The sequence below is a fragment of the Musa acuminata genome, chromosome BXJ2-3 (genome assembly GCF_036884655.1).
Source record: "Musa acuminata AAA Group cultivar baxijiao chromosome BXJ2-3, Cavendish_Baxijiao_AAA, whole genome shotgun sequence".
Taxonomy (NCBI): Eukaryota; Viridiplantae; Streptophyta; class Magnoliopsida; order Zingiberales; family Musaceae; genus Musa; species Musa acuminata.
The window spans coordinates 39,094,823-39,206,816 of record NC_088340.1 but is presented as its reverse complement, the minus strand read 5'-3'; the positions used below and the strand labels follow the sequence as shown (position 1 = coordinate 39,206,816).

At 41.3% G+C, this 111,994-nt stretch overlaps 12 protein-coding genes, 1 non-coding gene and 1 pseudogene across 29 annotated transcripts; 8 read left to right on the top strand and 6 right to left on the bottom strand.

Annotated features, from left to right (window-relative positions):
- Positions 1 to 1,407: 1,407 nt before the first annotated feature.
- On the top strand, positions 1,408 to 2,765 carry LOC103978959 (protein LURP-one-related 8). The gene is made up of 3 exons (XM_009394932.3): positions 1,408 to 1,689; positions 2,087 to 2,320; positions 2,401 to 2,765. The coding sequence occupies exons 1-3, from the start codon at positions 1,423 to 1,425 to the stop codon at positions 2,527 to 2,529; spliced, it is 630 nt and encodes a 209-aa protein (XP_009393207.2). The 5' UTR covers positions 1,408 to 1,422; the 3' UTR covers positions 2,530 to 2,765.
- A 2,119-nt stretch (positions 2,766 to 4,884) lies between these two features.
- LOC135585318 (protein EMBRYO SAC DEVELOPMENT ARREST 30-like) lies at positions 4,885 to 13,622 on the bottom strand. Of its 4 annotated transcripts, XM_065100710.1 has the most exons (12): positions 13,381 to 13,622; positions 13,167 to 13,287; positions 12,648 to 12,827; positions 12,369 to 12,453; positions 11,819 to 11,886; positions 11,509 to 11,597; positions 11,164 to 11,407; positions 9,258 to 9,370; positions 8,926 to 9,016; positions 8,599 to 8,727; positions 7,295 to 7,848; positions 5,199 to 5,746 (listed from the first exon to the last, which is right to left on the bottom strand). In XM_065100710.1, exons 2-12 carry the CDS (start codon positions 13,167 to 13,169, stop codon positions 5,293 to 5,295), a joined length of 2,010 nt encoding a protein of 669 aa, XP_064956782.1. In that variant the 5' UTR covers positions 13,170 to 13,287; positions 13,381 to 13,622; the 3' UTR covers positions 5,199 to 5,292. The 4 variants fall into 4 exon arrangements, with proteins under 4 accessions (XP_064956781.1, XP_064956783.1, XP_064956782.1 ...); XM_065100709.1 differs by having other exon boundaries at positions 4,885 to 5,746; positions 13,167 to 13,622; XM_065100711.1 differs by lacking the exon at positions 13,167 to 13,287 and having other exon boundaries at positions 4,885 to 5,746.
- Positions 13,623 to 14,140: 518 nt separating this feature from the next.
- Positions 14,141 to 16,858, bottom strand: LOC103978963 (uncharacterized). The gene is made up of 3 exons (XM_009394934.3): positions 16,721 to 16,858; positions 16,543 to 16,633; positions 14,141 to 14,516 (listed from the first exon to the last, which is right to left on the bottom strand). Exons 1-3 carry the CDS (start codon positions 16,788 to 16,790, stop codon positions 14,381 to 14,383), a joined length of 297 nt encoding a protein of 98 aa, XP_009393209.2. The 5' UTR covers positions 16,791 to 16,858; the 3' UTR covers positions 14,141 to 14,380.
- A 1,477-nt stretch (positions 16,859 to 18,335) lies between these two features.
- Positions 18,336 to 25,288, bottom strand: LOC135608153 (auxilin-related protein 1-like). Of its 2 annotated transcripts, XM_065100707.1 has the most exons (8): positions 24,533 to 25,288; positions 21,651 to 22,983; positions 21,448 to 21,583; positions 21,263 to 21,357; positions 21,070 to 21,135; positions 20,839 to 20,928; positions 20,413 to 20,589; positions 18,337 to 18,771 (listed from the first exon to the last, which is right to left on the bottom strand). In XM_065100707.1, the coding sequence occupies exons 1-8, from the start codon at positions 25,162 to 25,164 to the stop codon at positions 18,730 to 18,732; spliced, it is 2,571 nt and encodes an 856-aa protein (XP_064956779.1). In that variant the 5' UTR covers positions 25,165 to 25,288; the 3' UTR covers positions 18,337 to 18,729. The 2 variants fall into 2 exon arrangements, with proteins under 2 accessions (XP_064956780.1, XP_064956779.1); XM_065100708.1 differs by lacking the exon at positions 20,839 to 20,928 and having other exon boundaries at positions 18,336 to 18,771.
- Positions 25,289 to 26,411: 1,123 nt separating this feature from the next.
- Positions 26,412 to 35,747, bottom strand: LOC103978965 (ubiquitin-like-specific protease ESD4). Of its 2 annotated transcripts, none has more exons than XM_009394937.3 (9): positions 34,723 to 35,747; positions 32,032 to 32,108; positions 31,828 to 31,921; positions 31,607 to 31,705; positions 29,832 to 29,924; positions 29,612 to 29,731; positions 28,213 to 28,316; positions 27,204 to 27,276; positions 26,412 to 27,042 (listed from the first exon to the last, which is right to left on the bottom strand). In XM_009394937.3, exons 1-9 carry the CDS (start codon positions 35,590 to 35,592, stop codon positions 26,980 to 26,982), a joined length of 1,593 nt encoding a protein of 530 aa, XP_009393212.2. In that variant the 5' UTR covers positions 35,593 to 35,747; the 3' UTR covers positions 26,412 to 26,979. The 2 variants fall into 2 exon arrangements, 1 of the variants encoding a protein (XP_009393212.2); XR_010485435.1 differs by lacking the exon at positions 26,412 to 27,042 and adding an exon at positions 27,477 to 27,871.
- Positions 35,748 to 38,285: 2,538 nt separating this feature from the next.
- LOC135608151 (protein LURP-one-related 11-like) lies at positions 38,286 to 39,302 on the top strand. The gene is made up of 3 exons (XM_065100701.1): positions 38,286 to 38,592; positions 38,674 to 38,910; positions 39,008 to 39,302. Exons 1-3 carry the CDS (start codon positions 38,311 to 38,313, stop codon positions 39,140 to 39,142), a joined length of 654 nt encoding a protein of 217 aa, XP_064956773.1. The 5' UTR covers positions 38,286 to 38,310; the 3' UTR covers positions 39,143 to 39,302.
- Positions 39,303 to 39,512: 210 nt separating this feature from the next.
- LOC103979552 (pollen-specific leucine-rich repeat extensin-like protein 3) lies at positions 39,513 to 42,518 on the top strand (annotated as a pseudogene).
- Positions 42,519 to 44,977: 2,459 nt separating this feature from the next.
- Positions 44,978 to 45,683, bottom strand: LOC135608152 (rapid alkalinization factor-like). The gene has a single exon (XM_065100703.1). The coding sequence runs from the start codon at positions 45,551 to 45,553 to the stop codon at positions 45,185 to 45,187; it is 369 nt and encodes a 122-aa protein (XP_064956775.1). The 5' UTR covers positions 45,554 to 45,683; the 3' UTR covers positions 44,978 to 45,184.
- Positions 45,684 to 52,592: 6,909 nt separating this feature from the next.
- LOC135585305 (small ribosomal subunit protein eS21) lies at positions 52,593 to 55,135 on the top strand. 3 transcript variants are annotated; one of them, XM_065100705.1, is made up of 4 exons: positions 52,593 to 52,641; positions 53,088 to 53,189; positions 53,299 to 53,431; positions 54,898 to 55,135. In XM_065100705.1, exons 2-4 carry the CDS (start codon positions 53,140 to 53,142, stop codon positions 54,961 to 54,963), a joined length of 249 nt encoding a protein of 82 aa, XP_064956777.1. In that variant the 5' UTR covers positions 52,593 to 52,641; positions 53,088 to 53,139; the 3' UTR covers positions 54,964 to 55,135. The 3 variants fall into 3 exon arrangements, with proteins under 3 accessions (XP_064956777.1, XP_064956778.1, XP_064956776.1); XM_065100706.1 differs by having other exon boundaries at positions 52,609 to 52,653; XM_065100704.1 differs by having other exon boundaries at positions 52,613 to 52,708.
- A 1,238-nt stretch (positions 55,136 to 56,373) lies between these two features.
- Positions 56,374 to 59,102, top strand: LOC135608149 (small ribosomal subunit protein eS4z-like). The gene is made up of 5 exons (XM_065100699.1): positions 56,374 to 56,503; positions 57,361 to 57,438; positions 57,534 to 57,714; positions 57,904 to 58,001; positions 58,412 to 59,102. The coding sequence occupies exons 1-5, from the start codon at positions 56,501 to 56,503 to the stop codon at positions 58,847 to 58,849; spliced, it is 798 nt and encodes a 265-aa protein (XP_064956771.1). The 5' UTR covers positions 56,374 to 56,500; the 3' UTR covers positions 58,850 to 59,102.
- Positions 59,103 to 60,264: 1,162 nt separating this feature from the next.
- Positions 60,265 to 60,335, top strand: TRNAG-CCC (transfer RNA glycine (anticodon CCC)). The gene has a single exon. It is a non-coding gene; the product is annotated as a tRNA-Gly (tRNA).
- Positions 60,336 to 63,430: 3,095 nt separating this feature from the next.
- LOC103978969 (PWWP domain-containing protein 1) lies at positions 63,431 to 72,032 on the bottom strand. Of its 2 annotated transcripts, XM_009394943.3 has the most exons (3): positions 70,700 to 72,032; positions 65,108 to 66,069; positions 63,431 to 64,999 (listed from the first exon to the last, which is right to left on the bottom strand). In XM_009394943.3, exons 1-3 carry the CDS (start codon positions 71,796 to 71,798, stop codon positions 63,626 to 63,628), a joined length of 3,435 nt encoding a protein of 1,144 aa, XP_009393218.2. In that variant the 5' UTR covers positions 71,799 to 72,032; the 3' UTR covers positions 63,431 to 63,625. The 2 variants fall into 2 exon arrangements, with proteins under 2 accessions (XP_009393218.2, XP_018679427.2); XM_018823882.2 differs by having other exon boundaries at positions 63,431 to 66,069.
- A 6,698-nt stretch (positions 72,033 to 78,730) lies between these two features.
- LOC135585294 (sucrose nonfermenting 4-like protein) lies at positions 78,731 to 95,283 on the top strand. 4 transcript variants are annotated; one of them, XM_065100696.1, is made up of 14 exons: positions 78,731 to 78,887; positions 79,007 to 79,600; positions 80,245 to 80,332; positions 80,658 to 80,843; positions 82,111 to 82,248; positions 82,353 to 82,412; positions 84,112 to 84,201; positions 90,043 to 90,177; positions 91,319 to 91,463; positions 91,580 to 91,753; positions 93,569 to 93,632; positions 93,722 to 93,791; positions 94,586 to 94,703; positions 94,788 to 95,283. In XM_065100696.1, exons 2-14 carry the CDS (start codon positions 79,488 to 79,490, stop codon positions 94,877 to 94,879), a joined length of 1,473 nt encoding a protein of 490 aa, XP_064956768.1. In that variant the 5' UTR covers positions 78,731 to 78,887; positions 79,007 to 79,487; the 3' UTR covers positions 94,880 to 95,283. The 4 variants fall into 4 exon arrangements, with proteins under 4 accessions (XP_064956768.1, XP_064956769.1, XP_064956767.1 ...); XM_065100697.1 differs by having other exon boundaries at positions 78,735 to 78,887; positions 79,066 to 79,600; XM_065100695.1 differs by having other exon boundaries at positions 78,740 to 79,600.
- A 362-nt stretch (positions 95,284 to 95,645) lies between these two features.
- Positions 95,646 to 105,870, top strand: LOC135585284 (DNA (cytosine-5)-methyltransferase DRM2-like). Of its 6 annotated transcripts, XM_065100690.1 has the most exons (10): positions 95,819 to 95,988; positions 96,082 to 96,201; positions 97,145 to 97,241; positions 97,325 to 97,371; positions 97,518 to 97,637; positions 100,375 to 100,474; positions 102,085 to 102,188; positions 102,270 to 103,350; positions 105,583 to 105,691; positions 105,803 to 105,870. In XM_065100690.1, exons 1-10 carry the CDS (start codon positions 95,986 to 95,988, stop codon positions 105,840 to 105,842), a joined length of 1,821 nt encoding a protein of 606 aa, XP_064956762.1. In that variant the 5' UTR covers positions 95,819 to 95,985; the 3' UTR covers positions 105,843 to 105,870. The 6 variants fall into 6 exon arrangements, with proteins under 6 accessions (XP_064956764.1, XP_064956762.1, XP_064956761.1 ...); XM_065100692.1 differs by lacking the exon at positions 95,819 to 95,988 and adding an exon at positions 95,646 to 95,799 and having other exon boundaries at positions 105,583 to 105,870; XM_065100689.1 differs by having other exon boundaries at positions 105,583 to 105,870.
- Positions 105,871 to 111,994: the final 6,124 nt, after the last annotated feature.

The window sequence follows — 111,994 nt, the reverse complement described above, 5'->3', positions numbered from 1 at the left end:
ATTTTTATCTAAATATTAATTAAATTTGATTGTGAAAAGATACTCAACATAGAATATATGAAAGCAAAATTTATCATTCCATATCTTCCACATGCAGTTTTTTCCTCTCTCACAAATCAATCATATTTCATTCCCCCACCAATCGGTCTCATTTTGTACTTGGAATAATACCAAATGAGATGAGTACGTCATCATCAAATGAACATATTTCTATTCGCATCAAGTAAATATTCATCATCGAGAATACCATTGAGATGAGGAGGAGTTGGGTTGGACCAGTTAACCATGAAGCTGATTGGAAATTTCGCCTTGCAAAAATCATGCTCATCTAGTAAGAAAAAGCACACACACACACACACACACACACACACCACTGGTGGAGACGATGCTGGAATGACTCCCATGCCACCGGCGATCGATTCGATTCCTTGGGAAACACTTCCAACATTGCCATCATTCTTCCATCAAAATTGTGGATGACGACATCGGCCACTTCCTCTTGTTTCAGACCGCAATCTCTCTCTCTCTCTCTCTTGTGTCAGGAATGAGATAATAGTGACGCAGAATAATGGAACAGGAAAAGAAGAAATGTTCCAAAAGCTCAGTCAGGGATGCGAAAAGGTTGGATGGTGCAAAGAAAAGTCATTAGACGCATCCTTCCTTGTGAAGATGTCATGATCATTAGTCCAAATATCGCCCGCGTAAATGAGGAAGAAGTGAGATAGATGGTGTAGGCAGTCGGAAAAGTTGAACGAGCAGCGTTGACTACCTTCTCCCTTTAGGCCGCCACTTAGTTCTTGGGATTGAAGAGCTGAAAAATGTGGAACTTATTCTGAAGAATATAAAGTTAGGGATGCGACAAACGATATCATTATAACGGAACAAACGCTTATTATAGACTAATTGCATGACCGCCGCATCCAACTTTCCGCATGATTGATCATATACCAACCTAATAGATACCGAACGAGCCTCATCAATAAAGTATCTAAGAAGTTTATTCCCCTATTGACTCCAAGATTACGAAAACAATACAATACGAAATGACCTCATACGAACAATATGTATCTTTTTGTCCTCAAACTAAAATGAGATAAGAGACACATACGTATCTTTTTGTTTTGGAATGAGGATAATAGTAGAGAATGAACAAAGTCAGGTCAATTTAGTCAAATCCAAATGTAGGATCAAAACTGGTCCGGTGGCTGTCTCTTGCAAAGAGACGGGTGATCACGAAGCTTCCTCACCGGTGTTCAACAAGCCAAATCTCCACGTTTCTCGTCAAACCCATGCATGAATCCCCCTCGAATCACAAGGCTGCATGCAGTCAACAGCGATCCCATCACCCCTCGCAAGAGCCACTATAAAAGCTCCCGAGGGAAAGGCTTCCGTCGAGGTTCAAGCTTTCCGCCTCGTTTGCTCATGGAAGCCACGAGAGGGAAGAAGAATCCAGCGGAGAACCGGATGTGCGGAAGGGGGATCTTCCCGGACCTCTGTTCGCCGGCGCCCGTCCGGCTCACCGTCTGGTGCAAGTCGCTCCTCTTCCACGGCCACGGCTACACCGTTTACGACGACTCCGACGGCCGGATGGTCTTCCGCGTCGACAACTACGCCCACAACTGGAGGCAGGAGACCGTGCTCATGGATTACACCGGCAATGTCCTGCTCACCATCCGCCGCCGTCGCAAGGTCAGCCTACGACTCTTCTTCTTCTTCTTCTTCACTGCTCCATTGCGTTGTCTGTGCGATCCAATACAATGAAGGAAAGGGTGTAAGAGATACGCGATTTGATGAAATGAATAGACAACGAAGCTTTGATGTCTCCTCAATATCATAAATTGCAGAACAAGCATTAAACCTACCGACACCCAAGAAATGACCTCAATAATTCATTCCTCAGGCTAAAAAGCATTCCTCCATCAGCCTGAAAGAGACCCACTGAATCTCTAATCACACAAACTTCTACCCAATCCAACAAAAGACGTACACTTCTCTCCCATCCATTCTACTCAAAACGATAGACTTCAACTCCTGAACTCGAGAAATGTGCTGCTACTGGTTTCTAATGCTCATCTATGTGGTACAGATTCTAAACTTGACCGAGAGCTGGGAGGCCTACAGGGGCGACAAAGACGTGCAAAGGATGGCCGGAGAGAGAATGCCACTGTTCAAGGCAACGAAGAACCTGGGCTGCCATAGTTGCAACATATCCATGTTCACGGGCTGTGGAGTGAAGCCTTTAGGCTACAGGATGAACTGGTCGCGAGACAAGGAGTGGTCGAAGATCTACCAAGCTGCAGCAAACACACCGGTGGCTGAGGTATCTATCGACACTCGTGTCGGATGATTCAACTAAATCCAACTGTGTATTGATCGAACGATCAAATATTTGGTGGACAGGTTAGTAGAAAGTGCGGTTCGATGGCGAAGAAATTACTCGACAAGGATGTTCTAACCCTGAGGGTGCAGCCTGGGATGGATCAAGCTCTGGCAATGGCAATGATCATGATCACTAATTCAATGAGATGATCACAACAATACATAAACACACACAGGAGGAATGTGAATCTGTAGCTGCACAAGTAGTCCATTAATCTTCGTTTGTTACACTTGTTGGTGGCTCTTGAAGCTACATGCTCGAGGCTTCTCCTTTTTCCTTTTCCATGTATTCATTCATATTGGCACCTCTCTTTTCATGAGGTTTTATTAGTTCAATTCAATTACTTCATCCATCTCTTTGAGACCTATAACATGTCAAAGAAAGCCAGCACAGATGGCTGCACAGGTGAGCAGCCTTCTTGATGGTTTCAATGACCGACATTAACAAGGAGGAAACGAGGGAGAAAAGGAGAAGGAAAAGATAGGAATGGCTCCTATTTCTGGTGCAGCAGCCAAGTTGAGTTTCACTTGCTTGTGGGGCAAACGCATTGCATGTTGTGCTCAGGAATTTTTTGGACCAACTCCAGCTTTTCTGGCCATGCCAGTGACTTGGGAAAGAGATTGAGATGACCAAAGTGTAGTTTCTAGTTTTCCTTTCAGACTTCAAGTGCTTTTCTTAACCTAATCATCCAAGTACTTGGCTGTTGCCACAGAAGCTAGTAGATAGGGATAAATAAAAGTCAAAGGCAAGTTGGGAATCAAAAAAAGATTTCATGGAATCCGTAAGGAGATCAGACCTTGTGTTCTTGAGAAAAGAAGGTGTTTAAGACTTGACCTTTGACTTCAAATGGAGTTCTACGCTGCAACCGACTCCACCAAGAAAGTACCTGGAAACTTCCCTGTAGCAACTCAAACTGAAGATGAATCTTGCACCAACCCTGGCCTCCATGAAGGCCACAGTACCTAAAACTTGTCCCAGGAAACCTAAGAAGGTCACATTAGATCTGAATGAGTGCGCTTGTGTCCCCTGCTCACATGCAAAGTTTCGAGTTATGACCTGCAGATTCTGAACACAACTCACTTTGCAATTGTCTGAACTCACTATTTTAGTGATGAAACCTAATCTGGTCGAGCTGGGCTGTACCATGTAATCCTCTTTTTAGGTTAAGGTAAACACAGATTAAAGTTGCAATCAAGGTCATTCTTCCTGGAGATATAGTCAAATTTTCCTTAGAAGTACCCCACATGACTCATGCATGACTCCAAAGTTCCTGCAGGTCAACGTTAATTAAAGCAATTTGAATTCACAAGTTCTTTTTTTCCTCAATATTAGTTTTAATTTATCTTTCGATCACCTGAAAAAATCATATGATTATTTTAACTGATGAGGAGAAACTAAAAAGCATGAAGAAATTTATTGATGAAAACCTCACTCAGCAGAGAGATATTTAAGCTTGAACAAAACCAGGCATCGAGGTCAATTATCCATGGTGATTACCCTAAAGATATTGAGATCAATTATAAACTCAATCAGTAGCAAGCTAGTTTTTGAGAGTGATTTAGGATTGAAAGTACCTCTCAACATTCTTCCACCTCCAGCCACAATTGAAAGGTGCTTCCAATATTTTTCTACTTGCAAAAAAACATGAAACTGGCACAAACTTAAGAGGCTTGAAAGACAATTTAAGAAGGAAAATGCAATTTCACATATCAAAGTAGAATTGACATACCTCATGATCTCTGCTTCCTTATCTGGGAAGGATGAATCAAGAGGAATCATGCTCTTCTTCAACAATGCAAAAAATAATAATTCATACAAGAGAGAAATGATTAAATCCTGAGAAGCCAAGCAACAATACTTCTGAATACTCCTTAAGTCTTAAAACACTTGTGTTTCATCGATTTGCCAAAACCGAAAATGAATCCCTTGTAACTTCAGTCAGCGGATCTGAAGAATCTTCAAGTAGCTGAGGTTGTGACTCCTGCTGAAAATGTTTGGTGATATTATTAATAAAAACAAGTCACCAGTATCCTAATGTACATCCTGATCCCTCACAAAGTCACCTGTAATTTCCACAAGAACATGCACATTCTCAGAAACAATGAAACATATTGGTTGGTGTCTCTGATGATGATCTCCCCCGGAACAATCTTGCACATAAAATTGAATGCCATGTGGCAATCTCTGCACACACCAAGATACTTCTTCACTCTAATGAGGGATCCAGCTGAGTACCGGTCAATGCAGATACAACAGCCAGCTTCACAGGATGGTGAGAAAGGAGTTGATTTCAGCCATACGAACATCAATAGACCAAGAATTGCATCAAAACATGCATTAAATGCAAAAACAATGCTGTCATCATACTCAAATCAGATGTCACAGGACCATGAAATCTTCATCTGATCACGCACATGGCCATGTTACTGCATTGGTAGAGTTGTATGAAATATTAATATAGCACTAGGTAATTGTGACGAGCCAAACTTGGTTTTCTGCACAGGTGAAACAAGCAGCATCAATTTTGGTAGTCCAAAGATCAGAAAGTGGTTTATATCTCTGGTTCGTTATGGGTTCAAGAAATTTTATACTCCTCCCCAAACTAATGAATGATGTACATAAAGATACAGACTAAAATGTACAGATTAAATTAAAATAAGGATTTTATGAAAGAGGGCAGGAGTAAAAAGAATGCTAAGGCTAACTTCTGTAGTAGATTGTATATGGAGACCGAACATTCAACAAGCACTCCACAACTGCAACTAAGCATGTGTCCTCGATCTGCTTGCGGAAGAAGAATACTCACAGTGATTGCAGCTTTGGTTATATCTTTACAGCCTTGACAAACAGCTTTCAAACTCATCCCGAAAGGGCCAACTTCAAATTTGGATCTCTCTATTCACTATTATGTTTTAATCATCTAGATCCATCTCTTCATCATGCTCCATGGATCTGCTTGTGTCACTTCGGCTTCCATTATCAGACTCAGACTGTCCGTCTGTCTCATTGTCATCTTCCAGCAACTCAATCTCGTCAACATCCTCATCTTTGGCACCAGTTGTCTTAAAGGAAGCCGTTGCTAGGCCACGAACCATCCATTCAGGACATTCATCCTCAATTCCATACAATATCTCACCATTGCTGCTCATCACATGTGCAGGAATGTCATAAGATTTCGAAGTTCGGCAGGCACATTCTGGGAAAGGGTAGGAAAGAAAATTTGCAGGTTTTGATGATTTAGCCCCTGCTAGAAGTCCGTCAATACCCAAGCTCTTGTTAAGATGATCCCGCACCAGTTGCATCCAATTGTGTGTTGGATGATACAAGTTATCATGTACAGAGCCAAACAGCCCAGCAAGTGTTTTCCTGGTGGAAGCAAAACTCAGTAGTGTACATATTAGAAAATAGCGCAGCTGTCTCAACTCTAAATTTTTAAGTATAAAATCTACAAGAATGAACAAATCACACCCCTTTGGCACGTTGTCTGTGACAGACCAGATTTTCTAAAAGATGTCAAATTCATTTGTTGCCCCAACTCATTCAAATGGTTTGCATGGAAAATAGACATGTAGAGCCTCTTTTAGCAGATATGGAAAGGAGCTATCATAATTCAAATTAGTTTTTATATACAACAATCTATCCACAATAAGAAATTCTGGAAAGAGAATTTAGGTAGGTGAAAGTTTAATAATTTCAGAAATGCATTAAGTTAGGCAACAAAACAAATAATACACAGTTGCAATATGTCAACCACCGTGGAAACCATAGAAAGAAAACATAGATACCAAGATTTTGATAAAATAAAGGGAGAGTTCAGCTATCAAACATTCCAGATTTTTAATAACAATCCTGCCAAATATTTGTTGTAACCCACGTTCCCTTCTCTTGAAATTTGTACACACTTGACCATGTCCAATACCACAAAAATTTTCACTTTAACCGTTGTAGTGCACTCCAAGTATTACTAGGATTGTCTTGATCATACTTTTTTTACAGAGACTAGGCAGAAATCTTTTCAAACATATGGTCAAAGATCAACGATTTGAATTTCAACAGGAAAATCACTGGCATAGCAGCCCCTTTTTTCAAACAAGTTTCAAAGAAATCAAAGCACATGAACTGGCTTACTGAAACATTAGTTTGCAGCCAATTTGGTGCAGCTTGGTTGATGATCCACCATCCAGTCTATATTTACTTAAAATGGTGGTCATCAAACTGACAGATTTTTTATGCAGTCACCTCCCTCTTTAGGTCTGAGCCAACAGAACTGCTAACGAGAGGATGCTGGAGATGGTTGGTCATCAGAGGGTAAGGCCTCAAGTCATTCTCTTCTTTTATTTCCTTTTTTCTTTTCAATTCATTTATTACTATTAACAAATTCTACCAGCACCCTATTTTGGCACAACAGCTAACCATGCTGTAGCAGCAGCAGGTTGCAAGAAAGAAAAGGGGGAAGGGATGCTGCAGCACATTTTTGATAGAAAGAAAAATAGCCGTCAATCCAATTACGTCCTATTTAAAGCTTAGGTCAATTGAAGGATCATTATTAGAAAGCAGACAGCTCAATTGCTGGGAATTAGTTTCTGTTTAGCATAATATTGTTTTCCCTAGATGAATATGTAAATGCCTGATAAATGGAGCTTTTCTCAAGTTGGTCTACAGCTCCTATTGTACATAATAAAAATTCTGCTGTAAGAAAAAGAAGATAACTCCAGCAGTCTCTGAAGTGTCAGAAAGAGTGATTGCTGCATCACACAGCAGCAAGGTTATGATCATCCAGGAAGAAGATCTAATGCAAGAAAGATCCAATAAAAAACAAGTGCATCATTGAGAACTGCAAAAGATAAAAAGTCTACTTTGACAAATAGTTTCTTCTATTTCTCAAATGGAACAAACAAATATAAGGAACTTTACCTGCTAGGGCGATAGGTTACTCCAGAAGGTGTTTGGTATAGTCGGTGCCCCATGACCAAGCTTGAAAAATCAGGCCATCCGCTACCATCATTGTTAAAACCAGGAAAAAATGCATCAGCTTCAACAGAAACATAATAGTCGAGAGCATCCCAGAGTAACCTGTGTGCTTGCTTCCTAAGATCCAAAGGCGAAAACTCAGGCTCTATATCAGTCTCAGCAACCCAACCATACCAACCTTCATTCTCATGCTGGTAAAAGGGCCTTGCAGGAGGGGGAGGAAGGGGTCGTGGTCGAGGCCCAGCTTTCTTCCACTCCTCAATAAGTTGTTTTTCACTCTTCACTGGAGGAGGCTGAGAGAGATTTGAAGTAAGAGGATATTCAGGACCAATCAAGTTTAACAGCTCTTTCTTACTGCATAAGGATGTGCAATCTACTAAGTTTGTATACATGGCTTGCAATGGAACTAGAATCCTCTGCCCACCAAATGTCTCAGAACCAGCCAAATAGATTACGGTATTTGGTGGATATCCCATTGCTCGAAGAAGAAGTCCAACCTGCAAAGATTCAAGCTAAAATTTCAACATAGACATCTAAAATTTGTTAGAACATGGAAAATACACAAAGATTATTAACTTCACTCAAAATAACATTTAGAGAGCTAAAATAGCTTCTGGTGAAATATTGAGCAACTTGATTGCATCTACTTATAGAGAGGACAAATAAGAAAGTTCAAATTTCTAATAGAAGATGCTACTGGAATCTAGAAATTCGCAGTTCATCTGAAATCAAAGCCTTCAATTGAATTTCTTCCTAACCTTGCTTTATTACTCGTAAGTGCTCAACAAATACTACTCACCTGCATTATAAATCATTTGTGCGATCCAAACTGATTACAATTAAATAAGGTAGAGGTAATAACAGCTGAGGATAAGAAAAAGGAGACATTTATGATGGATCAGGCAAGGTCGACCAGGAAGGTGTCAGTTCTCTCAAACATTCTTGGAGGGTTAAGCAATTGACCGGGAAGCTCAAACTTCACCACAGCAAGACCAAGAAATAGACAACCAAATTTGTGAACCACAAGATAATAAAAAGTGTTGAAGATCGATCAGAAGTGCAAATGGAACCAGTTATTCCAGCAATGCCCTAAACTTTTTAGCAAAAATATAAAGAATTAGAAACAAAAAAATCAATCCCAGAAATTTAAAAGTTTTCTTATCTTGGAGTTAGAAATAAAACATATTTGCCCTAGCATCATTTAAGCAAGATAATATTACATAATGGAGATGAATGGGTAAAGTCACCTCTTCAGGCATTAGAGGGCATGAACCATTTGTCTTTCTAGAAACTGAATCAACAATAAGATCTTCATCAACTGTTCCCTGTTTTATCAGCTGCTTCCTTCTATACTGAATGAGTTCAGTATGAACATCCTATCCAGTGTCAAGAAGAACTCTGGTCAAGTAGATATGAAATCATGCACGACATACTAGAATCCAGCATGTCAAATATCAGACTAATGAGTTAAACAATGAATGAATTTTCTTTGTAATAAAAATAATGAATGAGATACAAAAGAAACAAACCACATACTACTTATGGCACTGAGACTACTTCTAAATGCCACCAACCTGGAAAAGTTCAGCACAACCATGAAATGCAAGGGTGTTCCTGACAAGGCCTGGATGATACGATAGATACGGACCAACAGTTGCCTGTAACCTGCAATGACATTTAATTTGAGATTGGCCATATTTAAGCACACTCCAACTTTGTAATAGTCGGCCAAGAACAAATCCGACTAAAAATTTTGAGAGCGGAATACAGGCACCAGTTCATAAACACAACCTTACAGAATAAATATGAATGATCCCTTATATGTATGCAACAAAGAATTCTATTCTTTTATGGAATAAAGCTTTAGCTATTTCATTTAATTCATGATTTAGCAAACATGTGATACCTTTCTACCATTTGTTTGCCAAGTGCCTGAATTTCTGTGCGGAATTTAAGAGCATGGAAGGCAACCCTGCATCTAAGTCTCTGATATTCATCCAAGCTTGATGGAAGGATAGGCTACATAAACAAGAAAAGATAAGAAAAACAAATAGACTTATGAGGTATTGAATACTGATGATAGTTTTGCAACAAGCCAAAATATTTGAACAGAGAAACCTATTTCAACTTCACATGCAACTCTATTGTAATCTTTTCACATTATTCTCTTGCTAGGTACAAGATTTTTTGTTGTAAAAAAAAAAACATCCCGTATCAAGTGCCTCCTCCTTGAGGATCCATACATATGCCCATCAAAATTATCAGATTAGGACAATATTCCTTGGCATTTCAACAGATTGACCTAGAACTTGAAACAAAAAATACAACTCTTTTCAGATATGTTACTCTTTTCTTAAAAGATGAATTTCCTAAAGACATGCAGAAATATTCTGCCTCTTTTCTTTCTAATGCTCTTGGGAAACAAAGAACATGCAGCCCCAAATAACAGGTTTACACCTATATTTCTGGTGCTGTTGATGCTAACAGTTGCATTTAGTCTGGTAATATTTATATTACTTCTTTCTATTTGTAGAAAGCTTCTACAAAGCGGACTTTTCATTTGTTTACATACAAAATCAGCCAGAGCCATAAAGTGTTTTTATATTTCCACCTGAGTTTCAATGTTATTATGTTACAGTTATTGAAAGTCTTCTGTATAGTGCCAACCCTAAGGCTGGGTAGAAAGATCCTTTAATGAGAAAACATTAACCTTCAATTTTAAAACATTTATTTAGTTTTTGTTCAAAATAGACACTAATATTCTTCCGGAACAAGACAATCACTTATCAATATTTATAAACCTATTAAATCAAACTAAAAAATCTTCTTGTCAACTTAGTTAATCATACATGAACAAAAACTTCAAGGAGAAAAGCATTATATGAAACTAGTAGTCTACTTATTAAAAGGCCTATAACTTCTGGATATTAATTAAACAACAAAACCCAGTAAAGATGGACGTAAACCATTTTTACAGCTCACATACAAGATGCATATGTAATGCAATCCACAGTTCTATGTGCAAATATTCCTTAGCACCTCACCAAATATATATATATATATATATATATATATATTGAGAGAGATGCAAACCTTTCCTCACTCTTTTGTCTTGAGGATCACTGAAGAGTACATCCACTCAGTTGGTGCATGTCATAACTTTACTTCATTGATATAACACTCTATAGAGGAATTAATGTTTCATTCATGTCTCTTGCCTCTATGTGCTTCTAATATCTACTGTATAATTGTACAAAGCTGTTTCCTGACTGCAGGAGCTCGAGTTACAACATAGCCGTGCACCTTCTTTTATCTGAATTAGCTTTCATGACCTTTTTTTTGTCTAAAAATGATTTCTCAGGAACCAGAGACCAAGACTTGAGGGGTATTATCAGCTCTACATGATATTGTAGAAGAAAATGCATAAAGTGCTCAGCGTACAATTTCTATTCAGAAAACCAACTATTAGTATGTTAGGTTGTCTGATTATATAAAAGAAAAAAGTCTCAAAGATTTTAACGATGTCATGCATGTGACATCTTCAGTTCCATTAGTCAACAGAAATGGTAGCTCACAATATCATATAAGCTTTTACTTAATTTATTTATTTGTAACAACCGGGAACAAGAAGTGCTTGAAATTTTTTGTATGCACCTCTTCTTTCCCAAGAACTAAGATAACATTATTGTTCTGAGAAAACTAACAAACAGAGGACGTGTCTAATTCTTCAGTTGTATTAGTTTATGGAGGGAGGTAAAAACCAATTTCAATTTGAATAAAATTTTTAGAAAAAAAAAAGACTTGAATCATACCTGAAGGCATCCTCCATCAGAAACTAGCATCCTAATAACCTTTGATTGTTTAAGTTTAGGTAAGACTTCTCCGATATAAAAAGTTGGGGAAGCTGATCGTTTCGGTGATATTGTAGGAAATTTTGTCCTTTTCCTAGCCTCCTTCAGATCTGCTGGCAAGCTCTTTATAACAATAACATCATCTAAAAGTGCTGTTATGAACTGTTCTTCATCGTAAAGATAAGAGAAACTCTTAAATTTTTTACTGGTATGCAAAAAAAAAAATAAAAGCAATAAGCAGATGCATCTTTAGTACAAAAGACATTAGAGCACCAATAAATGCACATAAAGCATCGTTAGAAAGACCTGATGCCTTTTGAACGAACACTTTGTTGGATCTCTGGAATGACAAGTGTGGCATTTAAGAGCCTTGCAATAGCAACAAGGTCGCATATCTGCAAAAAAAAAAGGAAAAACACATTAGCATGTGCTTACCAAACCATGTGTATGCACTGGATGTTCCAAGAAGTATTAAAAACAGGCACAAAGCTTTGCTGAGTCTATTTACGGGCAGAGCACAAAGGATGACACATGCCAAACCATGTGCTATCTGGCATTGTCATGACAATATCTTAATTCCAGTAAATAGTGTGCTTTAGAAGAAGGAAAAACATACTGAAGATCTTATGTTCACAAATCCACCAAAGATTTTTGCATATATCAAACCATTCTGCTGACCTGGAACTGTGACATATAAAAAACCAAAGAACCTCATAAGCCAAGAAGAAATATTAAAAAACAGAAGTTTACTGTATTTAAAGTAATTCCACACTATCAGTATCAAGTTTAGAAGACAAAAGCTTTTTCTTCACACAAGTGCATCAATCCAGTTGAAAGGTGCCAAATTCTGATTAGATAAAATCGTAAAGCAACCTCCAAATAAAATCACTTCAAAATCAACTAGTTTTGCCTATATGATATGGGATGCATTTTTTAATTTTTTTCTTAATTAAATGATGTTTACCTTTGTTGTTTTGGCCAAATTATTATTTTCAATTTGCAACTACCAGATCTATACAGTTATTGCTGTCAAATAAGCATATCATCTTCAGATATCATTTAATAGCTCTGAGACAAGAAATGGCCTTCAGCGGATATCCTTTAGTCAAGGTTTTCAATCCTCATTACTAAATGAATGCAACAAAGCTTATAATGAAATGTAATACCAGGGTAGAAATTTCTCGGCTTAGCATATGGTTGCAAGACCTCCAAGGAGCTCACCGGACCCCACAACCTTCGATGCCAAAGTTTCTGTAAGAGTATACTATGATTAAACTACTATAGCCAACATAAACAACAAGAAGCTTTTTTTTTAAGGAAAATCTTAAGATGAAGTGTGAGGTCAAAAAGGAGGCTTCCTAAAAATAAATACCAAATTTAGTATGACCATAAAATAAAATGTAAAATAAGACATGCTGATAGTTGGATGCGTGGTATTAACATACATGTCCCTGTGGGTATAAGTAGTCTTCTTGCAACTTGTATCGTAGAAAGTCCCCCACTGAATAATTTGCAACAAAAATATGCACAAGCAAAGAAAGCACGGACAATGTGATCCCCACGAGCGCAGCCAACTTGATCTTGCTCTGGTGGAACATCTTAAAGCAGAGTTCACATTTCAAACCCTATCAAGATTACCGATTTACATGTCAAAACAAATTAGACAAATCCAGTCAATATGAATTGCACTATGAAACCAGAGAAAGTATTGCTTGTCAGAGAAATGGCAATGAATAAAATTTTAGCATCAGACCCATGAAGATCGAATTACTGAAATAAGTATAAAGATTTCATATGAATGAAGAACATATGGTTGCGACAAGGTCTCAGTCCTGGAAGTCAAAACTTAAAAGAACGCATTGTGGAAGAAGATTGGGTCAAGATTTTTGTTTCTTTCCGTTTTTACAGTTCGAAACTCGAATACTCCAAGAAACGAAAGCACCAAATTTACTTTCGAGAATTACCATCACGCAATGCGAGATCCAGACAACCCAGAATCTTCAAGAATGGGCATGTTTTGATAAAGATTTACGGCTACATCGTCTCAACCGGTTCTTGATTCTCCACCGATCCGATGATGTTCCACTTTAGGTCCAAGAAACAGACGAATAGAGAGGGCGAAAGACAAATTGGGCACAAAAAAGGTTCAAGAACCGAAGAGAAGGCGGAAATGGGAACCTCGACAAACCGTCTTGTCTCCCCAGGGCCGAGATCTGCGACAAGAATCAGCACCACTCGTCGTGAGAGTATGAATTGGATCGCCGCTTTCGAGATGCAAAGCGAAACAACAAAGCCCTAGAAATCATCCGTGAGTGAGATGACGACGAGGACGGTGATGATTGGATGGGGATGGAGAGTGAAGCCGTCAAGCCGTCAAGAGAAGCTGCCTTTTTCTTGAGCGTTCGCGGATGAATTAACCGCATTCATATTCTATTTTTTATTGGACAAAATCTGGACCGCCTTCGAAGAATGGGCCGTCATCGAACCGAGAAATAAACCGGCTCACACACGCACAGAGAGCTCCAGCGCTCAGATTGCCTTCCCGTGAGATGCACGTGCTTAGCATCGTTCTCTTCGTTCAATTAATCCTCATACTACAGCGAAAGTACTTTGATCCGTTAACGTGGCGATCCACGGTATAATTAATGTGAGCATATGGCAGGTATCATAGTAATCATATGATACAATACCGCACACTAATATGCAATAATAGTTTATCGAAAAATCCTGAGCGCAAATTCCGTATTTATCATTTATTTATAATAATAATAAAATTACAATGGACTCTTAGCGTGAAACAGCCGCATGCATGCATGCACACGCAGTGACGTTGGACAAGTTCACAAAGAACCAACTCAAAAATAAAAAATATATAGTAGATCATGGATATACTATATATTTACATGCATACACCAAATCATCATTGATATAGTAGAGATCATGGAAACTAAATCATCTTTAACTGATTCAGAAATGTAAATAGAAAAAGACATCAAAATGACAACGCCAATATAATGATTGTGGCAACGACAGAAACTGAACTCTGCCTTTACAGAAAATAATGATTTTTAGTGCAATTGTTTGCACATAATGCGTTAGAAAAGAATAATCACCGAATCAAGAAAAATCGAGTGATCTGAGAGTTTATTGGAGGGTGAGGGCGGCTCATCAAATGCTTCTAGTCTTTCTGTGGGTGTGCCAGGAATTGATCGGGATATTTGACCACATTTGATCCTGGTTTAGACTGATGATCGTAGTACTCGACCACGGCAGCACCAGCTAAGGCAGCCAGTGTCAGAGCCTGAGCATGCAACCTGCAAGATACATGTACCAAGAAATCTGCGTCAAACTAAATCTTATAATCACTTCAAGAAGGATGAAACTTGCAAGATATATGCACAAACTAAGATTCTATGTGGTAAAAAGGTTGAAGCTTCTGGTGATACCTTTATACGGGTGTACGTTTGTTGAATAATAACATATTCTAAATAACTCGAAAGAAGGTAAATGATAAGAAATCAAATCACACGGTTAATGGTTACATGAGTTACAGAAGAAAATTGCAAACTGCCAAAATGATTTGCTGTGCATCACAATCACACGCAAGCAACTTCAAGGGCAGCTGTCCAAAGAGCTTCAGTTCATATCCGTCGCAGAATTCAGTATACCAAGTTCATGGGACGTTTGAACATATTAATATTCTTCAGTATACTAAATGCATAATAGTATAAAGAGTAAACCTTGTACTCGGTGTCCATCAAGTTTGTAGTACAAAATGAAGGCTCAACTAAAAGGGAACATATATAGGACTTTTTGATGGTTAGACCATAAGAGGTTGTCTAAGAGCACGTACACTCTTGGTGATTCTACAATCCATGATATATTTGGTAGGCAAGAAAAATGCACATATTTAGCAAACTTAATTCTTCTTAAGGCACATCAAATATTTTTTTTAATAATCCTTTAGATCCAAATATACTTTCAGGTAAATTTATAGAGTTCCGTATATTATGGCAAGTATGCAATTAACTATTGACCTAAAATTCAACTGTAGTTATCAAACAAACGTCCATTTCCATTTCTTGTTCCTTTCTTTCTTCAAGGGTTAATTTGGTGCCTGAGAAGTGAATGAAAATGAACTTTTTATGACTTTGTTGTTCTTGTATAGAAAAAAAGGAAAGTAAATATATTTTCTTTTCTTTCATTTTCTTGGGAATGAAACAGACTGTAACACCTTACACCACACATATTCTATGTTCAAAAAAATTCCATGGTCTTATAACTGGATCTACGCAATTGCAGATTGAAGGTCTTACAAAAATATAAAAATATTTCAAACATTACTATACTTCACCATGCATGGGAAAAATGGTTAACATAGTTTACAAACAAGCTTGATGTAATCCTTCCATAATGGACATGGATATGATACAAATTCTTGTTCCTATGCATGTAATCTTCCCTAATTTCTTGACCAAAGCAAATTAAGGTGCTAGCTTACTATTTAGATGTATCTAAGGTTTTATCAACTTCATTGGTTTGGCCATCCAGCAATAATAGCCGAAACTGGAGCTTGATAAACAAACTGTTTCAGAAAGTAGTGTAAAAAATATCGTACGTTAAGAAATTACTTATGAACACTATAAAAACTAAAATAAAAAAAACATAAAATAGCTATTCAGGACAAATCTTATGACTTATTTGCTCAGCCACCAAGAATTAGACAAGCACTTAAGTTTTGTTATGAAGGTGAATATATCTATAAGCACATCTAAGCTCTCATAAACCTTACGAAAGCTGCATCTATGATTTATTGAGTACTTTGGTAAAAAGACTAAGGCTTACTAACAAAAACAAGTATAGCAATACGGACATGCATAAAAACACTGCCAATCCCAATAAGCTAGTAAATGGCCGTTTCATGACAGGCACCAATCCAGCATATCCCTTAATGTAATCCGGGCTAGGATCCTCTTAAATTAGAAAGGCTTCAATCCGTGATCAGCAATTTTGGCTTTTATCAATGTCTCGTTGAAGTGGAAGTAAAGATCATATATTCTTCAGCAACTATACATCTAAACATATATCATCCCAAGACTTGTTATAAAACCATCTCACCCACGATTCAAGGACCAAACTTTTCTTCGAGAAGACCCATTCGAACGAACATATCTCGTATCACCCGAACACAAAAAACCCCTAATTCTTAAAACGTTAGATCCTCGCAGCAATTCGTCACACGACAGCAGCACTAAGCACAAGACAAGATCTATTTTTCTAATAATTAGACAAAAACAAGAAATTGTTCGCGCAGGGAAGAACGGATCAGCGAGAACAAACCTCGCGTGGATGATCTTGACGCTGGGTTTCATGTTATGGCGCGACCAGTTGTAGGCGATCGAACTCCCTATCCCGCTGAGCCAAAGGCACCCTAGACATAAGAAACCCATCAGATCCCTCGAATCTCAATAGAAAGAGCGAGACAGAGAGAAAAATAACCCAATATTCAAGAAATTACCGACGGCCCGCAGCTTGTGCTCCACGATCCATTTCCTGATCGATTCAATCGAGCTCGGGCTCTCCGCCATCGCTACCTCTCACCTCCGCTCCTCTTTTTATTTGCGCGGTTCGCCGCGGAAACAGAAACGAAAGGGTAGAGGAGGAAAGGGGTCGGTTAAATAGGAAGAGGAGACTCGCTAATTACCGTGTGCCACCGTCGCGTTGACCGAAGTGTCGTGGTCAAACTCGGACGAAGCGGATCCCACGCGTTTATACCGTACTAAAGAAAATTACATGGTCTTTTTCCAACCCGTTCATTTTTCTTTCACGGCAGGTATTACTTTATCTAAATTTGATAAAAATTCTCTCACATTTTGGTAAAATGAGTGTGAAAAAAAATGAATAATTATATAATATTTATCTTATGTATCATATTGAGATTATCCAGCTATTATATTGGGTGATTTTTCTGAAAAACTCTTATCTTTTTCGACTCAATGTCTTTAATTTTAATTCTATTTTTTTCTAATATTATACCTTTTTCTTTTTTCATCGGACGATGCGATGAAAGTGACAATTAAATTAGAAAGACGAAGACAGTAGAATCTCATTATGTGACGAAGATGACAAGATGGTGACGTGACAATCACAACAACACAAAAACGAATCAACTGACAACTAGTAGTGTCATCGTGGCGACAAAGGAAGAGAGAGTATTGGCGACAAGTAATGACATTTAGGATGCTAGAGAAAATGAAGACACTAAATGAAAAATAAATATATATATATATATATAATCTAAAAAAAATTAAAATATTTTTTTTTTCAAAAAATCACCCTAATATATTCCCAGAGATAATAACAATAAATACATCAAAATAACTGAAAAATATTTAAAAACAGAGAGCTGATAATTGACTCCAAGATGGTCAACAAAATCACTACTGCTAAATCAACCCCACCTTAGAAAATATAAAATATTTTGAATGTTTATTGTGTGTTGATATCAACCATTAAATCCAGTAAAATAGCATAGAAGATCAAATTTAATCATTAATTTGACTTGATAAAATTAAATTCGACTAACTTGTTTTTCGAGTATTGTCCTATTCGTAAAAGAAACTTTATTGAGTATTTAAAATTTAGGTGAGAGAAATTTTTTTTGCAAGAGCTAAAAACATAGTAATGGTTGGAGGATCAAATATGTATCTCGTATGAGTTTCATAGCCCCATCTATAATTAATTTAAGCATCGAAAATAGGTAAGCATTGAAAATATTTGTATAATAAATCTTTGAATGAAAATGTACCATAGAATTATACCTCTTATAATCATTTTTACTTGAGAAAATTTTATTAACCGATTTCACCCTCCTCTCCTCTGTCTTATGCTGAATCTCCTCTTCTAACTCCGCCTCACCTCCTCCTTCACCTTCTCATTGCCTTCTACTACTCCTCTCTTTTCCTCTTTGCCTCGCAATTTATCTAGAAAAACATTAGTTTGTGTCCAAGTCATGTAGTAACGGACTTTAGATCAACAATTCATATTTATACTAAGAGATGTAATGGAACCGGAGAAGATCCACTGAGCAAAGAAAAAAACAAAGAATAGAAGGTGCAAAAGGAAAGTATAGAACAAACTTTTAAGTATACGTATATGTATACAACACACTCAAGTGTGATGCATATCTACGCATCACCACTTGATACAGTTCAGTGCATTTGCTTTGCTAATTCAAGTCGAACAGTCATCCATAACCCGTCACAAGAAAAAGGGTAGTGTTTGACAAGCTTTCTTCACCGAAACTAGTTTTTGTAATCTAATCAATGGCATGGATTTACACAACGAACATATAGATCTCATTAAAGAGATATAGTTTCCTAATTCAAATCTGCATCTACACGGGTGAAGCAGGACGTTGCTAAATGATCACCACATCAAGAAAACCAATGGAATAAACATGGATTGTAGTGTAATTGAGAATGCACTTGCCCTCTCTGTATCTCCCGGACAACGATGTAGTCGATCCTATAAAAAGAGCTCTGCAGAACTGAACTTGTTCCAAGCTTCCTACATCATGTCAAAAAGAAAATATTATGAGAAATAAGGAAAACACAAGGAGGCATGGATCTTAGCGCAGCAAGCTAAATTTCCACAAATTTTGTTTTGAGGATGGTAAAGCTAGTTTATTGTCAACCCATAAGACCAGTACATGTGAACTTGAGCTTTTGCTCGAGTTTATTTGCCCTTCTACATTGATCACCTCCAACCTAACCACAAAAGATTTTGTACCATCATATATCCTCGGATATAAACTACCTGTAACTTACATTAAATGGAATTACTTCTTTTGCTAGGAACACCACCAACCCACCTCAATGTTCTTGTATATATATGTTAACATCTCAGACATACTTTTTTCTTTATATTAATGGATATATTATTTTTTAACTGCCTAATCTTACAATCCACAGTTGATTGATAGTACAGTCATCCTATAAGATCTTTTTCTTTCAGGTTGGATGATTACAACAAGACAAGAATTTTATAGTCTAACCATACAGCTTTTGATTTGTAGGAAATATTGCTAGAATTCCTCTTTAGTTGAATTATAGATCCAAAGTACTGAAGACATACTTTAGGTTGTAATTGTTGATCATTTGCTTCAATTACATTAAAATAGTTTGTTCACCTGCCTCCCTTTATTGTCCAAACAGAATAATCAGATAGTAGAACATCACTTAAAACTTCAAACTGAAAAACACAACACAATTTCATCTATTCTAGTGCAAATAGGTAAAAGGTCTTGTTGACCCTTGATGCAAATTACCTCGAAAGTCACTAGTTTCCCTGCCCAAACTGCTCTTACCAAAATCCTATTTTATACAACAAAGGCTAGTCCATTTTCTAGCATCTTTTACTTGAAATATTTTGGTAAAGTTGACACAGATAAATTTATTACTAGGCTAATGGATTTGGTGGTTGTAGGTGAAGTATTTTGATTGTTAGGTTAACCTGTTCAAATAGCTATCTTGTTTCATTAAAGAAGCAACTAAAAGATTTTATGATGAGCAGTGGAAAAGCAAACTGGCAAGAACTTTCTCAGTAATGTCGGTAAAACTTTGTCTTGCTTCCTAATTGAAATGAAAACATTACTAGATATCAGTAATTAATAGTGCACATAACATGGCAAGCTACATGGATATAATATTGATAAACATGGAAGAAATTCTTCCAGATAACCATGTCACATGTTCATTTATCTATTTCCTGAATACGGACCTTGAAATATGTTTAGAGTCTATATATGGGTACAGCACTAAAAAAATGGAAGTTATCAATTATGGTCAATGACAGAAGTTAATAGAGATTATTTTCAAATCCTGAAACATCTAATGTTTATTACCAAATAATGCTTAATTTACGTTAATGGTAGTTTACTATGATGCAGGAAAATTATTAGAAATTACTATGATGCAAAGCACATTACATGTGGCTCACAAAGCTGTTTGCATGAGTGAATCCACAGGCGTAGCTGGGGTGATGATTTGGGTAGCCAATATGACGTTTGGCTTGAAACGTGAAACATCACAATCTTAAAAATAGGTAGAAGACAAGAATAATAACTGCTATAAGCATCAGTTTCTGAGGGCCGAAGGGATTCACATGGATAGATTTGGCAACAAAAACAACTGAGAAACAGATAAGTACCTTAAGGAGATCAAACACTTTCTCAGCAATATATTTTTGTTGAAGATTTGCACCCTTCTGTTGCACCTTATCCGGATGGAGACACAAGGTTGCCTTTCTATAAACCTTTTTCACTGCAGCAGCAGTGATCAAATCAGTCAAAGGTACAGGCTGCCAACTGCATTCGGGCCAAACTACCTGCATTTGCAAAATTAGAAGTAAATGCAAAATGGTACAAGAAAATATAAGCTGCACCTCACCCCCTCAACAGGGCCCTTATGCAGCCAAAGAGGATCATAAAAAACAATGATTGGTTTACGTGGACATGCTAGTCGATCAAGATTAATTAATATCAAATAGTAACATGACATAAAAGGAGAAGAGAAAAGTAAGAAACAACAGATAAGCTCCTCGATAGATAACGGTCAACAAATTCTAATAACCCACATATTGCAATGTTGATAACAAGGCACGCAAATTTCCTTCTTTCCCAGAAGCCCAACGTTTTATATCAAAATCCAGTGCTTCTGCAATCCTCTGAAATTAGTGACAACCACAATTAAGGGCAAACTAATTGATGTGAAATATCAAGCATTATGATATAATATAACATGATCCATCATTCATTGTCTATTCAGGTATAGGCCGGTAAGCCTTTCAGATCAACAAGTTGCTTACTTGTCTTTCTGCCTGCTCCCTCTGAATTTGCATATCACGCTCATTTTTCTCTGCCAATGCTTTGGCCTGGCCAAAAATAATCGTAGTAACATAAGAGATTATAAGATTCTAGCATCAGATGGCCAGACAGAAGACAAAGTTTCTCTACTATCACTAATATTTTATTTAAAAAACATAGACAGGAATAAAGTACCGCACGCTCAAGTGTCCTTTGATGCCGTTCCAGTCTAGCTTTTCTTCTTTCTTCACTCTCTCCAGCTTCTTGGAACTCTCCAGATGATTGAGGAGCTTTAAATGATAAAGAAACTATTTAGCTAAATCTACTATAACTGCAAGGGTGTAGATAATCAATCAATTTGGAAGAACTATGAACACTACCTCCAAAAATGGAAGATAGATCATCCACAATATTTGTTGTGGAAGATGCCTTCCTGATGGTAGATGAGAAACTTGAAGATGTTCTTGTCCCATCATAACCACCCTTGCTTTGAGATTGAACATCAAACATGGATTCCTGAAACATCCATTACGTGATCGGCTTTGGTAATAAGAATTGCCCCAAAATTTTGATATGTACTCACTAATGTAGCCCTTTGCTTGGGTGAACTGCTTGCTTGAGTACCCATTGAGAAGAAAGACTCGAGGTCATTTTCAGGTTTCTGCTGCTTTTCTCCTGCAGCTTTGTCTCTTGCTTCTGCTGCTGCTCTTTCTCGAGCCTCTGCTGCAGCTCTTTCATGTATTCCTGCAGCTGCCTTCTCAGCTTTTAGTCGACCTTCAGCAGCTGACCGTTCCTGTACCTCTCTTGTAGCTCTCTCTGCAGCTTGTCTGGCCTGTTCTTTTTTTCTTTCTTTTTCAATTCTCCTCCATTCCTTCTGTTGTTGTTCCTTATATATTCTTTCTTGATTCTCTTTATCTTCTACATCATGTTCACATATTTTTGCTTTTTGAACTCTTTCGTGCCATACAGGTACTCTGCTTTTAGTTGACTTTGGATTGCGTTCTCTCTCCCTTAACCCCCTAGCATGCCTGAACTTTACCTCAGCTCTGTCCACAGCCTCCTTCATAGCAGCTGCAGATGCTGCAGCATCTGAATTTGCCTCTATATTGTTTTCACTAGTAAAGATATCTGCATGGTCCTGTGAATACGTCTGAGGCTTGCCCAACGCAAAATCTTCAAGTTCATCTATTGGAGATACAACAGGTTTCCTTGCTTTATCTTTTGTATAAGTATAGCTTTGAGTAGGCTGGGATAAGGATTCTTTTTCCCTTTTTCCATTGTCTGCAGAAGTGGCTTTTTTTGTGTCAAATGGAGGTGGAGGCCTAGAAGGCGGAGAAGCACCTGAAGGTTGAGTGAAGAGGGGAATCTCATCAACAGTTAGCCATACATCATCTGCTGTCTCTGACTGTTCATAGGACTTTGGGGTTTGGTCAACTGTGGTATTTCTTCCATGTGTAGCAGAACTTTGGACACCACTTACACCAGCAAATTTCTGCGAGTCAGAAGATTTAGGAGGATGCATCTTTGGCAAGATGCTTTCATGGGCATCTGCTGAAGCCTGTTGAGCTTGTCCTCCAGAAAAATGATGCCCAGGGCTCATGTTGTGGGCATCATGTGTATAACCCTTGTTCTTCTGACTCTCATTTATGTCAGCCATAGATGCTGGCATCGATTTGGAGAGTCCACCAAATGAATCAATCTCAACAGATGAGCCCCCACTAACAGAGGAAGTGCCAACCTTCATGTTTTCTGAGTTCAGAGGCATGCTAATATTTTCCAAAGGGTCAAGGATAAAGCCTGAAGATAATGTAGAGGTAGATTCTGTTTCTAAAACAACAAAGGGGTCCTCTGTCACAATGGAAGCTGGTTTAGCTGACGAAACAGAAGGCTTTTGTTGGTTAACCTCTGGAGGCTCCCTGCAAGGCACCATGGATTTTTGTTTTTTGTTTAAAATCATAGAATGTAAAGACAACAGCTGGAATAGGACAACAATTGTAAATAGTTGGAATATAACTATGCAACTATATTTTACATCTAAAAGTTCACCAAAATAAGATATAGCCATCCCAAACAAGTTTAGTGGACAATCTGGAATGCCGATATAGTTTAGTGAATTATGTGAGAATTTAGGTTTTTCTTTAATCTTTCAGACTAAAATGATAACTTTCTATTCAGATTAGTTGAGAGGGAGTAATTGATTAGACCAAGCAAGTTGAAGTGCCAATTAATTTCAGACCAAACTTGCAAAGCTCATGCTACACCTGCAAGTGGTATCTGGCATTTTGACTAATGTTGATTAGTTGCAGTAAACTTTTGTCTTAGTCACTGTTAAGTTAAATGAATAACTAAATTAGGTTATTTTACTTGTACCTTTTATTTTTGTAAGATTCATATCACAAGTTTATGTCATATAATTTATGTCACTTTATCCTTATATCATTTATCATGCCACCTAGAAGCACAGAGTAGAAAAGTAGCTAGAGCAGAATGTAGATTCGATGACAAAACCATGAGAGTTATTCTTCTCATAGAATCATAGAACACAAGAAATGGACGTAGAGCAAGAAAGCAAAAAATATACTCATGAACTACAGGAACTTGTAATTTACATCCTTGCTTCTGAGCAAGAATACCAAACTTCCTTTCAGAAGGATGCTTTATCTAGAAGAAGAAGGTAGAATGCTAATCAAAAATATACTTTTCCCTTAAATCCACCTGCTATGAAAAAAAAGGAGAGAAAAATTGGGGCACAAAAAAGGAAGAGGCGACCACAAGAAAGAGAGAATAAAACACAAAGGGCACCTTAATGTACCAGAACCAAGCTACTGTTTTAATGTGCTTACAAGTTGTAAGAATAGTGAAATGATTACAAAGAGTAATTACCTAAAATGACTACAAAATCATCTATAATTCACACTCTTCATGCATCGATAACGCCTGACTAGTTGCTTATGATATGAGAGGCTTATTGGTTCTATTGAGGTTAGCATTGAGTTGAAATTAAGATTGAACTTCAACTCATAATGCATTTCCCTTAACTTATCGAGCAAATGTGAATTAGTCTTCCTAAAGGCTAAAACAAGCCCCACAAGAATATCTTATCGTGTCTGTAACTCTAAAATAATATATGCAGAAAACTTCCAGTTTAAGAGCCGAGATAATTTTTAAATGCTTGTATTTGGCAAGTTTGTCACTTCATGAGGTATAGAGGCTGGATATTTTGTGGGTATTTTCATCAGGTAACCTCTCTCAAGGTTCAATATTTTCAACCAACAATTTGTACAAGTGAACAAAAATTTCATTATTTTTAAGAAGGAAGTCAATCGGGTCAAAGTAAGGTGGAATTCCATGATATATGTATATGTTTACGACCAATATATATCTTTAGACCAATATAAAAGGTTAAAATAACTAATAAACAGCATCAGAGCACCAAACAAGCTAAAGAGTGAACAAAAATTGTACCTTTTCTTGGGAGGACTGCTCCCACCAAATCCAGGAATCAGCTCATCAAATCCGGACAAGTCGTGCTCTTTCTCACCTGATCTCTCCTCGTTCGCGTTCTTTGGCGCCGGCATTGGTTTCCCAAGATTCTCAAGAAGATCGTCGTATGGGGGAGTAGAATCATGTTTGGATGCCGGCAAGACCGAAGAAAATATATCGTCATACTTAGCAGACGTGCTCTTTAATCCGGGAACCCCATCGAAGATGGCATCATCATCATGAACCGGCTTATCATACACCGGCAAAGAAGACGAAGATTTCGATTTGTAGTCGCTGAGACCCTCCACCGACCTCCGATCGGAGGACTTACTCGAATAACTCGGAGGACCTCCGAAGATATCATCGTGACCCGGGGGGCTCCGGCTTCCGGGAGTCTTGAATCGGTGATCACCGAGGAATGGATACCCGGCCGAGGTCGGGTTCGGCCCGGATCTCGGCCTATTCAAGGACGAGCTCGCTTCAGAGGATCTGTTCATTCCGGCGTCAAGATTCACGCCGCCAGCGGAGGCGGCCTTGGATGCGGCCATGGGAGCGGACTTGCCCTGCGGCCGGAACCCGAAATCCCGGGCGAGAATACCCGGAAGCTCGTCCATGCCGAAACGAGAAGAGGACGACTGCGGCTCCGGCGGACCGAGACGGCGAAGGAAAGGCAGGCGATCCGTGGTGGCGAGCTCGGGCGATAGTGGGAGAGGAAAGCGTGGGGGTGGTGAGATCGGGGCGGGGGGGAGGGAGGAGGCGATTCGAAGCGTTTGGAGGGGTGGGGGTTATTAAACTCGGCCTTGGAAGAGGGACCCACCGCTACGGACGGCTAGGATGCGTCCCGGGGGGAGTGCTACGTTGCGTGAAGTCGCGTACGGCGCACATGATCTCTTTGGGCTTCACGTTTATCCTGCCTTCATCGTACGGCTCCACATCGAAACTACCTTGTGATTCGTCGATTCTGTGATGGCTGTTTCGGGATTAGAAACTGATCTTTCGGGCCCAACGTACCAACTCCGGACGCGGACCCCACCAAGAGCGATGCGGAACGTGCCATGTCGGAGCCGAGACAGGATTTACCTCTCTTGTCCGCTCCTTATACATGGACCCACATCTACAACAAGGATTAAAGTATCTCATTCTTCTTTCCTTTTTTTTTTTATGAACATAAAATCACAACTAATTAAGCGGAGAATAAAAAAAATCACTGGTCAGTGAGAATTAATTAAATTATTTTTTCCATATTTTTTATTATTTCCATTATTTTTTATTAATTTGGTTTCATTGCGGGTCCCACCACATTTTATAATGGGAGAAGGGCGGTTTCCTGAATCCTGTTGGGAGGCTGAGATGGGAGACCGCGAGAAGCCTCGGAGAGTAGTGGGATGGCCGCGGGTCTCCTTCGATGCCCGAGTGGCACGAAAAAGGAGATGTGGGAGAATATATCGTCTTGTACTTTATGAGTCATGATGGAAATGAAGCCCTCATTTTAAATCGCTTTCTTCACATCATGCCACTCTGGACTCGGATGGGGCAATCCCTGTTGTTTGAATCAGATTTGCTTCCTTCGCCGAGAAGGTAGAATGCCCGAGAAAGCTCAACGCACTAAGATCTGCATGTCGAAGACGAATTTGTTTTAAATATAAAAGACAGAATTCAATGCACCAAACTCCCAGAATCTAGAGAAGATACGTACAGTTAACCTCTTTATTTACAGAGGGGGTTGTTTCCAAGAATACATAGGTGCAGTTAACCTCGGTAGTTTATCTCAAAGGAGTACAAAAGATCTTCCATTGAACATCCAGTCTCTGAGCAAGCAGATGTCGTTCCCAGGTCAGATGAACTCCATTTGGAATATGTATCAAGCAAATGCTTTGTGGTTGTCGTTCATTCCATATGTTGACCAATTTTAGGTCCGTTATATAGGCCTTGAAAACTAGAAGAATACAAAACTCACGACTCGAACAAACAGTTGACACAGCCAAAGTCGACACAAGTAGAGTTGGCTGTTCCAAGCTCTCAAAGATGAAAAGTTATACGAAACACATCGAGCCCCGGCTATCAAAGATTACAGCAACACACACACACACACACACAATATATAATAATAATAAAATGGAAAAAGGAAAGAACTGGAAAGAAAAACAAAAAAAATCCTCTATTTTATATTTCTAAAGCCCTTCGTGAAGACCAGGTAAGCCTGCTTTATCTAAGTTGTGGTCTAATATAAATGTCATTCTATATGCAGGTCTATCGGCAGCCGATTTGCAGATGGATCATTAACCTGAGAAGAAGACTGTTGAGTACCAACCAGCATTCCAGCCCTGACCAGCGCTAGTGGTGGTCTACTTCATATTCCCAGCTCATCAGCTGCTCCGAAGGCTTCATCTCATGCCATAACTTGGTTTTGTGCAATGGCATGCTTTCCTTCATTCAGCTCTCAGTCTAAGAATCTCTTTGGCAGTCCTCTTCCTGAAGTATGGCATGTTATCCTAAAAAAGAACAAAAGAAAAACGCTTGTCAAATCTCTTACAACCCCCAGTACCCATAAGCCAAGAGAATTTGCGAGCTTAATATAACTTGCCAGCTCCCGAGGTAGAGACGGGATCTGAGAATTGCTCTAAAAAGTAATACAAGCTTAAGAAATTAGCACCTGACTGAAGCAGAGGCTTAAGCCACGGCTATAGAAATCTGTATACTTGAGCATGAACATTCCGCAGTCCCACCTAATGAAAGAAGTAACCATTTGTCAAATATTTGTAAAGGAAACAACCCATCAAATTATTCTAGATATGAAATACAAGTGATCCAAACAATGGAAAGGAATATAGCAACTAACTGTTAGCAAGGAAACATGCATGCGGTTGGAACATCAACACAAAAAGAACTCTTAAGGTGAACACAAGGCACCAGCAGTTAACTCTACCATTATTTCAAAAGATCTTCCTTGTGAAGTGAACAATGTTGCGATGAGAGACAACAGAATAGAGATACAACGAGATGTAGGTTGTAATTGGGTGAGATCCTCCAATGATCCAAATCCAAGAAGATTCGGGTAGGGCTTAAGAGTTAGATGGCTCTATCAACACCCCTAGATGAACAGAAGAAAGGTGAAAGAGAAACAAAGTTCGATACATATACAAGAGGAAAGATGTCCAACAGCTGTGCCAACATGTCAGTACCTTGCTGATGCATACTGGCACTAGGCACAAGCATGTGCTCGGTGATTTGCCCATGAAACCAGATCACCAGAACAGTGGAACATGGAACTATGGCAGCTTAGTCCCAGCATGGATCTACACCATGGCATGAAATCCATACCTGCCAGAAATGCACAAAGCTTTGTTCCAAGGCAGAAGAACTTGTAACAAGAAAAGAGGCAATCTAATCTATTGCACGTGAAGTTCAATCACAGTAATGATCAAGAGAGGACAGGCAAAATAACAAAGTGATGGATAAATGTGTGTAGCCTTATTGCAACAATCAAGGAGAATTTTTATTCATAAAATGTGTTCAGTAAAACTTTCATAATGAATTAGATCTCTTTATAGAACTTCCTACAAGGAAAAGAACATGCAAAATAAAGCATGCATTTCAGCAGCAGAAAATATGCAAAGCACTTTTAAGATGAATAAAATCGATAAGCAAGAGAAGCTAAATACCCATTCTTTTGTAAAGGTAGGTCATCAACTGTTTCCAACTTCCATGATAGTGTGTCAACCTGATTTGCAGTCTTATCCTCTACTTCATCCATTAAGTATTTTGCCTGAAACAAAAGGACATTTTTACAACATATAAAAGGCCATAGTATATCCTGCCAAAATTTTTTACCAAATCATACTTGAAGAGTAAGGCAAAGAGCAACACCAGAAGTTCCACATACAATCTCTTACATGCACCATATTCCCACCAGTCAAGAAAACTCAACTATTTAGGAAGAAATAGAAAACTAAATTCAAAAATGTTCTGCCTCTCCACCTCTCTCCTCTTCAAGTCTGCCCCTAAAATTTTTTTTTTGGACATTTGTTTTAGTATTTTGGATAATTCCAGGATTTCCAGCTACCTTGTAAAAAGCAAAATAAGACTCATAAAGAAGTCCACTTCAAAGTTCTGCCTCTCCACCTATCTTCAAGTCTGCTCCTCAACCATTAATTGTGACAATCATCCAACTTGAATTAAACCATCCAATCACATCCCTTTGTTGGACAGCCAACCTGTCAGCATTCTAGTAAGTCTTTCTTTTATCTCTGTCTTCCATTCTTCCTTTGTACTAAAGCCTGAGATCAATGAGCATCTTCCTTTTTTTTTGTCTATTTAAAATCTATATTATGGACACTAATCTAAATTAAGATTGGTCAATTTTTCAAATCATGGAATCAAGCCATTTGGTCTGGTTGAGTGCATCATAGTCAAGATTGAGCTTGGCTTAGTGTTGGCTCACTATGCAATAGATCAAGAAAATCAATATAGATCTATAACAACATAATAGCCTTAATTTCTACAATTAAACCTGCTTTGTATACTTAACATGCTTAATTCCCATTTCTCAGTCCTACACCTTAAGCCCCATGCCTGCTTCTCCTGTGATTTATTTTCATTAACCCCTTAAAATTGCAATCCCTAAGCATCTAAGAACATTGCTTAATTTGAAAAAAAAAAAAAAAAGAAGGAAGATGCTCATTAATCTCAGGCTAGGCCTTTAAATTGAATACCCTCTAAATAGCCACAGTATATATCAATAAAAACAAATCTAAAAAATACTAAAATTTACATTCCAAAATAACTTGAAATTCCACTGGACCATTAACTAATCACAGTAAGACTTGAAAAATACCCTACAAAAAAAAAATGATCTATGTGACAAGTCAGATGATTGGAAATTTTCCAAAAAGTGGGTTCATGTTCCCATCTAAAAGACTATAACTAAATAAAGCTATAAGAGACAACAGTCAAAAGATCATCACAGTACCATAAAATTCCTCAAAACTCATAGACATATATTGCAAGATACCCATCTATTCAAAACATTGCCCTTCAAAAAATATGTATATTGCAACATACCAGTACTTTCAAAACTGCTGTGTCTATTCCACCAAGTGAATCAAGATACAGAAACTTCTTCTCCTTTACGTCAATAACAGCTAAACACCAGTGGACTTCTTTGTGTATAGGAACAAATATCTGGATTTAAGTTGCAAAAAGACGATAGGAAAATAACATGCTTAAGTAAATAAAATTGATAGAAATGAACAAGAAAATGAAAGGGCTATAATCACTTTACTTTGTCACACTCAATAAGGCTGTATCCTAGCTTCTTTTGTGTTGTCCACCTCCTTACAGCCTTGTAATCATAACCATTTCTTCCGCTTATCAACTGAACAATAAGACAGAAAAAGAAGGCAAAATCATAACCTAAATATATCATTAAGTTTAAACATAGATAACAGAAACAACAAGCAAGTAAAGTTTCGAATGCAATGGGTCAAAAATAGAAGTTCACAAAAGAAAATGCACAAAACTTGATGGATCAACAATTACAGATAACTACAGAACAGTGGATAAATAAATTTTGAGACTTGGCGCCAGAAAAATCCATAACAAATATATAATAGTTCCATATAACTGGTGTAATGCTAAGTGCTCCAGAAAGAAGAACACCTTGTCAGTCAGCAAATACCAGAAAGAAAATGGAGAAGTTAGTTTAACAAAAACATTGTTTACTTAACAACTTGAAAAAGACGCAGATATTAAATTAAAAAATTCCAACCACAAAATTTTTCACCCATGCATCAGACTGAGTTAAATCTCATAAATTATAAGCTAAACATGATAAAATGCATACAAAATGCATTATCTAAAGCAAGATTCGCCATTTCGGGTACCAGACCTATTTCGGTGATCTGTCGGATCAGTACACACCAGTCAATACCAATGTCCTGACACGGTATGCCAATGTGAACTGATGTTTCAGCGATGAAGAAAAAGAGAAAGAAGAGAAAGGAGCAGTGGAGGAATAGAGGATGAAGGAAGAAAGAAGAAGTAGTGGAGAAAGAAGAAGGAAGAAGAAGAAATAAGAGTAGGAGGAGAAACAGCAGCAGTGTACTTGGGCAACAGGGCAGTGACAGCATCAAAGCGACAGCGTTGAGGCAGCAGCAGGGGCAGCAGCATCAAGAAAAGGGCTCGTGTTCACGAGTCTTAATTTGGTTTCTTTTTCCTTTTTTTTAGCGCTGAGTTAGATAGGACCCCACCACTTTTTCTTATTATTATTTTTTTAACTAGACTACCTGAAACGGGTGTGGCACATGTATTGACCCACGCCCAGACCAGTACATACTGCTCATACCACCATTTCAGGCGGTATAGTAGTCCTTGATCTAAAGACAACAATATCTTTATGAATATGTAATGACTACCTTGAAAACCTGAAAACAAATTGCAATTCAATAAGAGTCTAAAGAGCAAAATAAACTTAATAGATCATAAGCAATTAGATCAGATTTCGATATGAACAAGGAAAATTTTACATAAGAGGAGTAACACTAGAAACACAAGTTAGCAGTGGATATTGATGAGAACTTAACTTTTACATGTGCAGTAAAATCAGATGTGATTACATGAAATCTAAATGAAGATGTCCAAAAGAAATAAAATTGGGGAAAACAAGTCCAAAGAGAAAATTGATATCCACATTTACGAAGTGCTAAACCCTGAACTCAAACATAAATAGAGAGAACGATGCTTCCTATATATAGGCCAAATGATGCATATCGTAAATTACAGGAAAAACAAAGTTAACCTTACAACTTATGAAACTAGCACATTTAGGTACACTATGCCACAACCCATTGCACAAGTCAAAAAGGCTTGCAACAAAATAATGAACCTAGATCGACAGCAATGATGAATACAACCATAAAAAGAACAAGTAAAGAAAACTCTTAAGAAAAGAAAATAAGTAACAGAAGCATTCTCAGCATAAAGTAATACAACACATCCACATTGAAGCAAATAAAAGAAAAGTCTTGAGAGAGTAATATATAGAGAATAGCTGTGAACCTTTTTATAAAAAAATGTGCTGAAGAAATGACATTTCAAAAACTTCTTGGGTTCTCTTTTCTCTCTCTCCTTCAACAATTCGAGGTACAAATTTATGACCTACATGAGAAGCAAAAGGCATGTCCATGAAAAAAAAAAAGTAGCATTCCTTAGAAGACTAGCTAGTAACAATGACTACAATATTCAATCAAAATTACAAGATCAATTTTAGTAAAAATTACTTCGTCATTTAACCAAGCATTGCAACTCAAACACTGCAAGACCTCTCTGGTTATATGAATGTTGGAAGCCTCATGTACGGCTAGGATTTCACGACTGCAGCAGCCAAAAGAACAACATTTAAAGTGAGGTAATATCTCTGCATAAATCTTAAAGCTTTGAAGGGGCAGATATATTCCATGGAAATATCTATCTATAACTTGTACCTATTTCTACCATTCAAAGAACGATAAACATCCTCCTCTTCTTCATCTGTGAGTGGGAGAAATACTTCATGCACATCCTACAATAATCGATGATGGTTAGGATCACAACAAAAGAATAGTTAATTACAATGTGCACATGATTATTTTCAAAATGAGTACATAAACCAACAGAGAAATTGAGTACCAATTTATTAGAACAAATTACATAAAAGAATTATCAACAGAAGACCTGGAAGAACAAATGATGAAATCTTAAGACTGTAATTGTCATGTAAAGAAAGAGAAAATGTTGTCCAAAAATTTTACAAGAGCATATTAAGAAAACTGATATTTCAGTAGCATACTCACAGATCTGATTGTTTACATTGGTTACATCCCAAAACGAATATTTTCTAAAAGCATAGTCCATTGGTACAGTCAATCCTTAATGACTTCTACAATCACTGTACAATACTATGTAAATAATTAGTGAGCAGCACAATTGTCCTTTTACTGATTTGAGCAGCTGAGTAGTTGGAAGTGAAATGTAACAAGAGATCCATATAGCCAATTCTGTGTAGTTGAAGTGAAGATTTCTTGTAATCACTTCATAGAGATTTTTTATTTTTTTTACCGAATGACGCTCTAACAGAGTTCAAGACTATCATGCCATTGGAATGAATTGTAGATTAAACATTGTTGTTTTCCAGCCATAATTAAGTAAGCTTTAAAATGTACAGTCTTCGTCTCATGTGCATTCATCTTATCTCACTTAAATGGAAGAGTAACATGGCATAGCAGTAGTCAGTGATTGAAAAAGGCGCTCGGGCGCTAGCCTAGGCGCTCGGGCGAGGCGAGGCGAGGCCCGAGCGCCTCGTTAATGTCCCAGGCGCCGCCTGGGCGCTCGCCCGAGCCCAAGTGCTGGGCGCTTCGGGCGAGCGCCTGGGTAAACCAAGTGACCGAACCAGGATTTTAGGTATGGTTCGATCCTGGTTCGGTTGTTAGTTGGTTCAATCGAACCAACTAAACCGATATAACCCTTACCCAACCCTAACCCGCTGTCGCTGCCGCTCCCGATCCCGATCTCGCTGCTCGTCGCTCCTGCTCCCGCTGCCGCTGCTCACCGATGTCGCTGCTCGTGCCTCCCGCAAGCCCTCCCGCTGCTCGCGCCTCCCGCGAGCCTTCCCGCTGCTCGCGACTCCCGCGAGCCCTCCCGCTACTCGCGCCTCCGTCTCCCTTTCCCTTTCCCGCTGCCGCTGCCGCCGCTCACCGCTGCTTCCTCGTTTCTCCTTCAGGCTCAGTATGCAGTATACTCTTAATATTAAGTTTATTTGAATTTTGAAATGATTAATTTGTAATACTATTAATAGATTAATAATATATTATTTTAATTTTAATATTATTACTTTTTATTTATTTGAAATTATTGTTAGGTTTCAACATAAATGACTTTGATGTAAAATTTTATTGTTTTGAATTTTGAAACTTTTTGTTAATGTGACATTGTGATTTTGTATCTTAGATTTTCTTAATTTAATAGCATATTTTTATTTAAAATTTTAAATAATTATATTTATTAATTATATTATATATTTTTATATTTTAGCGTCTCGTTTCGCTCGGGCGAGCGCCTAGCGCCTCGGGCGTTTTTGGACCTTGGCGCCTAGCGCTTTTTAAATCACTGGCAGTAGTGTGGTTTCAACTTGAGTCTAACTGATTTAAATCAGTCATGGTCTAATTTTTTTTTCTGATTTATGTTATTTTGCAGTATTTTCACCATTGTTTTATGAGCTATTCCAGAAGACAACTAAGACCATTTTTTAATATTATTATCTAGATAAAAGATGAACTACTCAGTCATGTTCTAGCTCAAAATCCAAATCTGAGTAGGAAAGAGTAGGTTAAGAATTTGAGAATTTGAGTAGGAAAGAGTAGGACAAGAGCTACCAGCAACTATACTCTCAGTTGAGAATTTGAATAGCCAGCTGGCCTTGGTAATCACTGATTCTACCCTTTCAGCATCTCTTCACCTCTATCCATTCCTCCACCATCTAATCTTACCGCCTTCTTCACCATTCAGCATGACAGTAACATTCCTATGCTCTTTTAATCAGAGTTATTTGGCAATTCTCATTGCTCATCAACTTTAGTCAATCTCCAGATCCCCGCCAAAGAAGCCAACAGAATTTAATACAATATATAGAAAGAAAAGATCGGATGGAGATATCAGTTGACAAAATTACTAGCGCAATGAAGATGGAACAGATGCTAAGCTGATAAGCAATTTAATAAACACTTTATGTCATGGTATCTGCAGTTACAATAATAAATGTCTAAAATTACGATAGCTACATAACTCAAAAAAATAATATATATACATAAAGGTATGGAATTTGACATGAGATCTGACAAATAGATGGAAATAGTGATTACTCGCCAAGGGTGGTTGCATCAGCACTCAACATTCCCATTAAGTTAGCGATTCTGTTTCTACTACATGATAAGTTCTTTGACTATCTTTTATCTCCTATGAGAATTTTCGGTTCACATAAGTTTCCATGATATCATAATGCCAAAAGAAAACTGAAAAAAAAATTCCATTTACCTAATTTTTTTAATGCTAATTGCAATCCACCTAAATGCAATGACAGAGTTCACAACCAAATTAATAGGCTAACTTATACAAAAGCAGAGAAAATATAGAAAAGATACCTCCTTGAATTTCTTCTCTTGCTCCTGGCGAACCAAACGGAAAGAGAATATTTTCTTCTCAGCCAACTCCACTTGAAGCTCCAAGTCCCTCAACTTTGAATCATGTTTTCTAGCAGATTCCACGTGCAATTCCTTGTACAAAGGACCCCTTTTGACTGAAGCTTTCTCCTCCCACGATGGAGTCCATTCTGACACGAGCTTACCTGCATCGTCAACCTTCGTATTCGCCACATGCAAGTTGAGTGTCTCCTCGAGCTTCTGGTTCACAATTTTCCGATCCGACAAACCAAATGGCGAGGAAGGAAACACTAACTTGACAGACCCCAGGTCCGAGACAACCGAGTTGCCCTCTTGCACGCTTTTAACTAACTTCTTGTACTGATCTAATCCTAACAGTTCGTCGGCCCCATCATTATCCTCAGAACCCTGGCTCCCAGGGGGACGGACCAACGCGTCCTCCCTCTTCCCCGTCCGCCACGGAGTGAAGGTTGCAGCTTTCTTTCCCTTGAGAAACCGCGCCACGAGATTTTCCATCTCGGAGCCCCCTTCTCGCTTCAGATACGATTCCGAAAGCCGTGATCTGCTCGGCTCAACGGACCCGAGGCCGAAAGCCCTGAGGATGCGCTGGGGGGCATGGACGGGGCGAGGCAGAGGGGCGGCGGGAGGAAACCGGCGAAGGGCAGCGGCGGGAGTCGCCGCCACCGGCGCCGGGGGCGTGAGAGGGCGGAAGTCGGCCGGAGGAGACGGAATCTTGGCTTTCTTGGAGGGTGGGGATGGTCCGGCGGCGACATCGAAGACGGGGTGCGAGGAGAAGGGGAGGCGGAGGTCGACGGCGAGGCGGCGCTTGCGGTTCTTTGTTAGGGCGCCCATGGCGACGCGATCGTGGACGGAGAAGGAAACCGTCGAGGCGTCGGTTCCATGGACGGGCCTAGGTTTCCATTGGAGAGAGAGAGAGAGAGAGAGAGGAGAGACGGAGCAGAACCCTAGGAAGCTTTTCTGGACGTGGGGAAAGTCTCGGGGGGAGGAGAAACTCCTTGAGAGAAAGAGAAAATACTTATTTCTACTCGGTTTTATGTCCCCGCCCAAAGCACTGAGTGAGACAATTGGTTAGGTGGGGCTGGGGCCCAATGTCTGCAGCCAATCCGTGCCCGAGTACAGTTACCCTCCAACTTGTCCCGAACACGCCATGTTTCCAATCCGGAAGCTGACATTTACTCGAAATTGCGACTGTTATGCTGTTTATCACGACCGTCGGAATCTTAGAAATTATGCACGTGATGCTATAGGACGGTAAACGTTGTACTAACTTCCGTTTGTATGAAAATTTGTATTGACAATCCTTTTTACTACAACCCCTTGTTATTGATAATTTTTTAAATTTAAAAAATAATATATTTATTATTTATAATCTTGGTATTTTTTTTTTTCCTACCTATGACCCCTTCATCATTGTTTTTATCATCGATCCACTTATTGTTTGCTTATTATTATTGACATTACTCGTTGCTACCAACATCGTTTGATCAGATTGCCCCTCGTATTGTCTGATCATGTCGCTATGAAGAGAAAGAAGAAAAAAAAAAAGAGAAAAATAAATATTGATATTAATTTACAAATGGATGGTAATCTAAATATAAATATAAAATTAAGATGGGATTGTAAATAGTAAAAATATAACTCTAAATAGTAATCTTCTTTTACTATTTATAATCTAATACTAAGTACCTTTATAATCCTTTATAAATAAATATAAATATCTTAATATATTTTTTTTTAAGTGACTAGCAACATTGACAACATCATATAGATGAAAATACCCTCGTCATCGTCTTCCTCATGAGTGACGAGTGACATTAATCGTGTTAGACATGTCATGGCGTTATAACGTTGAATGGACTAAATACGTTACTCTTCTTTTAATCATGAGCGACATCTGATAATGGAGTGGCGATCAGTGAATTGCAAGGATAGACATGTGTTTGATGCCTCAATATTTCGTAATTGATATCTCATCAATCGACACTACATTGTTACATGGCATATACCTCGGTGTCACATGAGCGACATCTCAAAGTTACATGGTTGGTATATCATTGTCATGCAATCGACATCTTAGCGTAATGTTGAGTGGGCTAGACGCTATTATATTCTATATTTGACATATAATAACTACAGCTAAGTCCTAAAGAGGCACACAACCTTTCATATAATAAGTATTTATTATGAAAATAACGACTCTAAATCAACATTCGATTTGGACAATCAAAAACCGACTTAACAAAGACTAAGCAGATAGAATACAAATTAGAAATCTAAATGGATCTATAATTAGAATCCGTGACTACGAAGAGAAATTAAAGTACTAAAAATTTGAATTTAGCTTCCGCCTTTTCACAACCTCTCTCGTGATTGGAGGCATCCAAGGGGTCATCGCTGGGCCCAATCAGAAGTCAGGTATACGAACGGGTGAGTCTTCGTGCGCCAAAGATGATATAGCCAAGACTACGACTGTGGTTTGATACACTCGACAGGGCCACGTGGACGCATCCCCACGTGTCCGGCTGCCAACGCTGATGTGTCATGTCCTTTTGCCCCCCGTCACATCTCCTTTCTCCATTGCAATCATTTGTCTGCAGAAAGCGACTCTTTTCACGTCGCCATTAATCTCCATAACTAATCTACTCTTTACAGAAGAAGAACAAGCACTTCTTTCACGTGCGTGGAGAACTCTACATTGTTCTTATACGACTCCATGGAATCTTTACCAGCATGATGTGGTTGACTAGTTTTATAGAAGAAACAATGAAAAGTATGCTAAATGTGTGGAGAATATTATAGTCCTGCTGATGAGATATCTCCCCTATCATAATGAGCCTGTCTGCCATGGAATCTTCGGCAGTACACTATCTCTTGAATCACGAAGAATGCCATAAAAAGATGCATAGCAATGAAATGAGTGTATGCATGACAATGACAACGAGCATTTGTGTGTGTGTGTGTGGGGGGGGGATGTCTTGTTGTTGCAAGAAATAATTTGCATTACTCTTCTCTTTCTTCTCTCATCAACATGCTACTACTCTAATCGAAAAGATGAGCTGTGTGATCCCAATCTTTCTTGCACCGTTAAGTCATTCCAATAGAAAAGCTTTGGACATCAACATCAAATGACTGAGATGAGAAGGAATCAGGTTGTTCTAATCTACATATGATGATAAACTAGAAACAGCAGTTAATGTGTTCCATGTGTCAATATAAACACAGCACAAAGATGAGTGCAAAGAGATAAGCACATCTCACAACAATCGCTCTCTTGGAGTCTATCCCCTTGTGTGCCTCCTTCAACCGCACGTCTTCACCGCGAGGACGTCATGGCCCCCGTCTGCAGTGGATGACATCCTCTGAGGTCCATTGTACCCAGAGAGGAGGAGGGAAGGAGAAACGTCCTCTCATGTTCGTGGCATCTTCTTAGATAATTATAGGAGCCCATATGATACACATGGTGAGAGAGACAATTCGTGCACCTAAGTGTCTCTGGTCTATCATCCATATAAAGGAAGACTAGGAAAGCATCATGATCCAACTCACCAAATGGAGCACAAAGTCCACCCTGAGCCCCTCCTCCCTTCTGCTTCCCCTTCTTCTTCTTCTTCTTCTTCTTCTTCTTCTTCCAGTGCGTCCTTTTCGACGACCGCAAGAAGAGAAGTCTACACCTTATGGATGAAGTCGCTGGTGCTCAGCGGGAATGGATGCACCGTCTATGACTCCACCGGCAGACTGGCTTACCGGGTAGACAACTACGACTGCAAGTGCAGTGACGAGGTCTACCTCATGGATCATGGCGGCCGGACCCTGTGCAAGATACTTAGAAGGGTAAGAACAGCTCAAACCTTACTGATAGATTATATAAGGAAGAGAGTGCGCGAGATCTCACTGGTTTAGTGTTATCTGCAGAAGCTTAGAGTGTTTGGAAGATGGGAAGGCTACAGGTGCCATGACTCAGCGAGAGAAGAGAAGCGGCCTTGGTTCAGAGTGAAGAAGGGCGATGGAATTCTAAGGAGAAGCAAGTCCAGGGAGATTGAAGTAATGGTTGGGTGCAGCAAGGGGAAAGAGATCTGCTACAGTACTGAAGGGTTAGGCAACAAGTTGGCCTTCAAGATAAAGGATTTGGCTGGAAGGACTGTGGCAGAGGTAACCCATTCTATAGCTCGAACTACCTACATATATGTATATATACATCCATTAAGACACACAGGCAAAGACTAACAAGCTCGGTTGGACTCTGCAGGTGGGAAGGAAGCGAACCGAAGGAGGAGTGGTGTTGGGAGAGGATGTGTTGATGTTGGTGGTGGAACCCAACGTAGATCGGCTGCTCATCATGGGGCTTATGGTCGTCTGCGGACTCATCAAGCAGAACATGTAGAACACTCTTTTGTTTCTCTCTTCGTTTCTCCTCTTTTTTGCCTTCATCCTTTTCTTCTTTAGAGAGAGAAGGATGAGGGTTAACTAAGGAGAAGAGAACAATACTTTTGCTCCATTTTGTATACTGTTGATTCTATGGTGAACTGCAAACTATTCTTTCATTTGTTTGGAAGCATGGGTTTCATAGATGAGAACTAATTTAACGAGGCCATGACTGGTACTCTGCAAGCTCATGAAGTCTTAGACAACATAAGACCTTTTCTGTGCTAATCACAGATTAGGTCATGTTTGGCTGAGCAGTCTTCTCGGAGACGAAGAGGTGATGCGTGGGGTAGGCCTTCATCACCGTTTCCACGAAATTTAAAGCATCATGGACGGTCAAAATAAGAAGTCAACGACTCATCGCGGCGGGGAAGACGACCGTTTGCGTTCTTCCCGCAACCAACTCCTTCGAAGAAGGCCAACCGATTGTAACATGCCGCGTTCTGCGTCAATAACGAGTCGCCCTCGTTCCGCTGACGCCAGCCCTCGGGTTTTCCATGGTCGTCTCACCGATATGGAGGCCTTCGACCGCCCTCCGGTGCTCCTCCTCCTCCTGTTCTCTTCTCTCGCCCACGCGCTCTCGGATGCTGAAGCCGCCTCCGTAGCCCCGCCAGCTCCTGGCCTCGCCCATGAACGGCGACCTCCCCGATGTCGACGTCCCCATCAGCAACCCCCGCCTCCGCCGCGCCTACATCGCCCTCCAGGCTTGGCGGCGCGCCATGTACTCCGACCCCTCCAACTTCACCGGCAACTTGGTGGGCCCCGACGTGTGCGGCTACAACGGCGTCTTCTGCTCCCATGCGCTCGATGATCCCGCCGTTAGCGTCGTCGCGGGCGTCGACTTGAACGGCGCCGACATCGCGGGGCACCTCCCCGTCGAGCTCGGCCTCCTCACTGACGCCGCGCTCTTCCACATCAACTCCAACCGGTTCTGCGGGATCATTCCCAAGAACTTCTCCCGGCTGGTGCACCTGCACGAGCTGGATGTCAGCAACAACCGCTTCGTCGGACCTTTTCCGATGGTGGTGGTCGGTCTCCCTTCGTTGAGGTACGTCGACCTCCGGTTCAACGACTTCGAGGGCGCCCTCCCGCCGGAGCTCTTCGACAAGGAGCTCGACGCCATCTTCGTGAACGACAACCGCTTCAGCTCGCACATCCCCGTCAACTTCGGCAACTCCACGGCCTCCGTCGTGATTTTGGCCAACAACAAGCTCGGCGGATGCATTCCCAACAGCACCGCGAGAATGGGAGCCACGCTCAACGAGCTTGTTCTCTCGAACAACGGGCTCGTCAGTTGCGTGCCGTCGTCGAGGTCGAACGTCTTGTTTGAAGGGGGCGGCAATTGCCTCGAGAAGAGGCCCGGGCAAAGGCCCGCAAAGACATGCTTACCGGTGGTGAGCCGCCCGGTGGATTGTAGCCGAGAGAAATGTGGGTCTTCTCCGAGTTATTCGCAACCGACAAACCATACACCTAAGACGGTGACACCAGCACCGTCACCGGTTCCGAGACCGGTGGACTCATCACCACCACCCCCACCACCTCACCATTCGGAGTCGCCGGTGTCACGAGTGCACTCGCCGCCGCCTCAGAATTCAAAGTTGACACCCCCACCACCTCAACATTCAGAGTCACCGGTGACTCGAGTGCATTCACCACCACCATCAAAACTAGTACGCCCTCCACCACAGCCGATCCACTCTTCGCCTCCTCTCGTTCACTCACCACCTCCACCAATGGCCCATCCTCCTGCATCAAATAACACTCCACCTACACTAGTAGTATCACCAACAACGAATTACTCACCACCTCCACCGATAGCATCACATCCACCATCACCAGTATACCCATCCCCACCGCCAGTACATTCTCCACCACCACCAGCTTCATCTTCTCCTCCAGCAGTTGTCCATTCTCCACCTCCTCCACTCAGCTCACCACCACCGGCATCTTCACCTCCATCATCAGTGCATTCTCCTACGACACCACTTGCCTCAACCCCGCCTCCAATCTTCTCTCCTCCTTCGGTTGTCCATTCTCCACCTCCTCCACTCAGCTCACCACCATCGCCACCGGCATCTTCTCCTCCGCCACCACTTGCCTCACCCCCGCCTTCATTCTTCGCTCCTCCACTGCCAACTTCATCTCCTACTCCTCCTCCTCCTCCTGTTGTCCATTCTCCACCTCCTCCACTCAGCTCACCACCATCGCCACCAGCATCTTCTCCTCCGCCACCACTTGCCTCAACCTCGCTCCCATTCTTCTCTCCTCCTCCTCCTCCTCCGGTTGTCCATTCTTCACCTCCTCCACTCAGCTCACCACCATCGCCACCGGCATCTTCTCCTCCGCCACCACTTGCCTCACCCCCGCCTCCAATCTTCTCTCCTCTACCGCCAACTTCATCTCCTCCTCCAGTTGTCCATTCGCCACCACCTCCAGCTCGCTCATCACCGCCACCGGCATCCTCACCTCCACGTCCGGTGCATTCCCCTCCTCCACTTATACACTCACCGCTACCGCCAGTGGCCTCGCCCCCGCCTCCAATCTTCCATCCTCCACCGCCAACTTCATCTCCTACTCCTCCAGTTGTGCGTTCTCTACCTCCAGTCCGTTCGCCGCCCCCTCCAGCCCACTCATCACATCAACCTCCTCTACCGGCGCATTCTCCTCCGTCACCTATACACTCACCCCCACCTCCGATCTCCTCCCCTCCATCACCAACCCCATCTCCTCCTCCCATTGTCCATTCTCCACTTTCTCCACTGAGCTCGCCACCACCACCTCCACCGCCAACTTCATCACCGCCTGCTTCAGTCTCCCCTCCACCATCCCCTGACTTCGACATCCTCCCACCAGTCGGTGGATTGAGTTACGCGTCACCACCTCCGCCCATCTCCAAGGGCTACTAGGCCTAGATAGTTCTTGATCACTTCCAAGAACTCCCCACAATTAGCATCCGTAAACTCGTTGGGGACGAAGCCAGATATCTCATAGTTTGCCGTGCTGTGCCCTGTTATTATGAATGGGCACGCAGGAGAGATGTAATCTCATCTTCTCACAGCACAAGAATCTCCATTTCCTTTTTCTTCTTTTTATGTTCATGTATCTTGATAAAATACATGTAAATTGAGAATTTTTCACTAATTTGTATGATCTATTAGAACACATAAAGTTCCAAGACAAACAATACTCAGAGGAGTGACTTCTAAGTTTAGTCTCCTATCCGAAGTGAAAAAGGAGATATGAGATGATCGATACAAAGGGCAAAATTAATTGAAAAAATGATTAAGAGTTAAACAATTAGTATCGACTCATAAGATCAGATGTAGTGGATAAGACTCAAGAGAAATGTTCTGATGGTTCATTTGGATCTGCCCAAAATCTAAGATTATGACAGGTGCCTTGGAGAGACATACCAGCCAATGTCCAGATCTAACAAGATTAGGTGTCACCCACTGCCACTGTGTGGCATTTCAAAGCAGATCAACTGTATCAGATTCAGAACCTTAAGAAAACCACATGAGCTGGATCCAATGCACAGATGATAATTTGAGATCTCTTGCCTCTGTTTCAAGAGCCAAAACAGTGACAACTGAAGCTGCTTGGTAAGGTTTTTACTCCCAGAGTGTAACTCTCATGTTCAGAGATTTCAGAAACAAAAACAAAGGCTTAATTCTTCCAGAAAATGTCAGATAAGATATAAAACTATGACAGGAAATCATGGTGGGAAGGCCAATTTGCTGTGTGGTGAGTGATACTATTGGCAGTTGATAAGATGAGTGCACATGAATCATGTGTTCCTGATCCTATGTTTGTGCCAGTTAATTCTATACACCTTGACAAATGTCATCTTTTCACCCAACTGACTATTTCTGTATTCCACAGCCTCAAGTTAATGAAAATTAAACCCCCTCACAGAACTACATAGAGACACCAGAAAGTTCTAAAGTCATATGAACACAGAGGGAACATCAATGATGCTGGTCTGAGTGTATGTTCTTTAACTCAGAGCTATCATGGCAAGTGGATATTATCTAATAGCAGAATTCAAGTAATTAGGTTTGGAACTGACGAAGCAAATGGTGCTAATTGTGACAGGATATATAGGAACATTGAACCCTCACCAGAGTATCCAGCCGGTTGTAGCTGGTCTTCTTGTGCACACAACAGCTTTAGGGCATAAGAAGAATAGGAAGCACTGTCCAGAAAGTTCATAGCTGCACCAATAAGTTATTCTTTTTCTTTTAAATTAGGAAGGCATCTTCTTTTCTTTCAAAAAGACTTGGTCAAGAAAGTTGCCAACTGGCCATTGGAGAGAACCCCTCGGGAGCCTCCTCGTTCAAATTCACAGTAGAATTGGCATCAAGACAACAATGGAAGAAGACATGGGAAATTTAGGTGGCCAAATAAATTTTGAATTGCACCCACTTGAAGCCTGGAGAACAATCTTAGATACTCATACCTAAGGCTGGCTTCCAACTTCCAGTTCAATTCCTGGGTCAATGGTTGCAGTAAGGCTATGTAGAACATCATCTATCTTCACCTTGTACAAAATCCAAAAAGGAAAAAGACACTGTAGAGGACAGATTACAACCAAAGCACTATGTTTGGCATTTTATCAGTCTTTAACTATGCTTGACAAATTATAAAGTATTAGGTTCTTATCCAAATATCTCAAACTTTGTTCAAACACAAACAAAAAAGATGAAAACGACAAAAGTTACTGTGTGTGATAAATGCTCACACAAAATAGCTTTCCATTAGTGAGGAGTTGATAATGCCTGTCAAAATTGCATATCATAGATTGGTACATGTATTTAAGATGGCCAACTTCACCAATTTACTCAAACTTCCAAGCAAGAGGTAAATCTTTGGATTTTGGGTCCTTTTCCTCCACCTAAATGCCATCACAAACTTCAGGGGCCAAGTGGTGGATATCTCAAGACCTAGCCTGGAGTAAAGTATCAAAATCTAGAGAAGGTAAGATTTGCTCATCACTTTTTTGGAATTCTAAGGTGGAGGAAGAATGTACTCCACTGAAAGTCCCATCTCTCTCTCTCTCTCTCTCTCTCTCTCTCTCTCTATCTCTCTAAAACATATGCCTTCTTTCTCAGATATCATGTGCCCTGGCTTGCTTTCCAATTAAATTTTCTCCCACTCTATCTAAAGCAGTTAGACAAAAAGTACTTCCACAATAACTTATGCAACTGTCATTTAAATGCTCTGTCCCTGTGCTTCTTTCTTTTGTTCTTAGCTGCCTTGGTTTCTACTGGCTAAAGAGAACCCTTGTTGAGACTTTCTAGTCTGCTAGTCTCTCATTCTCCTCTCCTCCATCTAAATAACACCAAGAAAAGAGGGGAACAGCCAATTACCTAAAATCCATAGCATCATCTCAGTTCCAATAATTGAATTCCATTACCCTCTAAACAAGCATTTACTCCCAACCACCAAACTCACTGTGTTTCCAATGACAAAGGCTCCTCATCATCATTACCGGCATAGAACTAAACAGATAAGCTTTTGTCAGAAAATAGACTAGCTTTAATCAATTGTTCCTCTTTTTTCTCTTGCAGATAAAGAGAAAACTTAGCAAAAACCCTACGAATGAGCAAGGCAGAATGCCTCAATTATAGAAAAAGTATCAAATTTGTTTTCCTCATAGACATGATCATGCAGCAGCAAGAAGTGCATAAACCATTAACTATCAAATCTTCAATAAAACAACCACATCTAAGTCTGAATCATCCTTTTATCCAGAAAAAAAAAAGACTTTTTTTTTTTTGTAATAAGGAGTGCATTAGAAGGAGAGGAAGTCTTTTTACACGAATCACATACGAGTCTTGTTTACAACACCAATATAACAACAGCAGTATCATCAATAACAATAACAATTATTTAAGACTCAGAACAGAACCACCAAGACAACATACCAAATTCGTCACTTTTCCTTCCTAAAAATGGGTATTTCCTCGGATTGGAGCCGAGATCTGCATGATCCCCCTCTTTAACCTCGGCACTGGGTGATGGCGGAGCAGCTGCGAGAGTAGGGGTTGGCCTGGGCGCCGGGGCGGCAGTTGTAGTAAGAGGCGCCGCGTCGGGAGCAGGGCACGGTGTCGCGCTTGAGCGCGCCGTAGCTGATGTAGCTGGAGGTAGCCAGGAAGCGGCGGCTCACCTCGGATCCCAGGTCAAACTCCTCGCCCGCGAGGCACTCCGCGATGCTGCCGCGGCAGCCGGAGAGGGACGGGATCCAGCCCAGTGGAAGGTCCCCTCCAGCTCCTCCGTCCGCCGCGGCGGCGGCGGGGGTGAGGCCAGCTGCCGCGACGAGGAGGAGGAGGGCGGCCAAAAGGACCAACCTTTGCATCAGCTTCGCCATTCTTCCGCCACCGAGAGAAATAAAAAAAACCTCTTGACAGTCTCCCTCCCGCAAAAGCTTCCTCAATATTAATAGCGACTCTCTCTCTCTCTCTCTCTCTCTCTCTCTTTCTCTCCGTCCTAACAAACTTAGAGAGTGGGCAATGGATTAGAGGAAGGAGACGGTGGTGGGGGATTAAAAGGACAGTGGTTAGGTGGTGACAACATAAATAAATATGGATATCATATTTCTCATGATTGAATGCTTCGATTAACTATCTATTTTGATCATAAAAATAAAAATAAAAAGTTGGAAATAGCCATCAAAATTGACTTATATTTTTATTGAGTAACTATGATTGTGAGAAGACAATAGAAAGAGAAATAAATAAAAAGAGGACACTACCGCTGTTTTCCACCACCTATTATTCTCTTACTGTTCCGTCCAAGAAATTGCCACCTCAACGCGGTGGCTTTAACGAGCACCTTTGAAAGTTCAAAAGAAGACTTATTGAGAGGGAAAGAATCCAATTTGCAGGGGTCCACATACACCTAATATTGCCTCGAGAGTATAAATGTACGCTTCAAATACTCATAAACGGATGAAATAGTATAGCAGAAAATAGTACACTTCAAATACATCACTCTTAGAGTTTGGTAAATTCAACGACGACTTTTCGAAAAAAAATTAATTTTAAATTTTTTTTCTAAGCATCTCTTATTTTAGAAATGATTTGCTTTTGTGTATCATCCCTCTCTGTCACACTTTGTCATACCTCTATCTTGTCGATCGACTATTTTTATCTTACGCTTGGTAGCCTAGTTTACTATGATTGATCATAGCTCTTGTTAGCTACCCCCCTCCCCTTATTGCCTGTGCCTCCATGTACTCGCGGACAATGTCGATTGTCCCCTCTCCTCCCCAATTACTTATACCTATACTTCTACGTGAGGCGCAGGCGGAGACTAGTTAAGAAATAAAAAATTAAGTTAGATCTCAAAGATTATTCTAATCGGATGACAACCAAATGGTGATTACATTCTTCATGATGGCTAGGAATCCTCCCATAGTCATCATGATCTCGACTCCTTTGGTCATAATAGACTCTACGATTGATACATACACGTTCGACTAAAAAATGAGATCAAAATCTTAGATCATTATAAATGAGATCAAAGTTCGTTCCGACCACCAACATTACATCATTATAAACTATTAGAACCTCGACACGATTCGTCCAATCGATTCATATCGTTAACACCAGTAATCAACATCACAATAAAATAATCACGTCAATAACGCGGAATGAACAGTTCATCGCAAAGCATACACTTAAAAATAAGGGTCGGCTGCTTTTGCGCGTCCCCAAATCCCTTTCGATCCAATCATCATCACCAGCTGTCCAAATTCTTCTCTCCCTTTCTCTCTCTGTGGAAAACTTCATGATTTCTTTCTTCCAAACACAACCAACTCTCTCTCTCTCTCTCTCTCTCTCTGGAAGACTTCATGATTTCTTTCTTCCAAACACAACCAAGTAAAAAAGAAGGTTCTTGACTCCATCTCTGCTATCAAGCGAGGAATATGAGCTGCTATTTTCTGAAAAAAATGCACTGCAACTTTGAATGATACATTAGACATTGGAATTGGTCGTCAAAACAATCCACCTAACGCAATCATTCACATGTGATGATGACATTTGACATAATCAGGTAGAATGTTTCATCAGTTTGAACCTTCCAAACCTAATCTAATCAGTCAGCGTTGATAGAAAGGGACCGTTCTGCACCCTTAAGCCCCAGAAAAATTGAAGAAGAAAATTACGAGGTAAATTTTCCGAAAAAACACCACAGATTTATGGACTTTCCCATGTCAAATTTCATGTTTTCAGAATGCCTACAGATTGTCTCTTTTGCATTATTGAATAAAAAAAATATCCTTGTGACAACCATTAATATTGGATTTTTCATCGAGATACACTTAGTCTAGATCGACTCATCAACCAAACCAACATAAACTAATCTAAACAAAAATTGGCTATAGTATTTTTTTATTTATTTATTTAGAAAAAAACGATGAAAACGGTTGAATCTCGTATTTTGATGATAAAACCACTTGATATGTGTTTATATTTTAATCTGCGTTTTGAGTGACGCAGGATGCTTCGATCAGGATGAAACAATTAAAGCAGGAAAAATAATGCTGGAGGAATATGTCAGAAGATTGGATGTCGGGCCGATGGATCGGTCGACGTATCGACAGAAGGCTTCAGGTCGTGGACTTGGGCATCGGGCCAAGAAGAGCGGGTATTGCGCCAAGGATATCGGAGTTGCAGAGTCAACTGGCCGATTGGGCAATAAGCCGCAGGAGAGGACGATGCGCCGAAGAATCGGACGAAGCGTCGAGGGACCAATGACATGCCGGACAACTTAGTTAATTGCTTAGGATTAATTGTCTCGATCGAAATTTTGTTTTAAGTGTGCAGGATTAACTACGATGAAAGTAAGACATGCAGCAAGAGTTGAGCCGGAGTCAAAGACTATGATCACGTCGCAAGTCCAGGAGTTTGCCGGAAGTCCGTTGGAGCATCGTCGGAGGTTCGTCGGATGTTCGCCGGAAGAAGCGATTGACGCACCGGAGCAAGCTGTAGTAAATGTCTTATGAATTGTCGTAGTTAGCATGTAGATTAAGTTAGGAATGGGAGGTGATCCCATTAACTTAATCTAGGGATAATTGGGCCCTTGACAGATCCAAATTGGGTCGAATGGATCAACCCATTCGGACTATAATTCCTACTAGACGGTGACACCGCCCAAGAAAGGGTCTCCTAGGAAAGCTGGGCGGTGCAATCGCCCCAGGCAAGCGGTGGCACCGCTTGGGCTCAGTCTCCGAGCGAGACTGGGCGGTGCAACCGCCCTTGTCAAGCGGTGGCACCGCCCAGAGGCTCAGTCTCCGAGCTCTGCCAAGCGGTGCAACCGCCCCTGACAAGCGATGGCACCGCCCAGAGGCTCAGTCTCCGAGCTCTGCCAGGCAGTGCAACCGCCCCAGTCAGGCGGTGCAACCGCCAGACCCCGAAATTCCGGGAGATGACAGTTTTGAGCTCGGAATTCAAACTGGTTTGGAGCCTATAAATACCCCTCCCATCCCTGGGTAAAATATACAAGCACAAAGAGATTAAAAGAGAAAAAACGTTGTTGCAATCTCTAGAATTTCCCTCCTCTAGCTTAAGTATTAGAATTCTGTTTAAAAGAGGAGAGTAAGTGCTTGTAAGGGTTCTCCTAAACCCAGTAAAAGGAGAAGAGGGGTGTAAGAAGGAGATTGATCTTCGCCTAGTAAAGGAAGATCGTTAGCGGATGCCGGTGGCCTCGACGGAAGAGGAATCAGAGGAGTGGATGTAGGTCACGATTGACCGAACCACTATAAACTCTCATCTTCTCTGGTTTGCATTTACTTTGATCATCTTATCTTTACTACAAACCTTTTTAGTAGCTTACTGCATTCTGCTCATTTGCAAACCTCATCACCATATCGATGTTTTAAGGTGTAAAATTATGTTGGATGATGTTTTAAACTCTTAATCATTGATGGGTGAGATCAATGTTTAAAGCATAAAAATATATCGAATGTGATTTTGAACTCTCAATCTCTACCAAGTGGATCCGATACACCACTATCAAACCAATGTCTTAAGTGTAAAAATATATCGGATGATGTTTCAAACCCTTAACCATTGATAAGTGAGTCTAATAAACCATCCCAAGACTAATATTTTAGGTATTAAATATGTTAAATGATGTTTCCATCCCTCAATTTTTAATAAGTGAGTTTGGTACGCCACCATCAAGCTAATATTTTATGTATAAAATTATCATATGAAGTTTTGAGTCCTAAACCTTTGGTAAATGGGTTTAGTACATAACCATCTTCAGTAACTTAACTTGGTATTCCAATATTTTAAGTATTTTTTGTTATTGAATCAAAAATATCATAACTATTTTTAAAAACACCATTATCGAGCTTCAATCACTTCAAATCCTACCAATATTATCAATCATCTTATTAAATTTTGAGGTATCATAGAAAAATTTGTATGATATTTTGGAGGATCTGGTGAAAATTAAAAAGGTTTCAACCCATTTCAAACAATTGATTGACAACAAATCTTCATTTTTTTTTCCAATAAACCTAAAATTTAGATCTTTCTTTATTGAAAATCCTTCTAATATCTGTAGTAAGCAATTGTGAAAAAATGATAATGAAAAACCAATAAGAAACCCAACATCAATGGTGGCTATCAAAGAAGACATTTTGGTTGGCACAAGGCATAAGAGACACTATGCAGCCATTTTGCAAAAAAGGGCTTCATCTAGGAAAACCAAAAAATATGAGCTTTTTCAAGGAAATAAGCTGGAATAAAGAAATTAAAATATGCATGTTAACCAAAGATTAGAGATTTATAGTATTTTCAAAGGAAAGTTCAAAATGCAAGATGTCAAGTAAATGCATAAAAGGCAGAATAAACAAATCAATATGCACTGTAGAAAAATATCAAGAACTATGAATGGAGTAAACACTGATTTAATTCTGAAAGAGGATAAAACCCATAAATTCCAGGACCTTCAAATGTTCCAAAGCAAAATATCAAGGGGCAGCTATCACCTGATATGGAATTCTACCCATTCGGTTTGATCATAGCTCGGCTACTCGGAGTCTGAACAAGTCAAATCAACATTGGCCAGTGAAGATTTCTTCTACTTGTTTCTTCTTCTCTCTGGGTAGGTCTACAAGAAGAAAACAGCATCACAGTGTTAAAATATTATATGTAACTACTGAAACAAGAAAGTCAAATAAATTAAGCGAGAAGAAGGCAAGCAAAAGATGCATTACTTTTAGGTATGTAAGACATAAAGTAATGCAAGAATGAGTCAGTCTGACTTGATACATCTAAGCAGATGGCTGGCAACTTTATCCAGCCAAGCTATCATTGTAAGCTTTGCATTTCTAATGGGATCTCGTCAAGTCTATGCACTTGAGAGTTACTGTAGTTCATAAATAATGAATTCCAAACAAACAGTGATCTTCCACTTAACCAGACATCAATGAGAATAGTACATAGATGCAAGTAAGAGGGCTTTTTAGCAATGCTCAAGCATTTGCCTGCATTAGGACACTATTGACTCACATGGAACCAAAAAAGGTCCTTCAGCAGTTGCACTGGCTATGAACTTTCATGCTTATTTTGACAATAAATTTAAATCAGCATCTTGAAGGTTTTATGTGAAGGAACTGCAGTTGAGTGGAGATATCACCAGATCCAGCATTTTTTTCTCCCTTCTTTTCGCAAAATATATGAAAGTTAGGTCATCCTAAATCCAACTGTCACTGTTTTACACTAGCATTACTGATCAGATCAGACCTTTTATACTTCAAATGTATGAGTTCTAGACATACAGAGACAGAAACCAGCACAGATCATCAAAGATGTGCCTGCACAGAAGAACTGCTAACAAGAATATGCTATTCCTGTATGATCTAGTAATATGTCAGAAAAATAGATTCAGATTGAGAACAATGACAAAGGAGTAGGCTTCTAGGTTTTGTCTCTCCATATCATCTATGGTTCACTGACAGAAGACTCACCTATCAAATCTGCTTGGTGATGTGTCAACAATCATGCGAACACATAAGATGGTACCATGACAAAATATTGACACAACATAGAGTTGCCTTTATCTTGCTATCGTGATATTCATCTCCCTGTTTCCTATCTTCTTCTGAGCAAAGCAATATAGTGATACAGACAAGAACGCTTGTTGATTATGAGCTACTTGCAATCTAGTTAGGTAAAACAATGACTACATTAGAGAATGAGTCATTTAGCATTTAATGGCCTTCAATTTCTCTCTAGAATTCCTTTCTGCTCTCCTCTCTTCTCCTTTTTACCTCTAGTCTCCCATGAAAGCCACCTTCTTCCCTCAAAGAAAGAACACTTGATAGGAGGTGAAAAAAGTCTCATCACAATATCAGGAGGACAAAGAGATACTGGTTTGTTCTAATACTGAAGGAGCTATTAAAGTCATAAATGATATTTATTCAGCTTGTTGGGAGCACTGGTTTCTTTCAGAAATCATCAATCATGTTCAATTGAGCACAGTAAATGATTTTAGATTCTCCCACACAGAGACCAACCAATTGACTCTGACTACCTCTCACACTAATGCAATCACATCGGAGAGCATGTCTTTACTCCAAATAAGTTTTCTCCTGTGATGAATTAAGTTTATTGAGGGAGTCTGGAAGATGCATGGTGCACTAGATACTAAATATTATAGTGTTGTGCCCATTTTTGCACATTCAAAATTTGCTAAAGTGGGAACTTTATCAGTTCTGATGAACTTATGATTACACATTCTGATTCATTTTCCTAGGGATGGGATATATTGTATAAGAAAAGAGTGTTTGACCTTATCTTAAGCTATGAGTGCATTGGCCAGTTTAATCCTTCTCGAGTTTACTTGGAATGAACATGAACATTCTATGTTGAATGAGAAAATAAATTGTCTTGTGAATTAACTGATTGTAAGTAGAAAATGCTGTAAAAAAACTAAGAATAAATCGAAAGAAACACTTGCGAGTTTACATGAGAGTCAATGATGCACGTTTGGCCAGGCATTTCGTCGAGCAGTTGGCGAGTGAGTTCATCGATACACGTTTGGTTGGAGACTGGTAGAGTCGTGCGGTGATACTGACTCTTGGTGGTGGATGAAGGTTTAGCAAGCGATTGCCGGGGAGGGAGAGGTCGAGAGGTCGGCGATGGAGGCGACGAGAGTGATGAAACGAGGCCAAGTTTATTCTAAACCAAGCCTCAAAGTCGATGCTGGACTTGGGTTCGTGGATTCCAACTCGAACCGAAATCGAAGGCTCGGTTCAAATAAATCGGACCGGTTACCGAACCAAACGGGTCGGTCAGATCATGGCTCCCAATAACTCGGTTCATATCACGTGAGAAGTGGAAAGTTGCACGTGCTCTTACTAGGGTTGGCGTTTCTATATCAGCTCTTAATCGCCCTTTTGCACTGCCGCAGCTTTGCTTCGCTTTCGTCTCGTTGCAGGTACTCCTCCAGGTCAAGAGTTACGCTTCGATTCCGCTTGAGTTAGTTCCAAAGAATCGAACTTTCGGTATGATTTGAAGGCGGCATGTTTTATTTCTCCCGATTTTTTTTGTGGTTTATGTTCACCTGTGAACTGGGTCGCCCTTTTTTCTATCAGTTCAAGCGTTGCCCGATGATTCAACTATGATTCGTAGCTTTTGATGCTCTGCTGTTGTCCTTGTCGTTTTTTATGAAGTAGAAGTTTAAAAATCGTACCTTTAGGCGACTTATATTTGAATTTGTTTTATGTTATTGGAGTACTTTCTCCCGAAAGTGTTGCTGATTTTGGATTTTTTGGGTCTAAAATCGTGTTTGCTTATTTTTTCTTGCGTGTAATCATAATTTTGATGTATAGCAGTCACATGGTCAATCGGAATTACTTTCCCTGACATATCTTTGTATTTTAGGTGATCTTTCCATCGTTCTGTACATCTATAGGCAAGCGAATCCACTCACAAAATGCAGAACGAAGCTGGTGAGATGACCGATCTGTACATCCCGAGGAAATGGTAAGCATCTCCCAACTCAATTAGGGGCTTCTGTCGTCTATGTACTGTTCTGTCATTGACCCTGATATAATGTCTTTGATGCTCAATCTCCGTGATGTTGCTGTTGTAGTTCTGCTACGAACAGGCTCATTACTGCTAAGGACCACGCGTCGGTCCAGATTAATATCGGGCATTTGGATGAGAGTGGCGTGTACACGGGCCAGTTCACCACGTTTGCACTTTCTGGATTTATCCGGGCTCAGGTCTGTCTTCTCTCGTTGAGGTTTCTGGTGTCAATATGTATGCTTTCTGGAATCATATGTTGCTTATGTGATAATCGATACGCTGCCGTTTTGCTAAGAAAAAAATGTTAGGCTATTTGTACTCCTTCCCACTAAACATCTGTGCTCGCTGTTTGTTATAATGGGCACATTATCATGACTAGTAGTAGGCTCAATTGTTTACTTTATTTCTTGCATTTTACATGTTATGTTCTACTGGGAAATGCTGAAGCTTATGGATTTAATTCCTCCACATCTTTTCCTAAACATCTAAAATCCTGAAAATAATTTTGCCATTTTTCATAATTAAGAGAAAGAGATTCATTATTTGTTTTTCGTCTAAATTTAATTACAAGGAGAAATAGCATGTACCAACATAAATATAAGATCAATGGTTTTTCATTTTGAAAAATGTAAGACAAAATAAAAATTTGTTATCTTAATTTTTATTACATGGAATTGCAATAGTTTGACTATTTTTTTAGTTGATCTTGTGACATACAATCTGTATTTTGTAAAGTTGTGGATTCTCGGGATCTCTGTTTTATAGCATACGCAACAGATCTATATTCGAAACAGAAGACAATTTTAAAAAATAAAACTGAACAGGGGTTGAGTTCCACAAAACCTACATAGAAGCTTTAAATTTATTAATGATTCTACTGCCTCATCTTACTTTCATCACTTGTACCTAATTTAAGAAAAGTAAATGAAAATTGGGAGGCAGGAATTGCCTTACGGGAGAGCTTTCGCCACCTGAAAATTTGCCATAGAGATACATTATTTTTTATTGAACTGGGGGTTGATGGTGTGTTCATAATCTTCTTTTCGTTGCAGTTGGAGGATTCGTTGGATATTCATTTCTTCCTCTTTTTTAGCACTTGTACCTTTAGTACTGAACCTCATCTCAGGATTTTTTTCTGCTGATTCTGAATAATTCGAGAAACACTGGAGAAATCAGGAACTTGCATGAAGATTGATCGATGCATGTCAGAACTGGCTTGTTTATACATACTGCATAAATCATCAGAAAAAAAAAACTCATTTTTTTCTTGTGACAGTTTATAATTATTGCTATCATGTCATTGTGATGTTTGTGTTTGTTCTGAAACTTCTGGTGCTCTGTAATGGAGATATGTATCTGAGTTGGTCCAAGCAATATTTATCTTTGGATGAACAGTTTGATGGAAACTGAACAATCATTATTGGAAGAAGCATGTTACTATCAAAAGATTTCGGTAAATTTAATTCCAACATAGAAAACAATAAAAATGATTCTTAGCTTAATCCTTAGTCACACTTTTGGTGTAGCTGGAAGTTACTTGTTCCTGAATTGTATTACTCTTGTTGTTTAAATTCTGCTAATTGCTCGATGTACTTAAGCTTATGACAAAACTTAGCTTTTGGTACATGTGCGAATCTTATTTTGCCTTTGGCCTCTTGTACAGGGTGATGCTGATAGTTCTCTGGATAGGCTTTGGCAGAAGAAGAAAGCTGAAGTCAGACAACAGTAGAAATCACTTGTGACAGGGAAAATTCTATATGTTTGATCCGAGTGATGAAGTTACTTTAGTTTCTGATGACATTTTAGTCCCCAATTAGATGCTTTAATTGTATTTGACTGAATGGAGCTGTTATTTCTTTCATTGATCTTGATATGGTTAATGAGGCTCAGAATTACCTCAAGTGGCAAGTTTAAATCTGATTTTGACATCATGCCTAACTTGGTTTCTTCTTGACATGGTCTGATTCAAAAATCCTTGAATTCAACTATTTGAGTCGAATGTAGTCAAACTCATCTTAGTATTATTGTTATATTATAATTATTATATCTCTAATTATATAAATGATCATTATCACTTTCTTCTACCGAAACATAATTCAAATCTTCTTATTCATGATCCAAGGGTCGATCACACGTGCACGAATCTCAAGCTCTGCCGACGATGGAGCATAGGAGGGTATCAAACATGGATTGTCTTGCTGTGAGTTCAAATCGACATGGATAATATCCATGCACGTGTCAACATGTAATAAAGAGAGAAAACAATAAATCAGCAATGTACAAGGATATTTTTACGTGTATAAGAATATATAATTAACCCATTTGGCAACGAAATAATTTGATGTTTATATCACGATTGCCAAGGCAGTAAAATATAAAGATAAATTATTTATTTAAAAAGTATTTATTTTTTTTAATAATGATATTATCTTTTGCGGCCACTTCTTTCACTGAGCACCATTGTCAAATTCCATTAACTCTCATCAAATTTATTCTTACCTATGTGGATCCCCTTGATCGTTATCGGAAACCCCCCCCCCTCACTTATGTCTTGTTCTTATCGTCCTTGATCGTTATCGAAACCCCTCCCCTTGATCTTTATCGAAACCCTCCCCCCCTCCACTTATGTCTCGCCCTTATCGTCCTTGATCGTTATCGAAACCCTTCCCCCCCCCCACTTATGTCTCGTCCTTATCGTTCTCATATATAGCATAGGCAATTATTGGTGGTTGTCATCTTAATTTTTCTTTCTTTTATTTTATCGAACCCTTTCGTCTTTGCACCTATAGCTTTTTTCGCCTGTGCCTCCTTTGCTAACTATGAGCAAGGATGATGAGGATGAGACGCATAGGGGTGAGTTCGACCAAAATCAATATGAGATATACAAAGAAAAGAGATAAGATGGGCAAAGAGCAGAGGCTAACAATTGCATGTGTAACAATGAGAGGCCAATGTGGGTCTAACAGCGGATAAAATAATATTTTAATCAAAGAAAAGATGCCACGTTAGAATCGCAAAAATAGGGATTTTTTTTTCAAGAATTTCGTTTATTAATTAACCCGGGTCGGACCGGACCGGACCGGAACAGACCAAAGCTGATCTACAAATAAGGGTACAGTGGTCATTGCGGAAAGACACCTTTTAAGTAGCGATCGCGAGTCCGCGCTAGGGTTTCTCTCTCGGCTTCGGGACTTTAAAGGCCCCCCTCGACGCTTCCGAGTTCTTGAGGAGGAGGCGCGCAAACAGGAGGCCGACATCCGAAAAAGATGGTTCGTCTCTACTCAACCCAAGTTTCTGATGCCTGCCTCTTCTCTTTCTTTGTTTCTCTTGGTTATCGCGTCTCGATGAGTTGCTTGCTCCTGTTGGCGTGCGCATCGAGCCTATGGTTTAGATTGTTCGTTCGTGGATGATCGTATAACCCATTGTTTTTTCGGCTTTCTTACCTCTTAATCGTCTCTTGCTGTGGAAGAAAGTCGATCTTTTTAATGATCGGTATGTTTGTTCCTCCTAGTTTTCATGTAGCGAACGAGATGGGTTAGGTTTGATTTTTCATTACATAAGCGAACATTATGACACGCGACCATCGGCAACGATCAGATGAGCAAAATTATCATAAGTTGAAGATATCAAAGATCCATAGCAAAATTGTCATGGTGTCTGAGAGCATGGCTTCGTCAGCTCTTTTTATGTTTTGGTTTAGTTGCAAGTTGGTAGCTTTGTTTTATCTTCTGTTGCTTCTTATCATTCTGATATAATGCAAAGATAGTACCTGATGAAAAATCAAATCTTGGATGGTTTCTCAAGTTTCCAGCTACCTATCTCGTTTTGATTACTATACGTGAAGATGCTAAATGTAGTTCTTGGAAATATAGAAGTTATCTGTGGATGTTTATGCTGTCTTCTTCCCTTTGCTTTTTTTTTTCCATGTGGTCTTCTGAAGGCAAGAAATATCAGTTCGATTGTTCTATGAGACCACTATTTCATTCTTATAGTTGTCAATATCTGTGTGAGCTCCTGATGCACTAAAATTTTCAGAACCATACTACTTGGTTATATCTGCCATCTTGTTCATCATCTGTTATAGATCACTCTTTTTTGCTTGCTTGACTTGTTGTTTCCTCTTTAGGCCAGGGGATTAAAGAAACATCTAAAGAGGCTCAATGCCCCCAAGCATTGGATGCTGGACAAGCTTGGTGGAGCCTTTGTGAGTCGAAATATTTACTTTCTTATACTATTTGTTGCACCTTTTTTTAGTTGTTTCAACTGTTGTTTTGACGACTAAATTTGGTTACCTATTAGGCTCCCAAACCATCATCTGGCCCTCATAAAGCCAGGGAATGCTTGCCCTTGATTCTGATATTAAGAAACAAACTGAAATACGCACTTACGTATCGTGAAGTCATTGCTATTCTGATGCAACGCCATGTAATGGTGGATGGAAAAGTCAGGACTGACAAAACTTACCCAGCTGGTTTCATGGGTATGCAATTCACCCTCGTTTGATAAGACATGCTTAGTTTTTTTTTTTCGGTGACTTGATTTTATACCAAAATTGTGAAATGCCTAAATTAATTTTGGTTATATGCAACTGCCTCTATGCATATATGTATGCATATACATGTATTTCAGGGACTAAATTTGATTTTGTTACATGGCATTATATTTGCAGATGTTGTCTCAATTCCCAAGACAAATGAAAACTTCCGCCTCCTGTATGACACCAAGGGACGCTTCCGTCTCCATTCGATAAGGGATGAAGAGGCAAAGGTATTTAGAAACTGTTTCTTTAGATGGTCATTTTTTTTGTTTTACTTGCTTCAAAATACTGATGATGTTTGATTATCAGTTATCAAGTTTTGGATTGATTAAGCTTTCAACTAGATGAGAAAATCTGTCTAGGATTAGTCATGCCGTCTCATTAGCTCCTCTGGTGTTGTTACATTATTATAATAATCACATTTGCTAATATTTTGAAGATCCATGCATATAGTGAAATGCTGAATGTTTTTGTTCAATAACTACTAAAACACAATGAACATTAGCAGCAGTGCTATTCAGGTAAAAACATTGTCATGTTCTATGGATGGACAATGTCTTTAGAGAAGCGAATATGTGATCATTTGTGTTGATTATTGCCTCTTTCATGATGATAAAAAGGTTTTTTTTTCCCTTTACAGTTCAAGCTCTGCAAGGTTCGCTCTGTCCAGTTTGGACAGAAGGGCATCCCCTATTTAAACACCTACGATGGTCGTACCATTCGCTACCCCGACCCTCTCATCAAGGCCAATGACACCATCAAGCTTGATCTGGAAACCAACAAGATTGTAGACTTCATCAAGTTCGATGTCGGAAATGTTGTGATGGTGACGGGCGGAAGAAACACCGGTCGTGTTGGCGTGATTAAGAACAGGGAGAAGCACAAGGGGAGTTTTGAGACCATCCACATCCAAGATGCTACTGGGCATGAGTTTGCGACTCGCTTGGGCAATGTCTTCACCATCGGTAAGGCGACTAAGCCAATGGTGTCTCTTCCCAAGGGCAAGGGTATCAAGCTCAGCATCATTGAGGAGGCAAGAAAGCGCTTGGCTGCTGCTAATGCAACTGCCACTGCTTAATCCTATGCTCTGCACCCATCAGAATCTTGTTCTTGGATCTTTGTTGGACGCGGCCTTTGATTTTAGCTCTCTGTTACTTGCATTTCAATTTTGCTTTGGAGATTTTGAGTAGAAGATACAATTCTTATCATAATTCTGACATGTAGTTTCCTGATGAGGGTTTTCTTGAAGTTCACCACCCTGTTCTTACTGCCGGATCTTGGCATTTTTATTTGGCATAGTCAAAGAACTAGTTGAATTATAAATTTATTTCTATTTGGTCTCCTCAAGAACTAGTTGTGTCATGATCATCATTTGATGAAAGCTCACGAAACACAGTGGTGTGATGCTCTTTAGAAACCATTTTCCTGTTATTTCTTGATTCTGGTGCAACAGATGGCAGATATTAGAAATAACAGGACTTGCATCTCAACAAACTATAATGTGATTTAGGATTACATCATTAAGAAGGTAAATATAAATGAAGAGACTAACTAAGCTTAATATTGCTAACGAATGGACTTTTACGAGATCGGATCATTATAAATTGACTTCTTTTTTTTGCTTATTTATCAATCAAGGTTTTAATATATATTAATTTTAAATTAAAATGTAAATTGATTAAAAATATTATAATACTAATTAATCCTTCTCTTTTTAGTATCATTAGTTTTATAATCGATTAAAAATAGTATATCACTAATTCACCTCTTCTTCTATGATTAACATCCTAATAGGTTTATTATGCACTTGCAGCTTCCTTACCTACTGTTATCTTTGGTTCTGCTTTGGCAATTATCGCATCACCTCTGCTACAAGACTGTTATCGACACGAATAACTCCCTTACCCCTAAAACGCCTGAGGCGAATGGCACGACGACTCACTCACACAGCACAGGGAGCTTCTCCTCACCCTAAATTAGAATACGATGATTCGTCCGATGCAAGGTGGCAGCTTTACGCCGAGGGACGAAGGGGGCGGCGGTATTAGAGCCGAGGGTGGATGTTCCTGTAATACCGATTCCCCGCCGATGGCTGAAGCACTTGCAGTGCTGGGTGGGCTCAAACAAGCCGCCCGACTCAACCTCTCCTCCCTTGTAGTCTGGGCTGATATCCTTCCGCTAGTCCAGCACATCAACTCAGATCACTCTTTTTGGACATTCAAGCTCTTTCGCTAGTCCTGTAGCTTTTGCCAGTTTGGTGTTTGCTCCCCCAAAAAAATTATTTTCGATGTATCCAACAAGTTTCTGTACGAAATTTCATCCTTCTTGTGCAGTTGTGTGATGATGTTATGTTTTCTTGTCCGAGCAGTAGGACTTTGTCGGAAATCTGGGTTCTTTTCCCCTCATGTTCTTGTTCTCTTTGATGATTTCTTCCTCTATTTCATTTCGATGATTACCTATTGACAGATTAAATGGTTTCATCTTAACACCACCGCGCATCTGGTGTAGTGGTATCATAGTACCCTCCCACGGTGCTGACCGGGGTTCGATTCCCCGGATGCGCATTACTCTGTTAACTATAGATAAAAACGTATACTTTTTGACATACTTTAGGCGGCTTCTTATATTACTACAAGAAAAACTACATCCATTTACCAAATATTAAAAGGTCAAAATCTTTTCCGATATATCAATTCATTTAATTAAAATTTAAAATATCATTAGATATATTTTTGTACTTTTGGCTTCTTATATTACTTTAGGTATTGTTGGTGTAAACAACATGGAGCCGTGGCCTCGAGGTCGACGCGGCTCGGTTCGGGTCCGGATGACGGGATCTCTCCGGGGGCGTTCCTCGAGCCCGCCGAGGTGGTCGGTCTGGTGCGATGGTTCGATCGGGACGGGGTCGCCGTTTCCTTCGGGTAGGAACTCCTCGTCCGTGCGTCCGGCGGGGACCCTCGGCTTCGCACCTGCATAAAGGTCGGGTCCGGGTGCTCGGCCCGACCCCTCCGACGATCAAGTTAGTTGATAGTGGAGGGGGTTTCAGAAGAAGAAGTGTTTTGTGTCCATGTCCCCCCTTCCCCTCCCTCTGATGAACGAGAGGGTATTTATAGGGAAGCTTACTGTTGTTTGATGTGCCCGCCTGTAGGAGGCAGGCTGATAGCGTCTGACATGGGCGTTGTCGTGGCATGAAGAACCGAGCCTGAGTAGGCGTTAATGCGCCTCGGCCGGTGTTCCGGTTCGGTTGAAAGAGTGCAGTCGCGCCGATCGAGGCGTGAGGCGTCGACTGACGTTAGCCGAGTCTTATCATAATTACTATCCTCATCATATTCTCCCCCGGAAAGAAGCTATGCGTTGGTCGTTGTAACGGGAGTCCGAGGCATGGCTTTAGCTTTTAGACGGGCTGGCCGCGCTGGTGTGTCTCGGGGACATGAAGCCGAGGAGCATGACACAGGCGGGCTGGTCGCGTAGGTGTCTCGGGGAAAATAGAGCCGAGGAGCATGACGCAGGCGGGTTAGTCGCGCAGGTGTGATCTCAGGAAGCATGGGGCCGAGGAGCCGAGGAGCACGACGCAGGCGGGTAGCCGCGCAGGTGTGATCTCGGGAAGCATAGGGCCGAGGAGCACGACGTAGGCAGACTGGCCGCGCAGGTGTGTCTCGGGGAACATGGGGCCGAGGAGCACGACGCAGGCAGGTTGGCCGCGCAGGTGTGTCCCGGGGAGCATGGAGCCGGGGAGCACGGCGCAGGCGGGCTGTAGGCGTGTCTCGGGTCAAGGGGCCGAGGAGCACGATGCAGGTGGGCTGGCCACGCAGGTGTGTCCCGGGGAGCATGGAGCCGAGGAGCAGGGCGTAGGCGGGCTGCAGGCGTGTCTCGGGTCAAGGGGCTGAGGAGCACGACGCAGGCGGGCTAGCCGCGCGGGTGTGATCTCGGGAAGCATGGGGCCGAGGAGCACAACGCAGGTGGGCTGGTCGCGCAGGTGTGTCTCGGGGAGCATAGAGCCGAGGAGCACGGCGCAAGCGGGCTGGCCGCGCAGGTGTGTCTTAGGGAGCATGGGGCCGAGGAGCACAACGCAAGCGGGCAGGCCGCGCAGGTGTGGTCTCGGGCATCATGCGGCCGAGGAGCACGACGCAGGCGGGCAGACCGCGCAGGCGTGGTCTCGAGCGTCATGCCACCGAGTAACACGACGCAGGTGGGCAGACCGCGCATACGTGGTCTCGAGCGTCATGCGGCCGAGTAGCACGACGCATGCGGGCAGACCGCGCAGGCGTGGTCTCAGGCAACATGGCCGAGGGGTGTGGCTCGGGCGGCAGGTCGCCCTGAGGGGGGCTCGAAAGTCTACGGTAGAGGGACACGACTCAGGCAGGCAGGCCGCGCTGAGGTGGACTCGGTAGTCTATGTCTGAGGGATCTGGCAAAGGTCGAAGGACACGACTTTGGCGGGCAAGGCTCCCTGAGGTGGGCTTGGGCAGTCTACGACCGAGGGACACGACTCAGGCGGGCAGAGCGCGCTGAGGTGGACTCGGTAGTCTATGGTCGAGGGACACGGCTCAGGTGGGCTCGGCAATCTGTAGCCGAGGGACACGACTCAGGCGAGCAAGCCGCCCTGCGGTGGGCTCAGCAATCTGTGGCCGAGGGACATGGCTCAAGCCGAGGGACACGACTCAGGTGGGCAAGCCGCCCTGAGGTGGGCTCAGCAGTCTATGTCCGAGGGATCTGGCAAAGGCCAAAGGATGTGACTCAGGCGGGCAGGCTGCGCTGAGGTGGACTCGGGCAGTCTGAGTCGTTCGGGTGATCACTCGACATTCCGGGCCCTCCTTCTAGTGCCAAAATGTTGGTGTAAACAACCTGGAGCCGTGGCCTCGGGGCCGACGACGCACGGTTCGGGTCCAGACGACGGGGATCTCTCTGGGGGCGTTCCTCGAGCCCGCCGAGGTGGTCGGTCTGGTGCGATGGTCCGATCGGGACGGGGTCGCTGTTTCCTCCGGGCAGGAACTCCTCATCCGCGCGTCCGGTGGGGACCCTCGGCTTCGCACTTGCACAAAGGTCGGGTCGGGGTGCTCACCCCGACCCCTTTGACGATCAAGTTAGTTGATAGTGGAGGGGGTTTCAGAAGAAGAAGTGTTTTGTGTCCATGTCCCCCCCCCCCCCCCCCCCTTCCCCTCCCTCTGATGAACGAGAGGGTATTTATAGGGAAGCTTACTGTTGTTTGATGTGCCCGCCTGTAGGAGGCAGGCTGATAGCGTCTGACATGGGTGTTGTTGTGGTGTGAAGAACCGAGCCTGAGTAGGCGTTAATGCGCCTCGACCGGTGTTCTGGTTCGGTTGACCGAGTGCAGTCGCGCCGATTGAGGCGTGAGGCGTCGGCTAACGTCAGCCGAGTCTTATCATAATTACTATCCTCATCAGGTATTTTTTTAAATTTTAAATATTGATCAGTTGATAATGTACCGGATTTATTTATCAAAGAAAAAAAAATTTAAAATTAAAATTTAAAATCTCATCCGATATATTTGAACGAATTATTATTTCATATTTTACAGAAAATATAATGTTGAAGTGGACTACATTGTCGTGGTGTTTCTCTCTTCTTACTGTGGTTGTTTGGAACATATTATTAGCATTTGGAGTACCTTTTGGGGAAGCAAACAGTGAAGCAAAATCTCCAACTCAACGTCAACACCGGCAAGACATGGGATTGTTGTATTATTTTACTGCAACGCCACCGTCAACAGTCACAAGCAAAACAACAGAAAGTCTATAGAAATAACAGTGGAAGCTTTAATCCCCCCACAAGAGTACGACTAAATCCGTCGGACGTTAAATGGAGAAGCTGCATCATCTAAACAAGCAACGCTCCTATAGCTGGTGGTAGGGAACGTAGCCTAGAGACGACTTGACGTTCCTCACGATATCCCTACACCTAAACAGGAGGCTCAGCATTTGGTCGGCGAAGGCCTTGTTCGCGTTCCCTCTTTGCTCGCTGGATCCCGATTCTTCTTCAACCCCATTGAGATTACGTTGCGGACGGGGCGGCGGAAGCACCCTCTCCGCCACGCCGAGGGAGGCAGGTGGCGGAGGAATGTAAGGGCTGTCTGCTCTCGGTGGAAACGGTATGAGTGGGCGACTCGAAGACGGTGGCGGAAGAAAACGAACTGACCTGGGAGCCTTGCCGATGACGGGATCTACTGCGGAGGAGGTATCTGCACTGCTACGGACATCGTTGTTGTTGCCGGCGACCACCACTGTCGCAGGCAGTTCTGCCTTACCATCAACAGTGTCCAACATGAATTTTACGCGGGGAGCTTCTCTTCCACCACCGCTCGGTGCTGCCTCGTCGCTGGGCTTCTTTAGAATAGATTTCGGCTGCCCCGCGGGCTTTTGGGTCAGATTCAACGGAGGCCTCGACGGACCGAATGAGACGCCGACGCCTGCCCCGCTTCCAGGTCTGAATTGGTTACTCTCGACGAGGCGCGACTCCGACCTCTGCCCGACAGCTTCAGAGGATGGCTCGGGCGCCAGCGCGTCGGCGTCGCGGAGATAGTAGTAGACCTTCACCTGGCCGAACATCTGGTTGCTCCTCGCGTGGTTGAGTGCGGCTTCGGCGTCCGGCTTGAACTTGTACACCACCTTGCAAGTGTAGGATTTCCAGTACACGCGGGTCCCGGAGAGCTCCAGCGGCCCGAACCGGGCGAACTTTGCCTTCAGGGAAGCCACGGAAGGCAGCGTCGTCCTCAGCGGGAACTTCATCACGAGGGTGGTCGGAGAGGGCAGCCGAGGCGGAGGCGGCGGCTCTTGTTTCTTGACAGGCTCCGCCGCCCTGTCGTTGGGCTTCGCCGGCCCCGCTGACGCAGCCGCAGACGTCGTCGCGGCGACGGGGTCTTTCTGCCCCCGCTGCGGGCCCTCGAGTCCCTTGTGGCCGATGGCTGCCTTCTTTTCACCAGCCAAAGCTTTGAGCGTGTCCAGCTTCTTCTGCCGCTTAGCGCTCATCTCCTCCTGTCGATCAGATGCGGTTCGTTTGCGTCCGGCAACAGTGGGATCATCAGGCCTGAAACTGGCTTTCGGTGGTTTAGAAATGGAGGTCGGCGCCGTCTCCTCGTTCGTCACCTTTGCCGGAGCAACCACAGCACTTACTACAACAGGCTCCTGCGGCGGTGGCAAAGCAGCTGATGGTTTAACGGCTGGGACCTCCGGCGCGTCGGCCTCGCTGGCCGGTGGAAGGCCCAAGCTTTTCTGATAGACCAAAGAACGGAAATTGAGGAAGACATGAAGCGCTACCCAGGGGGCATCACGGTCGATCCCATAGAAAGGATATAGCGCTAGCTCTTGCAAGTCGCTCACCAGCTCCGGGAGTTGCAGATCACGTAAGCTCAAGTCGATGTCGGGATGTCGAACAGCCACAGCAGAGGGTTCCGTGGTGGGTGCAACTTCATCTTCCCTTCTCGGCAACTCCGGCTCCATGCTGACGGGCTTGGCCGCTGCTGATCTCCTATAAAGATCCTCAATCGTAGACGCTTTCACATGATCTGGTACGCCGATCTCACTGCTCTGTACCTTCTTTTTCTTCTTCTTCTTTTTCGCCTGGCCGGTGACACCGGATTCAGCAGAGCTACCATCCTCACGCAGGCGCTTCTTGATCTTCTTCTCCTTCATGATTCCACCAACTTGTGAAGTTCGGAGTGCCAACGACCCCGGCCCATACCCGGGTTTAGCATCAGCACTTGAATAAGCAGCGCCGCTGACGGTAGGGTCTAGTTTTCTGTGTGCGATCTCACTCAACTGTCTCGGTGGCTCGGTTTTCAACCTCCCTTCATCGAATACTTGTCTAACAGCGGGTGCGTCCGCGGCCGCCGGTAAGGCTGTCTGCTCCGAGACCGATCCATCTTGAGAAGTTTGCGGTGGCGGCTTCTCATCGGCGGCGCCAGCAGGAGCTCTCTTCTGTAGCACGTAGTCGCCGAGGTTGGAGCCGCCCGGCGCCGAGGCCGGCGGGCACGAGGCATCCTGGAAGACGAGGGTCGGGTGGGCGTGCGGGGCGTGATGGGCGGGCGTCTGTTGATGCTGCTGAGCAGGGAAGAGGTTGTAGTGGTTGCGGTGGGATTGAACGGGCGATGGAACATCCGGCAAAGAGGGCTTCGGGGGGCCGACGCTGGCGCTCGCGGGCTCTCGTTCGTCCCTTCGCTTGAGTACGTACTTGTTCTTCTTGGCTGACGGGACCTTGGCGGCTTTGTGTACGAGCTTATGGGAGGAGCTTTTCTTGTGGCGCAACGGCTCTGGCAGCACCAGTGGACCGCTCAGAGGAGCCGCTGGAAAAGAATCGTAAATAACACAGGTAAGCAGTAATGTGACAGCGATGAGAGAGTAATATGTGACAGATGATACCATAATTAAAAATATTGAATAAAGACATACTGAATGTTTAAACAAATGTAATATGTGACAGATGACAATGTGAAACATCACATGCATCCGAACAACTAAGGTGTAACCCAAGATGGTTAATCCAAGTAACTACAGTCTATATGGTTTTAAAGATGCGGAGCACAAGCAAAGAAACGGGGACAACATAACTTGATGCCAGCAGAGAAGAGGGGCCACCTGTGGTTGTACTCTGACCGCTACTGCCCGATTGTGCGTGTGATGGGCATGTAAAGATGCATGACACCGGAGGAATATGAAACATGAGAAATAAAACACTTGAACGACCCATGAATGCTGGCGAATGTATCGTGAAAGGTTGCCGACGAAGGCAGCTTTCCCAGACTCTAGCAAAAGAGTCATCATGAACCGGAAAGCAACACTATATGATAAGATACAATTCAAATACTCCCTCAATCCTGTGTCCAAGTACATGACATTTGTGAATCAAATGGGGGAGCAGGGTCTAAATAGACAGCAGGGGCGGCCTAGGCATGAAGGGCCATTTATGTTGCTGACATGTTATAGATTATTAGAGGATTGTTCAACTGGTACGATGCAAAAAGCCAGTGCACCTTCAACGCTGTTGGTACGATTTCAGAGAGTTAGCAACTAACTGGAAATAAATAATTTTCCAACCTTTTTTAAAGTAAACACGTTAACCTCCAAAACGCCTTCGTACAGCTATTAACCTCTATCGGAACAGATCTAGCCCGTGCTAAACAGGCAAACCACCTACGGCTCTGGTTCAAAATTTCTATTCAAATGACACCTCTCTCTAAATTAGATAGACTGACGCGACAAACAACGCCCAACTCTAACCAGTGAGCCAAGGGACGCCTTGATAAGAGACAGGTGGCCAGCACTGAGATCCTTACTTTATTGCCAATTACCAATAAACCACAAACACACTTCAACTGGTGACAGGGGGCAACATCAATTGTCCTTTACAGAGTACAGCTGCAAGTCATCCACGAGGAAGCGCCACCGACGACAAGAAGTATCAATGCAGATTATTCTCTTGTGAAAAGGTTCGGCAGTTTGGTTCAGATCCCAAAGAAAACGAAGATAAAAGCTAAAATACCGACTTGGTACATGGAAATTGGAATCCATATCCAGATCTACACAAAACATCGTATTAAAGCAGGAGAAGAAATCAAAGTTCCCAGTTTTTCTTTCTCCCCTTTTCCCACCAATAATCCAATCAATCATGTCACTAATATATAAAGCAGGATACTGTTCCAGTCTTTCGAAAAGGTTGGTAAAGGATATCAGAAGTCTAAAAACAAAAACATGGGCAGGCACTATGTAATACGGACGAGAAGTTGGTACCGTGCATCACTTAAAAGATATTGGGTCAACTGGTGCGACACCCGCTAATAGAAGAGCCTAAATAACTCCTGACTGAAGGCCACCTCAGATTAGACAACAAAACTATGGCAGTCATGACTGCAAATAAATCATTTCAGTTCTTTAAACATAGTTGTCCTTGGATAAGCCATGGTCTTTAAACCCTTTTTTTTTCGATTATTGATGTATCACAATAAATTCTTCGTGCCCCTGTTTCTTGAGTCAGAATTCCTTGTGCAACATTTTTCTTACAACTGGGCCTCACCAGTATAATATTGTCCTACTACAGTAAAAGGACCCTAATTACAGAATAATGTACTTCTATAGATAACACTGATTTCGTCAAATCTTAAACTTAAAATTACATATTCCAATAACGTGACTAACAAGAAACCTCTTGTCGATATTTGATCTCCACAACACATCTCATGCCTATACATTTATTGCACTCGATATTAGATGATGAAAACTAATGTGCCAACTTACAGAGACCATACTTATCAATCTAACTAGGCCATATACTCAGATAACCACCACAACAATGGATCACTAGAGAATCCTGAATACCGGCATCATCCTTTACATTTATGAAAATTCTGACAAAGACATGTCACAATACCCGAGACCCAGCCTAATCTGTGTCACGTCTCTTACATGTACTGCTCACATACACAATGTAGCAGTCTCATGTCTGTCTAAACACGTACCACAAATGAAAACTCTTCACGAATCAGAGATTTAGTAGGGAACTGGCACTGCATACAAGCTACCATTAAATTGTCCTTATCATAGGAGGATTGAAAGCGAAATCACTTTCTACATGAGTAAAGAATAGATCAAATTAGAATAGAATTACTGGATCAAATTAGAATATTGTTGCCAGATGTGACGTGTTCATCTAAAAGTAAAACTGTACTTTAATTAAGTGGAGGCTTGGTAGGATCAATTGCCGAAATAATTATTTAAGTTTGATAGTGGGCCTCGGATGAACCAGTTCCTACTATTTTAAATTAGATTGATCAGATTAACAATATAATAATGTAAAGAACGAACACCATCTCTGACTCCTCTCAACAGATACAACGTCATCTTAAGAAACATAGGGGTGACCATTAACAAATAGTTGGGGCGAGAGATATGAGCCCACGTCCAATAACAACACTCTAGACGATAAGCATTAGCCAAAGGCAGGCAGGCCTGGACACAAAGGAGGAACAGGGTAATTTGTTGGGTCTCCAGCAATTACCGGAACTAAAAAGCTAGATGACGAATATAAATACTTGGACCCACATAAAACACACACATTAGTCTGTGACATCATAGATCTGACAGCATTCTATCAAAGTTGGTGACTTCAAAAAGAAACCAATCTGAAACCCATCAAGAAATAGGATTTCTGAACATCATCAACCTATACACTTGAGGTTTTGAATTCAAAAGTTGTGCAGTCTTGTCTAATAATTATAATTTCAGTGGACTTTGGTAAAAGATGTTCACCAGGAACTTCAAGTCAATACGCAGCAAATTTTACACGTTACCATTAAAAGAAAATTATCTGATGGGAATCTTAGAAAAGGATCAATCAGATGCATAAGAACACAACAGCTTGGCGGAGGATCTGGCCATGCAAATGCATCATCAAGTTAGGAAGTGTTAACTGAACTTTAATTTGTGATAGCTAAGTTACATTCATAATTTTGTAGATTTACATCTGCAATTTTAAATCCAGACTTGTCATTTGTGAAAACCTTTTTTTTCCCAATTCCAGGATATACAAAACTAATACTATCAATGTCTTACGAAGTGATAAGTAAACTGCATCCATAAAAAAAGAAGAAAAACTATTTCAAAACAATATCACGAAGAAAATCAATTTATAAAATATCATTGTTATGCAATCTCAAACTCATCATGTAATAGAAAAATAAAAGGTAGAGAGTTCTAGTAGTTCCAAAATCACCAGATTAATAATAAATCATTACAAACTGTATTGTGCTGTCAAACAAAGGCCGAACCATATTCACGGGATCAGATGTGTCAATGCAGCACACATGGTCTATACAAAAACTAGAGTAGCATAATGCAGATAATGCATTAACTCAAATATCAAAGAGACAAATTCTAGTCAACAACAATAAAATCATGCTGGCATGGTAAATTTGCAACATTTATGCAGCAATAATTTTTATGCGTATGTAAAAATAGAAATTTAGTAACTCATCCTACAATAGTTATAACGTATTGAAGTAAACAGAAGAGGGGAGATTGGACCTTTAATCAGAAAATGAAGCACAAAACTTTTCTGACTTGAGAAAATATTCAAACAAAATTCCTTCTTTATTACTTTGGCTTTTTACTGGTTTGCTCGTCCAAAGGACATGGAGCATTATTTACAGAAAACCAATTTGATAGGCATGGGTTTAATAGAAAAATTAAGATATACAGTATTATGTAAAATGACATAAATCAAGTATGATCAAAGAATATGATCAAAGAAAAAAGTGTGAGTTAACTTGCTTCAACAAATTAGCAGAAAGGAGTAAAATGAGGCAACAACCACATGGACTATGTTCACCATGGGATCCCCATACCAGCTATATCTAAATCCAAAAGAAAGCTCTAGCTTGACTTGTGTAGAGCCTAAGATAGTAATTAACCCTAAAAAGGACATTATTGACAATCAGAATATACAAGCTACTTTCAATCCTAATTTAGTTTTCACACCTCTTTTGCATCCTAACATTCAAAAAATTATGAAGCATATATCTACTTTGAATCTGAAATCTACATAATTGACAATAAGTTCAGGAAAATTACTGTCCTAACATAAAGGGTGTTGCTATAAAACTTTGAACAATGATATCTATCAATATAGGTCATATTACATCAGAGCAACCACCTAATGGCATATGAACATATGGAGAGTTGGATCATAATTGAAACATGATAATGAAAGAAAGTAGAACCAAGTCAAGCATTCCAATGCATCTACTATATTCCAAAACAAAATATACTTAAAAGAACAAATGATAAACAACCTCACAAATAAATTAACTGGTCGGTCAAAGATTGAGTTTACCAGTATTATGCATTTATACAAATTTAAATACAAATCATATCCCAGTGGCAACATAAAAGCACAACATAAAGGCATGCAGTGATTAATACCTCGAGGGGCAAATCTTTCGAGCTGATCTGGCATAGCCCCAGTGCGTCGAGATGGGCGCACTGGCTCCACACCAAATGCCTGTGCATATGTCTCATCAAACTCCTCAAACACTGCTCTCCGGTAAGCAAGCATCATCGCAACATTTCTCATCCGATCTATGCAAGCAGGGTCATCTGCTAAAGGACTCGTAGCTGTTTGTTGCAGAAAGGAGAGCGCCATGACAGGTACAAACTTGTCTCTCGCGCTATTGACTTGCTTTAATGAGTAAATTCCCCCGAGCTCAAACCCTGGAACATCAACATAAAAATATCCGGGTACACGAGCAGGCTGGAAATTGAATGGGTTTCGGCAGTAGCAAGTCAGAGCAAGAGCCTCTCTCCTGCTTGCCTCATCAACTGCCTCTTCGACAGCCTTGACAAAGGGCCGCAAGGTGGTCTGCTTAGACTTCTCCTCGTAGTGGGGATCGAAAGGGACAAGCTCAGCAGGTTCAAACCATCCGTAGCTACTGTCCCCGAAGAAGGCCACCAAAAAATGGCCTTCTTTTTTCGTCCTCCTGACAGAAGCTGAAGCAAACGCTTCGTTGAAGATATGACCAGGCCACCACGGGTGCGATTTTACCTTCCCCCACACCATGTCACCCAGCTCGAACCCATTCATCCAGTTTCCAACAGCCCCTTGGAGAATCGTAGCACCATTCGAGACCGAAACCTCATCCGACAGCAAGCCCTCATCGAAATCACTACCTCCCTCCGGATCTGCCATCACGAGCATCGCTCCAGCACCAGCAGAAGCAGAAACCCCTTCGGCGACATCAGATTCAGGAACCCTAGCCTCATCCATCGCCGCGTCCTCACCTCCGGGAGCGTCCTTGGGAGATCGAGAAAGATCCGCTTCGCCACGCTCGAGAACCATACTATCGACCTCGATTTTTCGCTCCACCAGGTCGAGCTCCATCGGAACCCTAGATTCACGTGAACCACGGCCGACTCCATCAGCCGCCGCCTCATCACTTGCAGGCCCTTCCTGTGGATTTCCCATCCCGAAGGAGGCAGCGGCGGAACCACGGTCGATCTCCCGCTCGCTCATGACAGAGATCATGACGAGAGCGGCGCAGGAAGCACCGAAGCCCTAGGAATCGATCGATCGGCGGCGGCGACGGCGACGGCGTAGACAAACCCTATGCGTCCAAGATCGAAGAGCATACCCTCGATCGACGTAGAAAACGGCCAGAATCGATCACCGGGAAGAAGGAGGCGACAGGAAACCCTAGAGCAAGAGAAAGGAACGGAGAAGGATTGGGAAAGGGTGTGCGACGATGCGCTTCTCACATGACATGGGATCGTATATAATGTGGCGGTGGGTAAGACCATCAGGGCAAGGCCTGCGAAGCCATCCAACGGTGATAAGGGTCTCTCAAGTTTCGTGGTGACATCATCCAACGGTGACGAGGAGTCCCTGCCGGTCCCGATCGAACCATCGTACCGGACCGACCCCGCGGGCTCGAGGGACGCCCCGAAGAGATCCCATCGTCCGGACCTGAATCGAGTCACGTCGATCCCGAGACCACGGCTCCCAAATTGTTTACCACAACAATAAGTAGTAATTATTAAATAAATTTTAAAACAATAAAACTTCCTTTCATGGATTATATTTATTAATGTCATCGAATTAAGAAGTAATGGTTTATATACATGCTAGCGCATCTATGTTCAAAGACACAGATTCACAATCTAAAAGTCGATCCTCTTCTGCAACGAGGAGGCCGACAACGTATTCGGGCATTGGTATAGCGTTTATCAGCTGACACTTCTTCATCATCACCAAAGTTACAGCATTGCGGTCAGCTGATGTAGGAGAAATTTAGCTCGAAACATGTTGAATCCCCGATGCAGGAGAGCATTGGGTTTCGAGGTTTCAGGATTAGGAGTTGGGCAATCTGGAGGGGTCTGCAGGGCATCTTCTGTTGGTCTGTTCGAAGGGGATGGAATGGTTTTAGGTGGTGGGGAACCATGATCGAAACTTTCGATGCAATTCGGGTTCTCGTGGAAAGCATGCGGTGCACGAATGTTCGGAAAGGGAAAAGGAGGGAGCAGGGGAAGCGCCTTTAGTCCCACATCGCCGATTATTAGGATTTACTAACACGCTATATGAAGCTGTGGAAACGCTTTGATCGCCGAGCCTGGTAACGCCGGCTTGTAACCCGAGTGGGGGCAACGAAGCGGTGGGATGTTGTGTTGAGCCCGATTAGGTTGGGTGCGGTCGTGCTAGACTTGGCTTGCCCGTTCCAAGTCAGGCAGCTGAGCTATGGGGCTCGAACGAAGGCCCGAGCTATCTGGGATCCTAAAGCGGAGGGCACCGCGTCAGGCTGGTTTCACAGAGCAGCGATAACCTCCCGCTCTTGACGGTGGAAGGATAACAGGCCGGTGCACGCCACACCCGCCGTACCTATCGGGCTAGCACTGACCAGACCACCACTTTTTGCACACCGATTTCTTTTTTTTATCTCGAGGGACCAACACTGACCAGATTCCTCTTTTATTTAGGGACAATTTCTTTTTTTTATCTCTTTTGTTTAGGGACAACACTGCCGCAATATATATCACTTCATGGATTCTAATGATGCTGGAGAATTTTACTTCGCTTCTCCTCAGGTGATCAAATCAGTGAAAAGCCCTTACGAGATATAATTTTCTTATATCAAGATCCTAAAGCGGAGGGCACCGCGTCAGGCTGGTTTCACAGAGCAGCGATAACCTCCCGCTCTTGACGGTGGAAGGATAACAGGCCGGTGCACGCCACACCCGCCGTACCTATCGGGCTAGCACTGACCAGACCACCACTTTTTGCACACCGATTTCTTTTTTTTATCTCGAGGGACCAACACTGACCAGATTCCTCTTTTGTTTAGGGACAATTTCTTTTTTTTATCTCTTTTGTTTAGGGACAACACTGCCGCAATATATATCACTTCATGGATTCTAATGATGCTGGAGAATTTTACTTCGCTTCTCCTCAGGTGATCAAATCAGTGAAAAGCCCTTACGAGATATAATTTTCTTATATCAAGATACGTTCGAGGCATATAAATATGCTTTAAAAAAAAATCAAATTCTCATGTTGTCGTCGCATCCCACTATGCCCACACTTGGATGCCTCGTTGATGGTGCACTGGTCATTCATCGCTTGCATAGCTCTTCGCATGTGACTTATCGATGACCTCATCATCATCGTAGCCACACATGATTTTGTACCAACTAGCAACCACATAGTCATCGTAGCCACACGTGATTTTGTACCAACTAACAACCACATAGTCATCGTGGCACCCACTAATGCTTACGAGTTTGTCATGCAACCGCTGAGTATCATGGTCTTTTACATCTAGTTGACATCGACCGTGGCCAATAAATGTTGCAACGACATTACTGTAGTTGCCCTAAGCAACGGTAATGCTACGATCGCAACAAGCTATAACAATCACCCTAGTGGTAGCGATATTACTATAGTTGTCGCCCACAACAATACTACTGTAGTCCCATTCTCTTCTCTTTTTATCTTTAATAAGATTATTACAAGTGATGAATTAAAAATAAAAAAAAAGATAAAAAAAATCTATAATCTCTCAATAAATAATATAATAAATCCTTTATCGAATGAGCTCTGACTTTAGAGGTATGTCCCATCTCATCATCCGCTAAAGGCCCATGGTGTGGGATTAGAAAGGATCACGACGAACTATGCAATTTCAATATATATGTGTTTTCTAAAGTATATATTGTATGCGTAGGCAGATGACAGAGTGAACCCATCGCACTAACATGATCATTAGCATCGTTGATTTTGTCATTGCTTTGACAATGGAAGGTATGCGCTCGGCTTTGTCAATGTGCAGTGTCGAGATGCACGTTATTCCAGTAATAAAAAATAACTAATCGGCTATCTCGTGTGGATGTCAGTCACAAATGGGCAACACTGATTAGTTTAACCAAATTTGAACTCTTATTGAGCTTTTACATAACCAAAATTTTAAAAAAAATTTCATTTTTTATGTTGGTAAGCTCGACCAAAGTTTTATCTATTCCATTATTCTAGCCGTCAAAAAAACTTAAGCACTCGTGAACTCTTATGATTTTATTGTGACAAGCACATTCATTTTGCTTCATAAATATTAAGTTTAAGATTTAATAAGATCATCATTCATCTTTGTATAGTTGTTGATTTGCATGGTTTGTTTGGATTGGTTGTTGATAGGTTTTGTAACTCCTTAGCCCACTTTTATAGGCTGTCCAACTTTTTGTTCTTCCTTGGAGGCTACTAATGGCTCTTCGTTTTTTTAGTTTTTGCTAATTAATATAGTTTTTCTCTTTTTACAAAGATTTTTTTTTCTTTATGTAGTCTTGAGAATTTTTTCTTGATATTGTGCCTTTTATTATATCATCCCGTTATTCAAGTTCCTTTCTTTCGTTGAAAGGAATTAAATATTAAAAAATAGTATTGTTAGTGTAAACAACCTTAAGCCGTGGTCTCGGGACCAACGCGGTTCGGTTCGGGTCCGGATGACGGGGATCTCCGTAGGGGGTTCCTCGGGACCGCTGAGGTCGCTGGCTCGGTCGGTTCGGTCATGGAGGTGGGTCGCCGTTTCCTCTGGGAAGGAGCTCCTCGCCTGGTGCGTCCGGTGAGAGTCACCTCGTCTTCGTTCCTGCACACGGGTCGGGTCGGAGTGCTTGACTCGACCCCTCCAACGATCAAGTTAGTTAAAGGTCACAGGGAGTTTGTTCGTGTTTATCTGTTGCCCCCCTCCCCCCCCTCTTGTTTAGAACGCGAGGGTATTTATAAAAAAGTTTAGTGTTACCTGATGTGCCTGCCCGCAAGGAGCAGGATCATACCTATGACGGCGTCTGACATCGCCGTTGGCGTGGCGTGAGGGATAGAGCCTGAGTAGTCGTTAATGGGCCTCGGTTGGCGTTTCTGCCCATGTTTGCCAGGTGCTGTCAGCCCGACAAAGACGTGGGGTATCGGCTGATGTCACGTGAGTCTTATCATAATTATCACCCTCATCATACTCCCCCCCCCAAAGGAAGCTATGCGTCGGTTGTCGTAAGGGGGGTCCGAGGCATGGCTTCGGTTTTAAGGAACTATCTCTGTAGGGCGGAGACCGGTTCGTCGCCAAGGGCGTGGGAATCGTGGAGCTTGGCAATTGACGAGGGTTGGATGTGCAGAGGTGGCACTGAGTAGTGAGTGGTCCGAGGAACCCCGAAGTATGACTCGTAGGTCAAGTTGGGCTCGGTCGTAGGGGTGGTAGGCCCCTCGAGCGGGCAGGCCGCGCAAGAGCGGTTACTGGGCTCAGGAGAGCAGGCCGCACGGGTGTGGTCTTCGGGCAGCGTGGGGCCGAGGAGCACGACACAAGCGGCGGCGGTCGAGGAGCTGGACTCGGGCGAGCAGGCCGCACAGGTGTGGTCTCGGGCAGCATGGGGCCGAGGAGCACAACGCAGGCGGCTGCGGTCAAGGAGCTGGACTCGGGCGAGCAGGCCGCGCAGGTGTGGTCTCGGGCAGCATGGGGCCGAGGAGCACGACACAGGCGGGCAAGCCGTGCAGGTGTGGTCTCGGGCAGCATGGGGCCGAGGAGCACGATGCAGGCGGCTGCGGCCGAGGAGCTGGACTCGGGCGAGCAGGCCGCGCAGGTGTGGTCTCGGGCAGCATGGGGTCGAGGAACACGACGTAGGCGACTGCGGCCGAGGAGCTACTTTGATCAGATCTGTAGGCTGTGCTGCGGGAGGCGCGGGTGGTCGGGTAGCCTTTGGTCTACCCGGGAGTCCAGGGGATGAACCTTTTCGCGAATCGCCAGTTTTCGAGAAGACCGACGCTTCAAGCTTGTTGTTTGCCATGCGTAGCGCACCCGTTGGCAGCCCTATCAAGCCACATTTATGGTGGAATGACGTTTAGTCATCCCGACGTGACATGGTTTAAGAAAGGTCACTGTTTTTGGCAGGATTTTGTTTATAAGTAGTGTGCAGTTAGTCCCCAGAAGGTCTCCTCACTTGTTTTTATTCTGTCGCTTCAGACTCCATCGTTTCGTTTGCGTCGACCGTTCCTCTTCTCTCACTAAAGGTCGGTAAGGATGGTGTCTTCTTCCTCTTCCTCTTCATCTTTTTCTTCGTTTAAAGTCAAGAAAATGGTGATTGCGTCAAGTCCTAACTCGTCATCCGACGAAAAGGCGGCCCGGGCCCTTGAGGCCCTTATGTGGCCGCACGACCTTGATTCCAGCGTGAGCGAGTCGTCACTCGGTCGCCTCCGAGATCGCTATGGCATTGTCTTCTCTGTTACTCAATTTACGGATACCCCCCTTTGTTGAACATGTTTCGTATTACATTAATTTACATTAATATTATCTTCCAAAGTTCTTCCTATCAACAAGTAATCCCAAAATATTTTTTGAAGGTAATTTTGTGTATATATCCAAGTTTTGATAGAAAAATTTCCCGCCTTAGTAAAAATAATCCTCCCATAATATCTAAGGCTTACTTAAAAATCATGGATGTCATGATCTAATCCTCCTTCAAGGTAATTATAGTAGACCCATTCATTTTGTATTTTCTAAAAAATATACTGTTGTATATTTACCTTTGAAGTGTATAGTTTTTTGGTCATCAAAATATGAGTAGACCAGAAAATAAAACTGAAAAGGTCAATCTCCTCTTCATGATAATATTTATTTCTACATTATTTTGTTAATCAATTTGTTATCTCATTATTCTCCTTATATTCATTATTAACAGAAAATTCAACAAGCATGTCAATGAAATACAAAATGATTCAAGTGATTAAAATTTAAAATAAAATTTTGTGAATCCATCTCCACTTCCATCATTGATTTTTTTTTTTTATCACATTCAATTTTCTCACGGTATAAAAATACTCCATTGGGTTTCTTTGACATATTAGATGAAAAACAAGATGTTAGAAAATACTTTAAATATTAATGAGTTTATAAGGTCATAAAAGGATGAGTATGAGAGATTGTATATAAATGAGTTTATACTCGAATCAAGTTAACTTCTTAGGATTGATTTATAACTCGAACTTGTAGATCAATTTAGTAGTTTGATCATGAAATTTATTTTATCTGATATATCTTGAATAAAAATGCATATATATATATTTATTCCGATATCTCTAGAATATAAGTGTGTTGTGACAAAATGATTTGTGTTTCTTGCACATATAAATCATTTTGCCAAATATAATATTCACCATTAATTATTTGCAAAAAAACAGAGATAATATATCTTTCTTTATGGATATCATAACATATATAATTTGTTTAAGACATTAAATAGATCATGTATAATTTAATGATTATTATATATATATATATATAATGATATTAAATAAAAAGAATAATATTAAAGCTTTCATTATTTGCTGAAGCTTTCATTATTTGCTGGCATCTGCATTGATCTCATACCGTATGTGGCTTGGGAAATGCACGTCAACTAAATTCGCAGCAGAAGATGCATCAACACCACCACCATGCTGTTGGAGGACTTCATCGGGCTTGCCTTGCATGTCGACGAGGGCAGACGAGACGAAGAGTCGGCATTTGTCGAGAGCAGACATTGATAGCCCATCACGTAGTAAAAGCATGTCATGGAGGAGAGGCCCGACACCGGGCGACGCTCACATATCCGGCCACATTTGGCTCGGGCATTTACTCGAACAGCTTGTGCGCGTCAGGGCTGCTTCGCGTAGCGCGCGAGGTTGGGGACACGATGGTCGAAGGCGGAGGCGCCGAGGGGGAAGATAATGGGCCGGGAATCCGCCCGTTCCGGTTTGGTGCGGATAAAGCGGTCGAAATGCCCAAGAATCTCCGTCCTCCTCCAGCGGGACCCACATAAAGAAGGGCATCAGACCGCAGGATCTCGATCCAACGGCAGATATTACCGGTCACCTCGCTGTCCGCCTTCACTTTTTTTATTCTCTCTTCTGCCCTCCTCCACCAACAAGAACCCCAGAAAAGGACGGCAAATTATTTTTATTTTCGAGATTTTTCCCCTTTTTGTCTCTCGTTCGCTCCGTGCCCTTTTTCCCTCCTCCCCTTTCGTCGCCATTCGACGCAACTCTCCTTTCTCTTGCTTCCTTCCCCTCTCCGCCTTCCCTCGCGGATCGATAGGACTCTTTGGATAGACGGTGAGATTTGCAGCCCCCTTCCTTAGTTTTAGGGTTTCGTATTTGGATTCTTGAAATCTTTTGCTTGATTGGAGATCGGCGTTCTGAGATCTCGTCTCGTGATTGGTTCCGTTTGGTAGGGCTTGTTAGGGATCGGATTGATTTATTTCTTTTTCTTGGATCTCGGCTGGAATCGTAGATTGATTGAGGAGGGCGATTGGAATTGGAGTTTGGGGCCACTTGGACGCGGCTGTTCTTATTGGAGTTGTAGAGTTTGGCTGCCTTTTATTGTCCGAGAACTGCTTCTGGGAGTTGGATTTGAGTGGAAAGTTACCTTTTCTTTCACCGGCTTTTTGGTGATTTGATGCTATTTCTGGCGTTTCGAGTCATCCTCGCCTGGGATGTGTGATATCTGAGGGGTCCTCTGCGAGTGGTGTGGAGGATCCCGTTGCAGGAAGTGCCTTAAAATTTGGGATGTACTCTCTTTACTTATTTGCGTTCGTTTTGGCGAGAAAAATCGGGTAGTAGTTGTTGGTCAGAATCTTCCGACCCAATAAGAGGTGAAGTGGATAAAGTTGGTCACTCTGCGTGGGACTATTTGGCTTAAAGGGTTTGGGCGTAATGTTTTCTCGCGGCACAGAATTCTCTCACGACCCAGCGACTGTGCTAGTGCCAACACGGTTCGTATGGCCTTATGGTGGGAGAAGGGTCTTCCTTTCCGGCTCTTTTACAGGGTCAGTTTCGAACTCTTCCATTTTTGTTTCAGTCTGTTATTAGCTGCATTCATTATGATTTTATACGTTTGTTTTGTGCTTAGGGTTGTGGTGTATTGGGGGGTGGGGTGGGGGTTTATGATTTCAAGTAATAAATCTACTTTATATTGTCTATAAACAAATGGAAGTTTATCTAAACAAGAGGTACTATAATGTTATCTGTAGTCAGATATCGAACAGTTATCTATTTGGTGCATGTGCCACTCCATCATGCCGTTTATATAGTGTGGACATTGCTTAGAATCATGATATGTGAATGAAATAAATGTCGCATTAGTTTAACTAACCCTGAGTTTGTATTCAGAAACATTACAGACAACCATCTTGGAGTTGCAACTGCTCCTTTACTTATAATGTGTTTGTATGTTTATATTGTACTTGCTTTGTAAAAAACTTGATTTAAATGACATCTTCAAGGTGCCTGGGTTTTTGTTGGTATGGGAAACCAGTGTCAGGTGAAATAACAGCTCAACCAGTAATTGTCTTCTTTCTCTATCTAAGCAAGTCATATAACACATTGTGGTGGCCATTTAGTGCTTATGGTTAACGTAGTTGATTGTGTAACTATTAACTTGAGCTTACAAGTTTATAGTTGCATGCATCAGGTGGTCTGAACATTTACCTATGTCTCCTGTGGAGGGTTGTCCTACAGTGTTTCAGGTTATTTGCAGTCTGACTCCCGGGTTACATCAGGTATATCCTCTTCCTTTTTTGTGGATTGCAGCTTGTAAATTTTGCTCTCGATAGAGTCTTTTTTTTTTTCACATTGTATGCCTTAGTCTGAGTTCTTTTAGTCATCAGTCCTAGGTCCTTTTTGGAATTTTTATTTGGCAATCAAAGGATGCTTATTATATAATCTATGTACAATTTTTTCATAATCTAGATTTTGAACAAGTTGTACATGCATTTTATCATGGGCTTCTTTATGCTTATACTTGTACCATTTCTATTCTGTGAAGTAACTCCTGACAGAATTCATTGTTATGGGATATTTACACTTTGTCATTTTCACATGCAGTACAAATTTTATGTTGATGGTGAGTGGAGGCATGATGAGCGACAGCCTTTTGCCACAGGAAATTATGGGATAGTTAACACTATTTATATAACTAGGGAGCCTAATCCTCCGCCTGCATTACTAAGCCCTGGAACTCCTAATAGCAGAATGAGCATGGATGTAGACCCTGAAACTTTTCAGCATGTGGTGAGTGTTGTCACTGAGTTTTATTATGCATGCAATAGTTCCCAAAACCTCTATACTCTTGAACTGTCATGCTCCTTGAAGATTGAAATTATTTCTTTGTTCTTGTTTAACCTCTCCTAGGTCATTAGGTGCTTAAACTTTTGATTTTTTTCAATCTCTCTTCTTTGCAGTGGGGACTTTCTTTTCTTATCCATGATATTATCTTCTGGCTTGAATTTAGTCTAGCACTTCTACTATTTATTACATATTATAAATGCAATCAGGATTGTATCCTAAATGTTTTACTGGTAACAGTTCAATTGTTCTTTAAATGTGGAAAATTGTTGCTATATGTGATATAACTTTATGGTTCCGAGCATTATGCTAAATTACCAAATTATTCCAGAATTATGACTCAGGGGTATCAGAGGTCTTTCTACCTGCTTTTCTATGCAGACTTCTTCTGCTCTAAAACATTTCCTGCTTTTTCTTCTTCCTTCTTGCAAATATCAACTGACCAGGGAACGAACAAGATTATTTTGGAAGGCCAAGTCCTTTTCATCGAGTATGTAACATTTTCAAGGATATGAACATTATTTTCATGAGCAAGAAGATGAATTTTATGTCACCTAACTTTCCTATAATGGTTGAGGATGCCTCATTTTGCTGCACAAAAAAATTAAGTTCCTAGTATGGGACTAAACTCTAGATACCAAAAAAGATTGTACTGACAAAAGGAAAACCATATATTATGATGATTACTTAAACTAGCAGGAAATTATTTGAATTTAATACTTTATTCATGATGATTTTTTTCACCTCTGTGATGGTGTATGAAATTAATTGATGTTTAGATTGTCTGATTGGTTTCTATTACTAAATTCATTTTGTCATGATTTGTTTTCTATTACTTTTCTGTGCTTTTTATTTATCTTCTGACAATAGTTAATGTACTAAATTCTTTGTGTTCGTCATAATTATTCTGATTGACGCTCGCTAGACTCTACATTTGGTTCATGCACTGGGTACCCTTTTTTCGTAATGATTCTAGATAACAGTGTAACACACTTTATGCCGGTTGAGCTTAGGACTCATTAGTTTTCCACCTGTACCTGAGTTAATTATGAAAAATGCATCAATCTGGAAGATCAGTGATTTTTATTTTACTTCTAATTATGAAATAAGCAGGGTCATGCATTTATACTCTGGATGGAAATATGTCAAATTTCTGCAAGAATGTTTGCCATATTTGCTGATTGCTCCACCTGATTATCATTAATTAATTAAGCAGGGGGCAGCGTCAGATGGTACTGTTCAGGATGCTGCTCTTAGAATTTCAGAGGCAGATATAAAGATTTCCCGTCAGCGTGTTTCTACATTTTTGTCTGCACATACAGCTTATGATTTGCTTCCTGACTCTGGGAAGGTACAAATGTTTCATTTTTCTAGTAGCTTGGACTTTTAAATTTGACAGTTTATTAATTTTGGTGTTGATGTCTTGACTCTAATTAATACTCGTACAAATTTTAGGTCGTTGCTCTTGATGTTAACTTGCCTGTGAAGCAGGCCTTTCACATCCTCCATGAACAGGTATTTTTTTTGATTGTTGAGCTGTCAATTATATTCCTTGAAAATTGGCACACAATACTTGGCATTCAGTTTCACAAATTTCTTTGTTGTCTTCTTATCATTATGGTTATGAAATTTAGCTGGTAGGACAGACTTTTCTCAGTTTGAAAATTTACTGTCTTTGAACCTTTTCAATTTCACAATATCAGCGGTTAAACACTTTGAATTGGATGGTGGACCTTTTTAGTTCTTCAGTCAAAGGCTGATGCAATGTCTGGCATTATATTCTTTTATACTTTTGACCAGAATACTGAGGAACAGTTTGTTTGTTTGTGTGTTTAAAAATGAAAATATATATGTTTTTTAGTATTCAAATCATTTTGATTTATTACTTTCAAAAGCACATTTTAAGGGCACTACTATTGTCACTTATGAAACAGAATTAGAAAAGGAAGATCAATGAAACATTGAAAGGCATCATGCAGAGAAGAATGTGTTATGGTGACATGAAATCAAAGATTAACGATGCCAAGCATTCCTTGATCTTCCAGATATCTGATTGTTTAGCCAGTTTTATGTTTAGTTAAGGCTGGATTGGAAGCTAGGTTTTGACTGACTGCCAGGAACTTTAACAGATTTTGCTTCATATTTGGCCATTTGGGTGGGGAACACATATTGGGTTGACATTAGGAAAGACAGATTTTGTCATGCACGCAGAGATTCCTATGTTTTCTCCAATCTATCTTTTTTTTAAATACCTTTAATTTTCAAATCCAAGTAGATTTAGGTTTCTCTTAAAAATACCTTTTGGGTTTTCATAAATTTTACTTCTGTTCCTCTGGCTTAAATAGGACAGTTGAAGATGCCAAATCCTGCATAGATTGACAGATTTGAATTTAGGCACATAAACACAGCTAAAATTTGGAGGTGTCCAGATCCCTTGTCCTTGAGGCTGTGGCAAATAGTGAAGGCATGATTCATCAATTCATGCATATAAGCTAAATGGTACCAAGGAAGATGCTGTATAAAAATTCTTATTTATAAGATATATTACTATGATTTCCTTAAAGGTGCAATTTATTTATTTATTGTAAGGTCAAATTTCAATTTCATGACAGAAGCAAACAACTACAAGACTGTCAAGAATTTTGAGTTTTTCTGTCTTGTTTGTGTTTTTATTTTCATTGAAATTAATAATAGCATTTGTCACATGTGATGCTGTATTTTTTTTGTTTTTCTTACGCTAATGATTTTTTTCAAGTTCTTAGGATTTTTATTTGTTATTCTGAGTAATATTTTGGAAGTTGAAATGCCAAAACTAAAACTGGAAGCCACTGAAACTGTTAACTGAATCAAACTGACTTCTTTTATCAATATTTAATTCTGATCAAGGATTTGTGAAAGAATCATATTGTGGTTTAAATTAGTTAAGGAATAGTTTTGCATGCAAACATTCTGTTTATGGCCTGATTTCTTTTTCTGTGCTGTGGCAAAAGCCCTTTTTGTGTATATATTTTCCATATCCTTCTAATTGGGATAAAAAATTTTGGTCTAATGTTGGTGCATCTTTGATTCTGGAGACTTCTAATGATCTATATTTCAATTATTTAAATTCCAAAAAACAGAAATGTGTTCATGTTTGCAACTATTCATTTTATATCAATCTTTTACCTCTAAGAATATTTTTTCCCTAAAATTTCTGAAATAAAATCATTTTCAGGGAGTTTCTGTGGCTCCATTATGGGACTCTATAAGGGGTCAATTTGTTGGAGTGATCAGTGCATTGGATTTTATTTTAATTCTACGTGAGGTGTGTATATGATATATCATGCTCCTGCTTATTGCAATTTAATTCTTGTTTTGAGTATTTTAGGTAATCATTATGTTTAAAGTTGGCTGTGAATCTTTGACATACACACTTAAAAGTTAAAACACCATCTTAGTAATTGGGTAATGAAAATGGTAGTTAGAGCCTAGAGGAAGATGTTTCTTTGAGTTTTATTATAATGTTTATTTTTTAATATTATCTGATTTAAATGATGGAAAGTTATCTATTTAGTAACCTTTATTACCTAGTTGGGCTATTTAGTCATTTTTTATATGTTAGTCTTTAATAGAAATTTTTTAAGATTATCCTTTTTTGTGATAAAAGAGATTTGTTTATGCAAATTATTAACTATTATACCAACTTATGGGATAAGAAAGAACACATGCTTTCACCTTTGCTTAACTGTGTGGGGGTGGGGGGAGGGGGGTTGGGTATTGTTGTGATGATGTAGATCAAGGGGGAGTAATAGTTCGGAGCAGGGATTGCTATACCTATAACACCCCATTAGTCCCACATCGGAAGTGGGCAATGTGTATGATTAGCTTATAAGGGCCTGATGAGTGTACTACGTTAACTCTCGCTTAAGCATTTTGGTCCGCCGTTGAGGACCAAAATGGAGTTATTGGTCAGTTGGCTCATCAGACCCGGGTTGTGACATTTGGTATCAGAGCCAACCTAGCATTTGGGCAGGGTGAGAGGGCTCAAGTAGGAAAGGGCTACCCGTGGATGGAGTCAGAGAACTCATCACGGCGTGGAGCCACCACTGAGTTAATCCTCACATGCACTATGCTAGGGTTCATCAGACCCGGGTCGTGACATTTGGTATCAGAGCCGACCTAGCATTTGGGCAGGGTGAGAGGGCTCGAGTAGGAAAGGGCTACCCGTGGATGGAGTTAGAGAACTCATCACGGCGTGGAGCCACCACTGAGTTAATCCTCACATGCACTATGCTTGGGTTCGATCTGGGATATGTCGGACCTTGACGAGGACGTCAAGCTAATTGAGTTGGGGATAGTGTAACACCCCATTAGTCCCATATCGGAAGTGGGCAATGTGTATGATTAGCTTATAAGGGCCTGATGAGTGTACTACGTTAACTCCCGCTTAAGCATTTTGGTCCGCCGTTGAGGACCAAAATGGAGTTATTGGCCAGTTGGCTCATCAAACCCGGGTCGTGACATTTGGTATCAGAGCCGACCTAGCATTTGGGCAGGGTGAGAGGGCTCGAGTAGGAAAGGGCTACCCATGGATGGAGTCAGAGAACTCATCACGGCGTGGAGCCACCACTGAGTTAATCCTCACTATGCTAGGGTTCGATCTGGTATATGTCGGACCTGGGATATGTCGGACCTTGACGAGGACGTCAAGCTAATTGAGTTGGGGATAGTGTAACACCCCATTAGTCCCCCATCGGAAGTGGGCAATGTGTATGATTAGCTTATAAGGGCCTGATGAGTGTACTACGTTAACTCCCGCTTAAGCATTTTGGTCCGCCGTCGAGGACCAAAATGGAGTTATTGGCCAGTTGGTTCATCAGACCCGGGTCGTGACAGTACCACTCAAAACGGTACGATTTTGGTGATGTGTCCCAGTCCGAGCATGGATCGTTATGCGGACCACCTCGTTTCGGGTAGTCTGCATTAAAATAATAAAAAATAAAAAAATTGGTGGGCCCTAATCCATTTCAGCGTTAATAAAAAAGCATTTTAGGGCTCTTCTTGCATACGAAGCTGTGGCAGGCATTGCCTCTTCGTCGCTGCAACGACGCTACCTCTTCCCTGATTCGCCACTGCGATGCTGTAGTGGTGTTGCCTCTAGTGATTTAAAAAGCGTTAGGCGCCAAGGTCCAAAAACGCTTGAGGCGCCAGGCGCTCGCTTAAGCGAAGCGAGGCGCTAAAATATAAATATATATAATATAATTAATAAATATAATTATTTAAATTTTTAAATAAAAATATGCTATTAAATTAAGAAAATCTAAGATACAAAATCACAATGTCACATTAACAAAAAGTTTTAAAATTTAAAATAATAAAATTTTACATTAAAGTCATTCATCATAATCAATATCATCATCATTTTCACACAAATCATTTTAATTGAATTCGTCCTTTTCCTCTTGTCCTTCGACTCCTTCCTCTTTGTTAAAATATGTTTCATTCTCTATGTCTTCAACAATAGCAGGAGCCGAGCTTGATGCTTTTGCCCTTATTTTTCTTTTTGTTATCTGTATTGTATATGTTTGTAATTCTTCAGCACCTGAAGCTCTTGCCACATCTCCTCATGTCAATCTATCATTTTTAAATATAAGCTCGTCTTCGGCAACTTGCAAGTTAGCACTTATTTCTCCTACCAACCACTCATTTGAATCATCAATTTCTTGCAATGAGATTGAAACAATTCTATTTTGCAAATCATAACGAGCCTTCTAAGCTTGATTATACTTTATGTAAACAAGATCGTGCAATCGTTGATGTTCCAACCGATTTCTTCTCTTCGAGTGAATCTGTCATGTCATATAATTTAAAAATATATTAATACATCTATCTAAATAAATAAATAAATTAAAATAAAAATATTTAGTGATCTTTACATGCTAAAAAACACTATAGTTTCGCTCATAACCCGAAACACTACATGTCAAACTAAGTACTTTGATAGCAAATTGTTGTAAGTTCAGGGTGAAATTTTCAAATAGACTCCATCATTCAGCTGCAAAATTTATGTTATTATTAGCAATAACATAGTAACATAATATATATGAAATTAATTATATTAAATTATTAATACCTGGAGATGTAGTTGTCTTGGATCGAACGACCATTGGAATTTCAAAAAGACATTCGACATTTTTATATAAAGATAATTCACGAATAATCTTATCTTGAACCTCAAGGTTGGGAACGAATATTGCAACGCACTGATATAACCTATCCAAAACTTCTGCATCAAACCTAACAGATTTAATCTTATAAAAGAATTCAGGGTTCAAATAATATCTTGCTGCATGTAAGAGACGATGAAGTTGACAATTTTATCTTTCGTCAATGATTGTAAAAATTTTCTCATATTTTTTTTCATTTTCATTAAAAGACCTTTTAATCGTCTCCTTTGCTCTATCCATAGCCTCATAAATATATTTCATTGCAGACTTATTTTCATTATCCACCAACCGAAGGACTCGAACAAGAGGGCCCATTACCTTTAATGTATAAACTACATGATTCCAAAAGGATGACATTAAGATGATATCAGTAGCCCTCTTGCCTTTTGCTTCTTTTGCTCATTTGCTTGTCACCTATTTCTTAGAGGTAAACATGTTTCTCAGATTATGTTTTTGACGATGCACGCTCTGTAATGTTAATAATGAAGTAGCAAATCGGGTGACATCATATCTCTCATCATATTCAAAGCCTCAATATGATTATAAAGAAATCCAACAATAAAAATTGCTCTTTCTATGATTTTCTTGATGTCTAAGATATTTCCAATATCCTCCAACATTAAATTAATACAATGTGCTGCACATGGAGTCCAATATAAGTGTTGTTTTTTTGTTTCAAGCAATTTACCTGAGACAAAGGATAACAAAAATGATAAGATTTAAGAGTTTAACACATTTAATACATAGTTGCTTCCATTATCGGTTATGATTTGAACGGCATTTTGTTCTCCAATTTCTTCCACAAAGTTGTCAAGTAAATCATATATCTTGTCTCCAGATTTTACAAAAAATGAAGCATTTATTGACTTCACAAACATAGTCCCTAAAGAATAATTAACCATAAAATTAATTATACTCCTGCACCTCCTGTCAATCCAAACATCTGACATAATAGAGCAACCATGTGTTGCCCATGATTCTTTATGACCCTTTAGTAAGTCATTTGTATAATTCAACTCTTTTTGCAACAATGAAACTCGCATCTCATAATAACTTGGAGGTTTTAATTTCGCATCATATCTTCCAATAGCTTCAATCATATCCTTAAAACTGTCTAAACGAGTTGTACTAAGGGGAAGACCAGCTTGATAGAAGAAGCGTGCAATGTGTTGAATTGTTCTTCCTCTTATTTTTTTATCACAAGCATCACTTATATTTGTTTATCTAAATTTTGAGCCTCTTGCTTGCCCTTGTTGCTTTTGGGATCCTTGAAACATATATAGATCCATCGGTCCTTTTTTAACCCTTCTTAGTACTCGTAACTTCTTTTTCTTTTTTGTCGTATACTTTTTTCCCAATAATCTTCTTCATCCCTGAGATGTTCAACATTGTCTTCTAGTAAATTCCCGTAAGATTCATTCTTTTGTGTCTTCTTTTAATTCATATAACTCAGCAACTCTTTTTTTACCTCAGATGGACACTTTTTGCAAGTTGTTGCATTCTTGAAATTTCCTACTAGATATTTTGGACGAAAAATACCACCTCTAGTAGTCTTATTGCAGAATATGCAAGTCACTGCATTAGGTTCTTTTGGATCCTTCATATAATTATACTTCCATGCAGGATCTTTTTTTGATGCTATTGGAGTCTCTATTGAGTTGCTCTGTACACTTGTCATTTATCCTGAAACCTATTAATAATTTCAAATAAATAATAATTAATAGTATTAAAATCAAAATAATATATTATTAATCTAATAAAAACAAATACATTACTGTTACTAGTATACTGTTAACAGTATACTTTCGAAAGAGGAGAAGGAAGAGGAGTGTAAGGGAAGATCGAGGGTGCAGCGACAGCGGTAAAAGTGAGAAGCAGCAGCGAGAGTGGCAACGGCGAGCAGCGGGAGCGGCAGCGAGCAACGGCAGTGGGAGCGACGGCGAGCAGCAGCAGCGGTAGCATGAACGCGAGTAGGGTTAGGGTTGGGCAGCGGTAGCTAATATCGATGCTTTAGTTGGTTCGATTGAACCAACTAAAGTACCGGAGACCGAACCAGACCTAAAACGTTAGTTCGGTCGCCTGGTTTAACCCCGGCGCTCGCCCGAGCCCAGGCGTCGGGCGCTTCGGCAAGCGCCTATGCGGCGCCTCTTTGAAGCGCGCTGCCTAGAAGTGAAGCGAGGCGCTCGGGCCTCGCCTCGCCCGAGCGCCTAGGCGAGCGCCCGAGCGCCTATTGAAATCACTGGTTGCCTCTTTGTCGCTTCGCTATTGCGATGCTACAGCGGCATTGCCTCTTCGTCGCTTCGTTGCTACGATGTTGTAGTGGCGTTGCCTCTTCGTCGCTTCACCAATGTGATGCTGTAGCGGCATCACCTCTTCACCGCTGTGATGCTATTGCTTTCCTTTGACGCTGTCGCTGCTCCCCAGGTATCGCTGCACTTCTCCTCCTTTTCTTTCTTCTTTTTCCTTCTTCCTCTGTTCCTCTACCGGACCTTCCTCTTCAACCTCTTTTTCTTCCTCGTCGAAACATCGGTATGCACGGTGCATACTGTGTGTCGATACACCTGTACGGAGCGGCATGTGCCATGCCATCGGTTGGCCGACACACTGGGTCAGACTGCTAAGTCAAACCTTGGTTCAGAGGATGATGGCTGCTCATTGACCAAGATATTCTTTTTGGTGAATACTTTAACAGAATTTGACTAATTCATTCAATTTATTCTCTAAAATCTACTTTTGTTTTCCTTGGGTTGGTCATCCCTACCACTCAAAGAATTTGCATTATATGTCTACTGGATTGAACAAAGTTTGCTTTGACAGTTGAAAGCTTGGAGATATTTGTTCTTGCACAGAGTATTTAGTTTTTCCGTTTTCTCCATTATCTTGTCTCTATTGGCATATCTGTGTTTTATCATAAATGCTAAACTTTTTGTCATCTGCAGCTTGGAAATCGTGGCTCAAATCTAACAGAGGAAGAACTTGAGACACACACAATATCAGCTTGGAAAGATGGAAAGCATCAAATGTATGGGCAGTTAGATGAGCATGGGAGACCACTTCAAAGACACATAATACATGTAAGTTTTCATGTTGTTTCTGTTCATTTAGCTGTACCCCTCAAGATTGAGACTTCATTTTTCTATCTGCGTCTTGAGAAAGGAAAACCCAAAGCTGAGTAGCTTGTTAGACCTATAACAGTGAGCAGTCATTGCTTTTGATTTGAAGGTTAAAGTAGTATCCTATTAAGAAATCAGTAGTTATATTTAACACAACATCAGTTTAAGGTTGTGGCCTATGGCTAACGTAAATCTGCATAATGATGATAACTTGATGATTCTTTTGGTGGTTTTGAGAACCTTGTTTCCTTTTTTCATGATGTTGCTTAGTTAATGGACCAAATCGACTGAGATACAGGATAGCGGTAATTGAAACTGGATTCATGTCTTATTTTTGTTCCTGAGTTCTCACCTCTCTCTTTTATGTGGAACATATTCATCATTAACTGGGTCATATACCTTGTCTTGAAGGAGTTCTCCTAGTTATTTCTCAACTGTTTTCAATTTTTTTTTTCACTTTGTTCTCATAGGAATTTTTTTTTGTGAGTGAGACCAACACCTTGGGTTACCATGTGGTAGTTTCGCCGCCTTTTCCAGCTTTCAGTGAGTATCTTGTTCAGATATTTATGGCATATGAAGTCGATCTCAATACCATATGTACAGCTTGTTGGAGCTTTAAGTATAATGTCATACAATCCTTAATCTTCCTTTTGTATTTTGGAAGTTTGTAGATTTTCTACTAGAAAATCTTTGTTATTATGGGATGAAAATTCTTCATTTGTTTGTATGCTAGACTGAAACTTGTTGATAATGTTTAGGATGACATGTCCATTGCCCTCATGTCTAGAAAATTGAGTGCTTATGGGACACAATGGAGTGAATCCTTGCCTTGTCATTGTCAGTCTAACAAAAAACTATGCTGCCACAGCATAACATTATGACAATTTTATTATGTTTCTTATCAGCCTGAATAAGGGTACTCTTTCTGGATATTTTATTAACTTTTTTGTCCTTAATCATCTTTTTTTATAAATTGCAAAATATAGGGACTTTTGCATTGGATTTTTAAGTTCATTGTTCATCCTCTGGTACCCTCTTTGGTGTATTTATGTTTTGAACTACAGTCAAACTCATCCTGAAATGTTTACTTTTTTTTGTCCAGGCTGGTCCTTATGATTCCTTGAAAGATGTAGCTCTAAAAATTCTGCAAAATAAAGTTTCTACAGTTCCAATTGTCCATTCAACGGCTCATGATGGTTCATTTCCGCAATTGTTGCATCTTGCTTCGCTTTCTGGAATCTTAAGATGTAAGCATTATTCTGTTTTGTTGTGTGTAACTTTCCACATCATCACACTTTTTTGACAGTCTAATGATGGATTATTGTGTAAGGTTTTATTAACAGTTCCACTTCTAAACTATCAGGTATTTGCAGGCACTTTAGACACTCTTCGAGTTCTTTACCAATTCTACAGCAACCGATTTGCAGAATTCCTTTGGGTACTTGGGTTCCACGAGTTGGGGATCAAAGTGGGCGTCCGATCGTTGTGTTAAAACCAAATGCATCACTTGGCTTGGTCCTTTCTTTATTGGTTCAAGGTGGACTTTTGACTTGTTGCTATCAGATTTTTGTAAAATTGTTGTCGTAAAATCTGCTCTAGTGCTTAAGCTCTAGCTTTTATCTATTAATTGCTTTTTATGTGGTCTTATTTGACTTATTCCTGTATGCTTGGTTATTTTTATTGTTGTTGTAGTTCCTTTTTTTGTAATTTTTTAAAATGTTGAAGCGTTAAATGTAAGTCTAAAATCACTATAGTGGTGAGAGAACTAGCATTTATTGAGCAAATGATTTACATGGATGACTAGTAACTAATGCATCACTTTGCACCTCCAGTGCCTAGAATCACCTTCCCAATTTTTCACAGGTTTTAACTAAAAGCTTTATGGATACGTATATGAGTTTTGAAGTTGTTATTTCTGGCATTTGTACCTTTATATTGTCTCGGAACGTGGATCAGAAAAAGAATTCACCTTCCCATGCATTTGTACCTTTTTCATTCGTAGACTTGGCCAAAACTTCAAATTGCCAAACTTCTGAATTTTCTTACCTTTAGCAGGATATTAGGGTTAGGGTTACCAAGCCATTAGTAAATGTCACCCTCATTTGACCATATGTAGGACATTGGTTGTTTGTTCTTTAAGTTTATCTCTAGGTTTGTGCATGAGAAGGAAAAAGGGTGAGATTTGGGCCATGATATTCCATTTGTCTCTCGTGGTGCTCCTTGATGTGAGGTAGATGGACAGTTAAAAGATAAATTTATGACATAATGGTGCACAGCTAGTAGCATCCAGTCATATCTGTTCACAGGTTGAATGATGTTGGTGAAATTTGTGATGCTAACCTAGACAATAAAATTGTTGAGTTTTACATGTATCATGTTCCACAGGAACTATAATCCATATCTGTGAAGCTGCATGTTAGTTGAAATATTATGAGAAAACCTCATGGTTTGTGGTTGAATCCTTTGATATTTAAAGTATTGTTTTATGGAAATAACAGGGACCACATGACACTGGGCAAGAGTTGATTCACCACACTGGGCAAGAGTTTATAGTGGAAAAACATATAATTTGTGCTTTGTTAGGCGAGTAACATAACACTGGGCAAGAGTTGATTCACCACAGAGATATAGACATGATTAATGTGATTGTGCTCTTCCACTTTATTTTGCGGGGCTTTGCTGTGAAGGGCATATTTACTTAAGTCCATGTTTCTAAAAATGGAGGTTGGGAACTGACTGTCATGATGATTTTTTATCACTGGTCTCCTTTTTTGTTTATCATAGTTGTCAATGGAGGCCATGCTTATTTGGAATTCTTAGTCCATTCCCATAGTTTCTTAGAGCAAACTGTTATGCTAATTTGGCCTTTGTTAATTAGCAATGTAGCTGGGAGCTCGTTCTGGTTTTCTGCCCACATTGGTCTAGGGGCCCAAAATTAGAATATTTGAAACAGATGAAAATTGATCTTGATGATTAGGTCATGTATTTTATATTTACTTTTTAGAACGTGGCTTAAAAGAACTTTGTACTTTTGTGGTTGTTGTCTACTTAAAGATGAAACATCGATTCTGCATTAAGGTTAGATTGGTTGCTCTGAGAAATGACCATACCGATGAATATATAGGCATGCTGTCGGTTCTTGCTTCTCAATTTGTGAATAAATGATTTTCAACTTCTGGAGTTTTGATATGCCATTTCTCTTCCTGCTGTTTTGTACATCAAGCTTTTGACACAACTTCTAATCTTTGATACAAAACATGTATTCTTGGCCTATATTAAGCTGCTTTATACTCTGTACGTACATCATCTGCATATCAGATATCTTACAAGTTGCAGAATCGGTTTCTTACAGCTGAAGTTAGTTCAATACCTATAGTTGATGAAAATGAATCTTTGGTGGATACATATTCCAGAAGGTATAATGATTATCAGTTTTGTATTTCCAACATTCATTTATCTGTTTCTTTTTCGGTGGACTTAGGAGGTTTCCATTACTCCTATACAGTGACATCACAACTTTGGCTAAAGACACAGCTTATGCACAGATACACCTTGATGAAATGAGCATCCATCAGGTAATTATCTAGAATTCCATTCTATTAAAAACTTCCTTATGAAGATCATATTATTTTTCGATCTTATAAATAGTTTTGCAAACATACTGAATCTGATAACATTGAAATGTCAATGCTCCTCATGTCAAATTATCACTCAGGTTCTAACTATACTACATCAAAGAGTGTTAATGTATGAAATTATGATTAACCATGCGTTAACCCGTAGTAAGCTCTGCAGCTTGTGTGAGTGGTGCTGGATATTATTTTTGTTTTCTTTGGCATGAATAAGGTAAAAGCTTATCTACATGCAAAATTTCATGCAATTGATTTTTTTATCAGATCTGGAAAACACCGATGTGTATAAAAGATTGAAAATTAGATGTTCATACATAGATACTGATGTCATCATTGGTTCTTTTGTTTAGATCTATGAGATGTGGATGAAAATTCTTGTGAGGTGTTATTCTCTAATGTTGAGTATACACAACATGGTGGTGAATCATGAGTTCCTGAGCATGAGCTACTCTTGGTTGTTAGAAGGGCCATATTCAAAACTCTCTAGATTTTGCAAGGATGTCATGTCAACTTATAAGGTGTAACTTGAGTGTCCCCACTAGAATTGAATCACCTTGTGGAATATGATACCAAAACTTTTTGTTCATTTTGATGTTCTATGGACTTGCATTATTTTATAACTACAAATGAACATAAAATGTTCTTTGCAGCAGTGCACTCAAAGATTTGTCTCTTGTTTTTCTGGACATTGAGCAGATTGAATGAATTTTCACCCTTTTTTCCTCTGCCAAAATCAGGCACTACAACTAGGGCAGGATGCAAATTCTCCATATGGAATTTTCAATGGTCAGAGATGCCAGATGTGCCTCCGCTCCGATCCTTTACATAAAGTGATGGAGAGATTAGCAAATCCTGGTAAAATTTGTTCATTAGTGATGTTAGTTTTAATTTGTTCATTGCTGATATTAGGTTTCCTATCTGAGTATTCCATGCTGTCAGGGGTGCGACGTGTTATCATTGTTGAGGCTGGAAGCAAGCGTGTGGAGGGAATCATTTCGCTTGGTGATGTATTTAGGTTCCTGCTTGGTTAGCCCGTAAACCATCAACTTCTTACGATCAATTCCACCTGTTGTGGAGACCTCTACCTTTATGGTGAAGATTGCTGTCAGCCCATCTCTTTCTTTTTCTTCTTCCCCTTCAGTGATTTATTAATTTGATAGGCCTCAGTGGTTTGAATGCTACAAGGGGTCTGTAAATGTTTAGGTTATTCAGTTTCTTCCCTTTTTTTTACTTTAACCGTCATCACTACTCAGAAATCTCATTGTTGTCGGATACAACCATGATGTGGGCTTATAAGTGCTACCATGTTCAATCATGTGCACAGAAGTGCTACTAACAGTTGAGGCATGGAGAGAATTGATGTTGGGGTCTATACGATCTTTTCAGTTGCATCAGAGAATTGGTTTCACCTAATGTCATAAACAAACTTTTAACATCTGGTGTGCCACAGTATCTCTTTGCCACTTTTGAAGCAGCACTTGCAAATGGATTAATTTATTCGTTCTGGAATTGTGACAGTATCGATTTAACTTTCTGGACGATGACAAATCGAAGAAATCTAATTTTATTGTGATAAAACGAAAGCACTCGGGTGTTGGCCTCGTGTGTGTTGTCGTCTTTGTGATCTCTGTTGATTGAAGTCCACACCGCTAGACATCCGAGGCGTGTCATCGAAGAGCTTATCGGCATCGAAGCGATAAACCTAATAATAGATGGCTTGCAAAACTTGCGATCGTTGCCAGCATCATGGCGTTCCGGGAGAGGGACTGCCCATCAGGACATTAAACCGTACATGTGAAGGATCGACGACGATGGACGAGGCGTGACAAGCCGTAACAAGCAATTGCGTACGAGAAGCGCGCGGTATAGCTACAGAAGTGGCAAGACTCAGGAGATCAAATCTCAAACGTCCGTTTTATTATGTTAAAAGCCTCTCGCCCCGTCGCAAAAGGTACGATATATCAGTTCCTTTAGCTGGGGCCTTCTCTCTCTCTCTCTCTCTCTCGGTTCTGTTTCCCACTTGTCATTGTCTTCTGATTTCCGATTCGATTGGGTCCGTCCGCCGAGGAGTATTTTTATTTGAAGAATTTTTCCTTCAATTTTCTCTTTGACCGAATCTTCAGTTGTTCGATCGGAAATGGTGAGTGAAGGGCTGCCCTTGCTGTGATCGACGCTTTGTTTCCTCTTTTCCGGTTCTTGGCCTGTTGACTAATGAGAGTTGTAACTTGTCCAGGACTGGACGAGTGATAACGAAGTTAACGAGGAGTTCGAGTGGGACAGCGACGACGAGCCGACGGCTGCAGCGAATCCTCCTACTCTGCCTTCTGAAGACATTCTTGGTCCATCCAACAAGGTAATCACCCCCTTTCGTTGGAAACATAGAATATGGGAAGTACCTTTTGTCTCTGTATGATTCCACTCCTAATATTGTTTGTTTTTCTTTCTCCAAATTATTTTGGAAGTTCTTGAGTAATTGCTTTTAGGGCCATCTTGGTTTATTTTGTTCAAGTCTATAAACTTAGTGAGTCTTTAAGCTTTTAGGGTTAGTGGCCGCCCGGTTAAGACGTTTATTATGGAATCAGAATAGATCATGAGTTTGATCGTGCGTGTGCCCTTTTTTTAGGGTTTTTTTGGCAAAGGGTAAGCGGTGGAGGCGGGGTTTAAGCCCAGGACCTTGTGGTATTTTTTTTCTTCTGATATTTAATTAAAAAATATTTGTACAATATCTTTTCTTCTTGCATCATACACTTGGATTTCGTACACACGTTAAATTTAAACCAGTTGATAAATATGTTGATTTATATGTTGTATCCTATCCTAACAGCTTAAGCTTTTGGCATTACGTGATGCCGAATCAAATCCTAATCATATGTGTTTCTATATTGTTTTGTCATGCATGGCTGTTTATGCAAATTGGGAACTTGAGAAAATGGAAGAGTTTTTCTCTTGTGGCTTCACATCCACTTGGGAGGACATATTTGCTCCATTAGTAATAGTACTCTTTACCATAATAAAACAAAAGGATAAATAATTACTTTTTGAAGAGTGTAGGGTATCGACAGCATGCCTTTGGTATTATTGTTTGCTAATTTTCTTGTACAGGCTAATGATGGCCTTAATTACAACCACTGTTTTATTTGACAAAGTACCATTTAGAAAGGAGGCAGACAAGGCCATCATTTTTTCATGACGAAAAAAATTTGATTTGGGTTCCAAGATTTCGAAAACCTTTTCTGTTATTGTTCTTCCTGTTTTTGCTGGATGTGCTTCACTGATGTACTTTGTTTTATTCTAAGGCTTGTGATGCTGGTCCTTCTCGCCCTGCGCTGGCTTCTCACTTTATGGGGATGGGATTTTCTGAAGATATGGTGTTGAAAGCCATCAAGGAAAACGGTCAGTGCTTTGTGTTGCATATACACATCACAGCATTTGATATTTTGTCTGACTCCCTTGACCTGGAACTGTCCTATATGAAGGAGAAGGAGATTCTGAAGCTATACTAGAAACACTGCTTACATATGCGGTATATAGTACTGTCGTTTAAATAAACCTTTATTGTAACTTTTGGATGCCAAATTGATCCAAAAACTTTGAATTTTCTCTTTTTTCTAGTTGTTAATGTTTTTTCTGGATCAAGAAGAGGTCATAATTCTATATTCTGCTTAACAGGCTATAGAAAAATCACCTGGAAAGCTTGATCATTCTCCTAGTGATTGTTCTTTAGCAAGCTGGGGAAACAACTTGGATGATGATGATGATCTATGTGATGTTGATGACTTTGAAGATGAGGTAATCAATTTTGTTGACTATTTAGATGTGAGATAGCTGCAGCATACACTTTTATAGACTTAAAATGTTTTACATAGTATCCTTATTTATTTTTAAGTCCCTTGTCTTTTCAGAGTGTTAATTTTTCTCATGGCAGTTGTCAGTGATATTTAGAAATTTTCGAAATGCTTTTTATAATTTACCAGTATGAGATTGCTGCTTCTTGTTGTTATGAGTCAATATTTCAATCAATTTTTTTGCAGGAAATTTGTATATACTCTGAGATCATTTATTGCAGTGATTTAAAAAGCGCTATGCGTCAAAAGACGCTAAAGTCCAAAAACGCCCGAGGCGCTAGGCGTTCGCCCGAGCGAAACGATGTGCTAAAATATAAAAATATATAATATAATTAATAAATATAATTATTTAAAATTTTAAATAAAAATATGCTATTAAATTAAGAAAATCTAAGGTACAAAATCATAATGTCACATTAACAAAAAGTTTCAAAATTCAAAATAATATATTATTAATCTAATAAATACAAATACTATTATTAGTATACTGTTAACAGTATATTGTATACTGTTAACAGTATACAGAAGGAGAAGAAGGAAGAGGAATGTGAGGGGTGCTGATTGAGAAAAGAGGAAGCGGCAGCGACAGCAGGAGTGTAAGAAGGCAGCGGCAGTGGGAGCGGCGACAGCGGCAGCGGGAGTGGGAGTAGGAGCGGCGATAGTGGTAGCGAGCAGCGATAGCGGCGAGCAGCAGGAGCATGAGCGGCAGCGGCAATGAGCAGGGTTAGGGTTGGGCAGCGACAGCTGATATCGGTGCTTTAACCAACTAAAGCACCGGAGACCGAACCAAACCTAAAACGCTGGTTCGGTCGCCTGGTTTAACCCAGGCGCTCGCCCGAAGCGCCCAGCGCTTGGGCTCGGGCGAGCACCCAGGCGGTGCCTCTTTGAAGAGCACCGCCTGGAAGTGAAGCGATGCGCTCGGGCCTCGTCTCGCCTTGCCCGAGCGCCTTTTTAAATCACTGATTTATTGAATGAACAATGTTTATTGAATGAGTTACATTTACAATATGCAGTTGTTACATCCATTCATTTGCCAAACTTATTGGCATTGGGTTAATTGCCTTACTAATTTTGCTACATTCACTAGCTTTGAATTTTGCTACATTCACTAGCTTTGAGGTTTCTGGTTTGAGGTTAAATGGGATGTTACCTGGCATGCCAGATACTATAGACTGCAGAGTACCACTGTGACATACTAAAGACTGCAGTGTACCACCATGACATGCCAAGCCGATGGTGACCTGGCCCAGAGTACGCCTTTATTCTAGGTGTTAGTGGTAGTTACATGACATGCTCATGATACAAGGGCATTCAAGCTTTGAAGATTTGTGTTACAGCCAGAAGCCTGGTCTAGAAAGTAATATTTTCCAGCCCTTTCCCTGGGCACTTGAGGGCACAACTCTTTTCCAATTTGAGGTAATGTTGTTTCATGGAGGGTGGAGATTATGATCGAGGAAGATGCAATGGGTATAGTATATACCAGAAAAAAAATGATATAGTATATACCTCAAGCTTCAGCTTTCCACTACTCAGAGTCACTAATGCGGAAATTAGTCATAAATATTCAAAAGTTTGTATTCACTTCTCCAATAAGACTGTGTTTCATACTGTTGGTAACATGGTGTTCCTACATTCTAGATATCATGACATTCTATTATGCAGATCTGAAAGCTTATATTATGAATTAAAGGTGCTTTAAAATGTAGTCATTCTGAAACAAGATTCGTGACCTATAATTGTAGTAAATATTTATGAAATTTAATATGGATATATGAAAGGAAGCACAGAGTTATTACTTAACAATGAGATAATCATAAGGCCAAGGATGATCCAATTTGCAGGATGATGAATGTGGTAATAGAGAGGATTCCTTGTTTGCAGGACCAAGGATGATATAATGTCAACTCTGAGAACAATGATCATGGTGTATCAGTTAAGTATGTCATCTATATCATCTACAATTGCTTGGGAAAAGTTCTTTTGTGTGTAGTGGCCCTTTTTTTCCCGATAAAGGCACATTAGATATTATAATCCCTGTATCGTGGTTTTCTGGACTTGAGCCTGTTGTGCTTGTCGCTTTGATGGTTACAATATTGTCATCATCTGCTATAAGACATTGATGGATTTAGAGCATTTTGCTTCTAGAAAATATTCTATGCATTAACTCTGCTGGTAATGTATATATATTTTCTGTCAATTGATGGGAATTTATTTTTAAATGCCTCAATGCATGTTCACTTGTCGTACATACGTTGCATTATTAGATGAGATTCTGTTTTTTATGACTATTATTTATTACATCTATTAAATTTTGGTTAAATACCTATCTAATTGTATGATTGAAATCTTTTTCCTTGGTTTCTTGGTCACATGCAAACACTGTCAAAAGCTTAACACCAGCTTGTTGGTAAACGTTTTCTTTGATTTTTTTTCTCTTACTTTGTGACAAAATTCTGAAAAATGGTTCAAGTACTTGTGTTCCTGTTAAAATCATGAACTTCACTATGCTAGGTGGTACTCCTATGAAATAGATTCCTTCTTGTTACTTGCTTGACATCTGAATATTTAAGATATGAATGTATTGGGGCTTTTGAGTGTTCTCAGAATAATGCAGTGCTTAATCAAAATACTTTGACTAAATATTTATTTGATTTATTTTTCTGCTGAAAATTTGTTTACAGGAGTTCAATATGGATCTTTCTGCAGAAGATAAGAAGTTGTTGACCCTAGTGGAGATGGGGTTTTCCACCAAAGAGGCATCTGCAGCCATTCATAGATGTGGTATGACATCTAGTTGATGCTTGAAGCGATACTTGTTATATTGTGCAAATTCAGAAAGTTAATGTCTGCATTGTGTCTTCAATGAACTTGCTTGATCTATTGTATAATTGCTTATAAATAATTTTGCTAGAGTTGACATTTAAATTTGGTCGATGATATTTCATCCTCTCACATTCATTCTCTTGTATATGTTTTGGACATGTGTATACACATTCATTTTTCTCCATGTATTAATTGTGGTGAAGTTTAGTGGTGTCTCTTCCATAATTTAACTGCCACACCCCCAGATTGATATCACATAAATGTGAGAGGACAATTGAATTGATTTATAAGGCCAGAGTGTCTACTACTATTAGCTTGGGATTTAAGATTTCAGGCCACATGGTTTCAGTTCTATCAAGTTAATGGGCTAGTTATGTTGTTCAGTTTGTGACAAATGGTATTAAAGTACGGTTGAAAGGGCCCAAATGAGAAAGAACTACTCATGGATGGGATTGGAGGGTGAATCAAAGCATGAAACCTCGACTAGGTTTGATCTCATATACACCATACTAGGCCTTGTTTTTAGGCTATCTTGTTCCTTGACAAGAACGACAAGCTTTGGCCTAGGCAGTTTGGACCCCAGTTTGGTCCCATATTGGATATGGAAGGATAATTATATAGGACCAGAGTGGGTATACTATTATTAACTTTGACTTTGGCACTTTGCATCACGTGGTTGTCCTATCAAGTTAATGAGCCAGTTATTACATTTGGCCAAGTTTGTGTTGATAACAATAAGCTTTCTGCTGTTAAACTTACCTCCTTAAATTTCTTCTGCAGTTAAGGTTTCCTTTCAATTATTCAGACGTATTAAATTAGTACTGATGTCGGACAGCATGATATAATAATTTGTTTAACTTCTATTTCAAGTAAAAAAACATCATGATTATTACATCAAGTTGCAATTTTTCCTCACATCAATTGTTATACCATGAATAAACAACATATATATGTCGCTATGGGTGCCTGCTAATAAATATGTACTCATATTTGGCAGGGAAAATTTGTGATGTTAGACACATAATATGAGCCTTCTGTAGATGTGGCTTTTCTGTAGGTTCTACTTGGCACAAACTTCCATGAATTCTGATGTTCCCTTCTTCAAATTCAAATCTTTAGAACTTGATTCGTGCATTGTAGCAACTCCATGATGCATTATTTGTTTGGAAAATTTAAATTTCATGCTTTGCAATCATTTCCAGAACATTTTCTTTGATGCCATCACACAGTAGATTATGACAACTTTTGGTTGATTCCCACCTCACGATAGGAGAATCCTCGTTTATGGTGAAGCTAATGGAAAATTAGTAATTTGTATATCCATTTGACTATTCTAGCTCACAAGTTTTCTGAATCTCTTTAAAAGCCTGTGAAAATAGAATTTTTTGCTGTATACTGGGATACCAGGGCACTTAGCTGCATGTTTGCACAATTGACATTGTGGAGTAGTTTTTAGAGAACAGACATTCAGAATCGAGCATGCTTCCCCAACTAGTTATGAGCAATGCATTTTTCTTCATTGTCCTTTCAACTACTTATTTTATTCATTCTCACTGTTCTTGTACCAGGTCCAAATTCTTCTATTTTGGAGCTAGCAGATTCCATACATGCTGCTGAGATAGCGGAAAATTTTGAGAGTCATTTGGAAGAATCAACTTACACCAAAGATGAGGTACCTCATATCTATACGTTTTGCTAGATTTTTTTTCCATGTAGATTTAATATAGTCTATTTAACCAATTTCGTATAACAGCCTGGAAATTATATTTATGATTGTTCAAGAGGTAAGAAAAGGGGGCTTGCAGAGGAAACAAGCAGCAAAAAAAGACGTTTTTTAACTGAGAATGAGTCTTCTATGATCTCTATTCCCAAGCCAATGGTTGGATATGGCATTCCAAATCAAAGAATGCCTAAAATATGCAGAAAGCTACCTGAGTCAGCCATTGGTCCACCATATTTTTACTATGAGAATGTGGCCCTGGCACCAAAAGGAGTGTGGGAAACTATCTCACGCTTCTTATATGACATTGAGCCAGAATTTGTGGATTCAAAGTACTTCTGTGCTGCTGCAAGGAAAAGGGCGTATGTTCACAACCTCCCCATCCATGACAGATTTCCTCTTCTTCCGATTCCTCCTAAAACCATCCATGAAGCACTCCCATTAACAAGAAAGTGGTGGCCTTCCTGGGATACCAGGACACAGTTTAACTGCTTGCAAACTTGCATTGCTAGTGCAAAACTAACAGAGAGAATCAGGAAAGAGCTTGAAAATTATGATGACATACCATCTTTAAAGACACAACAGTATGTTCTTAATGAATGTCGAAAATGGAATTTAGTTTGGGTGGGACGACATAAAGTTGCTCCACTAGAACCAGATGAAATTGAAATGCTTCTAGGATTTCCTAGAGATCACACAAGAGGGGGTGGTATTAGCAGGACTGAAAGATACCGATCTCTTGGGAATTCATTTCAAGTAGATACAGTGGCTTACCATTTGTCAGTTCTGAAGGATATGTTTCCAAATGGTATAACACTTCTCTCACTGTTTTCCGGTATTGGGGGAGCTGAAGTTGCTCTCCACCGGTTGGGAATACATCTGAAGACGGTTGTTTCTGTGGAAATTTCAGAAGTAAATAGAAATTTACTAAAAAGTTGGTGGGAGCAGACAAACCAAACAGGGACTTTGATTGAGCTTGTTGATGTCCAACAGCTTAGCAGTGATAAGATTGAGCAGTTGATCAGCACTTTTGGTGGTTTTGATTTGGTAGTTGGTGGCAGTCCTTGTAATAACCTCACAGGAAGCAACCGTCACCATCGAGATGGGCTTGAGGGTACACATTCTTCTTTATTCTATGATTACTTCCGCATCCTGGACCTTGTTAAATGTATCATGGGGAAGAACCTTTGATTCCACTGAACATATACTTCTAACTCTCATTAACTTGATGTTTTTGATGACATTGCAAAAGCCTTAAATTAATTGGGTTTTGCAAGGCCAGTTCATGTTAAGGATGTCAGACAGACATCTATGATGATTAATCTCTTAATGAGAGTTCTAATTGCTCTTTTATTTTGATTATTTTCCCTTGGGAAAAGAGAATTTATGATATGTTAGACAACTGTGTTGGTCATCTAATTCTCGTTGTTGCAAGTTTATATTTTCATTATTTTTCTTACAGTGCTTATGTTTATTGTTAATAAGAGTATGTACTTAAAGAAAAGATTGAGGTCAATTTCATGGTGATTTGGATTGAGGTGATCTTTCATTGGGTCAAATTAAGTCTACTGTTAATCTATATCTATCCTAGGCATGAACATTTATAAGTAGGAATATCGAATAGGTAACCTTCACTAAATTCAGTTAATAATCAAGTTGGCATAGAATTGTACTTTATTGAGAAACTTTTGTTGCATATTCTGACTTTGTGACTGACAACTTTTGTTGCATCATGTCAACAAACCTGAAGATTTGAACTCAGCATAAACTGGATCAATATTGTCATGGAGTATCAGTCACAGGATCCTTATAGTAAAGAATTTTCCAGTGGACTGAGGAAGGAAGCTTGTGATTAGAATGACACAAAAAGTTGCTATTGTTGCAACAATATATCAGTATATAATGGGATAGGATGTTGCTGGTGCAAGGTGAATATTTTTATATTGTTATAGCTGTTCAACATGAGCATGGGATGTGTAGTGCTCAGAGAAAAAAAAAAAAGAGATCACAACTTCCAATGAGGATGGCAAACGTTTAAAAAGGCAACGGTTTATAAGAATGATTTCTCATGTGTTTAGAAATTTGTATAACAGAATTATTTCCACTTTTATCTAACATTATTAACTGTGCAGGTTTACATCTGTGTATGTACTGGTGTTGCATTTCCACTTTTATTTGACATTATTGATGGTTTTACTATAAGTTTTGTTCTCTAATCTACTCACGGTTGTCATATGGGGATCATTGTCTTTAAATGGTAGTTTGAACTTGCAGAATGTTAACAGAAAGGGTTTTATGGTTGAGATTGTCTAGATATTAGAAGAATGCTGAAGAAGCTTATAATTATGTTATGCAAAAGCCTGTTGTAGAGTGCATGTTTTCGTTGTTTCTTGTGTCTATTCTTTCAGGGTTTTTCTTGATTGCAAAATTTATCAGATTTGTCCCGGTGAGGCCTGAAGAACCATGAAAAGATAATTCATAACCAGACTTAGGTCTCAGCAGCTGGCAAGCAAGCCATGTCATATATAGATGGGCAGTTGACACCCTAAATGGTGGCAATTGAGAGAACCTAAGCCCCAGTGAACATTTAAGACACTGCCTATCTGTATTTGTTTTGGCCCATCTTTTGGCTTTATTTGAGCAATGACTTCATAATTCAATTTACATTTTTCTTGCTCTAGTTTCCAATTTATACCATCAACAAAATATTATACTTGTCATATGTTGGAATGCATGTTTAGCTCTCAGATTTGGTGTGATGAATGACATCAAATCTGCATCTATGCTTTTCATTCATGAACTGTATTCTATGTCTGAAATTAATATTTTGTTTGGGTTCTAGCTCCCATGTTGTTGTCAGAATTCTCAGTCATTTCAATATTTGTTATATTTCATCTTGACATACTGAATATATGCAAAAAGTCAGTCCTACATATGTACACTTAACTGCAATTATATTTTAATCATAAGTTTCATCTCCAGATATTCCTCTTACATTTCTTATAGTTGTTAATGCATCTGCAATGGAAAGATAGATATATTCTAGAGCTATGTTCACCAGATTCCTTTTCCCTGCCCTGCCCTAGAATATGTAGTTTCTTGATTCTGGTACTACGAGAAAGTTCCAAGTCTCAGGACATCACAAGCCTATCTGACCACCTGAATAAGCAAATTAGAGACTTAAAATCATCGATTTTAAGACCAAGTTATCTGATTGCTTAATTCTCTGATTACGCAGATTGAGACATGCTTAGCCTCCAATTGCTTTGTGATTTTGCATCTGCTATTTTCCTGTAGAACTGTGTTTAAAATGTTTGCTACTAATCAAAATCACGTTCTTGTGCAGAATTGTCCATTCTCAGGTTCATTCCCATCAGGAATGGGATCATTTTCTCAGCAAAAGCTGCATCCTATAGTTTGATGTTAAATTTTGTTGCCTCTATAGTTACCACCAGGTCAATATGTGCCAAAGTGATGGCTTATGTTATATATTTTGCTAGATCTATGAGGTGTGTGCTAATTGTAGGAGAAATCAACTGATATGTAATCCAAAACAAATCATGCAGGTGGGTGATAATATTTGTCCGTGCCGAGAATGTTGCTTGATAATATTGTCTTTTTCATCTGGATTTCAGGACCCAGCTGGCAGATTGCGGTGAATTCTTTTTCCTAATCTGTTCTAGTTCTTTTCCCTAGTTGTTTGAAATGATTTTTTTTTCGCCATGCATGTAGAACTAGCCACTAAGGAAAGACTATTACATAGAAGCTTGATTACACCTGCTGATTCAAATAGCTAATTTGCATTGCCTTATTGTTAAATTTAAGATTGGCAGCATTATATGCCTAACAAATACTGTCGGAATTTCTCGTTGTTTTGTGGGTTTTATGGATTTGGTGCTGTCCACTGATAAGGGTAATAATGGCGACATGACGTGCTACGACGTCAGCCATGACTGGACGACACTCTGCCCGGAAGAGGACAATAATGTCGACACGATGGGCGCTGACGTCACCCGCTCTCAGACGAAGACTTCATCGTTGTTTGATCCAACGCGCTCGATCGAGGCAGAGGAGAACGACCACCGAGGCACGCTCATACCCTACAGCAGTTCGGTTCTCCACGCAACGTCAATGGCAATGTTAGACGCCATCAGAGGTACGATCCTGTCTCCCGCAGGCAGGCACGTCAGGTAACACTAAATTGCCTTATAAATACTCCCGAGTTCTAAACGAAGGGGGAGGACACTTCTTCACTAAAAAACTCTTTCCACATCATCTAACTTGATCGTCGGAGGGGTCGGGCCGAGCTTCCGACCCGACCTGTGTGCAGGGACAAGGGCGAGGTTGTATCTTCCCAGCGCCGCGGAAAAGCTTTACTCCCCACGCAACGTCCCGCCCGGACCATCGTAACCGGCCACCCCAACTGTCCCGAGGAACGCCGCGCAAGATCCCCGCGCATTCAGACCCGAACCAAGCCGCGTCGGCCCTGAGACCACGACATAAAGTTGTTTACACCAACATTTTGGCGCTAGAAGGAGGGCCCCCGAATGTCGAGCGATCAGCAGATCCACTCTGGCGAGCCCGCAGCTATGAGGTTGCGTTCGGTCAACACCCCAGAAGAACATCCCCTGCGTGATGAACCCCGAGACGAACGCCTCGCCACAACATCGGAGCGCTATTGGCGATTGTTCAACGACCCGGGTTTATCGTCACCCGACGCCCCCGTCGGCTCGTCGCTTGTATCGCTCGAAGCCTTCCACGACCTCACTCATCAAGTCTGAGCACTGGCGGGCGTGGTGCAAACTATCATCCCGCTCGTCTCCCAACCGACGCCCCCGCATATAACCCAGCCTCTACAATAGCGGGAGCCCCCCACCCGGACTCATGCACCACTTCCCGAGCTCCCCACTTCGCCTCGGAACGGATCAGCCCAACTCGGGAACCGAGGGGTGGAACATCCGGTGACTCGCCCGGAACCTGAGGCGCCATATGTGGACTCAACGAGCACCCTACGAGCCCAGCTGCGCCTTGTTAGTCGACGTCTCGACGAAGTACAGCAGGAGGTTCGCAGGTCAAAGGGAGAGCTCGGGGCGAACAGACACCAAGGGTCCCCGTTCGCGCCCGAAATACAAGATGAAGTGATTCCACCGCATTTCCGGCTCCCTTCGCTGGACGCCTATGACGGCACCGCTGACCCAGCGGATCATGTAGTCGCTTTTCGCACCCAGATGACACTATACGGAACCTCTGATGCCTTGATGTGCAGAGCGTTTCCTACCACTCTGAGAGGGTCGGCTCATGCGTGGTATGGCGGCCTGAAGACCGGGACTATCACTTCCTTCGACCAGCTCGCCAATGACTTTGAGCTCCACTTCGTAGCCTACACACGATCAAAGCCTTCCGCAGCACTGCTCCTCAGACTCAAACAAAGGGAGGACAAGCCCCTCTCCCAGTTTGTGGATCGTTTTGCCACGTAAATCCGGGGCCTGCCGGACACTCACCCCTCTCTGTTAGTGCAGGCGTTTATGATGGACCTACGACCTTCCAGATTCCTCTGGTCCCTCGCGGAGTGACCTCCCACTACGGTGCCAGAGATGCTCCAGCGGGCTAACCGGTACATCGTAGCCGAGGCCTGGGCGGCCGAGACGAGAAGGGACGACTTCCGACCGCGGGCTTCATAAGAGAGGCTAAGCACCCGCGGTGGCTACCCGATGTAGTCCCAGGAAAAGAAGTCTAAGCCCTGCCTCAGCCTCTTCCGAGCGAAGGTTTAGCATCTACCTGGCTACCTCCCGGCTCACGGTTAGCCCCGGCTTAAACCCTTCTGAATCTACACGACTCGGTCGTAGACCGCCGAGTCCGTCCCCGCCCCCCCCCCCCCTTAGGGCGACCTGCCGCCCGAGCCACACCTCTCGGTCTGGTGCCCGAGTCCACCTCAGCGCGGCCTGCCCGCATGAGCCGAGGCCGACGCAACCGGAGTCGCGCGTGGCTTGCTAGGCCTCACCGAGAAACGACACCATGTCTTGGTCCCAACGCTGCAAGGCTTCTCTGACGACGGGGCAACGGGAGGTGGAGTATATGATGCCGGAAGACAAGGATTACTACAAATGTCATCCTCGGGCAGCTCAGACTAGAGGACGGCAACCTCTCTCTATCATGGTCCGCCGGATCAGCTCCACCTTGTCGCCTTCACTTCACTCTAGATCGCCTGATGGGCTTAGCATGAGGCGCGCCATCGTCAGGTCTCCTTCCTTCCACACCGACGAAGCTTCGAGGCACATATCGACGACTTACTCGTGGGAGAACTTGTCAATGATGAAGCAAGCTTTGCACGTACGTAGGGTTTTATATAACCTAGAAAGGGAAGGGTAATGACTTATTATCGGTAGTTACACCTCATGATGAGGACAATAACTACGACAAGACTCGGGCTCATGTCAACTGCCACAGATGATGCCTCACGCCTCGATCGACCTGACAGTACTTTGGTCAAACGGACCAGAACGTCGACCGAGGCGCATTAACGTCCTGCTCGGGCTCGGTCCTTCATGCCAACATCAGTGTCAAACGATACCAGCCTGCCCCCTACAAGCGGGCACATCAGGAAACAGTAAGCTTCCCTATAAATACCTTCGCATTCTAAACGAGAAGGGGGGGGGGAAAAACTTAGCCAACGAATCTCCCCTCCACTATCCTCTAACTTGATCGTCGAAGGGGTCGGGTCGAGCTTCCCGACCCGACCTTTGTGCAGGTGCGAAGCCGAAGGTCCCCACGGGACGTGCAGGCGAGGAGCCCTTACCCGGAGGAAGCGGCGACCCTGCCCCGATCGGACCACCGCATCAGACCGACCCCGCGGAATCGAAGGCCGTCCCGGGAAGATCCCCCGTCATCCGGACCCGAACCGAGCCGCGTCGGCCCCGAGGCCACGGCTCCAAGTTGTTTCCCGCAACAGATTGGCGCTAGAGGAAGGGCCCGGAATGTCGGATGATCACCCGAGCGGCTCAGATGAGCCCGCGGCTGAGAGGTCACACCCGATCGGGGCCTCGGTGGAACATCCCCCGCACGGAGACCATCATGACGAACACCCCGCCACGACCTCAGAATGATATTGGTGAATATTCAATGACCCAGGTTTGTTGTCGCCCGACGGCGCCCCCGCCGACCCGTCGCCCATGTCGTCCGAGGCCTTTCACGACCTCACCCATCAAGTCCGAGCTCTGACGGGTATGGTGCAAACCATTATCCCGTCGCCCATGTCGTCCGAGGCCTTTCACGACCTCGCCCATCAAGTTCGAGCTCTGACGGGTATGCGATCTAACCACTATGACAACACGAGGCGCCCGTTCGGGCCCCCACGATACTTACGGGGCTCCCCACTTCACCTCGGGTTTGACCGGCCTCACTCGGGGATCGAGCGATGGAAAACCCGAGCGGTCGCCCGGAACCCGAGGCATTCTCCTCGGACTCCCTAGGGGCCTAGTTGCACTTCATCAGCCAGCGACTCAATGAGGTGCAGAATGAGCTTCGCAGGTCCAAGGGAGAACTCGGGGAGGACGCACACTAGGGATCTCCCTTCACGCCCGAGATACGGGATCAGATAGTCCCCCCGAACTTTTGACTCCCCTCCCTGGACGCATATGACGGCGTCACCGACCCAGCGGACCACGTAGCCGCTTTTCGTGCCCAAATGGCGTTGTATGGAACCTCTGACGCTTTGATATGCACGGCGTTTCCTACCACTCTGAGAGGGTCGGCCCGCACATGGTACAGCGGCCTGAAGACCGGGACTATCGCCTCCTTCGACCAGCTCGTCAAGGACTTCGAGCTTAACTTCCTGGCCTACGCCCAACCGAAACCTTCTGTGGCACTGCTTATCGGACTCAAACAAAGGGAGGACGAGCCCCCCTCACATTTTGTGGATCGCTTTGCCACGCAAATCCAGGGTTTGCCGGACACTCATCCCTCTCTGTTAGTGCAGGCGTTTATGATAGGCCTACGACCTTCCAGATTCCTCTGGTCCCTCGCGGAGCGACCTCCCACCACGGTGCCAGAGATGCTCCAGCGGGCTAACCGGTACATCGCGGCGGAGGCTTGGGTCGCCGTGAGGAGAAGGGACGACTTCTGGCAGCGAGCTCCATAGAAGAAGTCAAGCACCTGCGGTGGCTATTCGATGTAGTCCTCGTAAAAGGAATCTAGGTCCTGCCTCAGTCTCTTCCGAGCGAAGGCTTAGTATCTACCTGACTACCTCCCGGTTCGCGGTTAGCTCCGACCTAATCCCCTTCGGTATCTACACGGCTCGGCCGTAGACTGCCGAGTCCACCTCAGCGTGGCCTGCCCGCCTGAGTCGTACCCCTCGGTCGTAGACTACCCGAGTCTACCTCAGGGCGACCTTCTCTCCTGAGTCATACCCCTTGGCCGTAGACTGTCGAGTCCACCTCAAGGCGACCTCCCCGCCTCAACCGTAGACTGCCGAGTCCACCTCAGGGCGGCCTCCCCGCCTGAGTCGTATCCCTCGACCGTAGACTACCCGAGTCTACCTCAGGGCGGCCTCCCCGCCTGAGCCGTATCCCTCGGCCGCAGCCCACCTGCGCCATGGTCCTCGATCACATGTTGCCCGAGACCATGCCTGCGCGACCTGCCGCACGAGCTACATCCCTCGGTCGTATCCCGCATGCGCTGAGCTCCTCGGTCGCATGTTGCCCGAGACCACGTCTGCGCGGTCTGCCCGCCTGCATCGTGCTCCTCGGTCGCATGTTGCCCGAGACCACGCCTGCGCGGTCTGCCCGCCTGCGTCGTGCTCCTCGGCTCCATACTACCCGTAGACACCCCGGCAACCGCCCGGTAGGGATAGTTCTTAAAACTAAAGCCATGCCTCGGATCCCCCTTCATAACGACCAACGCATAGCTTCCTTCGGAGGGGGAATATGATGAGGACAATAACTGCGACAAGACTCGGGCTGACGTCACCTACCACAGATGACGCCTCAAGCCTCGATCGACCCGACAACACCTAGTCAAACGGACCAGAACGTCGATCGAGGCGCATTAACGTCCTGCTCGGGCTCGGTCCTTCACGCCAACACCAGTGTCAGACGCTACCAGCCTACCCCCTGCAAGCGAGCACATCAGGAAACAGTAAGCTTCCCTATAAATACCCTCGCATTCTAAATGAGAAGGGGGGGAAAACACACACACACAGACCTCTTCACTTCGTCTGACTTGATCGTCGGGGAGAACTTAGTCAACGAATCTCCCCTCCACTATCCTCTAATTTGATTGTCGGAGGGGTCGGGTCGAGCTTCCTGACCCGACCTTTGTGTGGGTGTGAAGCCGAAGGTCCCCGCGAGACGCACAGGCGAGGAGCCCTTGCCCGGAGGAAGCGACGACCCCGCCTCGATCGGACCACCGCATCAGACCGACCCCGCGGACTCGAAGGTCGTCCCGTCGTCCGGACCTGAACCGAGCCACGTCGGCCCCGATGCCACGGCTCCAAGTTGTTTCCCGCAACACCTCCTTAGTATCATAATTTTTAGATTTAAAAATTTATATTATTTTTTTATATCTAAGTTCATTTATTTAAATATCATTGATTTTATTGATATAATTATAAAAATAATAAATAAAAAAATAATTTTAATGTTTCAGTTAATAACGACGAACAATGTCGGTGGTAGCAAATGACGATGTCATTGGGGTGTGTGATTGTTGTGAATGAGAAGAGCGACGACGAGAGATGGGGACTATTTTGCATCAACATCGAC

What these genes read in the sequence shown, in the direction of transcription:
- LOC135585318 (XM_065100709.1), bottom strand. An exon ending in TTGTGAACATAAGATCTTCA is followed by an intron (nt 11,598 to 11,818) that starts GTATGTTTTTCC and finishes TTTTTTTTGCAG; the next exon opens with ATATGCGACCTTGTTGCTAT. An exon ending in GTTCGTTCAAAAGGCATCAG is followed by an intron (nt 11,408 to 11,508) that starts GTCTTTCTAACG and finishes TTTGCATACCAG; the next exon opens with TAAAAAATTTAAGAGTTTCT.
- LOC135608153 (XM_065100707.1), bottom strand. Translation starts at nt 25,164, where the DNA reads ATGGACGAGCTTCCGGGTATTCTCGCCCGGGATTTCGGGTTCCGGCCG. An exon ending in CCAAGCAAAGGGCTACATTA is followed by an intron (nt 21,584 to 21,650) that starts GTGAGTACATAT and finishes TGGATGTTTCAG; the next exon opens with GAATCCATGTTTGATGTTCA. An exon ending in AAAGGACACTTGAGCGTGCG is followed by an intron (nt 21,136 to 21,262) that starts GTACTTTATTCC and finishes ATTTTTGGCCAG; the next exon opens with GCCAAAGCATTGGCAGAGAA.
- LOC103978959 (XM_009394932.3), top strand. Translation starts at nt 1,423, where the DNA reads ATGGAAGCCACGAGAGGGAAGAAGAATCCAGCGGAGAACCGGATGTGC. An exon ending in CCATCCGCCGCCGTCGCAAG is followed by an intron (nt 1,690 to 2,086) that starts GTCAGCCTACGA and finishes TATGTGGTACAG; the next exon opens with ATTCTAAACTTGACCGAGAG. An exon ending in CAAACACACCGGTGGCTGAG is followed by an intron (nt 2,321 to 2,400) that starts GTATCTATCGAC and finishes TTTGGTGGACAG; the next exon opens with GTTAGTAGAAAGTGCGGTTC.
- LOC135585284 (XM_065100689.1), top strand. An exon ending in AAACACTGCTTACATATGCG is followed by an intron (nt 97,372 to 97,517) that starts GTATATAGTACT and finishes TCTGCTTAACAG; the next exon opens with GCTATAGAAAAATCACCTGG. An exon ending in CCATCGAGATGGGCTTGAGG is followed by an intron (nt 103,351 to 105,582) that starts GTACACATTCTT and finishes GTTCTTGTGCAG; the next exon opens with AATTGTCCATTCTCAGGTTC.
- LOC135585294 (XM_065100696.1), top strand. Translation starts at nt 79,488, where the DNA reads ATGTTTTCTCGCGGCACAGAATTCTCTCACGACCCAGCGACTGTGCTA. An exon ending in TGACTCCCGGGTTACATCAG is followed by an intron (nt 80,333 to 80,657) that starts GTATATCCTCTT and finishes TTTCACATGCAG; the next exon opens with TACAAATTTTATGTTGATGG. An exon ending in CTGAAACTTTTCAGCATGTG is followed by an intron (nt 80,844 to 82,110) that starts GTGAGTGTTGTC and finishes TAATTAATTAAG; the next exon opens with CAGGGGGCAGCGTCAGATGG.
- LOC103978965 (XM_009394937.3), bottom strand. Translation starts at nt 35,592, where the DNA reads ATGGGCGCCCTAACAAAGAACCGCAAGCGCCGCCTCGCCGTCGACCTC. An exon ending in ATGCTTGGTTAAATGACGAA is followed by an intron (nt 31,706 to 31,827) that starts GTAATTTTTACT and finishes CTTCTCATGTAG; the next exon opens with GTCATAAATTTGTACCTCGA. An exon ending in GCCTTATTGAGTGTGACAAA is followed by an intron (nt 29,732 to 29,831) that starts GTAAAGTGATTA and finishes ACTTAAATCCAG; the next exon opens with ATATTTGTTCCTATACACAA.
- LOC103978963 (XM_009394934.3), bottom strand. Translation starts at nt 16,790, where the DNA reads ATGGCGGAGAGCCCGAGCTCGATTGAATCGATCAGGAAATGGATCGTG. An exon ending in GCACAAGCTGCGGGCCGTCG is followed by an intron (nt 16,634 to 16,720) that starts GTAATTTCTTGA and finishes TCTTATGTCTAG; the next exon opens with GGTGCCTTTGGCTCAGCGGG. An exon ending in GTCAAGATCATCCACGCGAG is followed by an intron (nt 14,517 to 16,542) that starts GTTTGTTCTCGC and finishes TGTATCTTGCAG; the next exon opens with GTTGCATGCTCAGGCTCTGA.
- LOC135608151 (XM_065100701.1), top strand. Translation starts at nt 38,311, where the DNA reads ATGGAGCACAAAGTCCACCCTGAGCCCCTCCTCCCTTCTGCTTCCCCT. An exon ending in TGTGCAAGATACTTAGAAGG is followed by an intron (nt 38,593 to 38,673) that starts GTAAGAACAGCT and finishes TGTTATCTGCAG; the next exon opens with AAGCTTAGAGTGTTTGGAAG. An exon ending in CTGGAAGGACTGTGGCAGAG is followed by an intron (nt 38,911 to 39,007) that starts GTAACCCATTCT and finishes TGGACTCTGCAG; the next exon opens with GTGGGAAGGAAGCGAACCGA.
- LOC135608149 (XM_065100699.1), top strand. An exon ending in ACAAGCTTGGTGGAGCCTTT is followed by an intron (nt 57,439 to 57,533) that starts GTGAGTCGAAAT and finishes GTTACCTATTAG; the next exon opens with GCTCCCAAACCATCATCTGG. An exon ending in TTACCCAGCTGGTTTCATGG is followed by an intron (nt 57,715 to 57,903) that starts GTATGCAATTCA and finishes TTATATTTGCAG; the next exon opens with ATGTTGTCTCAATTCCCAAG.
- LOC135585305 (XM_065100705.1), top strand. Translation starts at nt 53,140, where the DNA reads ATGCAGAACGAAGCTGGTGAGATGACCGATCTGTACATCCCGAGGAAA. An exon ending in CTGTACATCCCGAGGAAATG is followed by an intron (nt 53,190 to 53,298) that starts GTAAGCATCTCC and finishes TTGCTGTTGTAG; the next exon opens with TTCTGCTACGAACAGGCTCA. An exon ending in CTGGATTTATCCGGGCTCAG is followed by an intron (nt 53,432 to 54,897) that starts GTCTGTCTTCTC and finishes CCTCTTGTACAG; the next exon opens with GGTGATGCTGATAGTTCTCT.
- LOC103978969 (XM_018823882.2), bottom strand. Translation starts at nt 71,798, where the DNA reads ATGATCTCTGTCATGAGCGAGCGGGAGATCGACCGTGGTTCCGCCGCT. An exon ending in CGAAAGATTTGCCCCTCGAG is followed by an intron (nt 66,070 to 70,699) that starts GTATTAATCACT and finishes ATTCTTTTCCAG; the next exon opens with CGGCTCCTCTGAGCGGTCCA.
- LOC135608152 (XM_065100703.1), bottom strand. Translation starts at nt 45,553, where the DNA reads ATGGCGAAGCTGATGCAAAGGTTGGTCCTTTTGGCCGCCCTCCTCCTC.